At 39.5% G+C, this 110,052-nt stretch overlaps 6 protein-coding genes across 10 annotated transcripts; 2 read left to right on the top strand and 4 right to left on the bottom strand.

The window, feature by feature from the left end:
* Positions 1–6,118: 6,118 nt before the first annotated feature.
* On the bottom strand, positions 6,119–21,094 carry LOC129763025 (chromosome-associated kinesin KIF4-like). The gene is made up of 4 exons (XM_055761737.1): positions 19,724–21,094; positions 9,521–11,427; positions 6,409–6,851; positions 6,119–6,338 (listed from the first exon to the last, which is right to left on the bottom strand). The coding sequence occupies exons 1-4, from the start codon at positions 20,874–20,876 to the stop codon at positions 6,269–6,271; spliced, it is 3,573 nt and encodes a 1,190-aa protein (XP_055617712.1). The 5' UTR covers positions 20,877–21,094; the 3' UTR covers positions 6,119–6,268.
* Positions 21,095–25,934: 4,840 nt separating this feature from the next.
* LOC129763031 (uncharacterized) lies at positions 25,935–26,985 on the top strand. The gene is made up of 2 exons (XM_055761745.1): positions 25,935–26,271; positions 26,329–26,985. The coding sequence occupies exons 1-2, from the start codon at positions 26,095–26,097 to the stop codon at positions 26,722–26,724; spliced, it is 573 nt and encodes a 190-aa protein (XP_055617720.1). The 5' UTR covers positions 25,935–26,094; the 3' UTR covers positions 26,725–26,985.
* Positions 26,872–44,174, bottom strand: LOC129763027 (chondroitin sulfate synthase 2). The gene is made up of 2 exons (XM_055761739.1): positions 42,348–44,174; positions 26,872–27,876 (listed from the first exon to the last, which is right to left on the bottom strand). Exons 1-2 carry the CDS (start codon positions 43,914–43,916, stop codon positions 27,049–27,051), a joined length of 2,397 nt encoding a protein of 798 aa, XP_055617714.1. The 5' UTR covers positions 43,917–44,174; the 3' UTR covers positions 26,872–27,048.
* Positions 44,175–44,188: 14 nt separating this feature from the next.
* Positions 44,189–70,556, top strand: LOC129763029 (tyrosine--tRNA ligase, mitochondrial). 2 transcript variants are annotated; one of them, XM_055761743.1, is made up of 4 exons: positions 44,189–44,411; positions 53,379–54,472; positions 54,540–54,665; positions 70,528–70,556. In XM_055761743.1, the coding sequence occupies exons 1-4, from the start codon at positions 44,281–44,283 to the stop codon at positions 70,539–70,541; spliced, it is 1,365 nt and encodes a 454-aa protein (XP_055617718.1). In that variant the 5' UTR covers positions 44,189–44,280; the 3' UTR covers positions 70,542–70,556. The 2 variants fall into 2 exon arrangements, with proteins under 2 accessions (XP_055617718.1, XP_055617716.1); XM_055761741.1 differs by lacking the exon at positions 70,528–70,556 and having other exon boundaries at positions 54,540–54,785.
* LOC129763028 (acetylcholine receptor subunit beta-like 1) lies at positions 55,750–62,329 on the bottom strand. The gene is made up of 5 exons (XM_055761740.1): positions 61,917–62,329; positions 61,676–61,812; positions 61,451–61,605; positions 60,355–61,396; positions 55,750–57,050 (listed from the first exon to the last, which is right to left on the bottom strand). The coding sequence occupies exons 1-5, from the start codon at positions 61,978–61,980 to the stop codon at positions 56,886–56,888; spliced, it is 1,563 nt and encodes a 520-aa protein (XP_055617715.1). The 5' UTR covers positions 61,981–62,329; the 3' UTR covers positions 55,750–56,885.
* Positions 70,557–78,064: 7,508 nt separating the features above from the next.
* LOC129773659 (ELAV-like protein 2) lies at positions 78,065–108,904 on the bottom strand. Of its 4 annotated transcripts, none has more exons than XM_055777308.1 (5): positions 107,799–108,904; positions 80,145–80,776; positions 79,613–80,077; positions 79,041–79,539; positions 78,065–78,901 (listed from the first exon to the last, which is right to left on the bottom strand). In XM_055777308.1, the coding sequence occupies exons 3-5, from the start codon at positions 79,803–79,805 to the stop codon at positions 78,553–78,555; spliced, it is 1,041 nt and encodes a 346-aa protein (XP_055633283.1). In that variant the 5' UTR covers positions 79,806–80,077; positions 80,145–80,776; positions 107,799–108,904; the 3' UTR covers positions 78,065–78,552. The 4 variants fall into 4 exon arrangements, with proteins under 4 accessions (XP_055633283.1, XP_055633286.1, XP_055633281.1 ...); XM_055777311.1 differs by having other exon boundaries at positions 80,226–80,776; XM_055777306.1 differs by having other exon boundaries at positions 79,613–80,776.
* Between the last annotated feature and the right edge of the window lie 1,148 nt (positions 108,905–110,052).

Raw genomic sequence — 110,052 nt, 5'->3', positions numbered from 1 at the left:
AAAACAAATGAAAAAAGGAAGAGGAATAATAAGTGTTTTTTTGGGTCGTATAGAATCGATAGTAATGGTATTATATGTATCAATAAATTCAATTTATCTTCAATTTTCACAGTACGAAAGACAAATTGCAAGTAGTTTGTTTTTTTTGTGAAAGCGGTAGTGAGTCTGTTATTCCTCAATTGGACGAATAAGCACACCGAAATTATTTTCATTTCATGAAATCTATTTATTTTCTCTAAAATATATCTATCATATGGGTCTTGTGTTTCATCTATCTATCCGCGAGTCATCGTCACCGAACTGCATATCCATTTCAGAAGCCGTGGTATATGCCCGAGCCGGAGCCAGAGCAACAATTTAACACTGAGAGTGCAGAGAGCAGCAGCAACTACGACCAAAACAAACAAAAATGCTAAACTTTACAGGATGCAATCAACTGTTTCACCAAATCTAAATCAAATACCTGCAAATTCGGCAGAATGTCCTGATACACTAACAACAGGCCAGGTTAAATCAGATCTATAGATACGGTACTGACTGCAGCAAAACAAATATCTGACCTCTCTGAGCGAAACAAATAAAATTCTGGGATGCCAGATGTTTTTTCTCAAACATATGCGATAAAAATCTGAAATATTTGTAAATATGTGCTAATGTCTGACATACTGACCAGCTTCGTTTATCATATGGAATCAATAATGTTTTGTCACTATTTTAAATAGCCTGCAGCAGGAATAAAAGGTTATGATAAAAGTTAAATGTCTACAAATTCGTGAACACATGTGCGAATGTGGCATCTCTGATCAGATTTGGCAACCAGCAGAATGAACGCCTTGTCACTTGCTGTTCATCCTCTCACATACATCAAATGAACCTCTCACAGCATCCGAAACGACTGTAGGAATAGAGTGAGGAGAGTTGCGTGATGGTGATGTGACAATTGTCATCTCACCTCACACGCCGCGTAGAATCAGGCCGACTTTGTGCCATTGGGTGTCTTCATCCTGATGGAATTCATGGTCCTCTATTACGGATTGGAATAAATTGATCGATTCCAGTTCATGTGCGTTTCAGCCATATGAAAAAATATGGATGTTTGAGTACTAAGGGTGGGTGTAAAGTTTTAAAAATCTTCTAAATACAAAGCAGAACTCATTCAATTTTGGGTATAAACAAGAATGTTTCACTTTAAAAAATGGTTAACGTGTCCACGTGGATATTATCTAAACCCGATCACCGTGGACAAGCATGGACATTTTCACATTTAATTTCCTATAAGTATGAGTGAAAGAAAGAGAGAATGAGTCGTCTCACTCTTTTTCGGTGATTTATTCGCCTGAATTAGAACTGCGACCAACTATAGTGATTTCTCACCAGTGAGAAATTCCCCAGCGTTTACATATTCTGAATTTATTCTAGTTATATATTATATATTACCTCTATTTACCTCGAATAAGTGTATTATATTTATTCTCTCTCGTTTACATCTGTTTCCACGTGAATAAATCCATCTATAGCTATAGATCTCCCCTTAAGGTGAAGGTGGAAGCTAGCCATTGTAGTAGTATAGGTAAACCCTCGTGTAAAAATGGAGTAATAGTGTTTGTGAGAGAAGAGCAAAGCACACGTAAATAGATCAATTCACTTATCAGACTGTGTGGCGCTTCATTGACACGAGTCTTTGAATACATTTGAAAAAAAAAGTCACAGGAGGGTTGTGTCCGAGACACGACCGCATAGTTGACGCAGGATTCCGTTAGACTATCTGTTGATTTTGGATATGTTGAAGAATTACATCGTTAAACTCTTTGATAATGATTCGGTGGCTCTGAAAAGGCAGTTTTATTTGGTTGTTGGGTATTGTTTGTTCACTCCACCAATGTTTACCGAGTGAAGTATGGAAGAAGTATGGTAAACAGTCGTTGAGCGGTGCGTATCAGATAGAAGATGCCGAAGTTGAATGACATATGATGAAAACCGCTCTCTTTGGCCCTAGACGAGATGCCTCCTGTATTATGTATGGATGAAATAAAGCAAAAAAACTCACCAATGTAATATAAGAAAATTCCTAACACCGAACACAATTATCAATTTTTCTCATCAGTAAAAACATGTTACTTTAATTTAGAGAAAACATATTTGAAATGGAAAAGGTAATTTTGTTTTATAATTTTTACTTTCTGAGTATTTATTCAACCCAATGCGAATTTTAATTGGACTAAAAACACCTAATACTATATGTAGAGCATATGGGAAATCACTTTTTCGAATATTTCTTCATTTTTCCAATTTTTTTCCTTGGGTGAAAATGAACGCAACAAAAAAGACAACTTAAACCGAACGACCCGTTCTCGAGCGGGTACACACGTTGGTTTTTATTTATGGAAATTGAAATGAATCGTTTCATATATCAAGTCATTTTTAACACAACTGCTACCATATACAATTTTACAATTACTCTTGTGCTAAATTTTTCACAATACACGATCGGTCACTGATATGAAATTTCACGAAGCAACCAACATTAAAATTACAAATTTAAATTTTATTTGCTAGAATTCATTGTATCACTCACCCTACTTGCAATATAAAAATACTCTCGAATGCCGATATCCCTAGGGCACCTGGGTTTCGATGTCTCTATTAGGGAACACATTTCGGTGGGAACGAAAACTACCCCTACTTTTATGTATTTGCAATACCGATTTCCCCCAGGCAGCTTGGTTTTGATGTCTCTGTTAGGGAACCGCCGCATGTATCGTCAATTTCGACCAACTAGAAGTGGATATTTCCGTTAGGATAGGGGTTGAGATTTTTGAATTGTTCGATAGTTAGTTTCATGACATATATTATTTTATTCAATATAAAAAATTGTTATGGAGTGCCCAAATCGATTGACGCAAAAATATCATCAATCCATCATGAAATGACTGAGCAATAAGCGTTTGAAATTGGACAATTTTCGCGATGTGCTCGATTTTAGATTTTCAATTTGTACCCCAATATGTTCCCGAAAGACGTAATCCTACGTCAAAAAAAAACAAATTCAATACTAAAGTAAAATGTATGAACGATATGTTCCGATGAACAATTGCAAATATAAACATATATAGAAGGTGCATTTGCATATGATTCTGATTATACGCGAGCGTAACATGAGCAAATTTATAACACATGCGAATTGGGGCACTTTTGGTATTAACAAGTTCTTCCGCATAGTAACTCGATGTTGATAATTCCTTAATATTTTCCTTCGTTGATCGTATTGTTTTCACATATTCACGTTAGAAAGCCTTAACCCTTCTCTTCGTTGGCTGAGGCATTTAAATTGAATTTAATACTTTTCCGTTTACTGTTTTTGAAAGCATAGGCAGCCGTGGCAGTGTTCCGAGCTCTGCAATACAATTTTCTTACCCAATGTTAAAGTTGCTAAAACTTACATTATAGACCCATTAAACGTAAAAATAATAATTGTATTGATATCAACACAATTTTATTCTATTGATTTTCATGACATGGGACGCTGTGACTCCGGAATAACATTTTATTGAGTGGTTTTTATAGCTGTTTCGATGATGTTGTTTGGCATCAGTGTCGAAAAAATAACGATGCTTCCACCAATACAAACAAAACCATTGCAGAAGATTGAAAAACGAAAATTTAACTTTCAGAGCACTTGCTCGAGTTTTCCGACGTTCTTCACTATACGGTGCGAAAGCAGATGAAAATTTAATATCTTGTGAGTAATCGATTAGAGTTTGGTTGATATTACTTGATGGGAAGTGTGCGAAAACGATCATTTTCTTCACACTGTTTCGCAAAATTATTGATTTTCGGGCGAGAGGTGAGGGAGGGAGATGAAAGAAATGAGCGCCATTGTGGCAGCCATTTATGGCTAGCTTCCACCTTCACCTTAAAGTAAACGCGCCATAAGAGTTGTTCGGTTTGCTTGTTACATACCTTTAAAGAATTAGTTTGTCTTGGTTTGCGTCTCTGATATTTTCCTTTGGGAAACATTTCAGAAACGTTAAAATATATACAATTAGCAATACATGAAGTTCGAGCCAGAACTAGAAAACCAAACTACCAAATACGAATTATTGCTCAATATGATAGTGATAGTTATGATCGATTCTTATCAACTCTGTTGATATATATCGAGTTTCAGCAAAAACGGCTGAAACCATGCCGCGATGTGCGCTTACCATAATTCATTTTACATGCACATACGGACAAGCAATTAACAATAAAACAATAAACAAAAAAAAACATCACGGTCACGAGAATTTCCACCCATTTGAGTTTTTTCTCCTCTGGTCGTTTGACGAGGATGTCCGCTTACCATGGCCCCAGGCCACAGGTGGGGAATCCGCGCCACTCGAAGAAGCCGGCTATTCTTGTTCCCCTTATCGCGAAGGGGAAGGAACTAGGATCTTCGATTTGATCACACATTTTTTGTTTGAATTTTAAAAAACAGATCGGCATCTTTCAAAAAACAGAGCTGTGAAGGGTCGTCACCAAGCACATCACGAATGCGCCCGCTGATCCCGTATAAGTTCCGGAGGTTCTCGTACTTCGGGCTAATACAGACGATGTATTCGACTGAATTGCGCACCTCGCACAAGTCACAAAGGGGATGAAAAGGCACTCTGTTGAAGTTGTGAGACATGTTGCAGTGGATTCCGGCAACTTCGGCCGGGAACACCTGGCAAATGTCGACGAGCTTCTTGCTGGAAATAAGAGAGTTATTATGACCGCTTACCCCGAAGCCAACTCCTTGCATCCCTTTGGAACCGTCCGTGTAGCGAATTTCGTAATTGTGATATTTTCTTGAGACAAATTCGACAAAGGTTTGCTTCAGACCCACAGAGCTCGCCCCAGCTCTGAAGTTGATCCTGGTTGTCATCCACTCGGACCACCGGCAACCTCCAGTCGTTAGTCCCAAACCAAAGTTGTTTAGCTATCGATGGAAGATTTAAGTGTATCGCCTCGAAAACCTCGTTCGGCAGCCCATTTACCGATAGCATTGGTAGCTGCCTGGATCTTGATGCGTGGTGCCCTGTGCGTGTTCCACACCGCTACCAAAAGGATGTCGTCCGCATACGTTGTTATGTCCTACACTATATACTTCAATTCAACCGACTTCTTACATATCTCTGGAAACTCAGAAAGAATGAGTGGTTCTATAGTTGTGAAACGCAGCGTATACTACGCAAGGATACGGCTCTCTACCTTCTAGTCTCATCGACACCCAAACATGTTCGACACAGAACCATTTCTTCAATCTGTTTAGCTTTCAGATGCGAGACGAATAATTTGATACTATTAAATTGATTTCGGTCCACATGGAAGACTTTATAGTTCTACCAACAATCAGAGTACGATTGGAATTAGGATTGAGCGATCTTTTGAAAAAGATCGATCTTGACAAATCGATTTCCCAAACAGCGTAGGGATCGATTAATTGATTAAATCGGTTCCAAAGAATCGATCTTTGAAAAATCGAAGTGGCGTCTCTAACTCAAACATGGAATAAACTTTTCAGGTTTCTATTCAAACATCAATAGCATTTTATTTTGATTCTGAACACATTTGAAATCCCAAAAAAATGTATTTTCCAGGGCATCTTGTACCGTCGTGGTCACTTATGACGATCGATTAAAGAGGAGTACAAAGAATCGATCCAAAAAATGGAAATCAAAGAGGAAAAGATCGATCTTCTGGATATCGATTCAAGATCGCCCAATTCTAATTGGAATATCTAAAGCACAACATCCACATCGTGGGACCACTTACACAATCTTGTAGAAATCCGCATTTGTTGACTATCATTGGGCCCTATCATGAAAATCGAATCGAGAAGTCGATACAAACCCTATCACTATCACACCGAGTATTCGTATTTTGTAAATCGAGATAATTTTGCCGAGTCGAGTTCTTGTCCGAACTTCATGTGTTGCAAATTGCATATATTTGAACGTTTCTGAAAAGTTCTCAAGGTGCTGAGGCACTTTACGCGCGATAAATATCTCGTTTTGGAACTCCAAAGACAAACATATCCGACCAATGTAGGCAGTTTAAGTCGGAAGGGGAAATTCGGACAATGAAAATTTCAAGCTACTCATTTTCGATGTTATTAACAATTCCGGTGTATAAAAAATTTGTCGTATTAAGAATAAAATGAAAATGTCATCCTCTGTTCAAACAAATCGAGCAATGTATGATGATGAGAAACGCGAGCGGTAATCTTACTGAAATCTTCCCTAGATTAAATATCGTCCAGCAAAGGCTTCCGTTTTTTCACCGAGTACACGTAGGTGGGCGTCAGGATATCGTGTCTGAAAACAGGAAGGTTTGTATTAAATCTATGGCTCGCATTTCGAAACCACACATCCGGGCACCACTTACTTGATTTTTTTCGGAGTGTTGTCATCCGGGCTGGTGTCACTATCGTCCTGCGATTTGCGCTTCTCCAGCGATATCCCATTCACGACCTTGCTGCTGTCGCGATTGACGGATTGATTTTCCTTATCGTTTTGATCCACACTCTCAGTTTTCACCTTCTTATCACCACCATCGCTACTCTCATCGGCCGACTGTTCCTCGTCGATTTTTTTGTTGACGCAACTCTTCGAGCAACGGCAGTCGTCGCTGCAGAATTCCCCCAACCGCTTGCAGCCGCACCGTTTGGTGGAACAGGTCGTTGTGCAGCTGCAGTGCGAGTGCGCACTCGTGTCGGAAGATTTGGCTGCGCCCGAAGAGCGGTCCGTTGCATCCGACCCATCATCCGTTGTCGTGCGCTTTTTGTTTGTGGTTACCTTCTTTAGGACCGATTCGCGAACACTGGTGGACTGAAATGGTGGATGAATATTTGAATTGGATCAGTTCTTACAGTTCCACTGAAAGATATTGGGCCTGATCACGAACGTCACTTCACGGTGAAAACGAAATGAATTGTATGCAATGTATGTTCGTAATCAGGCCCATTATTTAAGAACCCTGTCTGTCTTTTTTTTTATAGAGATGAGGAACGCACTACCAGCCTTATCTGGGAAGGGTTAACCCAGACGTCGAGTGGGGATCGCACCCACAAAAACCAAGCCATCTACTCGTTGCCTTATTCCCCCTGGGATCACATATAGGTGACTACTTCAGGAGGCAGCTGTGCTCATGCACTTCTCGAGTTTTCAACGCTGAATAGCGTTGATCCTTCCCCTGTTCTCAAATTTTTTTTCTCCATTTCTTTCCACTACGCTTATGTCCATTTCGCAGGCATCCATTTACCCGTCGAGACGTGAACCGATTAGGAAGCGCCCTCCAACTTGACGCGCGCCCCGTCACAGCCACCCTCGCAGGATATCTCCTCCCAACGAAGCGCTGATTAGGCAGTGCCCTCCAACATAAAGCGCATACAAATGAAACACAAATTTCTGTATTACTCGAGAATTAATCAAACATGTGCAGAATCAGGCATGTGAAGGTTTTACGGGGCACGAAACTTTTTTGTGGTGAATACATTCCTCCCCCTCTCTAAGGGGACTGCCATAAAAACGAAACAGAAATTTCTGCATAACTCGAGAACTAATCAAGCATAATTTGGAATGTGAGGGTTTTTGGGTATGAGAAATGTTTCTATAATGGTATGACACCCCTCCCTCCTCTGGAATGGAGAGGGGGTCCCAGAAAAATATTACACATATTTCAACCAAAAATATTCCAACCAAACATGACAATTGAAACACAGGTGGTGGCCCAATACAATAAAGCTGTTGACGCCGCTACAACAAGAAATCGACGCTAAAAGAGAATTACATGCAAAACAAATGTTTTGCTAAAAAAAAGTGGAATTCATGTGTGACTCCTTACGGAATTCCATAGATTGCAGTTGTGAAAATACATGAAAAAAGAATTTTCTAAAAATTATATTTTTTGTAAAGCGAATTGTTCCATGAGGTCGTATGAATAAAAAAAAGTATTTACTTATTCTGCCCGTTTCCAAGTAAAGTAAACTTTGCTAGTATTTACTTGAATCCGTATGAATATAAGTTTACTTTACTAGTTTGATTTTCGAATTCGAACATTTGATTTTCGAATTGTCAAACATCTATCAACTGATTGTTTAGGTTTTGTTTCAAAACGTTTTTTTTTTTGACAAAGCGTGAATTCGTGATGAAAAAGAAATAGTGTCGACGTCTGGTGGCGACTTTCAATTAGGGACCATAGTTTGGGTCCCTATCTCGTTAGTGTAATACCTATCATATTAGAAGACACGAAGCCAGTTTTCTTATGTTAAAATTTGAATGAAAATGTTCCCATCATGTTATTTAATCACTTAAAACACTTTTTTCCGACTTTTATTTAACCCTTTGTCTATACATTTCCAATATCATTACTGAAACTTTTCATTATAATATAAAGTTGTCTTCAAAAACAATATCGTACAAGATTTTTTTACCACCTGCAAACAAAAGTGTTTTTCATTTAAACAGAATGCCAAATTGGTACGGGAAGGTTATTTTTCATTCATAATTTAAATTTTAAAAACGTGTTCATTCCGCCTGAAAATCAATCAATTTTTTTACGCTCCCCTAAACTAGTAAACGAAGCTCCATGCCATCAATCCAGTTTGTTAACTTGTTTAACTTCAAGCGCAAGATAGCAGCATTAAGCATAAATCGGATATGACATCGATAACGAATGATAGTGTTTTCAGATCCAAAGTATGCTCATGAGCATACTTGATAATAACGAAGTAAATACTTGATGAATGCTGTTTTATTCATACGAAATCAGCTTAACATCCATTTTCGAAAAGTAATTACTTTGTTTTTTTTATTCATACCAAACGCAAACTTAATCTCACTGCTCGAATGAAGTAAAGTAAAGGTGAATTTTGTTTTTTTTCATACGGCCTATGATGTCGTTTTTATTACACATCCATGCATGCATTACGCCTATTAAGCTTCATTCGTTGAGGGAATATCAGTTTTCTCCAAAACATAACCATATTAACACTTTTGAAAATATAGATATTTATAATTTTCATAGCAGATGTCCCAAAAAAAGATTTGGCATCCTTTCTATAGTGCTTTCTGAAACATTTCAAACTCGTTTCAAAATATTTCAGCACCGCCACTGACATTCGAGCAGAGAAACGAATCGAGCTGTTATCTTCGATTTTTATAATTCAGATTTTACTCGGTGTGACAGTGATAGTGATTGTATCGAATCCTCGATTCGATTTCTATAAGGCGTCGTGCACAAACTACGTAACGCGATAAGGGGGGGGGGGGGAGGGGAGGGGGGGTCAAGTTTGCGTTACTTTCTGTGTATTAGAGATAGGAAATTGCGTTACGTAGGGGGGAGAGGGTCAAAAATCCGGATTTTTAGCAATACGTAATTTGTGCACGACGCCTAATAGGGCCCATAATTATCAACAAAAGAATTCGTTCAGCTTTAACTTTTGTGATGGGACCATCATAATTATTACATATAACGGATAAAAGGGATCAATTCTTACCTTCTTTCGCTTTCGCATAGGAGTCGCTCGGAAGTCCGGATCTCGCTCACGATCCGATTCGCCCATTCCTTCGTTGTCACCGTCATCCTCCGGTTCATCCTCCACTTCACTCTCATACTCGATCGGTGTTGATTTAGGGTTATTTCGCGTTCGTTTCCCGCCTCGATTGTTCTTCGCTTCCTCGAGCTGTGTGGCGAGCACCCGATTGATCTCTTTTACCGAGTCCAACTCCTGGCGCAGCTTCTCCATCCGGTCGCTTGCTTCCTGCAGAATATTATCGCACGTGCTGGCCGTCTCGTGGGACTGTCGGGCGAATTTCTGCTTCGAGATCAGAAGCATCGATAATTTCTCTTCGTACATTTTTGCGATCTCATTCGTTTCATCGGTGAACTGTTGCTTGGCCTCCGTCAGCTCTGACGTCAGTTGGCGAACGGATTCCTCGAGACACTCAACGGTCAGCCGAGTGTCAACCAACTGGTGTCGTGTTTTGGCACTTTCCTCTTGCGTCTCGGAAAATACTGTAAGGATTTTTTTGAGCACCTGTTTGGCTTCGGGAAGGGTTGGAATCCCCTCGAGAATGGACTTCTGCTTCGAATCGACATCGGTGGAAAGGATTTTCTGTTGCAAATCGGCGATTTGGGCGTTTCTGAGCTCAAGATCGTGCTCCTGTCGTTTGATTTCCTCCTCATTATGCTCATCCGGTTGGTTCTTCATGTCGATGAGCTTGGCATTTAACAGCGCACGATCGTCCATCAACAACTTCAAGGTAACCGATGCATCCTTCACCGAACGAATGAGTTCCAGCTCGTGATCTACCCAGGAGGTAACGTCAGCTCCCCTTACTGGTTTCCCGATGGCTTTGGCAGCACGCTGCGCCTGGACATGTTTCTGGCGCTCCAATGCATCTTTTAATCGCTTGTTAACGGCCACAGCTTCCTCTACCTTTCGCTTCAGAACGTTCTGCTGTTTATCGTGAACGGAGCGCATCCGAACCATCTCATTCTTCATCTTCCGATCCTTCTCACGCAGCTGACAGATTTCTTTCTCTCGATTGATCTTCCACTGGCGAAAGTTTTCACTTTCGGAACGCATAGCTTTCACCAGCTTAACGCGGGTAGCCTTCATGGCCTGGATTTCTTTGCTTAAGTTACTAATTCTCTGTGTATCCTTCTCTTTCAATTGAAGAAGCTTCGCCTGCTGAATGCTCTTCTTACGGAGATCTGCCAACTCGCTTTCCAACTGTTGAACCTTCTTCCGGCGCTCCTCCGCCAGCTTGCTTTTCTTGTCCACTATCTTTGTAGTGTTCAGCTGCCCATTCAAATCCTCAATCTGTTTCTCCAGCTCCTTAATTTTCGTCTCGTACTCCTCGGACCGTTCGTTGTCCCCAACGCTGCTCTGATCATCAACGGTAAACGTCATGTTCGAAATGTTACCCAAACACTTCCGGTGCAGTTCCTCCTTCAGCTCCAGCTCCTTCGTCAGCTGCCGCAGCTCGTCGCGGAACTTCATCTGCTTCTGGGTGTGCTTGTCGGAACGATTCTGGAACTCCTCGGCCGACGATTGCATCAGCGAATCCGAAACCTGCGATTCGGCCCGAATCGAAGCCGCTTCCTGCTTGTACCCGTCGAGAATCTCCCTGATGAGCCGCTTCAATTCCGAGTCCTCACTTTCCGCCAGCAGCGCTTCGATTTCGTCCACGATCTTCTCCATCGTTAGCGCCCGGAACTGATCGGTGGCCAAATCCTGCAGAGCCGATTGCAGCTGTTGTTGCAGCGTCTGAATTTTCTGCATCATCTCCTTCTCCCGACGCGCTGCTTCCGCCGTCTGGAAAGTACCATTCGCTAGCTGGTGTTCGCTGTTCGAGCGGGCGATTCCGGATTTGCCCTGTGCCAGGGAGTTGCGATTGGCTAAAAAATACAAACCCTTCGTTAGTAAAATTTTTAGAATGAAATTACGCATCAAAATACGAGGGTACAATTTTTAATTTAAAATTTCAAAAATACGGAAAAAAAAATAAAACATGCGAAAAAACGAAAATACGAAAATATGTTAAGATCTTGAAATCTCAAAAAATTCGAAAATTTCAAAATTTGAACATCTTAAAATTTCAAAAATTCTAAAATACGAAAATATGTAAATACGAACATGAAAAAAGACGAAAATATGAGTATACGAAGACACAAAAATTCGTAAATTTGAAATCTACAAAATTCTAAAGTTTTAAACATCAAGGAAATTAATCTCGAAAATTTCAAAATTCGAGAATACAAATCTTCGAAAATACTAAGTTTACAAATCAAAAATTCGAAATACGATAATACAAGAATACGAAAATTCGAAACACCAAAAAACGAAACTTCATAAATTTGAAATCTCGAATGTTCAAAAATACGAGAATTTGAATTTTTGAATGCAGAAATTCAAAAATACGAGAAATCGACACTCCAAAAATTTAGAGCCTCAGAAATTTTAAAATTCAAAAATTTTAAACTTCAGAAATTGAAAATCTCGAATGCTCAAAACTTCAAAATTTTGAAAATAAAAATTTTTGAATGTAAAAAATCGGAAAAATGCGGAAATCTAAAGCTCCAAAAATTCGAAATCAAAAAGCGAAAAAAAAATTAAATTCGAAAATTCTAAATCTTTCAAATTTAAAAATTTGAAACTTCAGAAACTTTAAATCTGGAAAGTTCTAAACTTCAAAAATTCGCAAATACTTATATACGAAGACACAAACTTTGAAAATTCGGAACCTCGAAAATTTGAAAATCCTAAAATTCGTAATTTCAAAAGTTTATTTGAAACTGCAAAAAGTTATAAAATTACAAAACTCCAATGTTTCAAATACGAAAATTTGAAAATGCGAAAATGCGGTAATACGATTTTCTGAATTGAAATATTGGAAAATCGAAAATTCTATAACACGAAAATGCGAAAATACGGTAGCACGAAAACACCAAACCTCAAAAATTTTAAATATAGAAAATTCTAAAATTTAAAAAAATCGAACATTTGAAATCTCGAAAATTAAAAATTCAAAAATAGAGGATCTGAGACAGAATTTTTAAGGCACCATTTAGGATCAGCTTGTCACCTTTTTTATAGACGGGACAGATTACTGAATTGAAAATTTGTTAAAACTTAAACTAAAAAAATATTTTCTAGCTTAAGGTGAAGGTGGAAGGAAGCCATTGTACCTATACCACGTAAAAGCACGTGTTTTCATGGGGTAATAGTGTTTGTGAAAAAAGAGCAAATCACACAGTTTGTTTTGATTTTTGTACGTAAATAGATCAATTCATTTATCAGACTGTGTGGCGCTTCACTGACACGAGTCTCAGAATACATTTGAGAAAAGTAACAACTCAATACTGAAGTAAAATTTATGAACGATGTGTCCGATGAACAATTGCAAATATTCATATATGTAGAACGTGTATTTGCATATGAAGTAAAATTCCGATTATAAAAAAAAATGAACATGAAAAATATGCAGCTGTAAGATATTTCAAATCTACTTAATGTAAAAATGTTAAACTCAATAAAGGAATATTTAAAAAAAGACTCAGGAATAACAGTTTATTGAGTGGTTTTTATAGCTGTTGCGATGATGTTGATATTACAGGGTGTCTACTCAAAATCCGAAAATAAATTCCCTGATTTTCCAGTGATTTTTCAGAGAAAATTCCAAATGTAGACTAGTAATTAAATTCTCTAAAAGTACTTCAGCTGTAGCTCCTAAAACATTTAGTTAGCTTAAACAATGAAATTTAAGAACGTTTGTCGATATTTTCCAATAAATGAATTGTTTGTGATTTTTAATTGAGTTTAATGACGACTGATAAGTGTCGTAAAAGATTTTGAAAATTGGATATACTAATACAGTTCAAAGTTATCTTGAAGGTGTCTCAAATACTAGTACAGAATGAGACATTTTCATTTTGATTCGGATCAATTTCATGGAACTGTTACGATTTTAACGAAATGCTTTATCTCGCAATCTTTCGCCCCCCTTCTGTACGTTTTGCAAAATTTTCCCCGTTTTACCTCCAGAGATTCCACTTCTGTTTCCCGTAACCGTTTTATTAACTTTGATTCATATTACTGATGCTATCTTTCCAAAGTGAAGTATAGCATCATAAACTTGTCGCATAGCACAACCGTTTCCTCCCACAGATTTTCATAAAAACATTCGCTAATGGAAAAGCCCTCTCAACGTTGAGGTTTCTAACGAGAGACAGAAGACCTTCTTGAATGGCGTTAACGTTCCCTGTGGAACTTTTGCCGTCTCAACGTATACATTAACTAGCGTCATTTATAATAACTTAGTTGAGATTTCTTAAGCCAAATAACACGCCTTGAATGTATTCCGAGGGGCAAGCTCTTGAATACGCGTGACCACAGTGCAAGTCGAAGGAAATTTCTTCGACGAAAAATCCCCCGGCCAGAACGGGAATCGAACCCGAACACCCGGCATGATAATGTGAGACGCTAGCCACTGGTGCACTGAGACAGAAGACCGTTTTGGGTGAAAACTTCCGTAAACCTGTCCTTTTCAATAATGGTTCAGTCGTTCATTTTTCGGATCATAGTGAGCAAACTTGTTTATGTTGCTAGAAATATCCTTTCAATGATAAATCTGCTGGAGCTCCATTGATACGACCAAAATCCGTCAAATATCAAAAAGCCAATAGCTTCCCGAATCGTTTTCCCTGCGTTTTCAATCGGAATCAACGATGGAAAGATCAAGGATACATCAACGCAGTGCTTCGCATCTCAGACGAAATATCAAGATTTGTTAGTCGTAAAATTTTGGCGAGTTTTTTAAATCCTTTGATAAACCATGTAAAGTATACAATCCGAAGCTACCCAAATTCAAGGGCTTTTTTTCTTCATTTTGAAAAACCAGTTGCAGCTCGCGTATTATGACCAATTCATGTTTATACCGTCCATCGACACAAAAAGAAGTTTGTTCAGAAATATAATAAAAATATAATTCCCATACCGTCTTCAAAAGCTGCAAATTCATTCCTGTTGCCTGAGAATGTCCCAATAACATTGATGTCATGTAACGATTCACCCAAAATCTGACATTCAGATCCATCTGTAGCCTCCTTGTAGTCTTGTTCAAAGACTCGCCGAAACCAACGACAATGTATAGCATACAAGGTTTCATCGAACCGAAAATCATCATAAAGCTCATTTTATCACGCCCTAGTTAGACCTTCTCAGCTTCCTGGTTGTCATGAAACATTCTTCTCAATACAACCATGTATTTTTCAGCAGTTTGGAGTGATTTGTTCTACATAACTATTTCCAGGCACCACAGGAGCTCAGCTTTCATAGTATGATTTTCAAGCATTAATTTAACGATAGTTTTCGAAGGAGAAAAGAAAGGGAATTGGTTGAAGCTGAACGGCATATACTGATGCCAAAAATTCCAGTAAAACATCGCGATTGTAAAAGCCGTCTACTTTTGCGTTGTTCATCCTTCAGAAGGACTAAGCTCACCTACAGGCAAAAGCAAACTAAAAAGACGGGTGGGTAATGTCGGGGACATAACCGGAGTGACGTAGGACTATACAAAGGGGACAGCTTTTTCTAAATATATATTTTAAATATATTGTTTTATTTTCTTCTCCTACGTGGATACCTACTTATCTACCTGAAATATGGATTAGTTTTTCTGTTTACTCTTTATGAACATGTTGGGAGTTCTGAAAAGAACCTTTGGTGTTGTGTTTTTGCGTTTTTTTACAAACTTTCTCATTTTTTTCTCACTGTCTTATAGTTGATTCTTGATTTTTTCTGAAAGCTTTGTACTTATTAAATGTTCAACGCCGGGGATCTTTTGGCGTATGCACATATCGTACAATCAAAATGATGGCTGTGATAGGGAATGCATAGGTGGTCATCAGCTCATTCACTATCATATATTTCACTATCGAGCACATTACCGTACCTTAAACTGTGGTTTCGGAGACGAATGAATTGTAAGATTTGTATCTCCGCAAACAAAGTAAATAAAAATGAAAAAGAACTGAGGTTTTGGAGACGAACTCTACGATCTGTCGAGAAATAAACGAGCTATAAGCGTTCTGAAAAATCAACAGTAAATACAGGGACGAATGACCTTCGGATTGAAGTCCTTTAAAATAAGAACAGAGCAGCAGGAAATACATAGCTCATCATATTGCTCCTTAGTTATGTTTCTATACAATGCAGATGTAACGTCCGTCAATTTTCAACATCAGTTATCAACCAAAGAAAGCAGTTCTTGCTACCGAGAAAATTCGTTAAGGCCATCCTGCATACAATTTGAAGCCACTTTTTTGGTTTGTAAAAACTGAATGATTTCAATTCAAAAGACCCCAGCCACCAATATGTTCAAAAACAAGCATAAACAAAATAATTCAGTTCATATTATATGTCATATTATGTCACTTTAGAATGCATTGGTATTGTGAATAACTTTTAATAACTCTTCTATCAATGGTTTAATGGCCCTGAAAAGCGCCGTGTTTTACGGTTGCTGGTTTTGCCACCAAAGCAGTCTGCGTTTGCCGCTCGCCACTCGCTGCAACTGCCTGTTGTTGTCTTAATGTCCACCGAACCGAATGTGGTCTGTTCTGAATGCGGGTTTTCTTATCGTCGCGAGCAGCTTTGCCAGCCAACTCGATCACTTCGGCGGCCGAAACTATATAACGCCGGCTAGGTGGACTGGTGCACTGGTACTAACGCGCTCGGCCTAGCTACCCTTGCGGAGCAATTGGCAGACCAACACGGTTCGAGCGGGATTTTGCCTTTCCCTTCACTTTTCCTCCTTTTCCATGTCCAGACATGGCTGCTTGTGTTGGTTTGTTGATGTGGTGTGGTGCGAAACGATGTGGTGTACGGTTTGGATGAGAATGATCGTAACGGCAGCGGAGCGGGGCGACTGCGACCAATGTTTCGTTCATATTTTTTCTTTTTCTTTTCCAATCGTGCTTCATTGTATTTCGCTTCTGCTCTGGTTGCCCGTTTTGGTCGGTAAGATTTGAGGAGCACAAAATTGACCAATCAAAAATGGGCACATAGTGCATTTGGACAATGCTTGATATTTCACAATTATTCAATTATTTATCTCATGAAAAATGAAATGTTATTCGTTATGATAGATGCGTAGATATATTTCCTATCAATTGATGCAAAAACTTTTGCGATCTTTTGAAAAATGCTCGAGTTCCAAATCTTGCATTTTTTCCTACTTGTTCAGTGCCTAGATTTTCATTTCACCCCCTATATTTTCCGGTTAGACGTAGACCTACGTCAAAAACCTACAGAGAGTCAAACTAGTCGAATACAACTTTTTGACGTGTTACTACGTCCAACCGGAGTATACGGGGGTAAAATGAAAACCTGCAGAACACAGAACATGCAGGAAAAAAATGAAAGATTCCGAACGCTTATAGCTCGAACATTTCTTACTGGATCGGAAAGATGTTTGCATCAATTGATAGGGAATATTTACACGCATCTGTCGCAATTAATAAAAAGCTATTTTTCATTAGATAAACAATTGAAAATCTGTAAAATGTTAAGCGTTATCTAAAGGCCCTAACTGCCTCGGTTGATAGGGAAACCGTAAATCGGGCCAAACACAGCCATCAAAACCAATCAGCCTTGGGTAAATCCACATTGCAAATACATGAAAGTATGGGGACCTTTGTTCTCGCCGAAAGGTGTTCCCTAACACAGACTTCAAAACCCAGCAGCGTCGGAGAAACCGGCATTGTAAATATATGAAAATCGGGGGCATTTTTGTCCCGACTGAAATGTGTTTCCCCAACACAGACTTCAGAACCAAGATGTCTGGGGAAATCGGCTTTGCAAATAAATGCAAACTGCGAGTACTTTTGAACTCGCTTGCATTTGTGCAAACTAGAATGCATATATATTGAATTCAATTGAATTCAGAAATTGTTTCATTCAATCAAAAATTTAATCATTACAAAACGAAGGAATGATAAGCTAAGGTGGTCCCACGTCAACCTTGCGGTTATATCATAGATATAACCCACCCATTTTTGGTATCAATAACTTTCTAATTACTGCAATAATCAAAATTATAATTGACGGAATTTCATTTTTTCCAGATTGGTGACGAACATCCCTGATATTCCCTGACTTTCCCTGACATTGTTTGAATTCCCTGATATTTCCTGATTTTCAAGGATTTTCAAGACGTCGATTAATTCAAATAATCGAATATCTGCAATTTTAATCGAGTTATTTTGTATCGAATAATGAAAATCAAAATATGAATACATCGAATAATTATCACAGTAATTCGCGAATTATGAAAAAGGAACTTTTTTTTTGACGTAGGACTACGTCTTTCATTTCTATACCGGGGTGTAAAATCAAAGTTTCGAAAACGAAAGCGTTACGCCGGAGACCGACATTTTGAGTGTTAATAGCTCCTAAACAACTGAACGAAATGGTATGATAAACACTTCATTCGAAAGATAAAATGTCTACGCGTTCTATACCTGTTACTTTCTGATCCAAAAACTTGTTTCAATAGTCTTAAATTTGCTTTCAAAATAGGCTATTGAAATCACCAATCGGTATACAAGCGAGCGCCGCTCGGAAATCCACTCAGTTCTAATTGAACAGCGATTGGAGCATGTTGTCGCTGTTGTGGTGAAGCTCTTCGTTTATCATGAAAGCGCGGATGAACGGTGTCACCAAGAGCCTGTTTGTGCACCTTAGGCCAGACATGAATCCATCAAGAGGAGAGTGATGCCACAAACGATTCCCCGGGAAGATCTCGAAGCAGCCGTTACACACACACATACACGCGCGGAATTCTTTCCGTTTGGATGCCATTCAGTATCGTGAAAGATCCGGAAAATAATCTGCCAGTTCCTCTAGGAATTTAAAAATACATTCATGTGAAAGAGTTTATTTGAATGTTTTCTATCCATGTAACACTGTGACCAAATACATTAGGTTTTGTGATTTTTCAATCAATCGCAATCAACAGGATAGCTTCTGAAGATTATTCTTCCCCATCAGTAGGATATTTCCGTATCCAATATTGGATGCATAAAACCTTGTGCCTCCAACGTAACGCTCTCGTTTTCGAAGTTCTCCAAATATTCATTCATTCAGAATGAATTCAGATTCAACTTCATACAAATGATCTCTAAATCAACGATAGTCCTACGTCACCCTTGCGGTTATACCATAGATATAACCCACTTCCTGTTTTTTTCTAAAGTACAGTGCAAAATTTGTTCAGGTGTTTTGATGAAATACATCGAATATGCTAAATAATTTACGGTTGAAGCATAAAAATAATCCCCTGATGATAGAGGAGACCGGGGAGAGGAATTCAACGTCTGCAGGAGTAAAAGGCGGAATTGAAGGAGCTGTTCTAAGGTCCCGTACTAAAGTGGTAGTATTCAAATTCAGAGTGCCATGGAAAATCTAACATATTTGAGGTCGATGATTCTATAAATGTACTTCTTTTGAACTGGTAGTTATAGGGACCAAGCAGAAATTTTCAAACAAATCTGCTGTTTCAACAACATTCGAAAATCAGGTAATTTGGTACAGAAAAAAATGGTATGTTGGGGCAATAAAAATATTGTGCATCATTTTCATGATCTGCTCTTTTTTCAATCGTCCGCAAAAATCATGAAATGGTAAATTTATCAATATACTGAAATACCATTTCATTCAAAAATCATTATTCTGCACCATGTTTATTTTAGAATTATGTTTGATGTAACTTTTAAAATTATGACATCATAATCCTTTTTTTATTATCAATGTCTGCTCATTATTATTACATTCGCTTGATTAATCGAATACTGAAAGACAATTATTCGAATGAATAGAATATTCAAAAATGGCCCCACGATTAATCGAATAACCGAAAAATTTAGACATCTCTAGTCGACACCCTGTATTACTTGATGGGAAGTGTGCGAAAATGATCATTTTCTTCACTGTTTCGCAAAATAATTGATTTTCTGGCGAGAGGTGAGGAAGAGAGATCAAAGAAATGAGCGCCATTTGTGGCTTCCTTCCACCTTTACCTTAAAGCTAACAGCATATGAAACCAAAGTTTGCTATAAACAGTTGGAAACCCCCTTTAAATCTTCTACCGTACACGAATCATTGGAAATAACAATAATAACATTTGAAACTCACCTCCATCCGGACTGCCGTCCTTTCTCCCGGCACTATAGGCCACCAGTTCCACCCGCAACTCCTGGATGATTGCATTCAGGCGCCGAATTTCCGCCTGATTCGGGTCCTGATTGACCACGGCTTTGTTTCTTATATTCTTCGCTCTGTTCGCGTACCTTAACGTATTAATCGTCTCCTCGCAGTTGTAATCCGCGGGGGAAACACAAGCCACCATAAGCGTCAGCGAGTTTCCACCCAGCGAATCCTGCAGCAAACGCGTTAGCTTCGATTCCCGATACGGCACGTGCCCCAGAGGACCACCGGCCGATCCAAGGGCCGAAATTACATTCCCAAGCACCAACAAACCTTGATTAATTTTAACGCCCTCCTTAAACCTCTCCCCGGTGGCTTGCGTCTTCTTGGGCCGTTCCGATCCGGCCAAATCAACCAGATGAAACTTGCTGTTCGTTACCGTTGGCTTCGCGCCCCGCGAACGGTTCGTCAAGTTGAGCGTGAAGATCGCATGGCTACGACTCGAAACGGCATTCATCGCGGTCGAGGCGACGGCTCGTTCCTGCGAGCCCCGCATCAACGCTTCGAACGTCTCGTCAGCTGAACCGATCGGAATTTCCGTCAGACCCGGAATCACAATCTGATTGTTCGACTCGCGAATGTCAACCACCCGGTCCTCTTTGTTTGCTTTCGTCGAAAGCAAATCGTACAAATTCTCCTGGTACAGCTCCATAAACGAGCAGCTAACGGTGGTATCTGCGTCGGTCAACGATTCAATCTGCTCGAAAATATCGTTTATCGCCCTCGGAATAACTCCCACCGTTTCGTCTTCCTGTCCGTCATAATTGGTTCCCATCGTGAATGTCTTGCCAGAACCGGTCTGACCGTAGGCCAGAATAGTCACATTGTAGCCGGAGTACAACTTCTTCAAAAGAGGCCGCACCGCACTCTCATACAGCCGCTCCTGGCTCTCCTCTGGCGGGAAAACATAGTTGAATGTGAACGCTTCCGGCTTGCCGCTGATGCCATTTCCAATCACCACCTGTGGCTCGTTGGCACTTGGCTGTTCCACCACGATACGGCACCCTCGCTCCAGCTCGCGTTTGTTCAACGGTCGAATGCGAACCGCTACCCGCACCGAATCGGCCGCGGGATTAGACATTGTCCGGTGAAAACAAGTTTCAACAGCTAACTCTCGCACATAAAAACGAAACACAACACAACGAGAATCAACGGCAACAAAATATTTAATTCATCAATTAACACTATTCAATAACAATTCGGAGAGAAAAGACAGTGCAAAACTGTTTTTCACAAACGAAGCGATCGGAAAATTCAAATGCCGGTGACTTTCAAAATGGCAGTTTACCGATCGGCTCCAAGTGACAGCTCGCGCGGGAAAAGGGATTCGGCGCGTTACTATGGTTATGCCTGAAGGAAAAATAAAATGAACCGAGAAAACCGAGGGCATGGTCCATGCTTTTTTTTTGGGAGATTGAAACATTTTTTCTAATTAGAATGAAAGTATTTTTGTAAAAGATATTTTGTGATCATTTTAAAAATTTTGGTCTCTGTTTCTTTGAGTCCTTTCTGTGGGTACTGTGCTCAACTCTATTCACTTACGACAAACAAGCTGTTTTTTGTATAAGTTAAATATGACATTTTTAAAGGCGCTTTGAACGAAAATTAGCTATTACATAACTTTCATTTGTGATAAACTGATAAAAGTGATTTGACGACAACCTTTCGCTTGATTTTTTGTGCACCAATTGGCGGTGTTTGGTCAGGGTACGTTTATGAAAAGATAACCTGGACTCGAAATGTGTACGACACGATTCACTTATATACTCTCAACTATGACATCTTAGCTTTGACGGAAAGCAGCGATTATAAAGCAATTCATAACAAGTGTTTTTTCCTTTGTAGCGAATATAACGTGTTTTGCTACTTTTTTTTTGAAAATACGTTAATAATACATGAGATAGAGGAGTTAGTAAACCATTAAAGTTAAAATAACGGAACTAGTACCCAGGATGTGTTGTTTCTGTGCTGCTTTTTGAAACTGGTATTTTTACGGCGGCTCGACTGCGAAGGAATATATATAAAATATTTCCATTTCCCGACAACTCTATGGCTTGGAGTGTGGCACCCGGATGCGTAGGCGTTGGGTCATTGATGCCCGGGCTCGAGTCCAACTCGAATTATGGAAACATATCCCACAAATTATCATTTCAACGATTCCCAAGGAATATGACCATTCGGAAGAAATGGTTGCGATTTTTCGGACAGGGCCTTAACAGCAATACTAAAAACATGTACATTTGCTCGCTTTGCTTCAGTCTAGATTGTTTCATGCTTGGATGTACAATATCGTCGAAAGCTGATACGAACAGGTAAATTTAAACAAATCAAGATCATACAATTAGAACACAAAATAGTTTGTCTTTAGCTGTTCCTACTGTCAGAAAGGCCAACGATTCTCATGCCTTGGGATATCAAATCCGGAAGGCTCGCCGAAAAGTCTTGATTGACATAAAGCGAGATGAATCCATTAAAAACATCCGTAACATCCGCGAAATCGGTTCAGTTTTCAAATGGCAGGAAACATGACTATCCCGAGAGGGATATTCAAAGGAAATCGGGAGCTGCACCATCAACATCTCTAATGAGAATCCTAGCGATGCGGCCGGCTCTGATAGCTTGATTCAAGCACTGCGGCAAGAGGTATGGGAGAGCTACAGAATGCTTCAGGAAGCTAAAATCCACAAATTTTCCTATGTTTTGATTAGAAAGTATATCTAAATAGTTTATCTTTATGCTACAATGGATGAATATATACATTAAGCTAAATAGAAAAAATAGAAAAAAAAACTTATTTAAACAAATTTATTATACCGCTCCATGATACTTGCAAAGCTAACACGTCACTGCCTCACTGTTACTGATGCACTAGTCAGTCCAGACTACCTTGTCATAAACGTACCCTGGTGTTTGGTAACCGTTTGATTAATCGATTAATGACTGTACAGAACGAATATTATTCAAACGATTACTATGCGATATTTGAAAAATGTTACTAACATTCCAGAACAAACTTTGCATCTTCTCAACCTTCATCATTTTTATTCTTAAATTCTTAAATTTATCGTTTTGCCATTCTGTAACAAAATTACAATTTTATGGCATTTAAATTTTGAATTCTCTGAATTGCAATATACTTGCGTCACTGATCTCTAAATTTATTTGGAGTCCAGGTGACTGCCTAAATATGCTGACACTCGCACGTATGTTGTTTTTAGAGAAACGCGTTTATAAAGCTTGGCCCTGCTGGGCCCCTTATCTATAAAAAAATATACTGCATAACTTGCGATAATTCAATTTCTTGGGGTTGTTTCGAGCATACACACTAGGCAAATGGCAACTTGGGTTGAATCATTTTTTTTCGATTCTACTCAGCATGTCGAGTCATGCACATCTTATAGCTGGCAATTTTTGCGTTCAATTAACGTTGGTGTTTTAATTTCTTCGTTATTGAGGAGTTCCAATATTTGTCAGTGTTAATACCGAACGTTTATTCGCAATATTATCATAACGGGAATAAAACGAAATTATAAAAATAATACAGGATGCCGCATAATTGCGAAAAATTCCAAATGCACAACGTCAAGCGAGTACAAAAGTACTCAACACCAAAAAATACCCCCGACTTGCATGTATATTTACAAAGCGGATTTCCACAGGTACATCGATTTTAAAGTCTGTGTTGGGTAAACCGTAAGTCGGACCAATCAAAACTTGGCAGTTAGGGCATTTAGATAACGCTTAACATTCTACAGTTATTCAATTGTTCATCTTATGAAACATAACATTTTATTAGTAGTGATAAACGCGTAGGAATATTTCCTACCAACTAATGCAAACATCTTTCCGATTGGTATCATGAGAATTCGTTCACAGTGAATATAGTTATTAACGTTAACTTTAGTTCATAAAAACGTGACCTACAGCTAATAGATGCACTGAGAGGAATATTTAGTAAATATAACCAATTTTTTAGTACATGTTACCAATTCTCTAGTCATTTTCTACCCTACTAATCATTGGTATATTCTACAAGAAAAAATAGTAGGCGCAAATGTCTCACTGAACTACGGTTTGTTGGATCAATATTGACTCAACAAATCCGATTAATCGGTTCAATAATGCCAGATTTTTTGACCCTCCGTTGTTACAATATCAGTAAAAAATTTGGTTTGGGACACATCAGGGATATGGATATTTTTATTTTTTTTCTATTATATTTTATTATACGAGGGTCACTATTTATATTTCGGGAATAGGAACAAAAACAAATAGTTAAGCTGCGAATATATTTTTATTATTTTTCAAAGTACTCGCCACGATGATCGATACACTTTTGCATGCGCTTAAACCAATTTTCAAAGCATTTATTCCAATCGACACGAGCCTTTTTTTTGAGCGATTGTCAAATTATGTTTGATCCAACGTGAACATAATTTTCACACAACTAAGTGTTCATGTAAAATCGCATATATGCTGGTGGAACTAATGCTTAGGGATGCCTCAATCTCACAATAGGTTACATGACGATCTTGCTTAATCATTTCGTGCACAGCATCGATGTTTTCTGGCACTACAGTCGATTTTGGACGACCTTCACGAAACTCGTCGGACAGCGAACTACGACCACGATTGAATTCACTATACCAGCGATACACAGTGGTTTTTGATGGTGCTTCATCGCCAAAAGTCAAATTAAGTTGATTGACGCACTCTTGTTGTGATAATCCACGTCGAAAGTCGTAAAAAATCATCGCACGAAAATGTTCACGATTCAGTTCCATTTTTTTGCCGAGACCAAACTTTCAACTAAATATAAAATAAACAAGTAGCGTCCGTATGACAAAATGTTCTGAGTACGTATATCGTCAAAAATGTCAAACTTTAAGATGGAACCGTCATATGGACTCACATGACATCAGTGTTGCCAATTCCCGAAATATAAATAGTGACCCTCGTATATGGTATTATTTTATATAATTAGTACATATTACTTATAATTTATTCTACATACAGTAAACAAAAACAATAAACATTAACATTCTCTCGTTGATTTGCATGAGTTAGATAGACTTGAATCCTCTTGTTGCGGATCCAACGAATAAACTGATTGAAACATTGGGAATTTCTTCAACTGGGTTCTACAACAACCTATTAGAACAAAGCAAAACATGCGATAAAAACAGTGTTTCAACATCTTATCATACGATCCCTAATTCCGCCTTCCTCCACTTCAAATCACATTCAATTAATACCCTCTTTTCGGAATAATCATCTACACTCATCAAATTCCACTCTCTATCCTGATCAAGTGGCACTATACTACAATTAAATTTATCCTCATCATTTGCATCGGATGGTTTAGTATGTGGATTTCGTTCCGAACAATCACCACCCGCTTGTAGAGCAGCAACAGGACAGGAGACGCTTTCGTTGCTGTAGAAGAACAACTTGCTCTTTTTCCGCCTGTAGCGACATACACCATTTCACCTTTCGCAACCACGTAAATTTCTTTCAGTGATTTTCAAACCATGATCTCCTGGCCTGCCTTGAAAGCAATGTTAAATTTCTCCACAGCACTGATTGGAATTACAACATCTATGGGGAAAATAATTGTTATATTTGCAATAATATATTTTGAAATATATTCACCGATTTGGTAATGCCTTTTATTGTACCATTATTCCTTGTCGTTGCCACTTCGGCTGATTTTTGTAGGATAAGAAGCTAAAACAAAAACAGAAAAGAGATTATTTACAGGTAAACTTAAAACGAGAGCAAAATGCTTACCTCAGTTTCCGGAAAGGAAATGGCGATTGAAAAGTGCGCACTTCACAGATGCTAGGTATGACAAAAACAAGGATACTAATGGTATGAAGTAAAATGTGTAGGGATGTTCATTGCATCTGACATTGATTTTACAATATTTTGGTGATATGTACAAAAAATTTGTATATTTACCAATATTTTGACTACTAAAGATTTGGTAGCTGCCTTCACTAAACTTATTCTCCAGTGTGGAAGTTTGATTATGTATTTTATTAATCCGATAGCCCCTTCACCTACGTTACATTCTTCAACCGGTTCAACTAATTTTAGCGGTTCATAAAATTGATTTTTTATTTACTTGACAGTTTAGAATCAAGATGTAAACACTGTGTAGTCACAGGACTATTGGAAACGACCTGCAAAAATAGTACCTCAAGCTGACCTATTTCAATTCCTCTCGGATGCAGTTACATTCCAGATGGATTGACTTCTGACCGTGACGAAAACGATAGCGCAAAAGGTATTTTACTATGCTCACAAATCTGGTGATGACAAGAATCAGGCACCTCTTAGTAGCCCTTGCGGCACTCCTCCGGAAAATCCTGTGCTGTTTTTCACGTCGGCGGAGAGTTTCCAGCAATGATTGTGATGTGCTCAACTCGGTTAACGTCGTTCGGAATGTGCACGGTGGATCTGGGAAGTATAAGGTGGGTTCAAACGTGCCGAAACATTCGAAAACGTTACTATCATCTTGAGTGTTTTAGAATGTCGTGGAGAAAGACTGGAACTCGTGGGACGACACACCGGCCACGGTGGAGGAACACATAGAGCGTTATCGGGAACAGCTGGTCGCCCCACCTCCCGGGAAAGAACCACCACCCGAGGAACAGATGGATTTTTTCCAGGACATGGCACCAAAAATAATTACCCAACAGAAGATTTGCATCGCCGAAGAGCGGCCCGACGATCCGGCACGGTTCAGTCGGCTAACGGCTACAATCGACATCCCGGTGGTGGATGGTCTGGCTGATTGGAACGAGGTTGAGTCACGAGCTGGATGGGACGATGCCGACGAGAATACCACCAAACAGTTGATCAGGGAGACGCGAAAAGAACTCCGCCAGCAGCGGCAGCAACAGAGTCGGAGTAACCACAAATGATTTTCTTTTTTTTCTGTCTTCTGCTGGATTTTTTTTATCCTTTTTGTTGATTTTTCTCTCATTTTGAGGGATGTTTTGATTGTACTTTTTGTTTTCGTATTATTTTAGCGATGTAATAAATAGGTACGGAAAAATATAAGCAATGTATCTCATTCGTAAAAAGACACTTTATTGATTCCCGTACAATACGCTTTTGGTAAAAATTGATCAAAATAGGATATGTCTTAAATGCTAGTTTAGTATCGTCGTAGTATATTGAGAATTAATGATTTGGCGAGATATATAAAAATATATTTGAATAGTCTATAGGAAACGCTCTAAGTTCTACTTCTTCGCTTGGTTCACCTGATCGTTTCCGTATTGCACGAAAACATCGCCAATTTGCTTCTTCGAGGCAATCCGAACGCATCGCTCCGGATCCGCTTCCTCGCACTGTAGCGTAACCAGTTTCTCTCCGTCTGGATCCCCTGCGAGGAAGTTCTCCATTGCGCGTCCAAGTCTCAGATTCGGTTCGATTCCTCGCAGCACGTGAATTTTGTTGTTGGCCCGAACGAACAGTTCCGCAACGTTGGAGATACTGTCCTGTGTGTAGTTGACCAGATTAACGATATCCCGGTCGCTTCTCACGATCGGCAACAGTTGCTCCAGGCTCTTCCGGGACTCCACGTAATCCCGGCTGTAGAACGAAAGCACGTCATAATTCGCCCGATCGAAGTAGCCACTGCTCTGGCCAACATCGCATCCATCGCATTCCTTGCACAGTTTTGTCCACCGACAGGGATACATGGTGAATCCGATGGGACTAAACACCTGAAAGCCTGCGATCGTGTTCATCCGAACGCGATTGAGAAAGTCCGATCGGAACGTGGCCGAACTGGAGCAAATCATGACCAAACTGTCGAGTCCGATCTTACGCAGCGCAAGATCGGTTGCCGCAAAGCTGAGCAGTTGGTTTGGTCCGTATAGCGAGGTCGAGTAGAGGTGATTCAGATTGAAAGGTTGGCTCAGTTCTGGCGGAAGCCGTATCGAAACCCACGCGACACGGGATCCGTCTTGTTTGTGCTTGTCGGTGAGACTCAGGGCAATATTTTTGAGCGGCAGGAAGACATCATCATCGCCCTTGCTGGGCGTATCCATCCGGTAGAAAAAGATCTGTGGAAAGCATAGCATTTTTTAAACGGAAACAATTTTTTTGCAATAATGCTTGAGTTGAAAACTTGACGAGAATTATATCTGTGGTATAACAGCAAGGTTGATGTAGGACTACCGTTGGTTTAGTGATCATTTGTTCGAACTTGCATTTGCATCAACTCTCAACATATGGATGAATAAATATATTGAAAGATTGGTGAAAGTTCTTCTCCAATCAGTCTACATAAATGTTGCACTCGCTCTCCCTTCCTCACAAAACCTACTTCCCGTTTGAGGATTTGTTAACACTCCTATACTCGCGCATTGGTCTGTCAGACCGAGAAATCAATAATTCGTTCATGTCTCAGAAAATATCAACACTACGACTTTGCGATTCTCTCTAGCTTCGTTATTCGTCGTTCATCGTCGTTTGGCGTATCGCACGTGTTGGTACAAAGGGGATGTGTGCCACTTTTTTAACACTTCCGGTCTGACACACCGACGCGAGTATAGGAGTAACTTTTTTGGACAAGTGCCTTTTTTCATATACTAGAATATTATTGAATGAAATGTATGAATTAATGTTAATGGCGTGGAATATTTATTGAATATAATGGATAAGATTATTAGAGGACTATTCTTATTTGATTCCAGTTTCTTTTTGTAACTGAATTGAACGGTTCCATATATTAACTATTCGTCGATATATTCGTCGTTAGATTCATACGTTCAAAAGCAAAATATAAATGTTTAACTTTCGTATAGTTATTCTCTAAATATAATGGTCATACATATACACACTTGTGAAAGAATTTCACTTGTGGAAGAATTGTAAACAGTAAACTATAAACTAATCGGTAGCTTATGGTAATTTTCAACAGTTTGTTTCGGGGATATTTTTTTATAATAGATAATATCGACATAAAAACAGAAAGTGGGTTATATCTATGGTATAACCGCAATGGTGACGTAGGACTATCGTTGATTCAGTGATCCTTTGTTTGAAGTTGAATCTGAATCCATTCTGAATGAATGAATAAATGAATATTTGGGGGACTTCGAAATCGAGAGCGTTACGTTGGAGGTACAAGGTTTTATGCATCCAATATTGGATACGAAAATATCCTACTGATGGGGAAGAATAATCTTCAGAAGCTATCCTGTTAATTGCGATTGATTGAAAAATCACAAAACCAAATGTATTTGATCACAGTGTTACATGGATAGAAAACATTCAAATAAACTCTTTCACATGAATGTAATTTTAAATTCCCAGAGGAACTGGCAGATTATTTTTCGGATCTTTCTCGATACTGAATGGCATCCAAACGGAAAGAATTCCGTGCGTGTATGTGTGTGTGTGTAGCGGCTGCTTCGATGGTCACCTTCTCTTCTCCTGAAGGATCGGCTTCTCTGTGCTCCCTCACAGTTTCAAACAAACTGCTTGCGTTTCAGGGCAGATCTCGATCCTTCGCCGTCCAGCATCCTCAGCAACGATGTTGTCTTGTCGATGTCCTCACGAAAAATGAACGCGTCTCAGGTAACGTAAGGTATTGTATTATAGAGACTACCCATCGTGCTTTTGCAGTTCATTCGCCTCTAGCCTTGAGAAAGGCCCTTTGAAAACTCTAATCTACTCCAGCGCTACCACCTCCACCCTCTTGCCTTGAGAAAGGCACTCGATCCCTTGCCGTCCAGCTCGCCCAGCAACGATGTTGTCCAGTCGGTGTCCACACAAAGAAATGAATGCGTCTCACCACCAGAATATCGCTTAAGTATGCTTTTTGTGCGTGATTGAATCGAGAGAAGGCGTGCTTTACGATGGCAATTTGGAAGGCAAACTAGAGGGGAATGAACTCTCTGAGCTCGGAACTTTCGGCGACTGAGCAATAATCGATTGCGGGCGCATACAATATTGGATACGGAAATATCCTACTGATAGGGAAGAATACTCTTCTGAAGCTATCCTGTTAATTGCGATTGTTTGAAAAATCACAAAACCAAATGTATTTGGTCACAGTGTTACATGGATAGAAAACATTCAAATAAACTCTTTCACATGAATGTATTTTTATATTCCTAGAGGAACTGGCAGATTATTTTCAGTAACGATCAGATATTTCTACATTTTCCTCCATACTGGAAGCCCACCAGTGGTTTATGCTAACTCGATAACCATCTGTTAATAGCACTTGATTGAAACATATTTGGTCACAGTATTACATGGTTAAAAAAAAAACTCTTTCACATGAATGTATTTTTAAATTCCCAGAGGAACTGGCAGATAATTTTCCAGATCTTTCACGATACTGAATGGCATCCAAACGGAAAGAATTCCGCGCGTGTATGTGTGTGTGTGTAACGGCTGCTTCGAGATCTTCCCGGGGAATCGTTTGTGGCATCACTCTCCTCTTGATGGATTCATGTCTGGCCTAAGGTGCACAAACAGGCTCTTGGTGACACCGTTCATCCGCGCTTTCATGATAAACGAAGAGCTTCACCACAACAGCGATAACATGCTCCAATCGCTGTTCAATTAGAACTGAGTGGATTTCCGAGCGGCGCTCGCTTATATACCGATTGGTGATTTCAATAGCCTGTTTTGAAAGCAATTTTAAGACTATTGAAACAAGTTTTTGGATCAAAAAGTAACAAGTATAGAACGCGTAGACATTTTATCTTTCGAATGAAGTGTTAATCATACCATTTCGTTCAGTTGTTTAGGAGCTAATAACGCTCAAAATCTCGGTCTCCGGCGTAACGCTTTCGTTTTCGAAACTTTGATTTTACACCCCGGTATAGAAATGAAAGACGTAGTCCTACGTCAAAACAAGAAAAAGCAAAAGGAAGTTACTAGAATTCCTTTTATATCATCTTTTTATGCCCCATCTAAAAAAGGTATTCATTCTTAGTTTACCAAGAAAACAGAGACAAAGAATATTAGAAATATTTATATTCCAGAACCTTTATCGTATGGTAATTATCTAGAATTATCTATTACTCCAATGAAACCACAATCAACTAATACGTTTTTATGTTATTTTATAGCTCTTTATACTTCCATGAATTATGTTCAGGTGCTTACTTTTAATTAATAACACTGAACAATTCGAATTTCGTTATTTGTGTTGGAGTATCAAAAATTACTCTATTTTGAGGAGACTGAATTAGATGGCTGTTTTAAACATAATAAAGACGAAGAAAACATATTTTTCTGAGTTTTTTATTCAGTCATGCCATCTTCTTCAAATAAATGCCAATAAAGCCTGAAAAATACACAATGGCAGCATTACAGAGAAGTTCAATTTTCGGTCTGTGACACCGTGCGCGAGTATACGTGTTATGATTTTGCACGCGAGTACAGGAGGGTTAAGTAAACATCGTTCGCCGGCGAGCGTCCAGCGGGAATGAATTATTTTTCTTAATGGCGGGTTTACACTAGGAAGATCTATAGCTCTAGATGGATTTATTCACCTGAAAATATGTGTAAACGGGTGAGAATAAATATGATACACTTATTCGAGGTATATATAACTTGAATGAATTCAGCATATGTAAACGCTTTCTCACTGGTGAGAAATCACTAAAGTTGGATGCAGTTCTACTTCAGGTGAATAAATTCACCGAAAATATGAATATATTCATTATAGAAGTTCACGCTAGTGTAAACGGTTGATGCGATTTCTATAAATCTCATCATATTTCTTCACATGTATATATCACTAGTCTAAACCCACCCTAAGATCCATTGTACCCCTGATAAGTTTCCGAAAGGCGTAATCTTACGTTGAGCGCTCTTGATCTAAAAAAAGTACAAAACAAAAGGGCCCACAATGACTAGCACACCGAGCAAAATTTCTTTTTGTGCAAATCGAGATAATCTCTTTCAGAGCTCGATCTTCATGAGTTGCTAATTGCATATACTTAAGCGTTTCTGAAGCGTTTTTCAAAGGGAAATATCAGGAACGCAAACCAAAACAGAATAATTTCCTGAAGATATGCAACATGTAAACCAAACAACTCAAAAAATCATAGGAGGTTGTATCCGATTGTTGACGGCATTGTTGACGTAGAATTACGCTGTTATTTTATATAAGTCTATAAGTAAGCGACTTCGGATATTATTTTATAATGCTATGAAATTTTAGAGATAATATTTAGAAGAATGGTTTGATCGCCCTGAAATGGTTTCGTCGATAGCAAAGAAGAGCAGGATTACTGGGCAGCAATTTTCAGGAAAAAAAAGGAGTACCCGTGGTAAGTTTTCTTCCAGGTAACACTCTCCGGAACGGCGACGCGACAGATAAGAGTTCTTTGATTCAGGTAAGGATACACATTTTTATTCTATTTGTATTTCATTGCAGGTAACTATAACTATTTTGTTTCTCCATTTATTTTCAGATAATTCACTACTCAGTATTTCACAAATTACATTATTTCCACTTCCAGCAGCTGGTCTTCATCGGTCAAAACCGAACGGTAAAAAAAGGCCCCGCATACGATTCAACGACCTTTTATAGAAAGTTAAAATTTTAATTTCCTGGTTTTTTTTTTTTATCCAAAATATATATTTTATTAAGGCTCATATGGCGTCAGCCTAACGGGGCCGGGAGTTCAATATTTTGACAATGTTTGCTTAGACTATGTTAGTAATATGTAACCGATTACTCGCGGTTGACTCGAGGTTAGTATTACAAGTGTTCTCATAATTGGTATGTCGCAGTCTTCGATGCTCTGTACGTGTGCCCGACACGGGATACTTCCTATTGGGATGCAGCTGACCATTAATCAGCAACGCCCCCCTAGTCTGTACCCCATACCTAGCGTGGAGCGTCTTTCTCGACTCGAGGAATCCAGGATAGAATGGTCACTAGCCGGCGCAATCATCAGCTCGTGTAGAGTTGTCATGAGCGGTACAACCTTTGGCTCTTGTTGAATCATCAGTGGACTGCACAACCTTCGGCCCGTGCATCTGTAAAGAGTGTGTGTATGTATTGCCGCGACTAAGTAAAAGTTTATCGTTCGGATAGGAGGGATATGAAACGGGGACACAACGAAGGAAACATCATTAAACGTTGACATCGGCGTTTCTGAGGAACAGGTATAGATGAAGCAGAAGATCAGGATCCCGGCTACCTAAGATATCCCGGACAGGGATATCCGATTGTCTGCCTTGTGCTCTCAGTGCTCTAGAGAGCTGAGAGCGAGCAGCATGGAACCGGATACACGACCAGACAACATGCTTGATGTCGTGGTAGCCATCGCCACAATCACAAAGATTGTTTGCTGCGAGCCCAATGCGATAGAGATGCGCGTTTAGGTTGTAGTGATTGGACATAAGCCGAGATATCACGCGAATGAAATCACGACCTACATTCAATCCCTTGAACCATGCACTCGTCGAGACCTTAGGGATAATCGTGTGTAACCAACGACCGAACTCATCTTCACTCCACATGCGCTGCCAACTTACGAGCGTATACTGACGAGGAATGTGGAAAAATTCATTATAAGCAATTTGCCTTTCAAAAAGTGTGCCTTCTAAAGCGCCCACCTTAGCTAGCGAGTCCGCTTTCTCATTCCCCGGAATCGAGCAATGAGAGGGAACCCATGCTAAGGTAATCTTGAATAATCAAAACACTCAATAATTGTCTTATTCTAGTTAGGAAATAAGATGAGCGTTTATCAACCTTCATTGAGCGGATTGCCTCTATTGAGCTGAGACTGTCTGAAAAAATAAAATAGTGGTCGATGGGCAATGTTTCAATGATCCCTAATGCGTAATATATCGCATCCAGTTCAGCGACATACACGGAACAAGGATCTTTGAGGCACTGGAATTTTCATTGCAGATGCCAAAGCCAGTGGACCCGTTTATGAATGAACCGTCAGTAAAGAACATTTTATCAGATCTAACTTTCCCATATTCTGCCGAAAATATCGGCGGAATAGAATCGGAGCGTAGGTGATCTGGGATTCCATGGATTTTTTGTCGCATGGACAGATAAAAAATGACAGAGGAATTGCAGAAGTATGAGAAGCAAACTTGATTGGAGATGCCTGGTGAAGGGTGCACGTCGTGGGTAAGGTACTCATGGTATAAAGACATAAAACTTGACTGAGGAGTCAGTTGGAGTAGATTTTCGAAGTTATCAATTACCAATGGATTTATGATCTTGCAACGGATGAGAAATCTGTAGGATAATTCTGTGAACCGAAGAGTAAGCGGGGGTACTCCTGCCAAAACTTCGAGACTCATCGTATGTGTCGAATGCAAACACCCCATGGCTATACGCAAGCAACGATATTGTATTCTCTCCAGCTTGAGAATATGAATCCTGGCAGCTGATCGGAAGCAAAAACTGCCATATTCTAACACTGATAATATCGTTGTTTTGTACAACTGAATGAGGTCTCCTGGATGGGCGCCCCACCATGTTCCGGTAATTGTTTGGAGAAAATTGATTCTTTGCTGGCATTTCTGTTTCAAATACGCAATGTGTCTCCCCCAGGTACATTTAGAATCAAAATATACACCCAGGTATTTGAAAAACATAGAGTGTTGGATCGTTTTGCCGGATAGGTGAAGCTGGAATTGGGCGGGTTCGTGCTTCCTAGAAAAAACGACCATTTCAGTTTTCTCCGTAGAGAATTCGATACCCAGCTTGAGGGCCCACGTGAACAGATTGTTCAGGGTATCTTGCAACGACTTTTGCAGAACGACGGGATTAGTACCCGTGATGGAAATAACTCCATCGTCTGCAAGTTGTCTCAGCGTGCAGTCTCTAGTTAGACAATCATCCATATCATTGACGTAAAAACTGTACAAGAGGGGGCTTAGGCAGGAGCCTTGTGGTAGGCCCATAAAACTGTAACGAGAAGATTTCGAGCTGCCATGAGAGAAAATCATGTGCTTTTCTGACAGTAAATTGTACAGGAAATTGTTAAGAATTGGTGAAAGTCCACGATTATGAAGCTTCTCTGAGAGAATTTCCATGGAAACTGAATCAAATGCCCCTTTGATATCGAGAAAAACGGAAGCCATTTGTTCTTTGCGAGCAAATGCGATTTGGATTTCAGAAGATAGCAGCGCGAGACAATCATTTGTCCCTCTACCTCGGCGGAAGCCAAACTGCGTATTTGACAGCAAATTGTTCGCTTCAACCCACTTGTCCAAACGAAGTAGAATCATTTTCTCTAACAATTTACGAATACAGGATAACATTGCAATCGGCCTATACGAGTTGTGATCGCAAGCCGGCTTGTTGGGTTTCCGTATGGCTATCACTCTCACTTGTCTCCAGTCATGCGGGACAATATTCAGCTCCAGAAACTTGTTGAACAAGTTCAGCAAACGCTGTTTTGCCAAGTCGGGAAGATTCTTCAACAAGTTGAATTTAATCTTGTCCGACCCCGGAGCTGAATTGTTACATGAGAGGAGGGCAATTGAGAATTCCACCATCGAAAAATTCTCATAGTCGCATTGGAGCGGAATGTCGCGTACGACGCTTTGTGCAGGAACGGAATCGGGACAAACCTTTCTTGCAAATTTGAAAATCCAACAGTCAGAGTATTCCTCACTTTCATTTTTCATTTGTTCCAGCCACGCATTCTCCTAGCCGTATTCCAAAGAGTGCTCATAGCGGTCTCCCTTGACAAACCATTGACGAACTTCCGCCAATATCCACGCTTTTTTGCTTTAATCAAACCTTTTAGTTTGGCTTCTAGAGCTTGGTACTTTAGAAACCATTCCACTAATCCAGTTTTCCTGAATTTTTTGAAAGCGGATGATTTTTCAAGACCTAGACCTTTGAACATTCCTTGTCCCACCAAAGTAATGGAGGACGACGTCGGAAAGTGGTAGCCGGTATACGTTTCTTTTGAGCTTGAAGTGCGCTTTCGTAAATCAAACTCGATATAAAGTTATACTCTTCGAGTGGAGGAAGTTCATGCATTGAAACAATTGCTTCAGATATTATTTCCGCAAATGTTCTCCAGTCAATATTCTTCGTGAGGTCATACGAAATATTGACTGACTCACGAGAGCTTAATTCATTAGCGATCGATAAAATTATTGGTAGGTGATCACTACCGTGGGGATCTTCCACATGCAATCCAGGGATAACGAAGAAGAGCATAGAGATATGTCTAGCATGCTTGCCCGTGCAGGAGGGTTGGCTATTCTGGTTGCTTCCCCAGTATTCAAAACTGTCAATTTGAAGTTGTCGCACAGATCATAAATCAAAGTGGCACGGTTGTCATCGTAGAGTGATCCCCATGCTGTTCCATGGGAGTTAAAATCACCTAAGATTACCCGCGGCTCCGGCATTGCCTCGATAGTATCAAAGAACTGATGGCGGCCTACCGTAGTTCTGGGAGGGATATATATCGAAGCAATGCAGAGGTCTTTGCCATTGATTTGTGTCTGGCAAGCAACAACTTGAATGCCTGTCATCGATGGGAGAGTGACTCTATAGAAGGAGTGACATTTTTTAATCCCCAATAGTACGCCACCAAACGAGTCATTTCGATCGAGGCGAATAATGTTGAAATCGTGGAAATTCAGCTCATCGGCTGAAGAAAGCCATGTTTCACAGAGAGAAAATACATCACAGTTAGAGCTGTGAACTAAAAATTTAAACTGATCTAGTTTAAGAATGATGCTTCTGCAATTCCACTGTATTACAGTGGTCAAATCCTTGACCTCTTGCACTGAATCAGGCATCGAGGGAAATGAACGCTGCCAAAAAACCACATTTTTCTTTCAAAAATGTTCTCACAATCGGAAGCAAACATAATACTATGCTTTTAAGAGGGTCGTAGCATTTAAAATGGGTAAAGCATTTAAAATGTTGTCCACCAGGTCAGAAAGCGCAAGCAAGCCAGATTGTGGCTGTTGCCTCGACCGCGAAAAAGGAGCAGACGTGTTGGGTGCTGCTCCGGGAAGTGCTGAGGACCCCTGGTGCGTAGAAGAACCGCTTAAACCAGGAGGTACTTGCTTCGGTCTATTCTCAGCACGTTCGATTCGAGTTTTCATTCCAACTTGGGAAGTTTCGGTTTTCTTTCTGGGGAGTGATGGAAAAGAAGTAATTTTCCTTTTCCTGATGGCACCCTGCGATGTACCGGAACTTCCTGCATTGGGAGCGCCAGCAACAGGCTCGTCGTTCTGCAGAATGGAGTAGGGATTGTCCTGAGTCGTTGGAACGGGACTCTTAAGCATTTCTGCATAAGTCCGCTTGGAACGTTCTTTTAAGGAACGCTTGATTTTTTCCCCTCGTTGTATGTACACCGGGCATTGAGTAAGATCATGAGGAGTCCCGCCGCAATGAAGACACTTGCGCTCTTTCGGGCAAGGATTCTCATCATGGCTCTCTCCACAATCTGCGCAACGTTTTTTGTTGCAACAATAGGCGGCCGTGTGACCGAGTTGCATACATTTGTTGCATTTCATTAACGAAGTGCACCTATTGCAACGTAGTTAGGAAGGGCGGAACCCTCAAATGTCACACGAAAAGAGTTTGTCCGATTGAGAACTCTTTTGTCATTTTTAAGTGACACAGATTTCAGTCGATCGCATGCAAGAATCTTCACACTTTTAAGTGAAGAGTTCTTGAAGCGACCGACACCATCGAGTATCTCTTTTCGAGTCAAACCCTTTTCGTTTATTACACCGTCTATTTCAACGTTGCAACAGGGTACGTATACGCGATACTCGATCGCAAAGAGATCACAGCGCGTTATTTCATTCGCTTGGATTCTGCTGGAGACGACAACTCGTAATTTGTCTGGCCCCATCCGAGTAATCTCGGTAACTTCGGAAAATTTCTGTGTCAACTCTTTTGAGATGCGAATGACGTTAAGAGGTTTGGGTTTTCGTCTAAAGTATACGATAAATGGGCCTTTGGCGCCATCAGGGTATTCTTTTAGACGAAAATCCTGCTTCTCGTCTTTTTCTTCATCTTCAGAGCTTTCTATCTCGTAAACAAAATTTTCCTCCTCATCTTCTGTTTCATCCTCCTGCTCTTCAGGAGGAGGTTCATTATCTGATATATTCTTTGGCATGGATGGGGGATCCTCCCCGCCCTCTGCCATATTAATAAAAACGAAGAAGTAGACAACTGTTCGATATGAACAGAATATAATAATTTAGAAAATATAAATTAGTAAAAGAAATTATATTTCTATATTAGTTATTGTTGAAAATTTTATTTATTTCAATTTTTGTTATTATGTGTAATTTGAAAATGAAAAAAGTTCCAATAATAGTTCAACGGTGATGTATCAAAATGGACACCCCTAATGCCAACGCTTGCCGATTTGGTAAACACAAAGTTTAAACAATGGTGTAAATCGTGCACAGAAGCTATACAGAATGATGGAAGAAGAAAGAGGAAAATAAACTTCTACTTGCCGCCGCTGTGTAGCGTGTGTGATGATGTGTCTTGCTGCCGGATTGTCTCGATAGCGCACCACTTTTTATGAGCTTTACTTCGCTCGCAGCGCACCAGATGAAAAAATACACACTAGAAACGGATGTAAAAAAAACACCTGTATCGGATCAAATATAGGTTCGACCGATCTGAAAAAATTTCCTGGTTTGATTGGTTGGATTGATTTTGTCTTGCAAGTATCAAATATCATGCTACATCAGGGTGTCGACTCAAAGCTCGAAAAAAATCCCTGATATTCTCTGATTTTCCAGTATTTTTAAAGAAAAAATCCAGATGTATACCAGCAATGAAATTTTCTGCTAGTTCTGTACTTATAGTTTTTAAAACTTTTTGTCCGCCTCCGATTTGACAACTTTTGGGTTCTTCCGGAGGGCCTGCTTCATAATCGCCCAATATGTCTCTATTGGGCGAAGCTCCGGCGCGTTGGGCGGGTTCATTTCCTTTGGCACGAAGGTGACCCCGTTGGCTTCGTACCACTCCAACACGTCCTTTGAATAGTGGCACGAAGCGAGATCCGGCCAGAAAATGGTCGGGCCCTCGTGCTGCTTCAATAGTGGTAGTAAGCGCTTCTGTAGGCACTCCTTAAGTTAAACCTGCCCGTTTACCGTGCCGGTCATCACGAAGGGGACGCTCCGCTTTCCGCAAGAGCAGATCGTTTGCCACACCATGTACTTTTTGGCAAACTTGGATAGTTTCTGCTTGCGAATCTCCTCCGGAACGCTGAATTTGTCCTTTGCGGAGAACAACAGGCCCGGCAGCTGACGAAAGTCCGCTTTGACGTAGGTTTCGTCGTCCATTACCAGGCAATGCGGCTTCGTCAGCATTTCGGTGTACAGCTTCCGGGCTCGCGTCTTCCCCACCATGTTTTGCCTTTCGTCGCGGTTAGGAGCCTTCTGAACCTTGTATGTACGCAGGCCCTCCCGCTGCTTGGTCCGCTGGACGAATGAACTTGACAAATTCAGCTTATTGGCGACATCCCGGACCGAACATCTCGGATCACGTCTAAACTGCTTAACTACGCGCTTGTGATCTTTTTCACTGACGGAGCATCCATTTTTGCCGTTCTTCACCTTCCGGTCGATGGTTAGGTTCTCGAAGTATCGTTTTAGTACTCTGCTGACCGTGGATTGGACGATTCCCAGCATCTTACCGATGTCCCGATGTGACAACTCCGGATTCTCGAAATGAGTGCACAGGATTAATTCACGACGCTCTTTTTCGTTCGACGACATTTTTCCAAATTTACGAAAAATTGACAGTGAAGCATGGCCAACGTGATCTATACACTCTTATCTGATTATAAGCGAAAGCTGAAGATATAATTCCTAAAAATTAAATTTCTACAGCTTTTTTTCCGTGATGCAATTTGATGTGACACACCCTTTACTGCTATTATCAAAATTATAATCGGCGGAATAGCATTTTGTCCAGATTTGTGACGAAATTCCCTGATATCCCCTGACATTTTATAAATTCCCTGATATTCCTTGATTTTCAACGTTTTTCCAGGTAGTCGACACCTTGTACATGTTATTTATAGCGAATTCGTTCTTAAAACTGAGTTAGTGCCACACTGACTCTGTACTAAAAAAACGTTTTCAGGTTCACGAATGCGGCAGTTTGTTGGTGTGCGTTATATAGTCTGATATGTTTATATTTGCGATGACAAATGTGCAACGTCGACGTCTAGTGGTGATATTAATGCTTGGGAGGTAATTTTTTCTCTATCAGATCAGAAGGGCCAAGTGCAGTATAAAAATATAGAAGTTTGAATGAAAATGTCTACTTCATATTGTTACCTAATTACCTAACACATGTAGTCCTGAAACTCACTTAACCATTTTTCGATGCATTTCCTGTATGTTTCACAAATAATCTTCGAATTGGATTACGATTCCAATTATACAAAAGCAAAAGCAGCAGGTTTTCCATAATTATAGTCTTTATTATTAGATTTTCCAAAACAATACTCGGAATTTGACAGTTCAGTATAGTTGTATTGGTGAACCCGTGAAACATCTTAGTGCGAAACTAGGTTGAAACTGAGTGAATGAAAAAATGTTTTGACAGCAGTTAGTTTGGCACTAGAGTTGAAACCGAACAAAAACGAATTCGCTACATAAAAATAAAATAGAGCTAACCAGCACAATTGTTATTGACTCGATTTCTATAATAGGGCCCAAAATGTATTTGATCGCAGTATTATATTATAAATGGAAAACAAAATTAACTCTTTCGCATCGAAGTGATTTTCATCCTAAGAAGAGCAAGATTTGATTTGCTGGAAACAAAATCAAGCTCTAAATTGGTAACATTTTAACGTTTTTTTTTTACTTTATGTCATTTGATTACTCAAAACACAAAACTTACTTGACAATTTTTTATATTAATTTCAAGACATTTTCACTAAAATACGATAGATGACCAGCAATGACGTATCCGATTGTATCTTTCTCGCATTCTAAGTACGAGTTTTAATTGCTTTAGAATTATATTCCAGATAGCCGTGTGAGATAAACGTTGTCATTATCCAAACAACCGGAGTTCGAATCCCATCGGAAGAAAATTCTTAAGCATCACCACTATTCATTTCAAATATTTTTATCCCATCCCACTAAAAGTCAATTGTAGAATCCTTATTTTTAGAAACATAATTGTTATCATAAATGAAATAAAAAAAAGCGAATGATCGATTAATATTTCTTAGAGACGATTTTATGAATTGTGATTTTTCTAATTCACACTAATTCGGATTTCTGAACAGTTACAAAAACGTTTCCGTTTTCCAGTTCACGGTTCATCTTCGCGTACCAATCTCGCAATGTATCAACAAGAATGAATATCACTGTGGCGTCAGCAAAAAAACAATATTACGCCACTTTCATTGAACACCTGTTTGATATCATTGATATAAAGCAAGAAAAGCAGCGGCCCCAGAATACTTCCTTGAGGCACTCTTAGATTCACTGGTTCCGTTGAAGATTTACTTCATGAGCTGAAAAGTCCCGGGATTTTTCAACAGATGCCGCCACTAAAAATGAACAAGATCCATTTCGAAAGGGTCATCTGTCACTAGCTTATTGACGAAATGTTATTCCACTTCTGCTCCTTCGAGAACAACAGTTTATCGGTGGTGCAGTGAATTTAATATGGACCGTGCACATGCACCTCGCTCTGGAAGGCGTAAAGAGGCCACGAATCCAGAAATCGTAAAACAAGTGCATCGACTCGTTTTGAACGATCGTAAAGTGATGTTACGCAAGTCAGCTGAGGCCGTAGGCATTTCAAAAGAACGAGTAGGATACATTTTGCACAACATTTTGGACATGAAAAAGTTATCCGCGCGATGAGGGTCGCGTTTGCTGACTGTCGACCAAAACTACGGCGCGTTGATGATTTGACAGCGGGTTTGGCGTTTTTGAAGCGTAATCAAGTGAACTTCTTTCGACGTTTTGTGACAATGGATGAAACGTGGATCCATTACCACACTCCTGAGTCCAATAGGCAGTCTGCAGAGTGACAGTGAAGCATATCTCGAAGACCCGGGACCGGGACTTCTCAGTCCATGTAGTACTGTGCCTGTAAATAGTGATTTGTGTTCGTCGCAAAGGTAACTTTCCAACCAATTCAGCACAGGTCCAGTTATATTACGGTTGGAAAGCAAAATTGGTAAGTCGATCTATTGTTTTAAAAGCCCTTTTCAAATCGATAATTCTACATCTACTAGAATTCCAATTTTCGTTAGATGTTCCAGCAGTTGATCTTTGATAACGATTTCGGGGATCTTTATATATAATGGCAACATAAGGGTCTACTCCAACAATTTCGTGGCGAAAACGGAGGAGGAACTAATAAATAAAACTAGTAAAGTTCCGGCCAACGGCAGCCGGGAAGGCAGCCCCACAAAACATTCGAATATTATTGTAACATGGTAAATAAAATTATGTCAAATCTGTCCCATTAAATCCTATTTTGTTTTTTTCATCACCATTCGGAAATTGTCCATTTTTTGAATGCAAGCGTTATGAAAGCAATACTCACCAACATCAGAAATGTGTTATCCTGGTTGTCCATGCAAACACGCTCGTAGTTCTGCACAAACTGCAGCGCTTCCGGGACTTGATGTTCGAGCGTGGGCAGTAGAATCGCGACCCTTGTACTCTCCGTCACGTACGGCGAGGGAACAATTTCGATGAGACCAATTGGCTTCACCACCTCGAAGCTCTTCAGCAGATGCTCACGGCGCTTCCGATCGTAAAAATTCAAATGCATCCGATAGTCCATCCCCCGGACGGCATCAAATTTACGGTAAGCCGAATGGACGCTCCGATACTCCAAACCTGGATTGACTCGAACCGCTTCAAGAATCGTTTTGTTCAGAATATTCTGCATATCCTCGGCGTCCACGGTGGATAACCGACGGACGTTCACCTCCGAGTTCCACATGAAGGAGTGCGTGAGATTGAGGTGAGTCCACGGCACGATGTCGTGGCGTGATTCCGGCGGATTGGGCTTCGGAACGCCCAGTGGCCATCGAACCTCCAGAATGTCGTTCGGCAGTGTTCCATTGGATATGGTGGAAGCTTCCTGTTGGATTTTGTTCTTCATCAGATTGATTTCCTCCAGATGAACCCGGGCAAAGTACGCGTGAAGAAGATAGAAATCATCCGCCGTCGTAATCGGGTAAACGATCGAAGCCTTGTTGAAACTTTCCTCCCTCTGAATCATATGAAGATCTCGGTAGATTTTGTAGCTGTTTAGTTTATAGCTTGTAACCGCGATACCTTGCGAACTCGTTTGGCATTTGTCGATTTTGCTGGAATATTTCACGCACCGACCGATGTTTAAATTGTGCTGATTCGAGACCGAGTTGCGCACGCACCAATCAAGATTCGCTCGTATCTTCCGTATCACACTGCTGCTCAGTACAATCCCTGCGTGTAAATCACAGAACTGAGAATCCAGCTTAGCCTCTTCCTCTTCGTGGAAACCCGGAACACGGCCGGTTCCCATATAAACATCGAAACTAATACTGATGTGAGAGAGAAGCTCCTTCAGCAGCCTCGCATTAATGTAACCAGTATCGGTCACCAGTAGGAAATAATCGTAATCATCCAGATAGTTATCGGCAATGTATTTGAGCACGTGGAACGGTCGCAGGTTTTCCCGAGTATCCGTGAATCCCACAATGTTCTTCAGCTTAAAATTCGCCTTCACGTTATCCGCGTTAATGAAGAACTTAATTTTATTAACCAAGTGCGCAGAGGTCCTGTTGATAGCCGTCGCCAGAGAATCAATGTTCTCCTGGGTGGTCAACACTCCCACGAACAGCTTCTCCCGAATCCCAAGCTCCGTGTAGTAATACCTGGGTCGGACGATATTTTTAACCTGTTTCTTTGCCGTCATTGGCTTCTGTTCCAGATTCAGCTGCGGTTCAAACTCGCTTCCATACTTCGCTTCATCGGCAAGCCGACTGGCTTGTTCCGTTGCCTCCGGGCATTCGGTGATGATCTCCGTCAGATCCTGGGGCATGTAGCAACTGTACAGGAACCCGATCAACAGCCCCACCAGGAAATACTGATTTCGGCTAACGTAGCAAATTTTCCACATTTTGTGCGCTGGTCTCAAATGCTCGAGTGGGAAAATATTCTCTTATTCACAACTCAAACACATAAAAAAGAACGTAAAAAAAATCGGATCGGGACAAATTTTGGGAACAAACACCGAAAAGTGGGAAAACTTTTGGGAGGATTGGGTTTCGCCCACACGCCCACGAACCAAAACAGAAGATAATGCAATCCGATGCCTCTCCAAAATCTTTGACACGTTTCGTTCACTTTCCCGCAGGGGCGAGTGCGTTGTAAACAAATCGATGTCAAGAAGAGTTAAATAATCAAAACATTTCACAGCTGGGTTTGGTAGTGGTGGAGTTATCGTAGTGCTTCTGGACTCGAAGAGTTATTTCGATGTGAAAATGATCCTCAAGTGGTGGAACTTGTGCCGGAGTCAAACGGTATCGCAGATAAAACGTAATTTCACCGATGGAAACATTATCAAGCTGCAGGATCGGGGATTTTTCAAGGATGTTTTCCCGGCGGAGTCTGTGTGAGTAGGGATCAATGTGCGCGCGCGATGTTTCAGTGCCATGCGATGTTTTTTCCAGGGTTCGATCTGTACGTGTAGCCTAGAGAACATTAATTTCATTCATAGTGACGAATGGCAGTTTTGAAGTACAGTAATGACTCGATTGTGTCACGCTGGAAAAGAATTTTTGTGTTATATTCGAGATTTTTTGACGTGGGACTACGTCTACCTGGAAGATATAGGGGGTAACATGAAAACTTAGGCGCCGAACATGTGAGAAAAAATGAAAGATTTCGAACGCTTATAACTCGAGCATTTGATAATAGGAGCAATTCCAAATAAAATCGAACTAAAAATGTTATAAACATGTACTTTGATTCGAATGAAAGTTTGTATTCCGTTTGAACTAAAAATTTTATAAACATGTACTTTGATTCGAATGAAAGTTTGTATTCCGTTTGAGTTGAAGGAAATATGAGTTTTCCACAATTTTTTTCACTAAAGTGTAATTTTTTTAATAAGGCGTATCAATTTGAGTACGAGAAATCTTCGATATTTTATATTTAAAAAACTATGATTCGTACCAAAATAGTGTTTTAGAAAGAGTTATAGAGTATTGATGTTTAAACGTGAAAAAAATATACACTGAGAAAAAAATATAATTTGCAATATCTAAAATATTTTGAATAGTTTTAAAAAATTTTTCATCTATATAAATAAAAATGATTTGGTGTCCGTTACTCACGAGTTAACTCAAGAACGGAGCAACGGATTGAAACATTCAGTATCAAGTTTGGTGTGTCTTAGTCTGCGTCAGGTTTATTCGTCAAAAAACAAATTACTGTAACGCCCGAGCGGTCTGTGGCACTTTTCTTTTTTGTTCTATCGAGAGAAACAACTGTTCTTCTCGATGTTCAACTATCAACTGATTTATTTTTTTCTTCTCTAATCATCGATCCCTCTAACGCCCTATCTCTAGACCACATGCATGGTGCGTGGGAAACATTTTTATTTATCCTCGAACATCCTATCGTGAACTTATCTCTATCGTAAAACTAGACCACACGCAAGGATGGTGCGTGGGAAATGTATGTTTATTCTTTTCTCGGTAATAAACTTGAATCTGTTATTCTGGGGTCGCTGCATTACCTACGGCGAGCATAGATCACGTACATAAAAATAATTCCTGCGGTAGTGAGTGTTGAGTGTTCGAAATGATTTAAATCGTATATCAATTGTAGATGGGACGAAGTTCGCCGGGTCAGCTAGTATAGAATAGAAGTCATGTAGAAATGAGGCCAAGATGGTAAAACTATTTTTGACGAACTTTGTGGAACATCGCATTTCCGAAACTTAGAATTTTAGGGGAGGCTGCCATACAAATGAAACACAAATTTTTGCATTACTCGATAATTAATCAAGCAAACGAAACCAAATTTGGCATGTGAAGGTTTTAGGGTGCAATAAATGTTTCTATGGTGGTTAGACACTCTACCCCCCCCCCCCCCCCTCTCTAAGGGTTCGCTGCCCTACAAATAAAACATTAATATCTGCATTACTCGAGAATTAATCAAGCAAAAGAGACCAAATTGGGTGTATCTAGGTTTTAGGGCGCAATAGCTGTTTCCACGGTGGTTAGACACTCCAACTCGTCTCTAAGGGAGAGCTGCCATATAAATGAAAGACAAGTTTCGGCATGACTCGAAAACTAATAAAAAAATGCCAAATTTGGCATGCAAAGGTTTTAGGGGACACAAAACGTTTCTATGGCAAATAGACACTCCCCCCGTCTCTCTGAGGAGGGAGGGGGGCTGTCATACAAATGAAGCATAAATTTCCGCATAATTTAAGAACTAGCAAACGAATCTAAATTTGGCATGTAGAGGTTTTATTGGGAAGAAACATTTCTAAGGTGGTTCGACACTCCTCCCCCCTCTCTTAGGGTGGGCTGTCATACATATGAAAAACAAATTTCCTGCATAACTCGAGCACTAATCAAACAAATGGAGCCAAATTTGGCATGTGAAGATTTTAGGGGGTATGAAACGTTTCTATGGTGAATAGACACTCCTCCCCCTCTCTAAGGGGAGAAGAGGGGAGGGGTCTGTCTTTATTCTATCATATTTTCTGTATCAAACATTTGTTCCATGTAACGGAGAACCATGTTATTTGCAAGTGGTTGAAAAATCTTGAACGAGAGTTGTGTCTGAAAGGGTCGAAGTTTGCCGGATCAGCTAGTTTGCTTATAATTTCCAACAACTTTTCCAAATACATCATTATGGTAAAAATATATGTTTAAGAGTTATGTTGAAAAACGTAGCGATATTTAAATTTTTTTTTTCTTAATACAAACTTTTAACATTATTCGTGTTGCACAATCAAAACCAGACAATTTCTAAAGTAGAATTAAAATTCCAACGTCCTGCTGGACTAACGAAGTGTATTTGTGTTGTTGGGATTTCAAAAAACTGTTCGTGTTTTGATTGTGTTGTAATGTGCAACACGAATGATGTGTTAAAAGTTTGTATTAAGATAAAAAAAGATTAACCCACATGCCTTCGAATGTTTTTCAACGTACTACTGAACATATATTTTTACCATAATTATGTATTCGGTTGGTAAATGACTGGACTAAGCGTACCATCGGTACTTTGCGTACCTGCAGGCATAAAATAGACCCCAGTCGTGGTCCTTAGCTTCCTCCCAGTAACTTCTATCCCTACCTCCCCGTGGTGCCGGCTGGGGTACGAGTAACCAACTCCGTTGGGATCTTGGTCATATACTGACAGGGTAGGGGGCCTATTCGTTTGGTTTGGAGAGCATAATGGATAGGCGGCTGATCACTGTTTCCGTGCCAACGGGGACTCTAAAAAGAGCTGTGCACGTCGGTCCTTTGGCGAGACAGGGGGTTGGTACAGGCCCTGCAAGTCATCCGTAAAAATAAAACGCTCAGGACAATTCACAAAGAAAGTCGAGACAGGTCAATCGGACTAGACCCACGCAAAGAACACGGACTGGAGATTGGAAACTCGGAACATGGAACTGCAAGTCTCTCAATTTTCTTGCGAGTATCTGGATTCATTCGGATAAATTGAGAGCCCGCAATGTCAAGATCGTAGCGCTGCAGGTGTGCTGGAAAAGTTCGATGGTGCGATCGTTTCAAGGTGGGTATACCATCTACCAGAGCTGCGGCGAGTTGGGTACAGCTTTCATCGTAATGAGGGACATGCAAAAACGGGTGATTGGCTGGTGGCCTATCAATGAAAGAATGTGCAGTTTGAGGATGAGAGGCCACTTCTTCAATATCAGCATTGTCAACGTCCGCAGCCCTCATCTAGCTAGCACCGATGACGATAAAGGAAAATTCTACGCGTAGCTAGAGCGTGAATACGATTGCTGCCCAAAACACGACATCAAAATCATCATCGGTGATTTAAACGCTCAGGTCGTCAGGTCGAGCAAGAGTCCAGACCGGTAATTGGTAGCGAACCAACGAAAACGGCCTAAGACTTAACTACTCCCTTCTTTTTGCCTCCAAGAACATGGCCATATGTAGCACTTTCTTCCAGTACTGCCTTCAATTCCGTTACACCTGGAGATTGCCTCAGCAAATAGAAACACAAATTGACCACGTTCTGATCGACGGTCGCCACTTCTCGGATATCATTAGTCGTCAATAACATAAGACATCAGCGCCCACCACGGTACCACCTACGACGACTGCAGGAGCCTAACGTTGCTGCAACATACTCGCAGCGTCTTGAAGCTGCGTTACCGAAGGCAGACGAACTGGATGCTGCTACCCTCGATGAATGTTAGTACACCTTGAAAGCAGCAATTAGCAGCAGAGACCGTCATCGGTTATGAACAACGGGGACAACGGAACGAATGGTTTGACGATGAGTGCCGAGCGCTCCTGAACGAGAAGGGTGCAGCACACACGGCCATGCTGCAACGAGAGACTCGACAAAACGTGGAACGATACAGACTGAAGCGAAGGCAGCAAACATATCTCTTTCGGAAAGAAAAAAACAGGAAGTGGGTTATATCTATGGTATAACCGCAAGGGTGACGTAGGACTATCGTTGATTTAGAGATCATTTGTTTGAAGTTAAATCTAAATCCATTCTGAATGTTTGAATGAATTTGTTTGAAGTTAAATCTAAATCCATTCTGAATGAATGAATAAATGAATATTTGGGGGACTTCGAAAACGAGAGCGTTACGTTGGAGGCACAAGGTTTTATGCATCCAATATAGGATACGAAAAACCTTGTTCTGAAGAATAATCTTCAGAAGCTTTCCTGCTAACTCTTTGGCTTAAATGTAATTTTCAATTCCAAGGGGAACTGGCAGATTATTTTCCAGCAACGATTAGATATCTCCACATTTTCCTCGATACTGGAAGCCCACCAGTAGTTAATACTAACTCGATAACCACCTGTTAATAGCACTTGATTGAAAAATATTTGGTCACAGTGTTACATGGATAGAAAACATTAAAATAAACTCTTTCACATGAATGTATTTTTAAATTCCCAGAGGAACTTACAGATTATTTTCCAGCAATGATTAGATCTTTCTGGAACTTTCTCGATGCTGAATGACATCCAAACGGAAAGAATTCCGCGCGTGTAATGGGTGTGTCACATCAAATTGCATCACGGAAAAACCGCTGTAGAAATTTAATTCTTAGGAATTATATCTTCAGCTTTCGCTTATAATCAGATAAGAGTGTATAGATCACGTTGGCCATGCTTCACTGTCAATTTTTCGTAAATTTGGAAAAATGTCGTCGAACGAAAAAGAGCGTCGTGAATTAATCCTGTGCACTCATTTCGAGAATCCGGAGTTGTCACATCGGGAAATCGGTAAGATGCTGGGAATCGTCCAATCCACGGTCAGCAGAGTACTAAAACGATACTTCGAGAACCTAACCATCGACCGGAAGGTGAAGAACGGCAAAAATGGATGCTACGTCAGTGAAAAAGATCACAAGCGCGTAGTTAAGCAGTATAGACGTGATCCTAGAAGTTCGGTCCGGGATGTCGCCCATAAGCTGAATTTGTCAAGTTCATTCGTCCAGCGGACCAGCGGGAGGGCCTGCGTACATACAAGGTTCAGAAGGCTCCTAACCGCGACGAAAGGCAAAATATGGTGGGGAAGACGCGAGCCCGGAAGCTGTACACCGAAATGCTGACGAAGCCTTATTGACTGGTAATGGACGACGAAACCTACGTCCAAGCGGACTTTCGTCAGCTGCCGGGCCTGTTGTTCTTCTCCGCAGAGGACAAATTCAGCGTTCCGGAGGAGATTCGCAAGCAGAAACTATCCAAGTTTGCCAAAAAGTACATGGTGTGGCAAGCGATCTGCTCTTGCGGAAAGCGGAGCGCCCCCTTCATGATGACCGGCACGGTAAACGGGCAGGTTTACCTTAAGGAGTGCCTACAGAAGCGCTTACTACCACTATTGAAGCAGCACGAGGGCCCGACCATCTTCTGGCCGGATCTAGCTTCGTGCCACTATTCAAAGGACGTGTTGGAGTGGTACGAAGCCAACGGGGTCACCTTCGTGCCAAAGGAAATGAACTCGCCCAACGCGCCGGAGCGTCGCCCAATAGAGAAATATTGGACGATTATGAAGCAGGCCCTCCGGAAGAACCCAAAAGTTGTGAAATCGGAGGCGGACTTCAAGAGAAAATGGATTTCTGTTAATAAAAAACTACAACCTGACGTTGTACAGAACCTTATGGACGGGGTAAAGAGGAAGGTGCGAGCATACGGGCTTTGGCTCGAAGTATGAATAAAAAAAAATGCCAAAAGTTGTTTAATAGTTTTTAATTTACTGTCTAAAATTTTCAAAAGGATCGGTCTACTGGGCGAATTTCTACAGCGTTTTTTCCGTGATGCAATTTGATGTGACACACCCTTTATGTGTCGATCCTTCGCCGTCCACCTCGTCCAGCACGTTAGGCAACGATGTTGTCTTGTCGATGTCCTCACGAAAAATGAATGCGTCTCACCACCAGAATATCGCTTAAGTATGTTTTGTGTGTGTGATTGAATCGAGAGGTGTGGTTTACGATGGCAATTTGGAAGGCAATCTAGAGGGGAATGAACTCTCTGAGCTCGAAACTTTCGGCGACTGAGCAATAATCGATTGCGTGCGCATACAATATTGGATACGGAAATATCCTACTGATGGGGAAGAATAATCTTCAGAAGCTTTCCTTATAATTACACTTGGTTGAAAAATTACAAAATCAAATGTATTTGGTCGCTGTGCTATTTGGTTAGAAACATTAAAATAAACTGTTTCACATGAATGTATTTTTAAATTCCCAGAGGAACTGGCAGATTATATTCCAGAAATGATTAGATCTTTCCGGAACTTTCTCGATGCTGAATGGCATCCAAACGGAAAGAATTCCGCGCGTGTATGTGTGTGTGTAGCGATGTCTTCCCGGGGAACCGTTTTTGGCATCACTCTCCTCCTGATGGATTCCCTTCTGGCCTAAGGTGCACAAACAGGCTCTTGGTGACACCGTTCATCCGCGCTTTCATGATAAACGAAGAGCTTCACCACAACAGCGACAACATGTTCCAATCGCTGTTCAATTCGAACTGAGTGGATTTCCGAGCGGCGCTCGCTTATATACCGATTGGTGATTTCAATAGCCTGTTTTGAGAACAATTTTAAGGCTATTGAAACAAGTTTTTGGATCAAAAAGTAACAAGTGTATAACGCGTAGACATTTTATCTTTCGAATGAAGTGTTTATCATACCATTTCGTTCAGTTGTTTAGGAGCTAGTAACGCTCAAAATCTCGGTCTCCGGCGTAACGCTTTCGGTTTCGAAACTTTGATTTTACACCCCGGTATAGAAATGAAAGACGTAGTCCTACGTCAAAAGCGCCGCCTGGAAGAGAAAGAGTGTGAGGAGATGGAGTTGCTTTATCATTCTCGAGAATCACGGAAGTTCTTCAAGAAACTAAACGCCTTGCACAAAGGCTTTGTGCCGCTGGCCGAAATGCGCAGGAACAAGGAAGGAGGCATTTTGACGAACGAATGTGAGGTGATCGAAAGGTGGAGGCAGCACTACGTTGAACACCTGAACAGTGCGCAGACAGGAGACTAAAACGGCGTTGAGGAGGACTACACCGGTGCAGTGAACAATGAGAATAACAAATCAGCTGGTAAGGATGGCCTCGTAGCGGAACTCCTCAAGGGAGGTCCGGGAATACTTGTAGAGTGTATGCACCGGTTGATAGTCAGGATCTAGGATACAGAATAGCTACCGGAGGAGAGGAAGGACGGAGTAATCTGCCTCATCTATAAAAAAGGCGACAAGATGAATTGTGGAAACTACCATGCCATCACAATCCTTAATGACGCCTACAAAATTCTGTCTCAGATCCTCTTTCACCGTCTTTCCCCAATAGTAAGTAGACTCGTGGGAAGTTATCAAGCCGGATTCATGCTCGGTTGCTCGACGACGGACCAGATTTTTACTATGCGGCAGATCCCCTGAAAGTATCGCGAGTATTAGGTCCCTACGCATCACATCTTCGTTGATTTTAAGGCCGCATATGATACAAGCGACCGACGACAGCTATGGAGAACGATGGAGGAACACGGCTTTCCTTGAAAGCTGACAAGACTGATTCAGGCAACGATGAACGGTGTGCGGATCTCAGGTGAGCTGTCGGAATCGTTTGAGACTCACAGGGAACTTCGACAAGGCGATGGACTCAACTATCTGCTCTTCATCGTAGCGCTGGAAGATGTTATGCGAAGAGCGGGCTTCAACATGCGGGGCACGATTTTCAACAAGTCTAGTCAGTTTATCTTCTCAGCCGACGACGTGGACATAATCGGAAGAACACATGCGACGGTAGCCGACTTGTATACCCGACTGAAATACGAAGCATTACTGATTGGGATAATCAGAAGGGTTGGAATCGTGTACGCCATGGCATCTTTTTTTGTACCTCCTCAACTGATCAGCTTGTAACTATTCTAGTTATGAATATCTTTTCCCGTTCAATTTTCGTTTTATTGTTAAAGAATAGATAAATAAATAATGATATATTGGATAGTAAAAATATTCTTTGTTTTTCCGGAGAACGTCCGAAAATCGTGCCTCTACACTAGAATACTCTCTTGAGAAGCCAGCTAGGCTTAGAGGAAAATAATTGAGGGGGGGGGGGGGGGTGTTGAAAATCATAGTCCAGTTATCCAGTTGGTTTCTCAGATATTCTAGGTTCCCAAAACAGCTCCTTTTTTGGCATGCTATCTATGGTTGCGGACTAAAAGTGACGTTTTCGTAATATCTAGAAAATTTATCAAAAAAAAAAAAAGAGTTCAGATGAGATTGCAGCTATCTTTTATTGCCTTTTTTGACCCGGCATGGCCGACCGGGCATCACTTTTCAAATTCGACTAAACACCGACCGTCACTTTGGTTCCAAAAGGAAGGAATCAGGCCAATACCCCGGAGTTAAGCCCGATGGAGCATATCGGTCGATTGAGAAGGGTAAACTGAAGAAGCAGGATGAAACTGCGGGTGACGAGACGACTTCATGCGAAAATGCTTCCCGCTACTGCGACTACATATAGCTGGATTTGCTTCACACAGTGTAGTTTAGTAGTCCTAGATTTTTCAAGATTTTCGTTATTCGAATAGAGATAGCTACCTGTGTATCCGTTTTTGTTTTTATGCTTTGCTTAGAACGAGCGAAGACAAAGCGGGCGCTAGAACTTGATGTGTTTGTATGTGTGTGTATAGAATGAGGCGCGCAACACACAAGTGGGAAGAGATGTTTAGTATCTGAATTCGGCGCCGGGTACATTTTGCACTGTCGTGTTCATGAATTGTGTGCACTCCGCACCAAGAGAGCATACGTGTTTGTTTTGAACTCGCGCTGTTGAAAATAGAACTGTCTGGGACTCAACATTGCACTCTTTATAATTGTTCATTCCATCCACAGTGACAAGGCCCGCAGCATCCTGGGTGCCACACCGCAGACTATATACGCGGGGTTCGATCCCACTGCTGACAGTCTCCACGTGGGGAATCTGCTTGTGATCATAGGACTTCTGCACTCGCAACGGGCGGGTCACCAACCGATCGCGCTGCTGGGTGGCGCAACCGGTCAAATTGGTGACCCGAGCGGGCGGACGACCGAACGCAAAGTCATGCTACAGGAATCAATGGAGCGGAACCTCACTTCCATTGGGGGTCAAATTAGGCGGATTTTCGAAAATCATCAACAGTTTCTGTGGGCCAAGCGCGGTCAGAGCTTAGCTCTGAAACCGGTTATGGTGGTAAACAACGCCGATTGGTACCGGGGGATGAATGTTGTGGAATTTGTTTCCAGCATCGGGCGACACTTTCGGATGGGAAAGATGCTTTCGCTGACGTCCGTCCAGAGTCGTCTGCAGAGTGAGAGCGGGATGAGTTTCACCGAGTTTACTTATCAGATCTTTCAAGCGTACGATTGGGTACACTTACTCAAGGAGCATAACTGTCGCTTTCAGCTGGGTGGAAGCGACCAGATGGGGAACATAACGGCCGGTCATGAGCTGATCTCGAGGGTTGCTAGGAAAGAGGTTTTTGGGCTCACATTGCCACTGATCACCAACGAAGAAGGGGATAAATTTGGCAAATCCGCTGGCAACGCGGTTTGGTTGTCGAGTGAACGAACCTCGCCGTATGGACTGTATCAATTTTTCGTCCGAACGCCGGACTCCGAGGTGGAGAAGTTGCTCATGTTGTTGACCTTCGTGCCGCTGGACGAAATCCGAAGTATAATGGCGATGCACCGTCGTACACCAGAACTGTGGGCAGCACAGAAGAGGTTAGCCCAGGAGTTGACTCTGTTGGTTCATGGTGAGGAAGGTTTGAAGAGGGCGGAGGACATCAGCAGTGCCCTGTACGGTGGCAATGTGGAAGCTTTGGGAGAACTAGAGATGAGGGATATCTCGCAAACGTTTGGAGGTGCACCCCAGGTGCATATCCTGGCGGAGCCTGGAATGACCGTGCTGGACGTTGCCATGAGGGCGAAGTGTTTTGCCACGCAAAGTATGGGCTTCTGAATCACGGAAATAAGTATGTTTAAATCACATGTTCAATTTATTTATACTTTCAGAGGATGCCACCCGCATCATCACCTCCGGAGGGTTCTCCATAAATTTGAATAAAGCCAAAAATGTGTCGGAAGTACTAGTTCCCGGAGTGCACATCCTCAAAAATGGCATTTCGTTGCTGCGTGTTGGTAAGCGTAACTATTACATCGTTAAGTGGTTCACCTGAAAGTAATTCAACGATTATTAAAGTGAAAACGTCAAAGATGGTGATTTATTTATCCGAAACTCTCATTTAAACTAGGCTGACCAAACGTACTGTTTTTAACGGGACAGTACCGTTTTTTCGACCACTTTTGGTTGTCCCGTCTTTTTACCAATCTGTACCGAATTTTGAGTACAAAAAATATATATCTATTTCTTTATCATTACTATCAATATTTTTCTTTCGAATGAACTGATTGGAATTTGGATTTCAACTTTGCTCAAAGTGTTCACAAGAAAAGAGTCCGTCTGCCAATTGTGTGTTAATGCAGAATAATTGAGGTGTTTTGCGACTTCGCCGGTGAACATTATGCAAAATTGCTTGAGCATGGTATTTGTGGAAGAACAAAAATTGGCTTTCGCACCACGATAACGCCCCTGCACACACATCGTTGCTTGTGTGCGACTTTTTGGCCAAAAACAACACACTAATGATGCCGAAGCCACCGTATTCCCCAGATCTGGCCCCCTGTGACTTTTTCTTGCTCTCGAAACTGAAGAGGTCCATGAAAGGACGACACTGCGCTACGATTGACGAGATAAAGACGGCATCGAAGGACGGGCTGAACAAGATGAAAAAATTTTTTTTTTTGAAGTGCTTCGAAGATTGGAAACAAACGTTGGCTCAAGTGTCGTGGGGATTACTTCGAAGGTGACAAAATAGATATTCATGAATAAATAAATATTTTTTTTAAAAACACAAAATTCGCGATACTTTTTGAACATACCTCGTATGGTTCGAGAGTTTTCTCAGGTCAGAATGGATACTATTTACGAAATCTCGTTTAGTTTTTCACGTTTTTAGAATCACATCACTCACCACAGTGAATCCTGATTCTTCTTACTCATTCCCACTAACAATTTTTCATTTCAACGAATTAAGTTGCCCACCCTATATTATGATATAGAAAAAATCTATGAGTTAGGTGTACCGTTTTTTCCTGAACTATTTGGTCAGCCTAATTTAAACCCGTTTCAAACAAATGAAAACGAACGCCATTGCTTTTTTTTAATACGAACTATTGTGTAGGTTTATTATGATACCCTTTTTTCTTTCTTAAAAATGCTTACTAGTACAACGTTTAGTTTTAATGTCAATGTTTTTTCTTTCTTTCTTGTTAGTTCCTTATCATTAACTCTTAGCATTTTGTGCAAAAAATCGTTTACAATTCGGTTAGTTTATTAGTTCTTCAATATGTTGTTTGCTTGTTTGTTGCTTTTCCTATTATTCCTATGAGATTTCTGCCCTCATTTTAACCATATTTTGCGCCATTACTTCGGGTATGTTTTGCTTCTTCCGTTGCAATAAGTGTGACTAACATTTTCTGAATTATTGTATCTTCCTTTTTGCTTAAATTTACTGAAATCTTCCCTCGGGCGCACAAGAGACCTAATTATTGTTGATATTTATCATTTAGATGCAAACATTCGTGTGTGTATGGGACTGTGTTGTGTGGTTGTAATCCGTCGTTCACGATCGTTAATTTTTGCTATTTAAAAATATGTTTTCTTCCAAAAGAATGTATTCTTCCTCGTTACAGATTTTATTTTCTTCTGTATCGTAATTTGACGTCAATGTATGACGGAGTTGTTTTCCATCGGTGAAAAAGCTAGGATATAGTGTGATGCTTGTAGTGGTTAGATTGAATTTATTTTCATAGTGTGTTAATGTTTATTTGGATTAATTTGGTTGGTTTTAGGTAACTTAATGTTATCTTTGTCTGAAATATTCTTCAAAATGTTAGCTCCAAAAATGTAGTTTTGTTTAAGATCTAGAACAAAATTTGGCATTGGTAACTGTAAAGTGTAAAACAATGAGCTTGTTTTTCTTTTTGGATTAGATTTATATAATACTTCCTGTTCGATTGTTATAGCCTAACATTTCAATAAACGTAATATTTTAAGTTCATCACTTGATAACGAAAAATTAGCTATGAACATTTATCTACTAACTCTCGAATCGCTGACGGCCGATAATGGGAACCATCAAACCAGTCCGCTGCCGATTCCAACGACACTCACATTTAAAAACCTGTCCTTCGAACTTCTTGCCTTTCTATGTTTACGTTTAAAAAAAATCTACATTTTGAGCAAATGTTAACCAAACATTCCAACAACGATGCGTTCCGTTTCGTGGCGATTCGACCTTACTTGCCGCGGTAGATCTCGATAATGCGATCCTGGTCGACGTATTCGAAGATATGCGGAGCGTCCATAAGAATGCCAACCGTACCGGCAGTGGTCACGATGAAAAAGATGTACAGCTGCAGTCTGTCGATCACCATCGCCACGTACTTCCAGTCCTCGCGGGTCTGTTAATGAGAAGAAAGGGATTAAACGTTCAGATTAAGGTTTGATTCAGCGAGTGGATGTGGTTGTTAAATAAAAAATAACTAATGTATTGTAAGTGTGTTTAAACCTTTTAACGATCTACATATACGTGAAACGTTCATTACTCTTGTGTTTGACATACCGAGGAATAGAGCGTCAAGTGGCCACACCGACAAAAATTGAAAAAAAAACATAAATCATTCTTTGTATTCCAGTCCCGATGTAACGAATCTGAAGTGAAAATAGGAATATATTTTTGTCGTAAAGTAAATAAATTAAATGAAGAATATCAATATAAATTTCGTTGTTGCAAATGTATTTGTTGCTCTTCATCGAACCACAGAACTCGACATTAATATGAGCATTGAATGTTTGCTCAGCTGAGGCGAATATGGCACTGCCGAACGATTTTCCATGTCAATGTCTGCGTTGTTAATTTTTATGAATGATTGTCTGTTATTGTCAGTTTTCAGTCGTTGATATATTGGATATCCATTTAAGGTTGCGGTCGTGTTGCGTTGGTGAATTCTTTGAGAAAATGCATTGTACACTTTCCATCTGCTATGCAAGGCTATAAAAGTTTTAGATTACCGCACGGGCATGAACCATGTTTGTGGTAACAATATCGAACAATAAAAGCAATTTTAAGTTGTTGAAATTTGAATGAAAATTTGTATTCGATTTTGTTTCAATACTTAGTAGACATAGTCCTGACCCTAACTCAACAATTATATATTGATCTCCTGCATTTCAACCAAAATATCATTCAAAATATAAAATAATTATCAGTGACTATTCTTGTTCAAGATACCTGAAGAGAATGTATTATCTTGCAACACAGAACACACAAAAGAGCCATATTTCATTTATTTTTTTTTGTTTTAGAAGCGTGTTATTTCCACTCGAAAATTCATTACAATTTACGCTTCACAAAAATGGAACACGAAGCTCAATGACTGGAACTTTTGAGGAAATTACACTATCGATTTCCTCAGGGCGTTTTTGTCGATTATCCAAATTAAAAATGTATATATGAGGTAATCCCAATTTTTTGTAATTTTGCCATCCAGCCGAATACCTTCAGCAAGTTGTGGAACCGAATGCATGTAACGTTGTAATGAAGCTCGTTCTACATTTCATTAATTTTTTTTTGTACACACGTTTTGTAATATCATGACAATGCATGTGTTTAGACCTGGCAATCAAATCAAATCACAATGGCAATCAAAGACTACGTCGGCGTTGCTCATGATAGCGTCTGGCAAGTGAGTGAATCGCAGTCGTTCGCTCTCTACCTCTATATCGTTCGCAAGTCATTCTACGTTGAGATGGTGAACGTTAGGAACATTAGAAACATTAGTACCATTGAAGAAGAAGATGGAGAGTGTCGTTAGAACGGTGGGTGTCAACGATGAACTCCATATTGTTGTTTCTTCACAATTCCTCGCGTCACTGTGCAGTCGCCTACCATGACTCCTGCAATGTATTCAACGACATACGCATTGAATGTATACATTGATTAGAATGTATGAAAATAACGTGATCGTCACCTTGCAAACCAGGCATGTATGATATGAAGGATTTCAATAATTCATTATGTTTATTTAAAAAGTCTTCCAGCTCGCTGGCAATACGCATGGATTTAGCTGAATTAAGGTTATTGGCGCATGTGAGGATGAGTGTTCAATGAAGTGAACGCGCCATATGTCATTTAACAACGTAAATAAATTCGCTCTCTTTGAAAAACAAACTACGGGTCGATTATTTGAATATTATTTATACCAAAATAATAAAATTGCGATTGAAAATAGGTGATGGGGGAGAACCTTTGAGGTTATATATAGTTTTATGCCAAATTTGAGAAAAAATAGAAATCAAAATTATTTAGTTTTTTTTTGCATAGGGCCACCCTAATCGGTATTAAACATATGGTAATTGGTAACCTAGCGGTATCATATATAGTTTACGTCTTATTCTCATGCCTACCAATTTTTTTGTGCATAATTTCTTGAAAATCGTTCGAGCCGTTTCGGAGGAGTTCAACCACGAACATCGTGACACGAGAATTTTATATATAAGAAGATATAGAAATGCGTTGTTTCACCTGAAAATCTATTTCCACACTCGAACAAAAATCAATTTGTTTAGCGGAAACATTGTATTGACTGACAACGCTCCTCACGATGTAATTGTAAAACATATAGCAATTCAATTTTCCGATTTTTCCATCAGAGTTTTCCGTAAATTCTCTGATTTTTCTCTTCATAACATTGATCCGTGCGTACAGACGAATACAGCAAAATAAATATGGCTCAAATCGGACGATTCCTTCCTCGGGATTCGCGTTGAGCAACACATTTGGTGATCCATTTTTATTTATAAGATACCAACTTGCCATGATTGAAATGAGCACTTGTGTTATACTCATTATGAAAAATACGATGATGTGTTTCAACAGAAGAAACTGGGGAAAGTTGATTTCTTCCTTCGTGAATAAATTTTGATAATTTATGGCACTGACCATGACAATGTGATTCATTACAGTGAAACATCCTCCCAATTGGCCCCAATTGTGTCCCATCGAAAAACAAACCAGAAATTCATCAAAACTCTAGCGGAATAATTTGTTTTTCCTGAAAAGAACAATAAATGCATTTCGATACAAAAACATTTTTGAACCTTCAATCAATCCCGAGATACAACTGGTTCTGTGATTCCGGGTTCTAAATGAATCAAGCGTTATACAGGGAAACTTCGATATAACGTACCCTCGATATAACGTCACTCGATATAACGTACATTTTACTTCGATATAACGTACACATTTCCAAAGTGTAAAGGATTTTTTTTTTCAATATTTTTTTTCTGATAGAACAATGCATTACCTGTATTGTCATGCTAAAACAAGTTTTGTACCTTCAATAAATCCCGAAATACAGCTGGATTCTAAATGAAACAAGCTTTAATCAACAGTACGAAGGAAAACATCATGAGAAAGGCTGGCTTCGTCTTCTGATTGAAGTTATTCATTAACTTTACTAAAACAGCAACACAATAATGTATTATAGACTACGTTTGTGAGTACTTTATTATGCTTCGATATAACGTACAATTCGATACAACGTACAATTTTGAAAGTGAAATGTACGTTATATCGAAGTTTACCTGTATAGTTTTTCTAACGTTGGAAGAATTTACTTCGACAAAAAAAATCACCGCCTGAACCATGAGATGAAATCGTGATTTCCATCGAACATGAACACCATTAATCTACTATCCACCCACCTGAATGTACAAATCTTCATTCCTCAAGTGCTCCGCAATGAACTCCACCGCCTCGGTTGCCTTGCTCGCCTCCGGCGACAGTAGTATCGAGTCCGAGCTCTCGCTCTCCCGACGGCACGAGTCCACCCCCATTCCCATATCGCCGCTGTTCATCTTGCGGTTCATTTTGCAGTTCGGGTGATGCAAATCGGACAGCTCCATCACGTCCATCTTGGACTGCTTGGCGCCGAGGGCGCTAATGTGTTTTGGGACTTCTGCCGGCGAGCCGTATGAGGGATGGGTGTGGGGTTGGGGCGGCATACTCATACCGGGCATTTCCATCATCCACCGGAGGCGGGTTTTCCGGGGGCGCTTCATCAGCAGCATCGCTGGCAGGTAGTGCAGAAACACGGACCGAATCCACATGGGCATGCGATGGGTGCGCGGTCCTCGGAAGTTCCAGTTGATGATGATCACGGTCACCAGAATGGATACGGTGTTCATGATGAAGGTGAACAGCAGATACTTGGCTATCAGTGGTAGTACGAGCGAGGTCGGTGGCAGAATCTTCGATACCAGCAACAGGAACACAACCAGTGACAGCAGAATACTAATGCCTAGGGTAACTTTCTCACCGGCCTCCGCCGGTAGGTAGAACACAAGCACGCAGAGGAATGAAATCAACACGGTCGGCAGGATCAAGTTGACGGTGTAGAACAGTGTCTTCCGGCGGATGATGATGTAGAACGTGATATCCGTTTCGGTCGGATTGCCTTCGTATATGTTGAGATAGGCCGGCACTTCGATTATGTCCCACGTTCCTGACTTCCAGTAATCGGACAGATCGACAAAATTCTTATTGTTGTACAGCGCTAGTGAAACCTGGTCGCCGTTGAATGTCCACGAGCCGAACTTCATGATGCACGTCTGCTGATCGAACGGGAAGTAGGTGACATCAATCGTGCAGGAGCTCTGGTAGATAGCGGGCGGAACCCAGAGCACCTCCCCGTTTGGATAGATCAACACGTTGGATTTGTATCGCACCTCGTAGTTTCCGTCGGCGCTGTGAAAAATAAATAAATTAATGTGGTGATCATGACACTGATATAATTCTCACTTATTGAACAACACAATATCCGGCTTCCAGACCTTGTCTGGGGGAAGACGCAGAACGCCGATGCCGCCGTAATCGGCTTCGTCCCACTGCAGTTGATAGTCACTCCAAACCAATCGCAACCACACGTTGGATTTCATAATTTGATTTTTCTCGTTCTGTGCAATAGGAAAATTCAAATGATAGTAAACTCGCAACTCAATTTCAGAACAAGTTCCGAATACTTACAACGTTGATCAGCTGTACGAAAGCCAATCCGAAGCGAACATCCACCTTCTGGGTCATGTTTTGTACGGGTCGTATGAGCTTATTATACCCGCGGAACAAGTCACGTACCAATCGTTCCTCATCTTCCGATCCGTTCACTGCAAAGGGGACCCAAAGCACAACACACAGGGAGTGTTTTCCGTGTTATTGATTTTTTGCACCACCCAAAAATTCACCCTATTGATCCAAGAGAAAAACCTACCAATTCCAATGCAGCACTGAATCGCTATCGCTAGCGACAGTAGAAATGGTTTATTCGACCTCATCCTTCTAGGTGGGGTCTCCAGACCTTTCTGTTTAACCAGATAGCAAATCTAACACATTCTATGAAACAATAAGAACTATGCAAAGGGTAACGCCTTTGCAGCGCGTGAAAACGAAAAATACAGCACACGTAATCCCGATTATCTACGCATTTTCCTCACTTTATTTTAGTTCAATTCTAAATGCCGAACGCGTGGGGATCAGATCGCTGGATGACGACTTTTAGGCTTTTGAAATGGGCCAAAAACAACGGAAACAACGCGGATTCACGAGGAGCACTTGGTTGTGCAGTTTTTGACAAAGTAAATTCGATGATCCGTGTATCGATTTTTCCTGCGCTCTGTTATCCTTCCGCTGCTCGGGTGAGAGTGTGGGAAAGGCTCCGTTTTGAGATTTGTGAGATTGATTTTCTCGTGAGAGGCGCTATCATACGCGGTGTGTTTATAGATCCCACTAGCCAGCCGCTAAGGAATGTTTGTATCAATTCACGTGCTGTGATGTGATGGTTGTTTGGGAGCGGAAGAGCACGTGAACACAAATTGTGTACTGCGCACTCTGAGGTTTACTGTTATCATTGGTTGAGGGTGTCATCGTTAGATGGCAGGAGGTGTGCTGTTCATGTTTGAGAAGGTTGTTGAACTTGTTCCATTCAGAACTATCACTGATTTACCTCCAGGACTTAGTTGTCTGCGAAGTGATTAATAGTGACTCGCTGAATTGATCATGCATTACTAACAACCATGAACTTTTGACAACAGCCGAGAAGATTCACATTAGTAGTAAAGCGATATTGCGTCTATTGAAAAGTTGGTGTTACTCGCTTTCAATGTTTTTGTTCATTTGATAGGCTCAATTGTTTATCGAATTAAGTACAAATTCTGCCATAAAATTGTTTTTTTAAAAACGTTTATTTATCAGACTCTATTACTTATCATCTAACGTTTACAGAGTCAAATTGCACCTTGAAATAAAACCTATGTTTTTTATAATTAAGACCAACAATTTAATAAAAACTAAATCTAACCTTAGATTGGTTGGATAGAACTAGGATTTAGGACTAGGATGAAGCGAGAGAGGTAGTTTGGTTTGATGAGGAGGGCAATCAAACCCTGATATCTTATTTTTTTTGAGAAATTGGTAAAGTGAGAGCATAAGGTTGAGGTCGCGACTAGCTAAGATGATTCCGATGATGCACCATGTGAGAATGAATGTTTATACAGGATCAGACCACACGCTCGATGTCGTTATAACCATCATCATGAACGTAAATATTACTATCAACGATCCCAATGCGATACAGAGGTGTATCAAACAAGCAATGATTAGATATAAGGCGAGACATCATGCGAATATAGTCCCGACCTACATCCAACCCCTTGAACCATGCGTTTGTGGATACCCTAAGAATAATTGTATGCAACCATGTTATCTTCGCTCCAATTGTATTGCCAATTGGAGAGCGCGTACCGACGAGGAGTACGAAAAAAATCATGATAGATTATTTGTCGCTCAAGAATTGTGCCTTCCGAGGCGCCGATCTTAGCTAACGAGTCCGCCTCTTGTTGCCCGGAATGTGATCGACAAGAATTCAATTTTCTCCAAAGCGTGATAGATTGCAGCCATTGCCGCAACATAAATCGAGCAGGGATTTCTCAATCTACAACAGGGGTGGCCGAACTTGTGTATTTTTAGGCGTTATTTTATTTTATTTTTTCCAAAATATATATTTTTATCAAGGCTCATATGGCGTTAGCCTAACGGGGCCGGAGTTCAATATTTTGACAATTTTTCTTATTATCAATGTTAGTAATATTTAACCGATTACTCGCGGTCGGCTCGAGGTTAGTATTACAAGTGTTCTCGTAATTGGGATGTTGCTGTCTCCAATGCTCTGTACGTGTTCCCGACACGGGATACTTCCTATTGGGATGCAGCTGACCATTAATCAGCAACGCCCCCTAGTATGTACCCCATATCTAGCGTGGTGCGTCTTCTCGACTCGAGGAATCCAGGATAGAATGGTCACTAGTCGGCGCAATCATCAGCTCGTGTAGAGTTGTCATGAGCGGTACAACCTTTGGCTCTTGTTGAATCATCAGTGGACTGCACAACCTTTGGCCCGTGTATCTGTAAAGAGTGTGTGTATGTATTGCCGCGACTAAGTAAAAGTTTATAGATCAGATAGGAGGGATATGAAACAGGGACACAACGAAGGAAACATCATTAAACGTTGACATCGGCGTTTCTGAGGAACAGGTATAGATGAAGCAGAAGATCAGGATCACGGCTACCTAAGATATCCCGGACGGGGATATCCGATTGTCTGCCTTGTGCTCTCAGTGCTCTAGAGAGCTGAGAGCGAGCAGCATGGAACCGGATACACGACCAGACAACATGCTCGATGTCGTGGTAGCCATCGCCACAATCACAAAGATTGTTTGCTGCGAGCCCAATGCGATAGAGATGCGCGTTTAGGTTGTAGTGATTGGACATGAGCCGAGATATCACGCGAATGAAATCACGACCTACATTCAATCCCTTGAACCATGCACTCGTCGAGACCTTAGGGATAATCGTGTGTAACCAACGACCGAACTCACCTCCACTCCACATGCGCTGCCAACTTACGAGTGTGTCCTGACGAGGAATGTGAAAAAATTCATTATAGGCAATTTGCCTTTCAAAAAGTGTACCTTCTGAAGCGCCCACCTTAGCTAGCGAGTCCGCTTTCTCATTCCCCGGAATCGAGCAATGAGAGGGAACCCATGCATAAAGTTGGGTGTTCTTACATCATTCGCGTTTCTTGTATTGTATCTATGAACATCACTTACTCTTTCTTTTTTTTAGGCGTTATTTGTATTTATATAAAGTGATGAAATATATAATTAAATAAAAAAACTCCAGAAAATGTTTTTTCTTCAACTTCATTCAGTTTCTATAGTTTTTTGATTCAGTCTTCTCAAAAAAAAAAATTATTTAAATTTCAAATTAAAATTCTTGGTCTGTCAGACCACATGCTCGAGTATAGGAGGGTTAATTAAAAAACTTAGATCATACTAATACCGGTTCTGAATCATATTTCGGACACTTTGTTCTAATATCTTGAAATGCTTGATGCACTGATGATATAACTATAAAATTAATATCACAGTTGCTTCTTTATAGTAATCCCTTGATTTCACTATCACTTCATTTAAGAATTACATTTGAATTATTACATAGTAGAAAAAATTCCTCCAAAATACAAAATCCACTCATTATCGTTTGTGTTTTACGTTTGCTTAGCGTGAGCACGTAGAATTTACCCTTTCATCAATACTTAAATTTCTCTCGTGTTTCATCAGTTCTCATAATCGTTATCAGGTTACTGTGATTGCTTGATAAGTGTCTCGCAGTTGATTGTAAAATATAATCAAGTGTAATGTAATTTTCGTTCAAAAAATTACAAAATAAAGTGTCCGAAATTTGAATTCAATCTGTCCGAAATTTGATTATTTTATAAATAGTGTCCGAAGTTTGATTTTTATTCGCTTGATTTGAAAAGCATTTTATTCGATGATTTTTTTATGTTTTCAATCAAATAGGTACCAACGTAGAAAGCTTAAAAGCATATTGAACTAATTTATCAAAAATATCAACCAAATAATACTTGTGCATAAAGATGAGATCTGTTTTCTGTATCATATGCCTTAAGCGTCCGAAAATATTATTCAGAACGGTAGATATTCAATGATAAATTATTCTATAAAATAAAAATAATTATTGGTTACTAAATAATTGATGAGTAACACTGTGTTTTTTTTTGTAAAGTCTCATCAATCTAAAGAAAAGTGTCATTTACGAATATACAGAGTATTTATTTTACATAAAATTTCTCCTAAGATGATTATTGTATTACCTAGAGGAATAACGACCCTCTATCGGACATATTGGCCCCTAACAGTGTTGCCACATTTTAATCAGTTCCAGAGGAGTTAAAAATCTTTCTCATCTGTACTTTTTCGTCCAAAAATCTGTACCATCCAAAATATTCTTAGTAGAAATTTAGCATGAAAAAATACTCATTTATTTACTACAAATACTACATTTACATTTTCAAGTTCTTCGTGTGTTTTATAATGCTTATACAGTTTTTTTTAATCTAGTTTGCGTAAATTAAAATCTTTAAAAAACCGCTCCAAGCGATACTGCGGCGTAAAAGTTGTCATATACCTTAATGTGGCTTTGTTTAAATATAAGAAATTTCACACGCGGAAAAAATCTGTACCAATCTGTACTTTTTGACGAAAATCTGTACCTTTCCAGATAAATCTGTACGTGTGGCAACACTGGCCCCTATTATGTCAATTGAATTTTTCTTTATTTGTTTTTTTTTGCATGTATTTTTCGTTTTTTGAAAATAAAAGAGGAATTTGTTTTTTGTTTCATCCCCTTAAAGTCAGAAAACACCTTTCTCACATGAAAAAAAAATTATTCTCTCAGAAGATGATAGACGATAATATTTGATGAAAAAATCCTTCTACGCATATGTTCGAATTTCAACAATGACAGAGCTACAGAACTTTTTTTTTGTTTCGGACTCTGTTGCTTCAAACTGGCTCTACATTGAAGAGTACGCTACGGAGGACGATTCTGATGCTTTCATTTGAAAGATGAGAAAATTTAGTACAGGATATAGTAGTGGAACAACTAAATTAGTGAATTTTAATAACATTTTGGAGTTGAAACACTTGAAAGTAAATAATTTTCAATGCTTTATTATTAATTTTATCCTTAAAATTTATATTAAACTAGACTGTCAATTGAAATGAAGTTCTTACAGAGTATTTATTTTACATAAAATTTCTCCTAAGATGATTATTGTATTACCTAGAGGAATAACGACCCTCTATCGGACATATTGGCCCCTAACAGTGTTGCCACATTTTAATCAGTTCCAGAGGAGTTAAAAATCTTTCTCATCTGTACTTTTTCGTCCAAAAATCTGTACCATCCAAAATATTCTTAGTAGAAATTTAGCATGAAAAAATACTCATTTATTTACTACAAATACTACATTTACATTTTCAAGTTCTTCGTGTGTTTTATAATGCTTATACAGTTTTTTTTTAATCTAGTTTGCGTAAATTAAAATCTTTAAAAAACCGCTCCAAGCGATACTGCGGCGTAAAAGTTGTCATATACCTTAATGTGGCTTTGTTTAAATATAAGAAATTTCACACGCGGAAAAAATCTGTACCAATCTGTACTTTTTGACGAAAATCTGTACCTTTCCAGATAAATCTGTACGTGTGGCAACACTGGCCCCTATTATGTCAATTGAATCGAATGGACGATTCGATTCCTATAACTATCACAGCGAACAAATTTTCGTATTTTGTAAATCGATAGAATTTTATCGACTCGAGTTCTTTTTCGAACGTCGGCGAATTGCATATTTTGAAACGTTAATGTTTCCCAAAGCCAAACATCAAAAAGCAAGAAACAAATCAATCAGTTCGAAAAATTATGCCGACAGCCTTCCCCCGACTGTATCTATAACAGCAAAAGAGAGTTGCTCTTTTCGTGACTATATTTCTGAAAAAATAAACTGCACAATTAATTCAAAATAATTATCATAGTTCTTCAATCATGTTCTGGAATATCTGGTATTTCTTAATGCATTGTATTTCTTAATACATTTATTTATTTATTTGTTTGTTTACAATGATGCTACATCCCTTTGAGAGGTTGGATCGGATTCACAACATTGTTCCACCAATGCACTCGGTTCATAGCTGCAGTCCTCCAGTCCCCGGCTGTATCGATTCCAGCCTTGGCGACTTTGTGGATGCTGGGTTCGCCGTAGAGTTCTAATGAAATAGAAATCGCAAATACAGCATTCGTTCTACGGACAATGTGGAGAGAAAATATTGCAATTGAGGCTCTGCCCGTTTTCAATTTATTGAGTATAAACAAGCAATTCGCGATTTCACAGCATTCGAGATTCATCAGCGAGACTTTCCAAATGTCCATTCTCAAGGTTGAGAGTTTAGTTTAGTTTTTCCAAATTGAGAACGAGAGAGCACTCGAGGAGCGCTCGACATCAATGTCAGTCCCTGCTCTCAAAGATATTTTTTGATAGAAAGAATATCTCTGAAATTCAACTAATGGAAGTCACATTTTGTAACAGCTTCGGATGCGTTATATTTCATTCATTTTTTCGCTTTGTAACTGTCGATCCCAGTACCCTAACAAAAAGTCCATTGTCAGTCTATAAGTACCGACGCAGACCTCGCGGGAAATTCAGTGTCGGACCCAAGTGATCGACGTGGGACTCAACGTGTTAACATAGTATGACAATCACTCCATTCGATAATAAGTATATGAGTGATGCCGCACTATGTTTAGTACTAGAAGAACGTTCGGCCTCGGCCTGAAGGTGAAAATTTGTTCCGAAGCGGTTGCTGTCGACGCCACCACCCCGGATTTGCTGCCACCTTTCTGAGTGTTGTTTGGAACGTTGGAAATGTCATTTTGTTGAGAGATACTGAAAAACTATTTGGATATTCAATAAGTTCAAATGTCAGTCTAGAAAGCGAGCAATCAACAGTACGTGTTCGGAGAGTTAATTTGAAAATCTGCCTTGGAGGCGAATGAACTGCAAAGTTTAAAGCCTCTTAAAAACAAAGAAACATGAAACATGAAAATCTGCTCATATAGGGGTTCTATTGCTTCGTGAAAGGTTCGCGCGTCATACTCAGTGTCTCGCCGGCTATTATTTCGCAGTGTTTAAATAAATATTGTCGCGTCGATCCGACAACAATCATCTTCAGCTACGTATCATATTTCACATTGAATGGGACATTGAACATACAAAACAGTTGCTCTTGTGCGAACGGAATTCAAAAGCAGATTTGATGATGATGATGACCCACCTCATACCCCTACAAAGGTTTGAACTGGCTGATTTATCTAATAGATAATATTTTTGTTTAACCAAATGAAGATAGCAGTACAAGTCGGACTCAATTATCCGGAGTATTGATTTTTTTCCACTCCGGATAATCGAGTCAAAACAATTTTTTTTCTTTATTTGTTTTTTTTTGCATGTATTTTTCGTTTTTTGAAAATAAAAGAGGAATTTGTTTTTTGTTTCATCCCCTTAAAGTCAGAAAACACCTTTCTCACATGAAAAAAAAATTATTCTCTCAGAAGATGATAGACGATAATATTTGATGAAAAAATCCTTCTACGCATATGTTCGAATTTCAACAATGACAGAGCTACAGAACTTTTTTTTTGTTTCGGACTCTGTTGCTTCAAACTGGCTCTACATTGAAGAGTACGCTACGGAGGACGATTCTGATGCTTTCATTTGAAAGATGAGAAAATTTAGTACAGGATATAGTAGTGGAACAACTAAATTAGTGAATTTTAATAACATTTTGGAGTTGAAACACTTGAAAGTAAATAATTTTCAATGCTTTATTATTAATTTTATCCTTAAAATTTATATTAAACTAGACTGTCAATTGAAATGAAGTTCTTAACCGCTCCACAATTTGTTCTTTGACGCAAAACTTCTATCTTTCTTAATTTGGCTGCAATATCGATATAAACAATTCCTGGTGAAAATTGAAGCGAAATCTTTAAAAATCACGATTTTTACCCCACTGTACATGTAATGGCCACTTAAACTTCACATTAACGTTGGAAGGTTACATTCCTTCATGAAATAAGTCATATTTGAAATATAAAAAAAATATTTTTTTCCAAACTGAATATAATCGAGTCCAAAATTGTATATTATCGAAAATTTACAACCCAGGAAGATCCTTGACAGATTGGGAATCGAACCCAAGATCTAAAAGTGCCTATTTAGAACATGATAGAGATTTGTCACATTCAGAAATACTCGATATAACCATCCTATAAAAAGACAGTTAATTCTGAATGAATTCTGAATGAGCTATACCCATTCCAGTTTCCACTCCAGACCCACATAAAAATTTCATTATGTATCAGTGTTCTACCAGTGTTCCCTTAACATAGTCCAGACACACCAAACGCGCACAAGACTCAAACTTTCGTAGACAACGCTAATTTTTTTTTTTTTTTACAATATACATTAACAAAACAACAACAAAAAACATCATCATCAGTACGAACATGGTAGTTTAACCTGTAAATAAATTTAATTAATTTTAATCAATTGGAAACATAAATGAATTATTTAGGAAAAAAAATTATAAAACCTGTTTACAAAACAGATTTTACGTGTGAAATACATCTTTTTGTAAACTCTGCTATTGTTGCCGTACGTTTGATTTCTCTGGGCATCGAATTGAAGAAATTTATACCTTTATATAACAACGAGATCTGCGACCTACTAAACATAAAGTTGGGTGTTCTTACATCATTCGCGTTTCTTGTATTGTATCTATGAACATAACTTACTCTTTCAATTCGATTTGACGGTTAAGGTGAACAGTTATCGTTATCATGATATTATGAATGCTTATTCTTCCACGAACTTTGTTTTTTTATTAATTCGTTTATTTTTACAGGCTCAGTTACATAAAAGGTGTGTCACATCAAATTGCATCACGGAAAAAACGCTGTAGAAATTCGCTCAGTAGGCCGATCCTTTTGAAAATTTTAGACAGTAAAATAAAAACTATTAAACAACTTTTGGCATTTTCTTTTCATTCATACTTTGAGCCCAAGCCCGTATGCTCGCACCTTCCTCTTTACCCCGTCCATAAGGTTCTGTACAACGTCAGGTTGTAGTTTTTTTGAACAGAAATCCATTTTCTCTTGAAGTCCGCCTCCGATTTGACAACTTTTGGGTGCTTCCGGAGGGCCTGCTTCATAATCGCCCAATATTTCTCTATTGGGCGAAGCTCCGGCGCGTTGGGCGGGTTCATTTCCTTTGGCACGAAGGTGACCCCGTTGGCTTCGTACCACTCCAACACGTCCTTTGAATAGTGGCACGAAGCGAGATCCGGCCAGAAGATGGTCGGGCCCTCGTTCTGCTTCAATAGTGGTAGGAAGCGCTTCTGTAGTCACTCCTTAAGGTAAACCTGCTCGTTTACCGTGCCGGTCATCACGAAAGGGGCGCTCCGCTTTCCGTAAGAGCAGATCGCTTGCCACACCATGTACTTTTTGGCAAACTTGGATAGTTTCTGCTTGCGAATCTCCTCCGGAACGCTGAATTTGTCCTCTGCGGAGAAGAACAACAGGCCCGGCAGCTGACGAAAGTCCGCTTTGTCGTAGGTTTCGTCGTCCATTACCAGGCAATGCGGCTTCGTCAGCATTTCGGTGTACAGCTTCCGGGCTCGCGTCTTCCCCACCATGTTTTGCTTTTCGTCGCGGTTAGGAGCCTTCTGAACCTTGTATGTACGCAGGCCCTCCCGCCGCTTGGTCCGCTGGACGAATGAACTTGACAAATTCAGCTTATTGGCGACATCCCGGACCGAACTTCTAGGATCACGTCTAAACTGCTTAACTACGCGCTTGTGATCTTTTTCACTGACGGAGCATCCATTGCCGTTCTTCACCTTCCGGTCGATGGTTAGGTTCTCGAAGTATCGTTTTAGTATTCTGCTGACCGTGGATTAGACGATTCCCAGCATCTTACCGATGTCCCGATGTGACAACTCCGGATTCTTGAAATGAGTGCACAGGATTAATTCACGACGCTCTTTTTCGTTCGACGACATTTTTCCAAATTTACGAAAAATTGACAGTGAAGCATGGCCAACGTGATCTATACACTCTTATCTGATAATAAGCGAAAGCTGAAGATATAATTCCTAAAAATTAAATTTCTACAGCGTTTTTTCCGTGATGCAATTTGATGTGACACACCCTTTAAGTGTCATCTCAAAAAAAATTTTTTTTGTCAAAAATAAGCACTCTTGGACTCAGTTTTTTTTCGGAATACGAAACGAAAAGTATGGTTTAGGGTGCCAAGAAAAATAGATATCTCGATTTTTCATTCAGAACTTGCTGCGAAATGTTGATTTGCATTATAATATACCCTATGCAAGATATTAGCTCATTCGGACTTCATTTACTGGTGTCGCAAACGTTTAAATTTGAGTTTTTTGAAAACCGAAAAATCACCGAAAATCAGGTTTGTTTTTAAAAAAAGTTTAAAAAAAAGTTTAAATATTTTAGAATTGTATCACACGTCGAGATTTACAGTTATCTCAAAAAAATTTTGTCAAAAATTGACTTTTCAGACAAAAAATTGACCAAGTGGCAAAAAAAATATTTTTTTTGGCAATTTTTTTTTTCGAGATGACAGTAAATCTCGGCAGATAATGCAATTTTAAGACATTTGGCATCAAACAATTTTTTTGAAAACCCCGATTTTCGAAGATCTTTCGTTTTTTAAAAAACTTCAATTTTAACATCTGCGACACTAGTAAATGCGGTCCGAATGAGCTGATATTTTGCATAGGGTATATTATCGTGCAAATTAATTATTGGCACCCTAAACCATACTTTTCGTTTCGTATTCCAAAAAAAAAACTAATCCCCAGAGTGCCGATCTTTGACAATTTTTTTTTTTTGAGATGACACTAGATCTTGAAGTTTCATGCAATTTCTAGACATTTGGCTTAAAAAAAATTCGAAAACTCCGATTTCTTTTACTCTCCCCTTGGGTGATTTTTCGATTTTCAAAAAATTCAAATTGACCGCTTTGCGCCACTCTCCCTTAAGTCTTAAGTTAATCTTGAGCTGATATTTTGCATAGTGTTTTTTCGAGGTGGTAAACATTTTTGATGGGGTAATTTTTTGAAATTCGAGATGACCATTTTCATTGACACCCTACTTTAAGTTCATTATTTGTTTACGAATTTTGAATTAAGATGGTGGTTAAATAAACAAACTCGTAAACATGGTGGATGTCAATAAATTGAGTTTAAAATCGGTTTCATTTTTCATTCATTCGCGAGTATACTCATTATGCGAACACTTCTACCACTGATGACGATATGTCACATTGAATCGATCCTTGTAAACCGAATTGTAGTGAAAATTTGAGCGATTTAATTTTTCATTTATTATTGTACATAAAAGAATAAATTGTACAAAAAACAGTACTTATTTATCCGATCAATACTACTACTGTTCGAATTGGAGGACTCTGTACTATAAACTGAAAATATTCATTCTGATTCAATCAAACATACCTGATATACAACAAGACGTTGTATACATCATATTTGCTTATAAAACATGTGTCAAATGAATAAAACTCAAAATGCAGCAATTTTTTTCCTTCATTCTTCCCCCCTTAATCAACATCCGTTTCATCAGTTCACTGTGTTTTAGAAATCATCATCCCTTTCATCCGCTCACTCATCCTTCTTCTCCTCACATCACATCCACCCCACCTTGTAAATTCGTATGACTGCGTGTGTGTATATATGTGTAACTTCCGAATCGGTCCCTCGATTTGGGACTACTTGCTGTGTGTTTATTTACACGCGCACACAATGTCAAGTGGAGTGCATTGACCTTATTTTCACCGTACGAAGCGACGTTATTCGCCATCGGAATCGTGGCTAGTGGTTGGTGGGGAGGGGGGCAGCCAATTTCAGACGAATCATCGATTCATTCATGGGAACCAGAGAGAAGGGGTGCACGGAGAGAAATTAGCGAAACAATTTTTTTGAACTGTTTTTATTTGCTTTTATTACCGTTTTCCTCTTTTTCTAAAATGACATAAAAATCAATTAAATAGGTTTTGTAGCTTATTTTTCCATTAATTTGGGGATTCTGAATACTGATAATATTTATTTTTTTTGTTAATTATTAAGTTTACATATTTCTTGCTGCTTTTCTGACTGTTTTGTTCGAACTGATTTCTTCCTTGCTTGTTTTTTTTCCTGCTGTCTACCATTTGAATAGTGGAAATAAAAAATTGATACATGCTTTATTTTTGTTATAAAACCATTTTTCCTATACAGTTGCCATTAATATAGATTTAAATTTTTGCTTTTCTTTCAAAGGGTACCGAAACAATTATATGTTGATTTTTTTCCTTCCTGATAGTTTTCTATAGTGGGGGATTTGTTTTTATCTTCTCTTCGCTATGATTTTTCAAATCTTGTCGCTTGTCGCGCTTGCTAAATGTGAATAGAGGCTGTCATGTCATGTCCAAAATACCGCTCCCGGAAGTTTGACGTTTGCGCTGCGCCTCGTGCCTCGTGCGCCAGGAGTGGAAAACTCTCTTGTTAAGATTGAGTATCATCATCTTCAACTGTGGAGTGGAGTGTTTTCAAATCTAAATAAGCGTATATATTTTCGGAGCGAGAGGATTCCCTCCTCCGGCAAGAGGGCACCAGCTTGACATTCGCGGTAACCTGCAAACCTGCGGGGGCCTGTATATAAGCCTTCAATTGGTGGAATTATCAACAAACCGCGTTCCGCGTTTCGCGCCGCTATCATTTGCATCTGTGTCTCTAACATGGATGGAGATTAGTTTTGTATTGTTACTGCTTGTAGTTTGCTCTTTTTTGAGTTAGTTTTGAATTCTATCCTCTTGCTATGCGGACCACAGAATGGGTTCTAATCAAGAATAAGGAAAGCTCAAAATAGACAAAACCGGAATGTTTAAATCTTTCATTTCAAAGTTTTTTTGTTTGTTTGTTTGTTAAAAGCGTCTTTTTGGTGTTTCTCTTTCTCTTTCTCTGACACGCGTGTGTTGATGCACGCACACACACAGTGTGGACTCGAAGGGTGGTGCAAAAACGGTGACAGAGTGTCATGTGTCATGTTTCATTTAGCTCTTTTTCAATTTGTTAATGTGTTGTTTTTGTTTTGCTCGTTGTATTCGTTGACGTCGCCGGCTTGTTTGCTCCGTGTCAAAGTTTTATGTTATTTTTTTGGAAGTTTCTATTGATTAAGAATGTATTCTTTCTCCATCGTGCATGTGTGTGTGTGAGTGTTTTCTTCTCCATTCTGCTCTTGCTGCATGATTTTTGCGTTTTGCTTCTCCATCTGAATACGAATGGTTCTTTATACTGAGTTTTAAAAACTTTTACATCCAGTCTCATTGTTTACCAGCGTTATTTTTTTTAAATTCACTGATCGGGATTATTTGTTTTGCCGTTTGGGTTTTTTTTTCTTTTATTCCTGTCTAGTAAAAATAACAGCTTATGTACGATTCTAGCGCATGGGTTAAAAATTGCGTTCAGATTCCTGTAAATGGATTGTATTTCTTCCTAACTGTTTAAAGAGTGATAGAGAGTTTGGGGGGAGAATTTCTGTATGGCTATCGGTTGTGAGAAATAAGTGAGAATGTTGGAATAGTTCATCTTCCCTCTGATTTTTTCTCTGTGTGTTTTTTTCTCTTAGTTATGAATGACAATAGAATAGTTTTTTTTATAATAATATGCAAATATAACATGTATTTTATAATTTTCTTTAATTTCGTTTAGTTTTTACCCTTCGAATACATAAAATTCAGTATCAATACTAATGACGAGTTTGTTCACATTTCGTTTTGCTTGCTTTTGTGTTTCTGTGTGTGCTTTTGGCGTGAAGTTTTGTGGATGTTTGTGTGTTGGTTTTCCTTTTTTTGTTTGTTGTTTGCGTAAATGTGCGTGAGATAAGTTAGGAAAAAATGGTTAAACAATCGGTACCCGAACGACAGGGGCTGTATTCAAATCAATTACAATACACATACACTAATTGTGGCCATATCGAACTAACCATATTTTGTTTGCGCGTGAATATTTTGCTTCTTTATGGATAGAGTTACTTTGTGTTACGATGATGCTTTCCGCTCTCTTGCTGCTTGTTGACAAAACATTTAAAATTGATTTGATTGAATTGAGTGACAAAACACGTACGATTACGATTCCGCTAGCACTGCGCACACCGTTTGCTGGACTTCCGTCGACAGATGTCAAAGTTTGTGTTCCCACCACTGGTTGCACTAACCTTGGCTGATTGTTTTCGTGTCGAGCCCTGTGCGCTCCCGTTCAATGTACGATGTAAACAAACGTCGCGTCACGTCAAATGAATACGTACCGATGACAAATAATTACGTTTTTCCTACATTCTATCGTAGTTGTTTTGTGTTCGCAATAATTGATGGCATACATGCATTGATAAATTGCATCATTCTTAACATATACATATGCTGCGTTTATTTTTTTTCTTGTTCTGAATAATTATATGAATATATATCTAATCAATAAAATTTTGACTAAAATGGAGGAAAATATTTGCTTTATTACGAATAAAATCATTACTCTTCCCATGTCCATCCGCTAAATTTAGGTTTGCTTTGGTTTGCTAATACTTTTTTTTCACTCGTCACACTTCGTTTTTTTTTGTGTTCGTCGTGGCGACAAAGTTGTCAATTGATTTAGTGCGTGTCTTCTCGCAGTTAGGAAAGATAGCGTTGAAACGAGAGGACTAAAAACAAGAATATGAACGAATCTCTCTTTGTTCGCTTCGAGGATGTGCGTACTAATTCCCACTTACCTCTACCTACCAGTATCTTGGTGATCTGATTAGAGGTTAGGTTTTTTGTTTGTTTGTTTACATGTTCAAGCGCAATAGCCGTTTAGTCGGTTTGTTGTGATGCTTCCTTCTCGTTTGTTCTCTTAAACTTAGTTATACTAATTTTAATTTAGTGCAAACAAAATTAATCACGAATATAAACATTGATATAAGAGGAGAGAGAAAAAACCCACTGAAGTAAAATTTCACTACCAACATTGTTTTAAGTATATTTTTTAGGTTTTGAATATATTTATATATATCCAGTAGACGTCAAATTTGCCTTAATCCCTTCCTGGTAAACGAGTACGAGTCACGAAAAAGGTTCTGCTTATCACTAAAACATAACACTAAATAAGTACGGTACATTTCGCATTATAGGTTAGCTATCTTTTTCATTTTGTTTTTTTTTGGGTGTCAAACTGCCGAAGAAACGTTGAGAGTAGAGTAAAATTCGATCACGGAACCGAATAAAAACCATATTCTCGTAGACTAGATTTAGCGTGAAAATGAACTTCTCGCTTGGTGCTTAGCTCCAAATCCTTCTTTGCTTTTCATTGTATTTTTTCCTGTTCTCAGCTTTTTTTAAGGAAGAGGGATGTATCCACATTGAGAGAGAAAGTGTAGTCTTCTGTTTCCTGTTAGCGCAATACCGTGTGATTCAAAAGTGTACAGTTAAAGAAGTTAAGTCCTGCGTAAGTATCAATAATAGAAAGAGAGAAATAGAGAGTAATTAAAATCGGTTGCGGTTAGGTTGTGAGTCTAAAATTCAAAGTTTCACTGATAATTAGCGTTATTTTACCGTTTGCGTTAAGCTTGTATATATCGATTAAATAAATTATCGTTAATAAATATACGTTTAATTTATAAGGTTAATTGAAATGAACTTATTACACCTCCCCTCCGTTGCTTCTGTCTTACAAGTTACGCGTTGTTCATGATTTTTTTTTTTATTTGGGTTTTGGTTTTGTTCATGCCATTTAGAAACATTTAAGAATAAATTAGTATATATAAATAAATAGGTTTTTTTTTCATTAAGATTAGCGTCAATTTTAGTTACGAGATCATTCAGTTTTCGTTGAGATTGGGGTGCGGATGGTGGCGCCGCCATCGGAACCAGCCGGAACCAGCGGCGAACACCATTTTGCTGGCAACCCTGCTGGACATGTGTTTGTGTGCGGGAGAGACCACGCTCGGTCCGAGTTTTCGTATAGTTTTCTTCAATTTGGCTAATATTTATTTAATATAGAGTACCATTCTAATACATTATTGCACATTTATATTTGTTTTATTAGTTGTTTTTTCTTCTTGTCAGTAACATTGAGCGTTTCGTAAAATTCGCTAATTTTAGTGCGCACCAGGCTGCGGTACTCGCCGCCAGAGGGTGCCGTTGGAGAACACTCGCCGCCTGCTGCGTTCCGAGTGGGTGCAGCGCCTACCATGCACACAGAAAACCATCCCAGCGAAAACTAATAACAATTAATTTCTTAAGATTTTTTTTTCTTGCTTTAAATGATTCTGCTATGTTATACTTCACCAGTAGGTCGACTCTTGAGATAAAGAGATATCTGCTGACTTTAGTTTTTGTTTTGCTAGTTTAGGAAATATCAAATTGTATTTTTTCTATATACAATATTTTTGAAATATTATTGCACCTTTCTGTTGTTTCACTTCGTCTTCGTATATTTTTTTTAATATTTTTTTTAAATACAATATCCCATTGATTCAGTTGATATAACGTCTATCTGCTAAACGCTTTTGTTTGTTGTTGTTTTTAGTGAATGATATTTCCTTTCGGCTTGATCGCGCCTGCTACGTTAACCAAGGTAAAGATAAAAGTCAGGAAACAAACACAGAACGCTACAGATCTACTTTTATCCTTCTTGTCGTGCAGTTTGCCGAATTGTAGCAATCTGGGTGATTCGACGGTGTTTGTGTGTGAGTGTATGGGTGTGAATGGATGTTCTCATTTGTTCACGTGGGCTGCTTACGCCTTTGGAGGCTGCGTTTGGTTTTGTTCGTCTCAAAACGGGAAGAGTACAAACTTAAAATTTTTCCCATTTTTAATTAGTTTTCGACTTGGTGTTGTTCGTCTTGAAGCTGACCTGCAGCACCCGGTTGCCGAGGGTGTAGCCGTTGAGGGACTGGACGGCAACCACCGCTTCGTCGTAGTTGGTCATCGTGACGAAACCGAACCCTTTGCACTTGTTCGTCTGCAGGTCCTTGATCACCTTGACGCTCTGCACGGCGCCGAATGGTCCGAACAGTTGCCACAGTACGTTCTCCTCCGTCTCCGGGGCCAGGTTGTACACGAAGATACACCAGCCGGATCCGTTGATCGCGTTGGCGGACAGGACCGAGGTTCCCAGGTCACCGGTCAACGGCGAGTAGCGACTGAAATTAGAGGGAAGGCTGAAAGGGTTACGAGAGACGCGTGAGTCGAGTTGGTGCTGGTCGCGGCTTTGGCGGGCATTTTGGTATGTGGAATTGATGCGATTGAACCGATGGATACCTTGGCTAGCCTCAAAAACCTCCACGCCACTGAACTCACCTGAAACGTCCGCCTAGCGGGTGGATCGGCCCGGGTGGGAATCGTCGCAGGTTTGGCGTTGGCGTAAGGTACGCAGCGAGCGGAGGAATTGCCTTGTTGATGTTATTGCTTGGATTGTTGGCGAACTTCACCGTGATCGGTTCGGAGGCACCCTTCGGAGTGGTACCGTTCAGCTGCTGGATGGCCCGCTCGGCCTCCGACCGCTGGTCGAACCGTATGAAGCCAACGCCCTTCGATAGGCCGGTAATGTTGTCGCACAGGATGCGCGACGTGATGATCTGTCCGTATGGCTGGAAAAGCGCCTCCAGATCCTGCTGGGTCATGCTCTTGGACAGCCCGGACACGTACAGATTGGCGCCCTTGATGGCGTCTGAGCTGGGACGTGCGAACGACACTTTGATCGTCTTGTTCTGTAGTCTTAACCCGTTAAATGTGTTTATTGCTTTGTCTGCGTCCTCCGGACGATGGTAGTTGACGAAGCCATACCCGAGACTTTGTCCTGTGGAACCAAACAACACATCCATTAACCTTCCCCTTAAAACCCAACGCAAAAAAGAAATCCGCTTACTCACCGGTAACTTTATCCCTAATGAGCTTGCAGCTCTCGACGTCGCCGATGCTGGAGAAGAGCGACTTGACCTCCTCCTGGGTCATCGTCTGTGGCAGATAATTGACGATCAGGTTCGTCTTGCTGTCTTCCTGGCCGCTACCGATCGAGCCGGAGCGTCCGTTCTGTTGCACTGTCTCCAAACCGTTTGCCATCATAGCTTGCTTTCGCTGCTCCCTTTTTTTTGTCTCTCACGAAATTTACTGGATGGATTGGATCGTTATTTTGTCTAACAACGTAATCACTATCAACCTGTTACTGTGTGGGTGTGCTATGCACTCGCTGTTGTAATCTCTAGCTAGTTTTAGTAAGTATTTCTCTACTCAGATCTGGAAATCTATTCTTGTCCTTTGCCGCTAAATAAAGTAGAGTCTGCTTTGCTTGTTGCTTTTTTATTTCTGGAAAACGCTTGCTCACGTGCGCGCGGAACCTGAAGGCGACCAAAAGAGAGGCTTCAGTTGGCGGAATTGCGGATTAGGTATCTTTCGTTTATTCACTTGTTTTTGTTGAGTGGGTTGAGGTGACGAAAATGCGCTCTGATTTGTGTGTTTTGTCTATGTTTGTGTGTTTAATTTCACCTCTTGTTTGCTGTTTTGCTGTGCTGCTAAGTGTTGATTGTCGTTAATCTGACTCTTGATTCACTGGATTGGTTATTGTAGTGTCTTCCGCTTACGGACGCTCAATAGGTACACGTTCAATTATCGTCTGCTTTCGCACGAATGGCTAGGCGTATTTCCTAAGGGGGAATCACTTCGCGACAAGTTCTCGGTAGGTTAGGTTTTCAGTTAGCGAAGAAGCGACTCCTGTCTCGGATCTCAGAGTCCGTTTTTTGAGTTGAGGAGTTTTATGGGCGTGGTTTTATTTTCGCACGTTTCTCACGATGAAGGGACAAAGTGAACGGGGTGTGGTGTCTCGGAATTATGTCCTCGTCCACTTGTTGTTTTGCTAATTTATTTGCTAAGTTTGGTTTTTCTTTGTATTGTAAATAGGAAGCAATTGATCCTTTTTCTTCTTATCTCGGTTTTGTTTTCGCTATAAATATTGTATATTGTTATTTTTCTTGAATTTCTTATTCTTCTTGTATATATCTCGCGTTGTTTGCCAAGGAAAGAGATCCAAATCCGAATATCTGGAATGAACACAGAAAAAATAAAAGTTTGCTTTTGAATAATCTCCAAACATATATGTCATATTTCTAGGCTGAAGTGGAATGAAGAAGGGCAGAGGCTGGGTGATCTCCGAATATAGAGATCTCTGAAATCTTGTTTGCTCAAACAAAAACTTTGAAGTCGCACGAGTGTCTACCCACATAGGAACATATTTCTTCCGGAGATTAGTGAACTCACTTAAAATAATCCCCTTCTAGAACTTGCTATCCTCCCTATTCAATGCCTTAAACCCCACAACCAATCCTCGAATTGCGAGTTGACTAACCCAAAATCTGCAAATGCAGTTTTTACCGACCAGCATTTTACGTTGGAGTATCGCATCTATAGGGAGTTTGTATAATGTATCATTCCGGATGACTTTTAAATAGCTGATCCCCGCTGAATATTATTGTTCATAGTTCAACTATAACCTTTGTGCATCGTGAGCATTGGTATTCATAATTTGGAGAGGAATATAGCTTCCAGACGGGAAGGTGCTCACGTCAATAATCTTCCTATATTCGCGCATACCTCCGACAGACCGAGAATCAATGAGGCAGCTTAATCAAATGACTATTAAAACTGAATGAAATTAAATAAAAAATATTTTCTGGAATTTTTCCATTCAATTATACCTTTTTCTTGAAATAAATACCAACAACGCCTAAAAATACACACTAAATATTACAGACACACGCACAGTTTGTGAGTATATGAGTTTCGCGCGAGTATGGGCGAGTTGAGAAATACACTCTGAAGGGGTTGAATCTGCCAAACTGTTTTCAGACGAGACTAATAGGATTTTTTAGGCTCCTTCCAAATCATATTTGAGAAAACATGTGAAACCAGCAAATTTCATCATAAACTTCGCAAAAGATTGAGAAAAAGTGGCCAAAATCATCGCAAATCAGTCTGTGCTGGAACTGCTGGGCAGTCTTCGAACAAAAGTTTGATCATTGGCCTACGATTGACTGGTATCTTTTTTTTATTGAAGTAATGTAATGGGAGACTGAAGAGAAAAAAAGTGTGATAAAAATATATTCCCTCCCCGGAAGTAAGTATTAGGATCGTGATAAACGAGCGTGTCTGACTTGCGAATCTGTGAAATGTGAAGTAGTTGGAACATTTCAAAAGTTCACCTTGAAGTTCGTCAAGGTCCTTGCGCACCCTACAAGTCTACTGTAAAATATGTACGTATTGTGGGGAATCACGAATAGGGATTAAAATTTCAATAACCGGTTATTCGGTAACGAAAATTTCATTACCGGTAAACCGTTAAATTACCGGTAAAAAACATACTTTAAAATAAACCATTTTCTCTAGTCCAAGAGTTTTCAACAAATCCGTTAACAAACGTTGAGATTGGACTGGAAGTTGATACCTTTGATTGTTGCAATCGTCGTTCAAGTTTGTCCTTGATGCTCAATTGTTCTGCAGGTTTGCCATCGTCCAGTGGGTTTTTTTCCTCATGTTGTCCAGCTACTGAATCAATATCATCCTCGTCAAATTTGATCAAGTCAGGAACAATTTCAAATACCTACTTGATTAATGTAGTCCATGACGTTTGATAGAAGACGCCAAAATAATCATTTATTGTTTCACGACCACAAGCAGAATGATTATTCATATACGGGAACAAATCTGCATATACGAAACGTCTTTCTGCAGTCCTTCCAATCAGGGCTTCGAGCAGCTGCTTCGAAATTTTTGGATGGTTGCTCCGATAGCTGTTCTAGCATAAATTGCAATCTGACGTCAGCTTCCTAAAGGGTGAATTTCTTCCGCAACTTCCGCAGTTCAACGGTGACCAGAACTGGTTCGAGGGCATCATCCAATTCCTATATCGCTGTCAATTATTCATCGTTTAAGCTTATCTTGTGTTTCGTTTTCAGATCTAGAAATTGAACTGAAGGTTCAATTTCTAGGCAACACTGCCAGTTGTGTTTTTTCGATCTTATTTGACTCTCGAACAACATTTCAAAGCAGAATTAAGGCAAATATTTTTTATGGTGTAAAAATCAAAATTACCGGTATTTCGGTAATGAAAAATGACCCGGGGTTACCGGTAAAACCGGTTAACAATCCCTAATCACGAAACGAGCTTTTTGTCTGCGAAATACACACGAGTCACAGGAATAAACTGAGCCGCTCTTTAAAGTAAAGTTCCAAACGAAATTCGCGAAATTCTGGAGAGCCCTATGAAAACAGCAAACAATTGACACATCACTTCGCCAGGTCACCAGTTGATGAAATGGGTGCCGAGGCAACTAACGAGGGTACGCCGTTTCATTTCAAAAGGGAAACCCCGGAGTAAAAATATGTCCACTGCCAAAGTGGAAGGAGTTGAAGTCCCTTCAGTGAAATCCCCTATTCGACTTGTCTATGGATGAGAAAAATGAAGTCCCTCTTGACTTCCGTGAGTTTGGATTATCTTTGAACAACCCTGCCCTGGACAAACATAGATTGTCATTTTCGAAACTTAGAAATGAAAATTACTTGTACCTTTCACATCAGCTAGAGTAATTATCGATTGATACATTTTCCTTTCGTATGCGAAAGGACGCTAGAAAAATTCAATAGATATTTTCTTTCGCTTCATTTCTTCAAAATGGATTGTCCCGAATAGTCTTTCAACAGAAAAGCAGTACTAAACGAAAGTGACTGGAAAAATCGGAAAGGAAATGAGCTAAACGGAAATAAGCAATTTTTATTATGACTTTATTTTAGCGTCATGAAATTTATTCTGATGTCAATGTAATGGTGGCGAAATCCCCACCTAACGAGGATAAGATACCGAGACAGCCCCAAGTCGCCGAGGTGACGCGATCTGAGTCGGCCGCCGATCCGCCGCAGGAAGTGGCGGCCTCTCGCAAGTAAACCTGTGTCCCACTGATTGCTCGGTTAGTTTGAAGCATAGGAGACGATCCTTCAGTGAGATCCGATCGAGCGTTAGCGAGCGTCGGACGGCATACGTTTGCCACGTACATTGGGTTTGCTCGGTTCATTTTTGTTTTGAAATATATCATTCATTGTAATTCAAAACTATTGTACCATGACCTGAACAGATTTCTACACCTATAGTTATTTTGGTTCAACCATTCAGCTTATTTTGGAGATTTCAAAACATTGCGCTTTTTCGCGTGTGGCCTTTATACCCTCGAGTTTTTTTTTCCGCGTTTTTCTAGTTGGCTTTTGTGACTTTACTCTTTTTTATTTGCGACTATTTCCGTTGCTCTTATTTCCTTTGCGATTTTTGATTTCCAGGGTAAAAAAGGTGGAGTTCCAATCTATAAGCGAACGGACAAGGGTTGAACAGGATTACTTCGCAGTTAGAGGAATGTTGTTTGATGATTAGGTGATTTGCTGGGAGTGAGGATTGGATGATCGTTCTGATTGCATGATGGAGTTTAACATAGAAAACCCGTTCGATTTTGGCAGCATGCCCGAATATTTTGAGTTGCCAAAATCGAATCGTACCAAAAACGAACGGTTTTTTTTAAAATATTTTTTTCAAACTTTTTAGTGGTTAAAAATATTTAGGGACCAATGAAAAATTACATGACGCGAATATTTTAGTTTTTGCTCTCCTCGGGTACACTATGGTATACACTCAAGAGTCTACTGCTCCGGGGCTAAAGATGTCAAAATATAGAACAACCTTTATGCCACGCGCAAATGCTACGTGTACTCACAAATTACCGATGTTAAATAATTGGAAAAACTAAGAGCCCATAGGGCTTTCAAGAACGTTCAATTTCCTGTTGAATATGCCGCTTCGAAAAATGCTCGCGATATATTTCAGAAGTGGTTTCACGAATTTTTCGTACCAAATATTCGAAAATTTTCCAGTAGAGTGAGAATCCAAACCAAAGGCCGTTCTCCTTCTTGACAATTGTACGGCCCATTATTTCCAACATGAGCTGATTTCGGATGACCGTATTGATAGAGGTAAAGTTTCTACCGCCAAACGTGTCCCCTTTATTACAGCCCATGGACTAACAACCATCAAATTACCAGAACAAGAAACCGAGACCATTTACATCTTGAAATCACCAATGGGTCTGACTTAAAGCAATGGATTAAGAAAATCAAACTTAAAGATGTTTCTTTTTGGCTGCATGAAGCATGGATGGATTTCTCCGAAACAATGATTCGGCGATCTTGGAAAAATACAGACTGGATAGTTGGAACTGCTGCATGAAGACGACGTTCCTTTGCGTATTTTGTTCAATTCCGAGATGGACATCGACACAGTTCAAACAACGGAACACTCTGAGGAAGAATTTTGCGTTGATCGCAGTATCGCTCTAGTACTTTGTCTGGGACAAAGGCTGCGACGGCATAGATGAGAAGGAGTACCTCGATAATTACGGGGTGGCAGGATGAAAAACCGCAGTGGCAGCACTTTATGGTTTTCATCGACCTTCACCTTAAGAAAGTAACATTCCAATGATATCAAGAGGGAAAAACAACGGATTGTCGAAATGTCGTATGCACCTATTATGTTCATCAATTGACTCCTTGTTGGATTTGAAGTTGTTAGAGGTTTTTAATAATAGAATAGCCACCCGGGAGTATTCGGAACGCAACCGGAATAGGTCCGCATCTGGCCTATGACGAGCTAGATAGTAGATAGAATGGGCTACACCCAAAGTTAATTTTTAGCACATGTTTTGGCATCCCAATTCATTACATTAAATGAGCTGAAAAATAACAGAAAATGTTCTACTTCCCCATACATGTATATCATTTGCTTTTCGTACAGTTTGCCAAATACACGGCCCAGACAGAGAACGATATTCTCGTTCATGTTCTTCTTTATCCTCTTAGAAAACACTTTCCAACTTCATTTTATGATGAGGTGTAATATTATCACGCTTCTATATAACAGCGCTGTCAGCTAAGTGGGTAGCGTGGTCGTGTTAAATGGCTTTGCATTCCAGCCGGCCTTGGTTCGATCCCCATTGACGTCGTAGGGTCTTTTTTTTTGGTACAATTCCAAATGAAACGAGAAAATAAAACAGAAAGAGATGTCTGCTCGCATATATACCAACCATTTTTAAGCTTTTAAAACAGCTCATTATTTGTGCATTTGACTCTCCAGCACACGAAATGGCATCTTTTCTGCCAAAGATGAAATGTATTCAGCCAACGCTTGTTTGGGTGTAGTTTTACAATCCCGAGTAATTAGAGGTGTCACATGATGGGTATAGTTCGGTTCTAAGTACTGCTTTAATCATGCCCATTATATTACCGGAACATGTTCCGGCCATATTCCGGGGCTCGATGTTGCCCATCTACTGGACGGTGTCCGACCTACATTATTGAGCGAATAGTGATAATTGTCATTGCGTTAGCACAACAAAAATTAAGTGAAGACAACCATTCACCTGATGAAAACATCAACAAAATAAAAGAAATGGTACTCGGAAACCGTCAGTCAAGTTTTATAGAGTCTGCTTGTGAATTAAACATCCCTCACGAGATCGTTCGTCATATTTTGGTTGATGTTTTAGGCATGAGAAAAGTCGTTGCACGGCTAGTGCCAAAAGAGCTCAATTTTCTTCAAAAATTTCATCGTAATTAAGTGGTTGAAGACATGCTTGAACGATCGATTTCTGATCCCACGTTCATCCAACGCATAATTACTGACGATATGGCCCCGTGTGACTTTTTCCAATTTCCTAAACTCAAATTACCGCTTCGTGGGACCCGCTTTGACAGCATCGAAAACAAAATAATTTGCTACGTGAACTGGAGGCAATTCTTGAATACAGCTATAGAAAGTGTTTCGATGTTTATTGTTTCGATGTTATTGAAGGCGCCTATTTTTTAAAAACGATAATATAAATTTAGATTTAAACATAATGCATTTTCTTTAAAAACACAAGTTCCCGGTATATATTCATTGATCGTTAGAAGCGAATGTTTTTCGATCACTTATGATGACTATTATAAACCATTCTGTACGTAATGAAAACAACTTTTAAAGCATTTCTGTGCTTCAGAAATCTCCAAAGCTTTTTGAACGCATCAATCGCTTCTTTAGGCGACATTGATGCATCGCCATGAATTTTCCATTCGAGTTGAGGACAAGCTTATCGAGGGCTAAATTAGAGCTGCAAAGTCAACAAGCTGCATCAACTGTACCATCAAGTTAATTCTGGCAAGTACTATTTGGTTGTAGAAAACCGCCGTAAATTATTTTTGAAATTTTGTGAGTGAAGGTTTTTTAATCTAGTTTAAACATCTTGGAATTTATAAAAAAAACTTTATGTAGGGTAGAAGTACAGTAATCGTTCGCTAACTGGTCCTGGTTTAACTGGTCTGCGTTTTAACTGGGCGAACGTTAACTGGTCCTTGAACCAGTTAAAAAGCAGAAGTTCGTAAACAATCGACGCCATTTTCAAATGGAATATTCGCTGTGAGGGGCATTCGAATGTAATTTGAAATGTTATGATAATTGACATTATTTTCGCATGACAAAAACATTGATTAAATTACAGGAAAATAATTTCCTCAAATTATATTTAATATCTGTTGCCACACTCAATTCGAAACTTCCATTGGAATCCTTTTGTTTATCCAATTTCATGATCAACGCGAATCAAACAATTCATTGAAGTTACCCTCGATTTTATTTGACGAATTTTTAGATGACCCATAATCGTAGCATGCGCAAGTTACGTTGTTTTGATTATCGCAACATACAAAACATCACTATTTTTCGCGGTCGGTTTTGGTCACAGTGCATTGTTTGTTGGTTATGACGTAGGACTACGACTTTCTTTTCTGTACGGGGGGTAAGTTCAAAGTTTCAAAAACGAGAGAGCGACACTGGACTGCAAGATTTTGAACGTTAATACCTCTTTACCGACTGAATGGAGTGGTATAATAATCACTTCATCCGAAAGATAAAATGTCAACGAATTATAGATTGTCACAAATGGTCCAAAGCTTAAAAATTGCTTTGAAAGCAAGCTATTGAAATCATAACAATCTAGCTCATTGAAAATGATTGGTGATCGCAATGTGTTCCCATAAACACGGGCGCAAAATCTAGGCACCTGGAGAAACCGTCATAGCGAATACATGCAAGCTGTGATTTGTTTTGCTCGCTTGCATTAGTGTTTGGGAAACCATAGCGGACACACGCAAGGCGTGAGTACTTTCACTCGTATCAGTTTCTGTTCTGCTTTCGCATGGAACAGTCATGAAAAATTGCCACATCACAATAAAAACGAAATGAATTTTATGCAAGGTTATATAGACATTATGTCGTTTTCAGCGTGAAATGGCGCCCTCAGTTTCTATTCTGCGTATGGAGTGATCATGAAAAATATCGTGTTATTCTCACGAAAACAAAAATGAATCATGTATTAAACATCTTCAGTTGCTTTTACAAGGCGACTCAAAGTCCACCGGTTCGTTTCGGGACCAAGTTCAAAAGAGTTGGATTTTTACTTTAATAACAATTCCATACTTATACCCATCCATCCACAAACTAACAAGAAAAACATCCAGCAATCTTTCAAAATATTCATTCATTAATGCATTAAGAATTGATTCAGATGCAATTTGAAATAAATGATTACCGAGCCAACGGTAGGCTTCGTCTACCTCGCGGTTATATCACAGATATAACCCACTTCTTGTTTTTTTTTCAACTTTGTGAATAACGCTTTCATTTTCACCACGAAAGCTTCAGGTAATTATAAATATTGTATGGTTATACAGTAGAACCCCGGATAAATTTAGGGAAGCTCTATAGAATTACCGTGGAACCCACTTTCGCGAATGATCAGGGTTCTACTGTACATCTAGTAATAATTATCAACGAATATTACACGTTTTTGCAGTATGTCACCCCGACGAGAGGAAGTATCACGTAAAAAATACTCCGAGGAAACGATTTCACAATGCGTTCAAGTTGTCAAATCCGGAATGAAGATTTACACTAGCTGTAAAACATTCGGGATTCCATTGTCCACTATCTACTATAGAATTGGAGGATGTTGGAAGAACAAATTCAAACCAGGGCCAAAATGTATATTGTTACGAGAAGAGGAGCAAAAAATTGTTGACGGGTTGAAAAGAATGCAGGATCGAGGTTTTCCAGTTTCCCGACATGCTCTGCTCTTCAAAGTTAGTGAATATTTGTCATCAAACCCACGGATCACACCGTTCCGTAATAATCGACTTTGAAAGGCTTGAACACTACACAATCATGCTGAATGTTATATACAATTCCAGGATGAAAGTGGTTGACTGGTTTTATGCGAAAAATCGTTTAATTTTTTTCTTCATTTCCAATATTGTTAACCACTACACCTCCAAACAGCAAGATAGAAACATTCAAGTACTACATCTCAAAACCTAAAATTTGATGCTTCAAAATGACGTATACCTCATTTTCATGCGTTGATTTTTCACGAAGTTACAGCAGTTCTAAAATCACTTCGACTTCGCGCTTTATTCCCATAATTTGTTGTCGAGTGTAGAATTAACGACACAGTATTGCATACTAGGAATAAGATTTAGAGGCAAAGTTTTAATTAAAAATTATTATTGAAGTATTATTTGAATCCTATAAACATTTTTTCCATGTTACACCGACTATTACCATAATAGGTACATTTATTGCGAAACTACAGGAACACTATCACCATAATGGGTACATGGAAGTGACATTTTCAAACATATTTTTTACACAATTTAGTCGAATAATCATCGAAATATCAGTGAGTATCTTCAAGAACAAAACTGCTTCAAACTGCTAGAAAAAGTATACTTCTGTGTACTTTTATACTAAAATAGAGTATTTATTCGCAAATTTTCGTAAGTTGGTGGCATATCTCCTCCATAATTGGCACACTTACCCTACAACGCTATCAAATTGATTAACAATGGTACGAAACAATACCTGATTGCGGGACAGAAAAGATAGGGCGAAGTTGTGAACGGAAACGAATGATCGGTCGTCAAAGTCTCATTGTGAACTGGAATGAGAATATGTTGATTCAAAAACGACGAAAAAGTATGTCTATGAGTCTCCCGGAAATGAAAAACATTTTCAAGAAGGGTCTAGCGGTTAGCATGCTTAAATCTCAAATCTTTAAAAAGAAAATATCCCGATTTACACTAACTTTCCAACAATTACAACCAATTGAAATATTCTGAACAAACTTTAAGCGAATTGTATACCATAAAGGATGTAGATCAAGAACACGTCGACCTTTTTATTAAGCCGGAAACTATTGGAACAATTAATCAAATTATGGGCGATAGGAAACAAGTACTACAGTTTTTTTTCTCTAAAATGCGGAGATAAGCAACGATGTAAGTTGTAATAAATCATCCCACGGAGGTGTTCATTTCTTTCTTCTAGTCGAGACAAATTTCTGAATCACTATGAACAACGAAAATGGAAACAGCGTTTGAATGTCAACACTTTATTAGTATGTATATAACTGGAAACGTCAAACTACTTGACAGAAAGGTATTTTTAACTCGTATTTCGTTAATCTTAAATGACCTTAGAATGACGCGAAAACGCATTATAAATCTGATTTTTACGCATTACTGTTACTCGAGTCATATGAAAACAAAACAATATCACGTATCCATAATTTGAATGCACTTGCAAACAACAATGCCCCCTAAGTCTATTGTAATTCAAATGCAAATCCTCACAGACTGATTGTTGTAAATTTACGTTACTTCCACCTTCCAACAACCTACCCTCCAAAAAAACCTTGTCAACGAATTCAGCAAACAAACAAAAAACTGCTGTCTCTATAAATAACACCCGGTCGCGAGACGCACCGCTGCGCCTCGTGTTCTACATTGTCTGCCACGCACGCATCTGATTGTCAAATCTTCACCATGTGCGTCGCGGCAGCAACCCCTTTGACCAGAGCCCCTAACGGCCCGCTGTGAGATCTGGCTGGTCTGGTCTGGTCTGGACGGATCTGAGAAAACCCAGACGGAGCGAAAAAAATCGATTCCCCGCTGCAGAGTTGAATGCACCCATTTCTGAAACTGGTGCGTCGCTAGTCGTCGTTTTTATTTTTCTTGCGTTACTCGAAGGGAGTTTGAGTATCAAAATTATTACCCCTGTGGTTTCTGTTTTTGGGTCGTGTGGGGGAAGCAGCGAGTGAAAGTGAAGCACTTTCCACCCTCTTTCCCCTGACTAGATGTGTGTCTTTCATTTCAACTGCTTCTCACGCATACATCCGCGAGCTGAGGGGGATGAAGATTATGATGTCTGCTCGGATGTCTAAATAGAACCGGTGGGTCGTGAATCTTCTTGAGTAAAGTTGATGTTGGAAAACATGTGTTTTTTATAAGAGGAATAACATCAAATATGTGTATGTAACACATAATTTAAATAAGAAATGATATGAAAGTTGGTTCCTGTGGGAAACATCTGACAGTCTATCGTTGCAGGCAAAGATGGAACCCGCTGACTGTCATCACTAGAAAGCTGATGGAAGAAAGCTGACTGTCATCACTAATACAACAGGAGAAAGCTACCCACGAATATCGATTAGCAAGTACATCTCATCGTATGCTGTGCTGGAAAATGGGTACAGTACTTTCTCTGCATCCGATTTGAGCACCATTCCGCTGCTCCATTCGCGCGCTTGTGTTCGCATAAAAGTTACGGAGTTTGTGCAGAACCAAATTGGGGGATTCGGTATGAATTGGGCATTTGTGGAATGCGCCAGCTGCTCACCAATACACCAAATCATCGGGTGGAGCAATGACAATGAGCTTTTCGTATGATTGATAACCTAATGAATCCTAAGGTGGGATTCCGCTGGGGTAACATGGAGGGATCCGTTGGCTGTCGGATAGGAGTCTACGCTTTTTGACACGTCAACAATATACAAGGGTTGAATTGTGGCATCATGTTACATCGATGGGAAGATCGTGTTTAGCGTCACTACAGGTCGCAGCATAACAAAACAAGATAGGCAACAACAACTGGTTTAAATGTCAGCAAATCACAATTTTCATTGTCAGACGACCAATCTTAATTTCGACTGATTTTTAAAAATGGCGTATTTATGATCATAGAACTTCTTAGCAAAAAGCATATCTGATTAAAATATGATGTACGTTTTATTCTAAGACTAACCTTTCTAGAGATATAACCAATTTTAGATAAAGAAAATAATGTTTATGAAATTTCCATTGCAATCTCGGAATTTTAGTCATGATGTCCAGCAGCAGTATGCTTTTTCTATTATTTCACAAAAATGATTACTTCTATCTTTTCCAATTTTGCTGCAATATCACTTTATACAATTTCTGAGAATCACGATCTTACTTTAAATTTTTCTCATAGGGTAAGTGACCCAATTATGGAGGAGATATGTCGCCAACTTGCAGAAATTTGCGAATAAATACTCTATTTTAGTTTAAATGTATACAAAAGTATACTTTTTCTAGCAGTTTGAACTCTGTTCTTGAAGATTCTCACTGATATTTTAATGATTAATTGACTAAATTGTATAAAAAACATGTTTGAAAAAGTCGCTTCCATGTATCCATTATGGTAATAGTGTTCCTGAAGTTTCGTAATAAGTGTACCTATTATGGTAATAGTCGGTGTCACATGCAAAAAGTTTTAATAGGATTCAAATAATACTCCGATAATAATTTTTGAATAAGACTATGACTCTAAATCTTATTCCTAGTATGCAATACTATACTCGACACTCGACAAAAATTATGGGAACGGAGCGCGAAGTCAAAGTTTTTAAGTGATTCTAGAAACGCTGTAACTTTGTGAAAAACCAACGCATGAAGATGGCATATACATCATTTTAAAGCTTCAAGTTTTGAAGTGTGATACTTGAATGCTTCTATCTTTTTGTGTGTAGGTGTAGTGGATAACAATGCTGGAAAGAAAAAAATCGATTTTTTCTGCTTTTTATAAATTTTGTAGATTAACGCAATGTTTTACTAACCAAGTCAATAGAAAATCCAATTAATCTTATCCATCAGCATTCATCTGATTCCAAGAACTCTCCTGTAGGTCATCTACTACAGGAAACAGTTTGGATAGAATGAGAAAATTCTCTTTTTCTAATGAACACTTTCTCAATAATACGATTATTCTCAAATCAGAATGCAGTTTTCAAAATTCAATAAATTCTGTACCAGGCTAATTATTTATTATTCATTATTCGGCAATTTTTGCTTTGATCGATTCTCTCAATTGACTTTCTCTTACGATAACCATGGCTTTCCAGGCAGATTTTGTGCCAGATAATTTCAATATGCAAAGAACATCAACCAATGATTTGTATTCAAAATTAAAAAAAAAAACTACGAACTTCCGGGATGATAATCTAAGAGAGGGTACATTTAATTTACTACAAACCAAAAAAGAATTAACAAGCATTACAAGTTTCGGTTATGATTTATCTTCTGTTAATGAGAAATTATTGTTTTTTTTCTAATATCCGGTATCCGGCCGGATACCAAACATTGACCGGATAGGCAGGATACCGAATATCCGTTTCATCTCTAGATTAGACTGTTGTTAGTGCTTCCGGGTTGTAAAATAGCTGTCTGCTCCTCATTGCTAGGTCTCGCTGCCAGCTGACAAGAGAATCACAAAAGCGTGAGAGTTGTGATGCAGTTTTCGCTTCTCTTCAGTAACTGAACAAAGGATATTAACCCATTCTCCTTAGATTTAATTTTCAACAGAGTGAATCAAACAAATATGCTTCGATCGGACACCCATAGTGCTATTTCACAACACAAATGAGCGTTCAAAAGCGCCCTATGGTATGCAATTACAAAGCGTGAAAACGTGAGGCGCAACCATCATAGCATAACAACCACAACATAACAACGTACAACCATAATAGGAACATATAGCAGCTCTGTTTTCAGCTTTGCAATTTTACAACCATAATAGGAACAGGCATCTTTCGATATTGCGATAATTGGCACTTAGACGTGAAATTATGTTAATACAAAAATACATTTTTATTTCGATAAAACCGTAATAATTGGTCACAACATCAAGAAGGTTGTAATATATGCGTCAACACTGTGTTTGCATCAGAACATCCACTTCACAGCATGAACATCTCATTATTTTGATCGCACATTTCTTAGCAAAATGCTAAGAAGCAAGCATCAATGGGACACACTATTTTCAAATTGAATTTTCCAACGAAAGAACAATGTTTCGCATGGAATCAAGTACCAGAATCGACAAAGAAGAGATTTCTGGTGTTTAAAAATCATATTAGAGCCTTTAAAAATAAGATATGCTTTCTAAACTAACAAAAAACTCACTCGTATTACCATAATTGGTACTATTGCGATGATAGGTTTGCTACCCTAATATCAAATCAACTTTCACCTTGACGTTGAAATATTACATTTTTTCTTGGAATAAGGCATATTTGAAATAATTTTTTTCAAACAGTATATAAGCGAGTCCGACCTGTATATTTTCACGTGACCCATAGCATTTACAGTTTGTGGTGAATTTCTGAGAATGGTGAATAATCTGGTGCATGTTCGCAGCACAGTTCAATCGCAAAATGTGAACAACCGATTCGGTTCGGATTTTCTGTTGCCGTTCTGTGAAAGGTACTGCATAGTATACTTTGTGGGTTATTTCTAGGGAAAATAGTTTTTGGGAGCATGGGACATGTGCTAAGAGATACTGAAAAAGTACTTGGATATTCAATAAGTTCAGTGTTTCAGTGTGGTGCTCCTGTGGCCATGTGGGTAGCATCTCGACCAGATTGAACAATCCCTCAAACTTTGAAATCTTGTCGCCTGAATTTGCGGTGGGCACTTTTCATCCCAAAATACACATAAAAACAACTGTTTAACTAAATTATTTAAAGACGATTACTCCGAAACGCCAAAACCGATAATTTCGTCCAAATAACGCTATCGAAAATACGCTTTTTGCAAAATTGTTGCATGAGCTTCGTAAAACTTTCCAGAAGTTCTCCAACCAACTACTTAAAGGATATGAGGAAAATCATATTGACAAAGATCCGAATGGACTTTATTTAAGTTTTTTTTAAGTACTTGCAAATAACTTGTTTCCACGTTACATGGAATAAATGTTTGATACAGAAAATATGATAGAATGAAGACAGCCCTAAATCGGACAATTCCTTTTTCGAATTGAGATATTATCTATTTATATAGATAGAAGAAGATATAGGAGTGCGTTTTATCACATTAAAATCCATTTCTACTTTCGAACGAAGATCAATCTCGTTACCGCAAACATCAAATGGACTAACAACGCTTGTCAATATGTAATTGTAGAACACAAGCGAATTGAATTTTTCGAATTTTCCCATTTTCCTCCAGAGTTTTCGGAAAATTTTCAATTGTCATGTTTGGTTGAAATTTGTGCAATATTTTTATAGAACCCTCTCTCCTTTCCAGAGGAGGAAGGGGTGTTATACTATCATAGAAACATTCTCGAACCCAAAAACCCACACATCCCAAATTTGGCTTAATTTGCTTGATTATTTCTCGAGTTATGCAGAAATTTGTGTTTCATTTGTATGGAAGCCCCCTTTTAGAGAGGGGGGAGAAGAAACATTTATCGATCTCTAAAACCTCTATAACTTAGCATTTTGATTCCATTTGTTTGATTAGTGATCGAGTTGTTCAGCACCCTCCCCCCCTCTTTAGAGAGGAGAAAGAAGTGTCTAACCACCATAAATCCTCCATATGCCAAATTTGGTTCCATTTGCTTGATTAGTCCTGAAGTTTTGCAGAAATTTGTGTTTCATTTCTATGGCACCCCCCCCCCCCCCCCCCCTTTTTTAGAAAGGTTTAGAAAGGGAGTGTTGAACCATCTTAGAAATGTTTCTTGCCCCCTAAAACCTCCACATGCCAAATTTGATTTTATTTGCTTGATGATTTCTCCAGTGATGCAGAAATTTGTATTTCATTTGTATGGCAGCTCCCCCTTAGAGAAGGGGGTGGAGTGTTCAACCACCGTAAAAACATTTATTGCATCATAAAATCTTCACATGCCAAATTTGGTTTCATTTGCTCGATTAATTCTTGAGTAATGCAGAAATTTGTGTTTTATTTGTATGGCAGCCCCCCCTAAGATAGGGGGAAGGAGTATCTAACTACCATAGAATCATTTATTGCACCCTAGAACCTCCAAATGCCAAATTTCGTATCATTTGCTTGATTAATTCTCGAGTAATGTAGAAATTTGTGTTTCATTTGTATGACTTCTCGGAAGTGTCCCTTTTTTGGCTCGAATGCCTCTATTTTCTCGCACAACATACACTCTGTCCAATTTCTATAAGACCAGTTGATGATCTTGCTGATTTGTGTCATTGTAAACAAACAATGCTGCAATTTATATTCCAATGTGTAGGTATTGGTGACTATCATACATTGTATGACTTTCATATGTGTGTGTGCAAGAGCTGAGCGTAAACGAATGTTTTTGTATTTTTTAAGTGTCAAGTTTCTATAAGATCAGTTACGTTTTCCGTTGTTTTTGATGTCTTGATCAATAAATTTGTAAAATGCTGAAGTGAAAAATGCTCACGGAGAGAGAAGAAAGACAAATCGATGCATTTCAACAATAAAAATATTGGTGTAAATCAGTCGATCGTTTTGAATTTTTCATTGATAAACTTATGAGTTTCTGGTCTTATAGAAACTGGTCAGCTGAAATTATCATATTTAAGCACAATAAATAAACAAACAACTTTCTTGAACGAATATACTTTATTCTAAGCATTCAACAATATATGAATGTGTCTTGTTGAAATTCTAATTGTTTGTGTTGCAACGAAATATAATCAAGGTGGTCTTATAGAAGTTGGACAGAGTGTACAGCTGCCACCGAAAAAACTCTCAATCGGAATAATGGTGAATTGTTTACAAGTGCTAACCCACATTGTGCAATCCTTTATGCGTCTTTTTTGACTAGAAATTACTACTGACACGACCTAGTAAAAACGAAGGGTTTCTATTCGCACACCTGATTTGTTCGTTGGATATTTTAAGCAGTATTCTAGTCTAGAAATTTGATACAAACGAAACTGTTTTTCTTCTTATTTCTGTAATTTAGGCATTCAACAATATACCCTAGAAAGGACTTATCGGAAATCCTATTTTTTACCGAGTTAGAGCCATTTTAGTGATGCGGTATCAGGTTAGATGAACTTCAAACGCGTTTTTCTCGAAACAAGTTTTTCCAAAATGGCGTACACGATTTCTCAAGTTCTACTGAACCGATTCATGTCAAATGTATATGAATACAATGTGCATGCATTTCTCTATCGCATGAACCACTAAAAATAATATTTTTTAAATTTTATTATTTTTATAAAATCGGGAAACGCAAGAAAAAACGTTTTAAACCGCATTTTGTTTTTCAAACGACCGCCATTTTGTCAAAAAAGATGTTTTGACTTGTCCGAGATTCATGCGATAGCGGCGTCTCTACTGATTCAGAATTCAGATAACCGGAAGGGCTGAAATCGTGTACGCCATGGCACAACTTTTTTTTGAACCCCCTCACTTCATCAGCTTGTAACTATTCTAGTTATGAATATTTTTTCTCCGCTCATTTTTGTTTTATTGTTAAAAGATAGATGATCAAATAATTAAATAATGTATAGTGAAAAGTGGTTAGCGTCCCACACTATCATGCCGGGTGTTCGGGTTCGAGTCCCGTTCTGGTTGGGGGATTTTTCGTCAAAGAAAATTCTTCCGGCTTGCACTGTGGTCACGCGTATTCTAGAGCTCGCCACTCTAGAGTACATTCAAGGCGTGTTATTCGGCATAGAAATCTCAACCAAGTATTAATGAATGACGCTAGTTAATGAATACGTTGAGACGGCAAAAGTTCCACAGGGAACGTTAACGCCATTCAAGAAGAAGAAGAATAGTGAAAATATTCTTTGTTTTATTTTTACGGAGCTTGGAAAAACGTCCGAAATTCGTGTCTCTATACTAGAATATCCCCTTAAAACAATGTTCCTCAGATTTAATCTGTAGAAAAACTTGTTTATTTTCTATTATAGAATATTTAAACTAACAAGTCCGTTCGCCTATAGTCTTGAAGAAGATTGGAAAGGCCTGTGATTGAACTCATTAACTAATCAGTCAAGTTGTACGCAAACGCTCGACTATTTAGTTACATAGTTTTGTTAATAACTATTGCAATAAAAAACAGATGCAACCGCCTTAACTATCCCCGGTTTAACGAATATTTCATGATAGATCGAAAAAACAAGAAATAGAATAAACATTAGTGGTTGCGTGCAACCATGCAAACCAAAATCTGTGCCTTCGCTCCAGCAGTCGTGTATAATTGACCGGCTTATCATTCTGATCGCTTCTTATTCGCTCCACACGAGAGCGATAGGCGTTCCCACTGTGGGCTGCCATCTTCAGGGGACCGATAATAACACTCACAAACCGTGGGGCCAACGCCTAGTCACGCGATTCGACAATCAACACTGTTTCCTATAAATGATTCCACCGCCACACCGTTGACCAGCGTCGCGTTCCGATAACATAGCCGGTCTTCGTCGTCCTTCGGCGTGCGGAAGGAGCTTGAGACGATCATGTTTTGTTTCTGGTGACGGGTTCGTCTGCAGAGAATAAAAAAAGTGCAAAGTTTCTGACAGACAAACTTGGGATTTGAGACACCACCGCACAATTTGGGAAATTTTGAAAACGAAGAAAAAAAAACACAGAATGAATTGACCCGGTCTTCGCGAAGGAAAACAAATCACTCGTGCTCGTGTGGGGGTGGTGAAATGGTAGCAGGGATATTTTATTACCAGGCTCCTCGGTATCGATTTTTCCTCCTGCTGCCGCACCCTGTTTCCAGGAATATGTTGGAAATATATGTGTGCAAGCGTGCGTTTCAGAGTAGTGAAAGACGAAGAAAAAAAATGAATGGAAACCAGAAACCTCCCGGGGGACGACAAACAGTTAGGGGTGTGGAAAAGAAAGCGTTCGTGAACTGTGGGTGAGAAGGTGTTACAAAGCACCGTCCAACCGAAGGGTGAAAATGTGCTAAGCACGACACGTCTAAGTGTTCGATCAATGGGGTCAACGCTTGTAAGGTGTGCGAGAAAAGTAAAACCCATAATCTACGTAATGTTATGAGAAGAAAATTTCTTCGGTACTTCACACTCGGCAACGAGTAGCGTATCGCCATTTTGTCAACTCCATCAAGAAAACAAATAATCCGGGCAGCTTCCGGTCCAACAAAGCTCCGGCTGCTCATTCGCTCGCTAGGACTGATGGTGGTGTTATATGTTGTGCACTAGTGATGGTGGTGGTACTGATAGTAGTGGTTGCTTCTCTTTTCCGTGGGCACTCCCTGCCTGAAAATAGGTCATCATGGCCTTGTTATTGCTCCGGAATAGCTAGGAAGTGATGCAAAAGCGCATCGTCACTGGCAAGCTCAAGAAAAGAATGCGGTAATTACATAATATCGCCAATTTCCTCGCCCTAGCGCTGCATGCAGGGGCGTTTCCCTGCAAACTGGAGCACGGATAATCGGTGGATGATTGTCTTGAGGACAGCTGACACCAACCGAGGTGCATTGGCGCCTCAGAAAAAGATCTATAAACTCGCATTGTGATTTCAGTAAAGACGGGCGTTAATGTATATGTAATATAACTAATGTTCACAACTTGAACAACAAAACGGCTAATGAATGCGGCTGCTGAATGATTCACAATTGTTGATGGTTAAATACAATACAATAAGAGATTTTTTTTTTTATCAACGCATTTGTATTGTTAAATCGTTCGCTTGAAACAAACATCCAATCAAAAACTATGGGTGGGTTATATCTGTGAGATAACCGCAAGGTGGACGTAGGACTAACGTAACCATTTGTTTGAAGTTGCATCTGAATCAATTCTCAATGAAGTTCTGTTGTTGTTTTTGAAGGACTTTAACCCGAAGGTCATTCGTCCCTAAATTCTCAATGAATAAATGAATGAATATTTTGAAATAACGCTGAAAGTTTGTCGTGTTAGTGTGTGAGTGGATGAATATACTACTCAACTTGCAACTTTGATTTTACGTCCGTGTTCGGAAAACGCATTCCGATCAACACAATAGCAAGCATCGTCAATGAGTTAGATTGTTATGATTTCAATGGTTTGCTTTCGAAGCAACTTTTGAGCTATTGAAACAATTTTTTGATCAATAAGCAACAAACATTTAACGTGTAGACATTTTATCTTTCGAATTAATTGGTTATTGTATGATTTCGTTCAGTTGGTTTTTATTAACGTTCAAAATTTTGTTGCTCCGGCGTAATGCTCTCGTTTTCAAAACCTTGAACTTACACCTCACTATAGAAATGAAGGACGTAGTCCTGCGTCAAAATTTGCATCTTAAATTCTTAATCCTAATATTCTGGTAAAAGAACAAATATCTTTCGAATTGCGTATTTTGTTTGAGGCACAGCCAGGATGTACTAAAATGAAAGGTGGCTCAACTTGCTTAAGGGGGTATTCTAGTGTAGAGATTCCGTAAAAATAAAACAAAAAGTATTTTTACGATCAATTATATCATTATTGGTTCATCTATCTTTTAACAATAAAACAAAAATTTAACGGAAAAAAAATCATAACTAGAATAGTTACAAGCTGATGAAGTGAGGGGGTTCAAAAAAAAAGTTGTGCCATGGTGTACACGATTCCAGCCCTTCTGGTTATCTGAAACAAAAAAAATCGAACAGATTCTGAATCAGTAAAGATGCCGCTATCGCATGAACCTCGGAAAACTCAAAAACATCGTTTTTGACAAAATGGCGGCCGTTAGGAAAACAAAATGCGGTTTAAAACGTTTTTTCTTATGTTTCCTGATTTTTTTAAGTAGAATTAAAAAACTATTATTTTTTAGAGGTTCATGCGATAGAGAGATGCATACAGATTGTATTCATATAAATTCGACATAAATCGGTTCAGTAGAACTTGAGATATCGTGTACGCCATTTTGAAAAAAAACTAGTTGCGGGAAAACGCGTTTGAAGTTTATTGTTATAGCCCTACCAGGGTAGATACCGCATCACTAAAATGGGTCTAACTCGGTAAATAATGGGATTTTCGATGGACCCTTCTAGGGTATATTCTTGAATGCCTAAACTACAGAAATATGAAAGGAAATTTTTTTTATTAAATTTCTAGCCTAGAATATTGCCCTAAGAGGGTCTTCGTAGCCAAATTCGTAGCACGTTCGCTCACGTGAGTTCAATCGATAGTTGAAAAAGGGAGATAAACTTCAAAAAGACCTTTTCAATACGAACCTTTGCATTGCAAACTTTCTTTAGGTTTTTGTTTTCTTTGCAGAACGTATATTTTCAAGTAGAGTACTTGTGGTAGCAGAATACCACTGACGCAGATTTCCAAAAGCATAACAATCCTTCTACTGCATTTTGTCATACTTTTTGCATATGCAGCTCCCTTCGTCTGCTTGGTGACGAGAATGGTCCACATATTACAGTATGAACCAAGGCAATCAAGTGAAAGGTAAAACGATATGTCAAACTCGCTAATCGGTAATTGTTGACGTAAAGAACAAATTTGTTTACGAACTCAGTACGTATCCAAGCAACCTGAAAACATTCGATGGTAGAACAACTGTTTTGGGATTTGTCAGGTAATATTTCGGGAGGCGATCTAGCGTATTGGTAACATCCATACCTCTCACGCAGAGATCACGAGTTCAATTCTCACTCCCGACATTCTTCCAAAAGTGGAAGTAAAAGTGACGAACCAGTCGAAATGTGTTGAAAGTCACTATAATAGAGAAAAAAAGGTAGTATTTCGAATGTTCATTCGAAGTTATTTGAAGTTTATTTTGATCGATACTTGCAATATGCAGTGTGTAGCATATCAAGCTTATAATGACAACCTTACCGGTAACGCCTGTAATGCTTCAATAGCTGAAATATGAAATTATTTCGTAATCCCTCATTGGTCAAATGAACGTAGTTATCGTTCCTAGACTCGGTCGCCAAACCGTTCAAAGTGAAGATCTGAAATTGATGTTTTCTGCTTATTTCAGAGGTCCAGCATACCATTAAGGGCAATATCGGCTTCAAATAGTTTAGCACTCTTACGGTAAAGTTGTTTAACAGCGGTTTCTTCTGATATTGGCTCTGCTGAATTTAGCTCAACACGGTTGTTTCTTGTGTTTTAGTTTCGGATGGATAGTGTAACCCGCTAATTCGGACGTGAGTTCGAAGTTTGAGGGATTGCTCGGTCTGGTTGGGTGATTAATCAATCTAGACTACAAGAGCATTGCTTTTATCAATATCTGCGACAAAAAAATCATCGATTTTCAACTTGTGGCCTTGGTGAAGGTTACATACCGCGAAAGGAAGTCAAGTGAGGCATAATATTCTGTAGGTTTATGGCTGAATGTAGCACGAGAGCTGCCGGAATTCATCTCGATTTGGAGAAAAGGAAAGGTTTTTAGGGCTTTTGCCTACGTGCTATTTTGGCTGGACTTCGTTTCCTGTCATGGTGGGAAAATGACTCAGGAATGATATACCGTAACGTGTAGGTCGCACCTAAGGAAAAAAAATCGATGGGTTGTATCCGAGACACGACCGCTTAGGACGTAGGACTACGCGATAATTTTTTTAATTTGTTGGTTTATCATTTCGGATATTATTTGCGAATACGGCGAAATTTCATAAATAACTCTTTAGACTGAGACCAAAAATAAACTGCAAACCAGGGTTACCATAATACAATCTGTGTTTTTGGTCTCAAAAAATCTTATTATCTGTGTTTTTTCTCAGAAAATCTGTATCGAAATCTGTATTAACCTTTACGGTCGTTTGTTTGCTCTCAGCCACCACAACGTGCAACGATAATTTCTCGATTCATTTTCATTTTCCACCTGAAAATCCATTATTATTTACAAAATAGCGAAACACGAATATCAATGTCGTCAAAATTAATTCCAATTGAAAATATTGACTCCAATCGGGCAAACTTATCATGGTAGAACAAATGCGTGATCTTTATTTTTTCGATTTCACTTTTCACTGCAGTACATATGCGTAGCCCATTTTTACGAATTTTCCATAGAATATTTAAAAATATTCTTCAAAGTATTCTATCATTCCAATTTGAGTGGAGACAAACACATATATCAATGTCGATCATCTACTTGGACTTCTTTTGTGGGAAATTCCTTGTTTTATAAAGCCTGTCCACGTTAAATTTCGGACACTTTTCTTTCAGTGTAGTTTATGAAATATTTCACTTACATGACAGATGAAACCCTCCTCTTTATTTCGATGTCCAACATGTTTACATTCTTCTTCAGTTTGGTAAAATGGCGTCGAATCAAGTGGAAGTACGCAAACGTATTTTGCGCGAACAGTGTCGGTACGCGATCTCGCCAAAAAGCTAAAACTGCCGAAGAGTACCGTGTTTAGTGTGTGCAAATCGTTTGGCCAGCGCTTAACTGTGGATCGGATGGTTGGAAGCGGAACAAATCGAAAAGTATGCTCCCGACAGATGGATCGAAAGGTGGTTGCCATTATTGAGAAACATCCCAACCTTTCAGTTAGAAATGTGGCCCAAAGGTTGGAAAATCAAAATCATATTTACAAAAAGTGAAGTAGAGGCATGGACTGAAGACGTACAAAGTGAAAAAGGTGCCCCATCGTGATGATAAGCAAAATTTCACTGCAAAAAGCCGTGCTAAGGTGCTCTATACCCAGTTTTTGCAAAAAAGTTTATGTACCATAATGGACGATGAAACGTATGTTCGCGAAAACTTCAAACAGCTTCCGGGTCTCGCTGTTTATACTGCAATGCGAAGGAATGCCGTAGCCGAGTGTTTCCGGACCAAGAAGCAGTCTAAATTCCCCAAAAACTACTTGATTTGGCAGGCCATATGCAGTTGTGGCCGGCAATCGAAATCTTTCGTCTCTACCGGCACTATCAACAAATATGTCTACGAGAAAGAATGTCTCCAGAAGCGGTTGCTACCATTCATAAGAAGCCACGACTCTCCAACGTTGTTTTGGCCAGATTTGGCCTCTTGTCACTATGCAAAATCCATCCTGGAATGGTATAATGCACATGAGGTCAAATATGTGCCAAAAACAGCAAATCCACCGAACTGTCCAGAACTTCGCCCAGTGGGAAAGTACTGGGCTCTGATTAAGCGAAAACTATTCGAAACTAAGAAGAAAGCGAATGACATTAATGATTTCAAGAGCAGATGGAAAAGCGCCGCCGCCAGCATATCTGAGGATACTGCACGGAACCTAATGGCAGATGTTCCCAAGAAAGTTAAATGAATTTTACGGACAACGTAATTAACATCGAAAAAAGCTTTGATTGTTTTAGATATAAGTCTATTTTATTGAAATAAACAATCGGTTTTGTTGTATTACGTGAATTTTTTGTTTTACTGGCATCATCTTGGTGTCCGAAATTTAACGTGGACAGGCTTTATAGAAAATTTTGAAGCATAATCTTAGCTTTAGTATCATTGGTTGGCATAGTTATTATGAATTTGACGATGTTGATGGTATCCACGTAAAACATTCGCATTCACTATGCTTTAGTAGGAAAAAAATAAACGGTTTTATTAATTTATTGTGGAGCTAGCCGATGACGCAGACTTCAGCATTTTTTCGTCTTAGATTGAACATGAAAAAACAGTATTACACGCTACATATGAATGCGAAAATGACTCTCATTCATTGTGATTCGAATGCTATATGATTAAAATTGGTGAGCTGGGAAAAAATATTATTGAAATCAAGCCATAACTGATATTGAGTCGTTATTTTGAAAAATCTGAAAATCTGTATGAAAACCAAAAAGATCTGTAATCTGTATCTACAGATTGTTGGTTTCGAAAAGTCTGAAAAATCTGTATAAATACAGATTATTCTGTAGATAAGGTAACCCTGGCGCAAACACAAAAAAAAATCAACAATAAAAATTAGTAATGTGAGCTTTCCTAATCACAGTCTTCAAATATGACACATTCAAGTTTACTTATGTCATCGAGTAAAATATACTAACCTATGGTAGGGATGTCCCTTGAATCTGAAATTTATTTTACAAGCAAGGACCCCCGTCTAGAAGGACGAAAAATAAGGAATTTCGTGATTTTTTTCGAATATTAGGAATAAAGTGAATTGGGTATTTTAGTTATTGTTTAAGGTAAATTTGAAGATGTATTTTCCGTTTTTTAAGTGCACGAATAAGGATTATTACGCTGTTGCCAGCTGGATGCGTAGGTGCTGTTTGAAAATCGGTACCCTGCTAGTGGTATCGGTTCTGAAGCAACAGTTCTGAACGATTTCCGATGAATATTTTGAAATTTTAGGACAATACGTTACATTTAGTGTTAGCGTTACATAGGGGTTTTTGAAAATTCGAAAAATTATCAAAATGGCGGCCATTTTTGTTAAAAATGAATTATTTTTAATGAAAAATCGTCGTTCAGAAGCTCAAAAAAAATCGAAAAAATGAGAACGACTATGTAACGCTTTAGATCATTCATTTTTACATGCTGAGAAAAAATTCAGCCAAATCGGTCGAGTAGATCCTGAGATATCGATACCACCAGCTGAAAAAACATGGTTTCGAAAAAAACGCGTTCAAAAATTCGTACAGCAATACTATATCCCTTGAGATGACCTCATACTCTTGGCTATAACTTTACAACGAAATCAAATATCGAAAAATTCTTCTCGGACAACATTTCTGAGGGCATAAGTTTCTTAGAAATGAAAAATAAATCGATTTTTTCGATTTTTTTTTATTCAACACGGCTTGCCAAGTTGAATAAATAAGACTAGTGTTATAATATTTGAGTTCTATAATGAGTGGTATAGTATTGATAATCGGCGGTGGATATAGCGTTCAGACTATAGCGAATGTATGTAGATTGAACAAATTTTCATGTATTAAATTTGCTCAGAAAATAATGGCTATGTGACATATTGTAAGTCGTATATAAAGCGGGATTAAATCAAAATGGTATATTATATTGATCAAAGTATACATCGTGTATATCTAAAACCGCATAAAATGCGAAAATCTTGATTTTATTTATCATGACAGATTAAGTCTTAATTCGCTAAACCAGCCATCGGTTCTATATTGTAATAAATCGTATATTCGTATGACAATAGTCGAATAATATGCATACACTTATCGTTTATTTATCCAAACTAATTCGTAACCATTTTCCAAGTATGTATATGCCAGTTAGGTGTATCATCTTCTACCCGAAATATTGGATAAATGATGATGTATATATGCTGGTTATACGATTTAATGTTTACTGAGTTCTTCAATAAGTCTTCAGTTGTTCCTCTTCATCTATTGCACAAATATTGTGTCAGTGAAATTTATCCAATTCTTGTGCTATTCGAACACTCCAGGCGGCATTGGCAACAAAATACCAGCGCTGATATGCATTACCAACTCGCCAGTCATTCTGCGAAATGCTTCGAGCGTGGAAGTGAATCCATCTGCGAATTGTGCCAGCATAAACATGTGACCAAATCCGAAATCCTGAAGCCGGATCGATGTTAAGCCGATATTCTACTATAAATTTTGACACTTGTGTTTACCATTTACTCACGTACAATGTACGAATAGTTAGTACGGTAGAAAATGACTATCGAATTGGTACTAGGTACTATAAGATTTGTTATATAAGTACTAATTATTTCTTTCAGTGTATTGATGATTATAGATCCGTGATGCATTGGAGTACCCCTCACCAATGTTGTTGTTTACATTATATTTGACGTTTAACTGTAGTGGCTGTAGCCCAGTTAGCGAGCGCCCAGTTAAAAAGCAGCCCAGTCAAATAACGCCTAGTTAGCGAACGAGTGCTGTACGTTGGATCAAAGCAATGGCGAATAATGTTTCGACTTTGATTCACATTAAAGATCCGAGAAACTAACACCGTGTGTATAAAAAAACACCGCTTACTGGCCCACCACGGATCACCGGAAATTAGCCCCGCTAGAACGATAAACCATACATCCTAATTACTTTCCTTTCACCCGGTCACTCCCTCGACCCGCACAAGCGCGAATGAACGAAGAGAACGAACGAAAAAAAAACACTCCCGGGAAAATGGCCCGGTTTAGGTTTGAGCCTTGCTATCAGAGCATCTCGCCAAGGAGCAAAACAGCGACACTTCGCCTTCGCCAACAACGACAATTGCTTCTTGGGCTGTGTGTTTGATCATCGTACCACCCTCCTCATCATCGTTCCAAGTGATGCCGCTGGCGAAGACTTCTCTCACACTAACACAAACAAACCGACGTAAGATAGACGACAGGCTCCAGGGCTACTAGCCACACAGGACCAAACATTGTTGTTTGAAAGGGGGGTGGTGGGCCACCACTACGGCAGGCACATATCTCTCGATGAATGGAGAAACGTCGGCACAGGATCCAAGACAACGGCATCAAGGCGGTGTCCGGGTGGTGAAAATACCGAGCAGCCCAGAGAATGAGTGAGAGAGCAAGAGTGCATGACTGGAAACATACAGCGCACAACCGCCGCCTCGGGAAAACCGGGCCACAGAGCCTAGCAGCCAATGCAAAATGTCGAATTCGGTACCGCCATTACGGTGTGGGCGAATTCTTCCCTGGAAGGATAAACTTCCCCGGCAAAGCCTTGCCGAGAAGAGCTCCTCGATGGAGGGTTTGACGCTGATTGACAACTGACGGGGCGCGTTTTCTTCGCGTGCTCATCGTTGTTTGCGAGAACTCTCGAGCAGTGAAAAGAAAAACTAGGGTGGGGTCTGACAGCTAAAATTAGCGGAGATACTTAGTTTTTGTTTCTCGCAAGAACTGCAACTGGGACACACACACACACACACACACCAACACACCCACATCCGCTCTGCGCCGAGGAACGATTCTCAATGGCGACCCCCGGACGACGATTGTCTAAATTCTCAGTCGGTACTTACCAAAAATGTTTCCTCGTTTTGCTTAATTTTCTTCTCCTAGTATCTTATTATATCATGAAAGTGCATCCAAAAGATTACAAGATGTAAAATTTCCTTATCACCTATGATCCCGTTTTTTCCTCTAAAATTCTCCGAGTTTTTCCACGGCTTCGCTTCCGCCTCGCTATGCCAGGGGGTAGGTTAGGATGGAAAAACTGCTGCTTTGCGTTGGTTTACTTTGTATCTCTCTTGGCTTCACTGTGTGCCTTGACTTTTCCCTACTCTTCGTTAGTTTTAGTTGGTGTTATTATGGCTTATCTTGGTTTCTCGAGGCCCGAACGTTTTGGGTGTTATTTCCGTCTTCGCAGAAGTACCTCCGGTTATTGTTACTTTATGTTTGGTTAGAGAGAAAAAAGGTGGACTAGGTTTCCGACGTCGTTCCGCACTTGGGGCGTTTCTGACCTTTTTTTTCTTCTTTTTTTTTGGGGCTCTTCACTCCCGGACTCAAAAACGAGAACCAAACGTCACGGACGAACGGGGTTTCGGTTTTCGGAACGATAGAAGAGAAGAAATAGAGGCGCGAGGAACTTAAAATCCAGTCACCGAGGGATAACTCAAATAATTCAGATTTTCGTTTTTGCGCTTTTCCAGGGCAAAGAAACTAATCCGTTGTGGGGCACGTCGTCGTCGTCGTCGCGTCGCGTCGCGTTTCCCGAACACCAACCGACCTTTGCTCGACTTAGATCTCGACAGATCTCTGTGCGTCTCCGCGAACTAAAACGCCACTTCTTTTCACTTCAATTTGCGCTACGCCCCGGCCAGAACCGATCTTCGACTTTCGTTTTACTGCTCTCCTGCTTTCTCGTCTTCCACAAACCGAGCTGAGGCTGAGATCAATCCACAATTTTCCGCAACTCGTCCGGAAAAACTGCCTCCGCGCTCTGCAGCTCTTATTCTGTTTTTTTTTCTGCTTTTCAGTGGTGATTTTTCCGTATATATTTTATTTTTATACTTGAAACTGGAAAATATTACTATTGCAAAAATTATAACAAAAATTAAGATGATGCACGAACAGACGAAAAATCAACTTGTCTAGCGCTGGAAAATATACACTGGATTGGGATCGGTGGCGAAGAAAAATCAGGAACAAGGTTCAACCTTTCCCAGACTTCGGGACACCAACACTAGCGGGCGAGCGGTCCGAGCGCTACCCACACTAACACCCGACCGGGCGCCCTGACTGGACCTGGGAGTGTGTTGGTGCCTGTTATCAGCTCGCTGCTTCACCGTCCCTCCACAAGCCACCGAGAACACGACGAGGACGACGCAAGGGTGGAAAATCGATTTTCTTCCTTGGGGTGTGATACGACCCGACTGTCGGTGTTCGGTCGTGTGTTGGGTTGTTGCACGTACGCATTCGTTCGTGTAGTACACACATCGGATCCTGCACGGCGAACGCCGAGCTTTCGTTGTCGTCGTTATCCTTGTCGCTGTGGCGATGATGGGTGGAATACCGGATCCTGTCGGAGGCGCATGCGTTCGGTTGGTGTGGTGCCGTAGGATATGTGTGCCTGCAGCTTGGGTAGCAAGTGAAAATTGGGGTTGAATGGCGTTAGGCCGGGCGATTTGATACGATCAATTCCAAATTTGAATAAGTTGTGCGTTCTATTTTTCTTACATTAGGTTTTTGCACTAGGATTGGGCGATCTTTATAAAAAGATCGATCTTATCGAATCGATTCTCCAAACGGCGTTTGGATCGATCCACTGATTAAATCGGTACCAAAGAATCGATCTTTGCTGAATCGATCTTTGCCGAATCGATTTTTGAAAAATTTAAAACTTTTTTTCGATTTATCTGTTTATTCTATATGAATGCCGTCTTTTCTTTAAATAGGGAATACAAAATTCAGTTTTCTATTCAAACATCAAAAGTATTTTGTTTTGTTTTTCAGCATGAAGACCACAACCACAGGGCCGTCAGGTAGTCGTTTTATTAAATAAAATAATTGAAAAAAGCATTCTTGGAAATTGAACAACCACCCAGCACTCAGCTGACAATGATCCCATAAAAGCCAATCATGCCATACAACTGTCATTTAGTCGAAGCCGATTCTTGTTCTTGGCGCCAGTTCTAGAAAACAATCTTTCACCTGTAATTGATGTCAACATCAGGTTCAGTGATCCTATCCGTAACCGGTTACAGTTCATCCCCTCAGTAGTTACCGTTAGTTCTGTCTCTGTCAGCATTTTTACAGAAGTAAATCGTAGAAGAA

This window comes from Toxorhynchites rutilus, chromosome 1, assembly GCF_029784135.1.
Source record: "Toxorhynchites rutilus septentrionalis strain SRP chromosome 1, ASM2978413v1, whole genome shotgun sequence".
Classification (NCBI taxonomy): domain Eukaryota; kingdom Metazoa; phylum Arthropoda; class Insecta; order Diptera; family Culicidae; genus Toxorhynchites; species Toxorhynchites rutilus.
The sequence above is the reverse complement of the archived record's forward strand: the minus strand, read 5'-3'. Positions and strand labels throughout refer to the sequence as shown.

Excerpts from the sequence above, each read along its gene's own strand:
- LOC129763025 (XM_055761737.1), bottom strand. The coding sequence starts at position 20,876 with ATGTCTAATCCCGCGGCCGATTCGGTGCGGGTAGCGGTTCGCATTCGA. Across the intron at positions 11,428-19,723 it reads GGACGGCAGTCCGGATGGAG|CCAATCGCAACTCCCTGGCA; the intron begins GTGAGTTTCAAA and ends TGTATTTTTTAG. Across the intron at positions 6,852-9,520 it reads CTATGCGAAAGCGAAAGAAG|TCCACCAGTGTTCGCGAATC; the intron begins GTAAGAATTGAT and ends CCACCATTTCAG.
- LOC129763031 (XM_055761745.1), top strand. The coding sequence starts at position 26,095 with ATGCTCACAAATCTGGTGATGACAAGAATCAGGCACCTCTTAGTAGCC. Across the intron at positions 26,272-26,328 it reads GTGGATCTGGGAAGTATAAG|AATGTCGTGGAGAAAGACTG; the intron begins GTGGGTTCAAAC and ends TGAGTGTTTTAG.
- LOC129763027 (XM_055761739.1), bottom strand. The coding sequence starts at position 43,916 with ATGTGGAAAATTTGCTACGTTAGCCGAAATCAGTATTTCCTGGTGGGG. Across the intron at positions 27,877-42,347 it reads ATAACACATTTCTGATGTTG|ATCTTTTTCTACCGGATGGA; the intron begins GTGAGTATTGCT and ends TGCTTTCCACAG.
- LOC129763029 (XM_055761741.1), top strand. The coding sequence starts at position 44,281 with ATGATCCTCAAGTGGTGGAACTTGTGCCGGAGTCAAACGGTATCGCAG. Across the intron at positions 44,412-53,378 it reads GTTTTCCCGGCGGAGTCTGT|TGACAAGGCCCGCAGCATCC; the intron begins GTGAGTAGGGAT and ends TTCCATCCACAG. Across the intron at positions 54,473-54,539 it reads GAAGTGTTTTGCCACGCAAA|AGGATGCCACCCGCATCATC; the intron begins GTATGGGCTTCT and ends TTATACTTTCAG.
- LOC129763028 (XM_055761740.1), bottom strand. The coding sequence starts at position 61,980 with ATGAGGTCGAATAAACCATTTCTACTGTCGCTAGCGATAGCGATTCAG. Across the intron at positions 61,606-61,675 it reads TCGTACAGCTGATCAACGTT|AACGAGAAAAATCAAATTAT; the intron begins GTAAGTATTCGG and ends CCTATTGCACAG. Across the intron at positions 61,397-61,450 it reads GATATTGTGTTGTTCAATAA|CGCCGACGGAAACTACGAGG; the intron begins GTGAGAATTATA and ends TATTTTTCACAG.
- LOC129773659 (XM_055777306.1), bottom strand. The coding sequence starts at position 79,805 with ATGATGGCAAACGGTTTGGAGACAGTGCAACAGAACGGACGCTCCGGC. Across the intron at positions 79,540-79,612 it reads CATTAGGGATAAAGTTACCG|GACAAAGTCTCGGGTATGGC; the intron begins GTGAGTAAGCGG and ends TTGGTTCCACAG. Across the intron at positions 78,902-79,040 it reads CCGCTAGGCGGACGTTTCAG|CCTTCCCTCTAATTTCAGTC; the intron begins GTGAGTTCAGTG and ends TAACCCTTTCAG.